Source organism: Hippopotamus amphibius, chromosome 6 (assembly GCF_030028045.1).
Source record: "Hippopotamus amphibius kiboko isolate mHipAmp2 chromosome 6, mHipAmp2.hap2, whole genome shotgun sequence".
Lineage (NCBI taxonomy): Eukaryota > Metazoa > Chordata > Mammalia > Artiodactyla > Hippopotamidae > Hippopotamus > Hippopotamus amphibius.
The window spans coordinates 156275424-156402923 of record NC_080191.1 but is presented as its reverse complement, the minus strand read 5'-3'; the positions used below and the strand labels follow the sequence as shown (position 1 = coordinate 156402923).

Genomic DNA, 127500 nt, shown 5'->3' with positions numbered 1-127500 from the left:
TGCCCTACCTCAGACATATTTATAAAAATAGCACTTTCTCAGTCCCTATCACAACAAATGAGGATTTAAGTTATGTGTTAAGTTACTTGAAGTTTGGCAACTTGTTTTGTGAGAATTCTTTCTGTATTTTTTTTTTAAGAAGCAGTGATTCCAAATGTCTCCTGTGAATATGTGCTTTTCTAATCTCTATCCAGTTCTGAAATCTTATGAAAACACTGAGGAAGAAAAAAAGAGAGTGCTCTCTGTCTAAATCCTTATGCTGGGAATGTGTGTAGCCTGATTCTACACAGACATTGGCCAAGATCCTAGAAATTGGAATAGATTCTATGGGTTAGGGTTAAGGCAGCATAGGATAAGGAGAACCAAAAAAGAATCCTGTATTAGGTAGAACTAAAGTTAAACACCCAGGAGACCAAGTTCAGAGGATGTAAACAGGATCAGAATTTGGGCAGTCAAGTGGAAAGTTTTGAGACATACAAAGATTGATCAGAATAATATTTAGAAAGCAAGAAGAAAGAGGTGGGGTGATTATTGAGAACAACCTCCACATATCACCAACTTGGCATCCCATGTATGATTCAGAGAAACCTTCATTCTAGGACTCACTTAGTCTCAGTATTAAGGCATGACACTCCTGAGGTCTCTACTCAATGCCATGTGTATTAAGAGTTTTCTCCACTCAAAATTGGTGAGACCATGAATTATTTGCAGCTTTATGGGAACTCCAGGAATTGTTTGGCCTACTCGTCCATGTATTGACTATTACTCAGCCAAAGACTTGAGGGGATGTCTCCGCAGATCTCTGGAGCTCTCTCTCAGTGCAGTGGAGTCTCCTTCCTCTCCAAATTCTAGCTGCCTCGGTTTTCTTAAACTTATCTATCACTTCAGTGCAATAATCACTAGGCTTGGCTTTGGTTTTCCCTCCCTGTACTGTAATCTGAAAACTGCCTCCAGGAGGAAAATTGGTATAATCACAAACCTCACCTCATTTGTTTACCTTCTGTTAGGGTTTACAGTCCTGGACTATCTGTTATCCAATATTTGAAAATAGTTTTTCCACAGATTTTGTTTGATTTTCTAGTTATTTATGATGGGAAGGCAATTCCTATAGTAGTTCTTTGTCAGGGGAGAAAGGGGAGGTCTTAGTACATTTTAATAACAAGCCAGCTTTCACATTTTGTGGTCTGCATTCATTTGTAAAGAAATCTGGGGACTTCCCTGGTGGTGCAGTGGTTAAGACTCTGTACTCCCAATGCAGGGGGCCCAGGTTCAATCCCTGGTCAGGGAACTAGATTCCACGTGCATGCCACAACTAAGAGTTCATATGCCATAACAAAGGAGCCCATGAGACACAACTAAGGAGCCCACGAGCTGCAACTGAGGAGCCCACATGCCACAACTAAGACCCAGTACAACCAAATAAACAAATAAATATTTAAAAAAAAAAAAAGCAATCTGGTTTTCACAGCCAAAGGTGATGATATAAAGATACTTGACCCCTTCTTCAGAGCCAAGTCAATATGTAGTACAAGCATCTAGAAGTTCTGAACCAGTTTGGTCCACTTAGTTTTTTCCTCCCACCTGCAAAAACAGCCCTCAACTCAGATAATCTCTCCCAGCTCTATTCCCTCCTGTCCAATATTCTAAACTCTCCTGACTCTATCTTAATGTCTCCAATTTCTGTCCTGTGCCACATTCCTATTCTCCACTTTTCAGATCAACTCTTTCAATCTGAGGTACCATTTGACCAATCTTCTAGCTTAAGTTCTTTCCTTACCCCCTGCATCAGGTGGCATCCATTACAAGTGACATAAAATCCAACTTAAAATAGCTTTCATAAAACAGTTTACTGCGTCTGTTTATTGACTAGAAGTCTGGTAGTAGGTTAGGATTCTCAGTTACTTTATTTAGTGGCTAAAAGATGTCCTCACTCTTCTCCCCCAGCTTTATTGAGGTATAATTGATAAATAAAAAATTGTATATATTTAAGGTGTACAATGATGGTTTGATATATGTATACATTGTGAAATGACTACCACAGTCAAGTTAATTAACACATCTATCACCTTGCATAGTTACTTTTTGGTTTTGTTATTGTTTTTTGGTGCTGTGAGAACACTTAAGACCTTTGCTCTTTCTTTGCTTTCTCTCGCATGATATCAGTTTTATCCTAAGGCCAACTTTACTCATAGTAGCAATACGGCTGCAGCACTTCAAGGCTTCTTATCTGAACAAAATAGTTTGCAAGTTGAGAAAGATAAAGAGAGATTCTTTTCTTTCTTAGATGTTGCCAGAAAATATCTTTTACAGGTTTTTTTTTTCCAAATCAGCCCATATGTCACCTCTGAACCAAAATCTTGGTCAAGTGATAGGATTATATTGCTGCATATGCAAACACTTCCCTAGAGACAGGAGTAAAGTCAACTTCCCGCAGACACATGGGCTGAGTCAAAGGATTAGATACTCAAATGAAAATCAGGTGACCACCACCCCCCCAAAAAAAAGAAAGAAAAATCAGGTGACCAAGGGAAGGGGGAATGAGGAAGCAACCACAATGTACTACACCCTGAACTTTGCTTTTCAGAGCTCCCTTGGGTCCACGTTCCGAAACTCATTGGCCACATTCAAGTCTCTCCCATATAACTTCAGAGTCTGTCCCCAGACAAGAGGGGGGTTTTAGAATAAATAATATCTTGGAAATAAATTTATTTAATGACCTTAGTTCTCTATAGGGAGCTACATATATCTGTAATGTACTATGTATCATCACTGAGCTGAAATAATTTCAAATACTTAATTCAATACTCAAGTAATTGATCCTCTCTGTGTCTCACTCTCCTCATTTGTAAAATGGGAATAATAATTTTACTTGTTTATGGAATTTCAGAAGAAAATAAGCTTAAATGTATTAATATACATAAAGCATTGAAACACACCGGAACGTAGGAAATATTCAATTAATGTTCATTACTTATTTGCTGTTTTTATATTATTATTTTTTAGTAATGGTAATACTGTTAGTATTGATATCTGAATATGTGACAACATACAGATCCATTCATGATGTGACTCAGTTATAGACAATCATTCTTCCTATGTTTATCTCACAGGGATATCATCCCTTTATCGTCTCAAAGCATATACATAGCACTATCCCAAAGCATATGTATCCATGCCAACTTTATTTCCCTAGAAATTTATAAATTAAAAAAATAAATTATGTTGACATGGACAATACCTCAAAGGGCCTTTTTGGTTAAACAAATTTGTGAAAATATTTAACAAAGGCTTGATCATACAAATAATCTATCAGTTACTGAAAATTAATTTCACTGTTATAAAATAAATAATAAAATATATAAGTGGCACATTCCAAACAAGCCATGATAATGGGGAATCCCAAACTCATTTCTAGTATTTGAGGTAAGGATTCCTGAGAAGGGGGGTTTCAAAAAACCTGAGATGATGGTAGCAGGCAGTTTGATAAGTAATAAGGCAATCAGATGAGCCAAATCTGGACAAAGACAGTAAGCCCAGGGGGAAGAAAATTAACTTTTTAAAAGGAAGGAAAAAGGCTGAAAGGGAGAGAAGGAAAAGGGGAAGGAAGACAATAGAAAACATCTAGGGGAAAAGATCTGGATTTATTTCCTGAATCTGCCACGTACTAGCTATGTACTCTTGAGGAAATAATTTAACCTTTCTGATTCAATTAATGCACCCTTAAAATAACAAAAATAATAGTACCTACATAATATTGTGTGTATCTGTTCTAACATTTTAACATCTCTGAAATGAGAAAAAGCATGTCTTATAATCTATGGAATCTTAGATTCAGTAAAATGTGGTAGTACTATGATAAGCATTGACTAAGATACTGCATGTAAAGCACTTAGCACAGTGTCAGGGCAATCTTATTTAAATTCTCTGTCTACACTTGTAATTTTTTAAATTAGAAAACCAAAGTTATTTCTCCTAGATTAAGCAACTTGCCCAGGGTACAAAACAAAATTCGGAAGAAAGAATATCAAAAATTCTACTAATCATTAATAAAATTAAATCCACAAATATTAGGAAAGCAAGCCCTAAAATTGACTGCAAAGAGAAATAAGAATATAATTCCACTTAAAATAAATAATATGACCTCAAAAAAGAAAAGAAAAGAAAAGAAAAGAGAAATGAATGCAAGGAACTGGGACTATATGTCTTCAGTCTAAAGAAAACAATGTATTAAAAAAGAAAAAAAAAGAATCTAGGTAATTTTAGAATCCAAGAACCTATGGCTCGCTGACCAAACCTAGATCACTGCCTGCTTTTTGCACATAAAGTTTTATTGGAACACATCAAAGGTTTTTTTGTTATATATTATCTATGGCTGATTTCCTGCTACAATGGCAGAGTTGAGTAGTAGCAGCAGAGATAATGTGGCCCACAATACCAAAAATAATTATCTGGCCCTTTACAGAAAAAGTTTGCTGACCCCTGCTTTAGAACACAATTGTGGTAGTTAATTTCATGTGTCAACTTGACTGACCACGACATTGTCAACCTGAGGTGCCCAGACATTATTTCTGGGTGTGTCTGTGACAGTGTTTCAGAATGAGATTAGCATTTGAATCAGTGTGCTCAGTAAATTAAACTACCCTCCTCAATGTGGGTGGGCATCATCCAATTCCTTGAGGGCCTTACTAGAACAAAAGGCAGAGGACGGAAGAATTAGTCCCTTTTCTCTTGTTTCACTGTTTAGCTAGGGCATCTCATCTCATCTTCCCTGGCCCTTGAACTGGGATTTATACCATTAGCTCCCCTGGTTCTTGATCCTTCAGACTCGGACTGAATTACGTCATTGGCTTTCCTGAGTCTCCAGTTTGCAGACAGCAGATCATGGAACTTCTCAACTTTCATAACTGTATGAGCTTTTTCCTCATTTTTATGTATATATATTAAATATCTCCTATTGGTCCTGTTTTTCTAAAGAACCCTGACTAATACATCAACACTTTGACTATACACCCTCAAGCTGAAGGTATAAAAGGAACTGCAAACAAATCTTGAACTCTATTTAGTAATTCATAGTGATATGAGGGTTCTAATTCTGTTGTGTGTATTGTAGTACTGAGAAAATACTAAAGTTATTGGGAGCCCTAGTTCTCATTGTTGGAAAAGAATAATATAAATATGGAATGAGATAAGCCTAAGAACCCTGAACCCAGCTCTGTCTGCAGAAAGATCCTAAAAGCAGTGAGTACCCAATAGCAATTAACACACCTAGTGCCTAGATATTGACTTCTAAATATTCCCCAATAAAATGAACCAGGACTCTCTGAAGAAATAGAGCATTTCACAGCAGAAGAAAAATGCAGTTAGATGAAATTGGAACATCTTATTGTACAACAAAGTTTAAACTGCTCAAAAATTGATGGGACCTGTTAAAATAACCAAGAAGCCAGCTTTAAAAGGTTCTCACTAGCCAAATCTTGGAAAAATTGAGAATCAAAAATAATATTTAGAGAAAGAGCTAATTCTAGGGCTGGAGAAGGAAAATAGAAGATCAGCCTGGAGCATTTTGTAATATTAGAAAGTAAGAAATTGCTGGGCTGGGGAGGAACATGTAAAAAAGACTGAGAAGCCAACCTGAAAGAACTACAAATGGCTGAAACTGGAACGATTTGAGTAAAAAAATTAACAATGTAGTACTGGATTATATAACCCAAAGTATAAAATAAATATGCATGAGTCAATACCGATATAGATTAATGATTTAACAAATAAATGGGAACAAATTGAAGGGGCAAATATTCCTTACAGAAGAAACAATATTTCAAACAATATATGTAGACATTCCCTCCTTCAAGAAGTGAAGCTTAATTTAAATCCACTTGAGTGTGGGCCTCTTTCCAAAGAAGAGAGTCTAGCTTCTAAAGAATAGAGAAAGGAAAGGGGAAAATAGAAATTTTCAGTAGAGAAATCTGGCAAATACTTAATTCCTTAAGCAAATGATCAAAGTTAACATCATCTGTGATGAGTCAGGTTAATATCATGCACCACCTAAATATAATGCAATGAAAAAAGCACCTTACCTCTGTGATATCCTTCCCCCAAATTCATAACCCCAGTCTAATAATGAGAAAATATCAGACAAACCTAAAGTGAAGGACTATCTACAAAATACCTGACCAGTAACTTTCAAAACTGTTAAGGTCATGAAAATAAAGAAAGACTGAGAAACCACTACAGATCACAGGAAATTAAGGAACTATATTGTCTAAATGAATTGTGGTATCCTGGACTGGATCCTAGAAAAACCTGTGAAAGGCAAATAAAGTCTCTAATTTAATTAACAGCAATGTTCCAAAGTTAGTGTCTTAGTTTTGACTATATCTTATCAATATAAGATGCTAACATTAGGGGAAACTGGGTGAGGAGTATATAGGAACTCTCTCTACACTATCTCTGCAATTTTTCTGTATACCTAAATTATTCCAAAAATAAAATTTTATTTTGACAAAGACTGATAATAACAAAGAATTATAGGGCTTCCCTGGTGGTGCAGTGGTTAATTAAGAATCCGCCTAACAATGCAGGTGACACAGGTTCGAGCTCTGGTCAGGGAAGACCCCACATGCTACAGAGCAACTAAGCCCGTGCACCACAACTACTGAAGCCCACACACCTAGAGCCCGTGCTCCACAACAAGAGAAGCCACCGCAATGAAAAGCCCACACACTGCAACGAAGAGTAGCCTCCGCTCACTGCAACTAGAGAAAAGTCTGCGTGCACCAACAAAGACCCAATGCAGCCAAAAATAAATTAGTTAGTTAAAAAGAACCCCAAACAATTATAATCCATTTAAAAAAACAAGAATGCAAGAGTACATATCGATAGTAAACATGAATGAATGAATGAGAAAGAAGAAAAAGCTCATTCTAACTGCAGAATATCAATTGACAAATGTAAAAGGAATGACAGAGTTAGAAAATGCCATTTTACAACCATCACAGAAATAATTCAAGCAATATTCAGCAAAAGATGTTATAGCTATTGGGTGATACTTTAAAGAGAAAAGGACACACACAGTGTCAGAGACTCTTCCCACATATTACTAATTTCCAAAGGAAAATGGTTAACATCACCAATAATGGGACAATTGACATCACATAGCCTCTAATATGATGCACTGAGGACACAACATCACTTACATAATTTTCCTATCAAGAATTCCTAGTCTGGATTTACTCATAAGGAAAGAGGCAAACCAACTGAGAGACATTCTGTAAAACAACTGGCAGATATTTTCCAAAAGTATCTGTGGCATGAAAGAAAAAAAAAAAAGATCAAGGAACTACTACAAGTTAAAGGAGACTACAGAAGCAAAACAACTAAGTGCAATGCATAACCATGGATTGACTCCTGGCTTGGAAAGAAAAATTATTATATTACCATTGGTTCACACTAATAAACCATTCAATCTACATCCATTTGTAACTGAATGAGTTCTGTCATTCATGATGCAGAAAACAGAACCAGACAATCACGCTCAAGAATTCTAGGAATTAGCACTAAAGAAATAATTAAAGATACTCCAAAGAGTTAACAGTGTGAAGATACTCATTGCAACTATTTATAACAGCCAAAATTTCAAAAATAACCTAATTGCCTGTATTTAGCGTTCTTTAGGTTGCAAGTGACCAAGAACTCAACTTATAAGAGTTTAAACAAAAAAGAAAATGTATTGGCTCTTGTAACTAAAAAAAAAGAAACCAAAAAAACAAAAAACAAAAAAAACCCCAGCAACAAAAAATAACCACAAGAGAGGCAGGCTTTAAGGCTATCTTCAGGTTCCAACAATGTCACCAGAATGAATCTTCTGAGTCTGCTTATTCTGAGGGTCAGCTTCATCTTCTAACTGGTCCACTTAATGGTCATCATTTGAATACCACCAAATCCAGAGCATGAAAATCTTCTTTTTCACAAAAGTTCTGACAAATGTATTCTTGCATCACCCTAGCTCTAACTTGGTTATATATCCACCTTGATCCTGATTATATGACTTTGCTAGAGCAATCTCACCCAAAACATATGGCTAAAAATTGGGTAGTAGGAGTTTACAAAAGAAATGTGGGATAAGGGACTTCCCTGGAGGTGCAGTGGTTAAGACTTCACCTTCCAATGTAGGGGGTGCAGGTTCCATCCCTGGTTGGGGAGCTAAGATCCCACATGCCTGGCAGACAAAAAACCAAAACATAAAAAAGAAGCAATATTGTAACAAATTCAATAAAGACTTTAAAAATGGTCCACATCAAGAAAAAGAAAGAAATGTGGGATACACTTACCACTAACAGGGAGAATTGATACTATGCAAAGGACAGCGGTTTACTATGATGTCTGGTGATAAGCCATTGCATAAATATATTATAATACATCTATATACGTTCATTAAAATTATGTTGAAGAAGAATATTTTTCCATGGAAAAATTGCCACAATGTATTGTTAAGACAGACAATAATCACTAACTAAAAGAAGAGAAAACATTTACAACAAAATACCAACAGTGGTTATCTGAGTAGTGGGAGTTCATAAATCCTCTGAACTCATAAGCAAAATTTTGTGTGTAAAAGCCTTTTAGTATGGTTAGGCTTCACAGGATGCATCTGGTTCTCAGAGTTATATAGTTCCCCAAAAAAAGATACAGATAAATGATTAGGGCACCCTTACAATTTTGAAGATGAGAAAACTGGAGTTCAGAGAGGTTAAATGCCCTCCTCAAGGTCACAACAGTCTGCTAAATGACAGAACAAGGCCAGAGACCCAGTCTTCAGATCCCTGAACAGAAGCTCTTTCCATTTTGCCATGATGCCTTAACTTAGCTTGCTGGGCAATATGGCCCAGGTTGCAACTTCTTGCAAATTAAAATTTTAGTAAAAGCTGTGAACTAGATAAACTATTCTATTTTTAAACGTATTGCAAAAGTTAGGAAGTTCATAATGCAAAAGAAAGAAACTAAAGCAAGTAAGCTTTCTCAAATTTGGATCCATGGATCTCTTAGAAATGTACCATGGACCTATTCCCAAGGGTCAACAAGTTCCTTACAGGAATATTTTTATTTCCATTTTCATTTTATAATAATCTAAAATTGATATTCTAAATCATCTTGATGATTCCTAGTAGAATTTAAGCTCTGTAAGGGCATAGCCTTTTTCATTTTTATTCATTGCTGTATCCCCAGTGCCTAGAACAGGGACTGGCACATAGAAGTATCTGGTATATGAATTACTAATGAACAAATAAATAACTAATTTCTGCCACATAACTTCAGTTCTCATGTCCGTGTTACATTCACACTGGCACTAAATTATACTGCTTTAATTATTAAAAGCTAAAAAGAAAAGTGAAAGGTAGGTTTAGTAAATAAACGATATGCTTGTACTTAGTTGAGGTCAAATAACATCCCAGTTCACTGTGCAAATAAAGGAAATTGGTTAAACAGTTGAGTCATGACATGGCACTATTAATTAGTTGTGCCAAATTCAAAGAAACCCATTGCTTAACAGACAGGATTAAATGTAACATTCAATAGATGATTTGGTTTCAGTAAAACAACATCTACCAGCTTATTAAGTTAAATTTTTAGGGTTTTTTATGTTTAATTTATTGATTTCCTTCAATTTTATAAAAGCTACAAGCATAAGACATGTATGCCTAATTTTACATAACTATTTACACAGTTCACAATAAATAATTTGTCAACATCAGAAGTCTAAAATATCTTTTCCTCTAAAAGTTGGCTTTGTATTATTCAAGTTTTTAAACCAATAAAGTAGTGTTACCATGAATCAAGAATTAGGAATTCATATCAGTATTGTAAGACTTACTGTATAACCCAGAATTTCAATATCACTGTGGTTCCATTTTTATTCATAAAAATGGGATTAACTCAAAAAATATTCAGCAATTTTATTAATCATAAAGTTAAGAATCTGAAATAACCTGGAAAAACATTGAATCCAACCCCTCATTTTACAAATAAGGAAGCGCAGAAGCATTAGGGTGACTTGCCCAAGGTCACCTAATAAGCCATGGTAGGAGTGGGCTAAGAACCTAGATCTAATCATTGCATCCACTGAAAAGTGCCAAGCATTGTAAAAATACCTCTTAATGATAATGATGCTTTAACTCAATGGCCTGTTGTTCTTAAATTGATTCCTGGGCACTGTTCTTGTTACATTCTTTAAGTACAAAGAAAAGCAGCATACTGTTCTGGATTTATACAATCAGATTTGAGGGCTGACATTATTGTAATTGCTTGGTCCTTGAGTCAACTGGCAATGAATCAACCATTAAAATCAAAAGCATGTAAGGAAGCAGGAAGATCTTGGCAATGCATAAATGTACTTAGGAATAAAAGTCAAATTTGAACCTATCGACCTTGGCAGTTTTCCTTTAAGAGAACACAGAAAAGCCAAAGTGGTCATGGAAATTAAAACTGTGTTCTAAATGAATGAGAGATGCTGCAAAAATGAGGAGCTGAGGAAAGAATAATAAGCAGTTTCAGCCTCTATACACCTATCAGGGTTTTTAAGATACATTTGGGATTCCGTGTAATAGATGAAGCACTGGAGTGAATGATAAGACCAAACTATAAGAATAATTCTCTTCTCCTTATCTTAGACCAATCAGTGTGATAGTGCACAATGTATATTTAAATGTAAATTTCAAAACTAATTATGATTTCCAAATAGCAGATGGTAATTCAGTTAGAAACACAATCAAAAGAAAGACTCATATAGTTTGCTTAAAATGTTTTAGCAAACAGTTTGAAAAACAAAGTTCATACTGGTCATGGGTTTCAAAAAGTACACAGGAAGCTGTGGACTTCCCAGGAATATTCTAATCAATTCAATTTAATTAAGGCCCCAGCTGAACCCGAATCTTCTGGTTTCTTGCTGAAGTTATTCTGAAGACTTACAGAATACCCATGTTAACCCATTCCCGTAGGAGTTCCTCTCCAGAAACAGTTCAGCCAGTAGACAATACCCTGGCTTTCTTTGCCAAGCATCTTAGGCTTGTCTTTATAGGAACCATATACTATATCATATACCCTAGATGTGCTGGAATGGTCTCAATCTCAATTTTTTTATCTCATCATCAGAATCATGAGTCCCAATATCTTGGCTAGGGAAACATAATCTCTATGACATGGCACAAAAGTGAACCAACAAGGCCCCCTGAGGGATGCCCAAATATTTGAAGCAGGCTTAGAATCTGGCATTAAAGATGAGTTCGTGGTTAACATCATGCAGAAGCCAGTTTCATAAAAAGAGGACCAATGGACAGTGAAGTAGCATGTTACTATGAATTTAGCAACCAGCAGCAGCTGAGTCATGAGTACAGTTCCATTCTGACAACACTGCACTTAGCTAGCTTTACCGTAACTATATATATCTGCTACCAATATCTGAAATGTTTGTGTTCAAAGAACATTCTCTAACTGAGGCACTATGTGCATCCAGCAACACCATCTAAAACAAACTATGATATTTATGGAACAAATTCATTTCTCTCTGTAAAATAACGCCTAAGCATTCTCGATTCCTCATTGCTAATAGCACCTATGATTAGGCAGAGAGAAAAAATATCTATAAACTTTAACTTTTGTTATCATTTCTTTGCTTTTAAAGGGAACTAACAATTAGTTGGAAATACTCCACTGATTGTTTCCATATGACAAGTTTTGTTTTCACTAGCAGAAAAGCAAAACCAAGAACTCTGGTATACAACTGTCACTCAGCCACCTAGGGATGGCCACGACACTCATAATTCGGGTATTTTCTTTGGGAAGCTGATTTTGAATTTTTCTTTCTTTTTTATTTTTAAATTTTACATCCCTGCCTAGGATGAATAAGCACAGCTCTCCTAGATCTCAGTTATGTCATGAGACTAAAATGATGCTGTTCTGGGCTGAATTATGTTCCCCCAAATTCATATGCTGTAGCCCTAACCCCCATAGTGACTGCATTTGGAGACAGGGCCTTTAAAGAGGTGATTAAGGATAACTGAGGTCATAAGGGTGGGGTCCTAATCCAATATGACTAGTGTCCTTATAAGAAGAGAAAGAGACACCAGAGGTCTGCTATGCACGAACAGAAGAAAGGCCATGTGAGGATACAGCAAGAAGGTGTCCATCTGCAACCCAAGGAGTGAGGCCTCAGGAGAAATCAAACATGCCAACATCCTGATTTTGAACTTACAGCCTTCAGAACTGTGAAAAATAAATTGCTGTTGTTCAAGCCACCTGTTCTGTGGTATTTTGTTATGGCAGATCTAGAAGATTTCTATAGATGCCCAATACTCAATACCAACAAAGTGGTGCCTGAAACCTCACGTTAAGTACTCCTCTTAAATTTTTTAAAAAGCAAAGAACTGAGGCCCAAGTACATGACATCTGGAACATTAAAAACTAGATAGAAGTACACAGTCTTACTGGCTTGACGTGTTAAAGAAAGGATCCAGGGTAATCACAACATCTAGAAAGAAAGGACATCCCAGAAAGAAGAGAGCCAGAGATGAGTGTCCCAAATTCTGTGTATAAACTCTGTCCAAAGCTCTGGCCAACTCTTGAACAATGTTTGCACAGAACAAATTCCAATCAGTCCAAATAAGGCTAGAAGAACTGAACTGAAATTTTAGCTATTGCTCTCTACAGAAAAGACTAAAGCTGAGTCTGAGTCAATCTGAGCTGAGCCAAACTGATAAAACAAAAGAAATAAATATATTAAAAAATAAATAACAGGAATGATATTACCAAAAATGGCAGAGTAGAAAACTCCAAAACGCCATCCCACCATTAAAGCAATGATTAAGCTAAAAAAAAAAATGTCAGAATCAACTTTTTCAGAACTCTGGAATCTAATCAAAAGCTTACAACACCCAAGAGAACACTTACGAGGAAAGAAACTACCTGCTAGCTCAGGTGGCAATCATGAAGATGGTGTCCCAGACTCTTGATAGTGCCAGAGGGAGCAAAGTGGACATTGTTTTCAAAGGATTGTGGTTGTGTGTTTTGATCTATTAGGTGGCTCCCGGAGAGATCAGCTCAGGGGTTTGTCTACTCCCTCCCCACCACTGTACACTTTGGAGCTTTCTCAGTGCTAAAGAGTGGTAGGAATATAAAATTGTGCATCTTCTTTGTAAAACAGTTTGGAAGTTGCTCAAAAAATTAAATATTTGGGTACTATTTATAGTACCCACAGGTAGAAACAAACCAAATGTCCACCAACTGATAAAGGGATAAACAAAGCATGGCACATCTATATAGTGGAACATTATTCAGACATAAAAAGGAATAAAGTACTCATACATGCTACAACATGGATTAACCTTAAAAACATAATGCTAGGGACGTCCCTGGTGGTCCAGTGGGTAAGACTCCGCACTCCCAGTGCAGGGGGCCCAGGTTCCTTCCCTGGTTGGGAAACTAGATCCCACACGCATGTCCCAGGTAAGCATCCCACACGCCGCAACTAAACATGCCGCAACAAAGATCCTGCGTGCCGCAGCTAAGACCTAGCACAGCCAAAGTAAATAAATAAGTAAATATTTAAAAAAAAATTCATCCTTTAAAAAAAAAACAAAAAAGAACATAACGCTAAGTGAAAGAAGCCAGACACAAAAGGCCACATATTGTACTATTTATATATTTATATGAAATATCCATGGAGAAAGAATGCAGATTAGTAATTTCCAGGGGATGAGGGCAGGGTGGAATGGGAAGTGAATAAGCAACTAGTGCTGGTTTTCTTTTGGGGTCATGAAAATGTTCTGGATCAAGACAGTGGTGATAGAGTAAAGAAACAGATTAAAGAGCCCGTAAATAGATCCACACTTATACAGTCAACTGATCTTAACAAAGGAGCAAAGGCAATTTAAGGGAGAAAGGATAGTCTTTTCATCAAATGGTGTTAGAATAATTATATATCCACATGCAAAAATAAATTAATCTAAGACACAGATCTTACACCTTTCAAAAAGTTAATTCAAAATGGATCATAGAAAAAAATTTAAAACAAATCTATATATAAAATATAATATAGGAGGAAAAAGATGGCGGCGAAGTAGAGAGACATGGAGTGCATCCCTCTCCACAGATGCATTGGGAATGCACGGAAGGACGCAGTCATTCCCATAGAGAACCAGCTGAACACCAGCAGACGGCCTCGGACACCAGAAAGGGCTGCGGGGAGCCCGACATAGCCGGTAGGGAGGCATCTACGAGGGCTCAAAGAGGGTGAAGCGGCGGAGCTGTGGCAGATGGGAGGGAGTGAGAAACATACGGAGGGTCCGCAGCGCAGCTCAGCGTTCCCGGACCCAGACATCGATCCGCGGCTGAACGGAGGGTCCAGGAGCGGGAGCGTGGGAACCGGAGAGCTGGTTCAGGGGGAGAAACATTGTTGCCGGTAGGGTGACGGACCGAGAGGACAGGAGGGAGGAGGCCCGCGGAGAGGAGTGCCCGTTCCTGAGAGCTGCCCGGCCATGATGGCGGCTGGAGGCTGCAGGCTCCCGGGCACGGGGGAGGAGCCGCGCGCATAGCCTCTCCCTCTCTTTCGGCACCTCTGCAACAGGCAGTGGAGAGACGCCCTGCAGGCCACCTAAGGAGCTCAGGGATAACAAGCACCCTCAGGCACTCGGGCGGGGCTAGATTAAAACTCCTTGCAACGCCAGCAGCAGGGAGGCTGCCGAGAGAAAAAAAAAAAAAACCAGCATCAAAAAGAAAAAACCCCGAGAGAGGCCCAACTCTAAGACTTTCGGTGTACGCCTGAGCCACCAGTGCCCTCTGCAACAGGCACCTCCAAGCCTGACTGAAACAACAGTGCGCCACTGCTCACTCACTCCCAGGAGAAGGAGCCACTATTGCACCCTCTCCCTCTCCACACACCGACGCTTACAGACGAACAATAAAGGAAACCCAAGGCAAGGAGAAGGACACTTACAGCTGAGACGCTAAGGAAACAGAAATAGTAGTATCAATACCTATTGAACTGGTCCATTCCGGGATCAGTTCTGGATTTTTTTTTTTTTTTTTTTTTTTTTGATTTACTAAATACGATCTTAGCCCTAAGGGATCTACAAGTTTTACAACATAATTTTTTAAGGATATTTTTTATTCTTTTTTTTTTTTTTTTTTTTTTTGCCTTTTTATATACTTCTATATCTAGCTAAGCTTTTGGTAGTACGGACAAAATATCTTTCATACTTTCCTTTCATCCCTTTCTTTTATACACTTCTATTCCTTTCTTTTTCTTTGCATATTTCCAACCACATTACGCTCTTCTGTTCCCCTTTCTTCCAGCCATTTTAAGTGTATTTTATCTTAACATACTTATAAGCAACACTATTGGTCTGCTCAGACTCCTTGCTCTATTCTCCAGATGATGCACTGCCTTGGTATTAATATTAGGTTTTTGTCTTTATCTTAGTTCTTAGTACAGTTGTCTAATTACATCCTGAGAATCTCCATTCTCTCTGGTGGTACTCCAGCTCATTTCTATATTTGATCCTAGCTTACAAAATCTCCCTGGATTGATGTTTGTATGTGTAGGGTGTTATTTGTTGTTTGTTTGCTTTTGCTTTTGTCTCTGATTTGTTCTGTTCCAATTGTCAATTTCTGCTGGGTTTCTCTTTGAATATCTGATAGCACACTGGGGTTCTGTCAGGTCTCTCTAGAGCCTTATGTACTAACGGATTCAGTAATTGTGTGTCTTATACATGTATGTGTTTCCTAGACTGAATATTCGTTTAATCCAATACTTGGACATTAGTCTGAGGCTTGGACAGTCTTCTATAAACACCTCTATCACCAGGACAAGCAACCCCAAAAGGTTGGACAACCATGAGGAAACAAAGAAACCCCATGCAGGCAAAGGAGCAGGAAAAAAACCCACAAGACCAAATAAATGAGGAGGAAATAGGAAAAATGCCTGAAAAAGAATTTAGAGTAATGATAGTAAAAATGATACAAAATCTTGATAACAAAATAGAGAAAGTACAAGAAACAGTTCATAAGAACTCAGAAAAACAAACAGCAATGGATAACAAAATAACTGAAATTAAAAATACTCTAGATGCTATAACCAGCAGAATGACTGAGGCAGAAGAACGAATAAGTGAGTTGGAAGATAGAATGGGAGAAATAAACGCCACAGAGCAGGAAAAAGAAAAAAAAAATGAAAAGACTAGAAGACAGCTTCAGAGACCTCAGTGATAACCTTAAACGTACCAACATTCGAATTATAGGCATCCCAGAAGAAGAAGAAAACAAGAAAGGGTCTGAGAAAATATTTGAAGAGGTTATAGTGGAAAACTTCCCCAACATGGGAAAGGAAATAATTAACCAAGTCCAAGAAGCACAGAGAGTCCCATACAGAATAAACCCAAGGAGAAATACACCAAGACACATATTAATCAAACTAACAACAATTAAACACAAAGAAAAAATATTAAAAGCAGCAAGAGAAAAGCAACAAACAACATATAAGGGAAAACCCATCAGGATAACAGCTGACCTTTCTACAGAAACTCTGCAGGCCAGAAGGGAATGGCAGGATATACTGAAAGTCCTGAAAGAGAGAAACCTACAGCCAAGAATACTCTACCCAGCAAGAATCTCATTCAGATTTGAGGGAGAAATCAAAAGCTTTCCAGATAAGCAAAAGTTAAGAGAATTCAGCACCACCAAACCAGCCTTACAACAAGTGCTAAAGGAACTTCTCTAAGTAGGAAACACAAGGAAAGGAAAACACCTACAAATACAAACTCAAAACAATTAAGAAAATGGTAATTGGAACACACATGTCAATAATCACCTTAAATGTAAATGGATTAAATGCTCCAACCAAAAGACACAGACTGGCTGAATGGATACAAAAACAAGACCCTTCTATATGCTGCCTACAAGAAACCCACTTCAGACCAAGGGATACATATAGACTGAAAGTGAAGGGTTGGAAAAAGATATTCCATGCAAATGGAAGTCAAAAGAAAGCTGGAGTAGCAATACTCATATCAGACAAATTAGACTTGAAAGTAAAGACTATTAAAAGAGACAAGGAAGGGCACTACATAATGATCAAGGGATCCATCCAAGAAGAACATATCACAATGGTAAATATCTATGCCCCCAACATAGGAGCACCTCAATACATAAGGCAAATGCTAACAGCTATAAAAGGGGACATCGACAGTAACACAATAATAGTGGGAGACTTGAACACCCCACTTACATCAATGGACAGATCATCCAAACAGAAAATAAATAAAGACACACAAGCTTTAAATGACACATTAGACCATCTCGACTTAATTGATATTTATAGGACATTCCATCCAAAAACGACAGACTACACTTTCCTCTCAAGTGCACACGGAACATTTTCCAGGATAGATCACATCTTGGGTCACAAATCAAACCTCAGCAAATTCAAGAAAATTGAAATCATATCAAGCATCTTCTCAGACCACAACGCCATGAGACTAGATATCAATTACAGGAAAAAAACTGCAAAAAAGACAAACACATGGAGGCTAAACAATTCACTCTTAAACAACCAAGGAATCACTACAGAAATCAAAGAGGAAATCCAAAAATATCTAGAAACAAATGACAACGAAAACACAACAACCCAAAACCTATGGGACGCAGCAAAAGCAGTTCTAAGAGGGAAGTTTATAGCAATACAGTCCTACCTTAAGAAACAAGAAAATGATCGAATAAACAACCTAACCTTGCACCTAAAACAACTAGAGAAAGAAGAACAAAGAAACCCCAAAGTGAGCAGAAGGAAAGAAATCATAAAGATCAGAGCAGAAATAAATGAAAAAGAAAGGAAAGAAACCATAAGAAAAATAAATAAAACTAAAAGCTGGTTCTTTGAGAAGATTAACAAAATTGATAAACCATTAGCCAGACTCATCAAGAAAAAAAGGGAGAAGATGCAAATCAACAGAATTAGAAATGAAAAAGGAGAAGTCACAACGGACACCTCAGAAATACAAAACATCATGAGAGACTACTACAAGCAACTATATGCCAATCAATTGGATAACCTGGAAGAAATGGATACATTCTTAGAAAAATACAATCTTCCAAGACTGAACCAGGAAGAAATAGAAACCATGAACAGACCAATCACAAGTACAGAAATTGAGGCAGTGATTAAAAATCTCCCAACACACAAAAGCCCAGGACCAGATGGATTCACAGGCGAATTCTATCAAACATTTCGAGAAGAGTTAACACCTATCCTTCTCAAACTCTTCCAAAATATTGCAGAAGGCAGAGCACTCCCAAACTCATTCTACGAGGCTACCATCACCCTGATACCAAAACCAGGCAAAGATGTCACAAAGAAAGAAAACTACAGACCAATATCACTGATGAATATAGATGCAAAAATCCTCAACAAAATACTAGCTAACAGACTGCAACAGCACATTAAAAAAATCATACACCACGATCAAGTGGGGTTTATCCCTGGGATGCAAGGATTCTTCAATATACGCAAATCAATCAACGTGATACATCATATCAACAAATTGAAGGATAAAAACCATATGATCATTTCAATAGATGCAGAAAAAGCTTTTGACAAAGTTCAACATCCATTTATGATAAAAGCTCTCCAGAAAATGGGCATAGAAGGAAATTACCTCAACATCATAAAAGCCATATATGACAAACCAAAAGCCAACATTGTTCTCAATGGAGAAAAACTGGAAGAATTCCCTCTAAGAACAGGAACAAGACAAGGGTGTCCACTCTCACCACTGTTATTCAACATAGTTTTGGAAGTGTTAGCCACAGCAATCAGAGAAGAAAAAGAAATTAAAGGAATCCAAATTGGAAAAGAAGAAGTAAAATTGTCACTCTTTGCAGATGACATGATATTATATATAGAAAACCCTAAAGACTCTACCAGAAAACTGCTAGCACTCATTGATGAGTTTAGTAAAGTAGCAGGATACAAAATTAACGCACAGAAATCTCTTGCATTCCTATACACTAACAATGGAAGAGCAGAAAGAGAAATTAAGGAAACTCTCCCATTCACCATTGCAACCAAAAGAATCAAATACCTAGGAATAAACCTGCCTAAGGAGGCAAAAGATCTGTATGCAGAAAACTTTAAGACATTGATGAAAGAAATCAAAGATGACACAAACAGATGGAGGGATATACCATGTTCCTGGATTGGAAGAATCAACATCGTGAAAATGACTGTCCTACCCAAAGCAATTTACAGATTCAATGCAATCCCGATCAAATTACCAATGGCATTTTTCACAGAACTAGAGCAAGAAATCTTACGATTTGTATGGAAACGCAAAAGACCCCGAATAGCCAAAGCAATCTTGAGAAGGAAAAATGGAGTTGGTGGAATCAGGCTTCCTGACTTCAAACTGTACTACAAGGCCATAGTGATCAAGACAGTATGGTACTGGCACAAAAATAGAAAGGAAGATCAATGGAATAGAATAGAGAACTCAGAAGTAAGCCCAAACACATATGGGCACCTTATCTTTGACAAAGGAGGCACGAGTATACAATGGAAAAAAGACAGCCTCTTCAATAAGTGGTGCTGGGAAAATTGGACAGCAACATGTAAAAGAATGAAATTAGAACACTTCCTAACACCATACACAAAAATAAACTCCAAATGGATTAAAGACCTACATGTAAGGCCAGACACCATCAAACTCCTAGAGGAAAACATAGGCAGAACACTCTTTGACATACATCAAAGCAACATCCTTTTTGACCCACCTCCTAGAATCATGGACATAAAATCAAGAATAAACAAATGGGACCTCATGAAACTTAAAAGCTTTTGCACAGCAAAAGAAACCATAAACAAGACTAAAAGGCAACCCTCAGAATGGGAAAAAATAATTGCCTATGAAACAACGGACAAAGGATTAACCTCCAAAATATACAAGCAGCTCATGCAGCTTCATACCAAAAAAGCAAATAACCCAATCCACAAATGGGCGGAAGACCTAAATAGACACTTCTCCAAAGAAGACATACAGATGGCCAACAAACACATGAAAAGATGCTCAACATCACTCATCATCAGAGAAATGCAAGTCAAAGCCACAATGAGGTATCACCTCACACCAATCAGAATGGCCATCATCACAAAGTCTGGAAACAACAAATGTTGGAGAGGGTGTGGAGAAAAGGGAACTCTCCTGCACTGTTGGTGGGACTGTAAGTTGGTACAGCCACTATGGAAAACAATTTGGAGGTTCCTTAAAAAACTACAAATAGAACTACCATATGATCCAGTAATTCCACTCCTGGGCATATACCCAAAGAAAACCATAATCCCAAAAGAAACTTGTACCATAATGTTTATTGCAGCACTCTTTACAATAGCCAGGACATGGAAGCAACCTAAATGCCCATCAACAAATGAATGGATACAGAAGATGTGGCATATATATACAATGGAATATTACTCAGCTATAAAAAGGGATGAGATGGAGCTATATGTAATGAGGTGGATAGAACTACAATCTGTCATACATAGTGAAGTAAGTCAGAAAGAGAAGGACAAATATTGTATGCTAACTCACATATACGGAATCTAAAAATGGTACTGGTGAACTCAGTGACAAGAACAAGGAAGCAGATACAGAGAATGGACTGGAGAACTCGAGGTATGGGAGGGGGCGGGGGGTGAAGGGGAAACTGAGAAGAAGCGAGAGAGTAGCACAGACATATATATACTACCAACTGTAAAATAGCCAGTGGGAAGTTGTTGTATAACAAAGGGAGCCCAACTCAAGGATGGAAGATGCCTTAGAGGACTGGGGCAGGGAGGGTGGGGGGGACTCGAGGGGGGGGCGTCAAGGAAGGGAGGGAATATGGGGATATGTGTATAAAAACAGTTGATTGAACCTGGTGTACCCCCAAAAATAAAAATAAAATAAATGAAGAAAAAAAAATATATATATATAATATAGGAAAATATATTATAGGTAAAGTTTAGGTGAGTTTTTAGATACAAAACCAAAAAGACAATTCATGAAAGAAAAAAGTGATGTCATTAAAATTTTAAACTTCTGTTCTGCAGAAGACACTGTTAACAGAGTGAAAAGACAAGCCCCAGACAGAGAAAATATTAGTAAAACACATATCTAAGACTTTTATCCAATATATACAAAAAACTCTTAAAACTCAACAATAAGAAAACAGACATCTGACTATAAATATTTGGGCAAACTATCTGAACAGACACTTTACCAAAGAAAAGATGGTTCACATAATCAGTCAACAGGGAAATGCAAATTAAAACAATGAGATAACCACTACACACCTATCAGAATGGCCAAAATCCAGAATACTGACAAGACCAAATACTGGGTAGAATGTGGAGCAACAGGAACTTACTAATTGCTGATGAAAATGTAAGAGAAACTTTGGAAGACAATTTGGAAGCCAGTTTGGCAGTTTCTTACAGAACTAAACATGCTCTTATCATACGATCCAACAATCATGCTTCTTGGTATTTAACCAGATGAATAAAAAACTTTCCACACAAAAACCTATACATATATGTTTATAGCAGCATTTTTAATAAATGCCAAAACTTGGAAGTGACCAAGTTGTCCCTCAGTGAGTGAATGGACTAATTATCAGCCAAACAATGGAATATTTCAGTCCTTAAAACAAATGGGCTATCAAGACATGAAAAGACATGGAGGAACATTAAATGCATAATACCAAGTGAAATAATTCAATATGAAAAGGCTGCACACTGTGCAATTCCAATATATGACATTCTGGAGAAGGAAAATTATGGAGACAGTAAAACAGCTGGTGGTTGCCAGGGGTCGGTGGGGTTGGCAGAGTGGGATAAATACGTAGAGCACAGAGAAGTTTTTAGAGCAGTAAAAAGTACTCTTGTATGAAACGATAATGATAGACACGTCACTAAACATCTGTCCAAACCCATAGAATGCATAACACCAAGAGTGAGCCGTCATATAAATTACGGACTTTGGGTGATTATGTTATTTGTAGGTTCAACAATTGTAAAAAATGTACCACTGGTAAGGGATGTCAATAATAGGGGAGGCTATGCATGTGTGGGGACACAGGGTATATGGACAATCTCTTGGCTATTGTAAATAATGCTATAATAAACATGGGCATTCAGATACCTATTCAAGATCTTGATTTCATTTCCTTTGGATGTATACCCAGAAGTGGGATCGCTGGGTCATATGATAGTTCAATTTCTAATTTTTGAGGAACTTTCATACTGTTTTTCATAATGTTTGTACCAATTTACATTCCCACCAATATGATACTGGGGTTCCCTTTTCTCCATATCCTCGCCAACATTTGTTATCTCTTTTCTTTTTGATAATAGACATCCTAACAGGTGTGAAGTGATATCTCATTGCAATTCTGATTTGCATTTCCCTAATGATTAGTGATGTTAAGCACTTTTTCATATACCTGTTGGCCATCTATATGTCCTCTTCAGAAAAATGTCTTTTCAGGTCCTTTACACATTTTTTAAAGTTTTAAAAATTAATTTATTTGGCCACGCTGCATGGCACTTGGGATCTTATTTCCCTGACCAGGGATCAAACCTGTGACCCCCGCATTGGAAGTGCAGAGTCTTAAACACTGGACTGCCAGGGAAGTCCCTCTTTGCACATTTTAAAATGGATTATTTGTTCTTTGTTTTTGTTTTTGCTACTGAGTTGTATGAGTTCTTTATATATTTCAGACATTAATCTCTTATCAGATACACAAATTAAAAATACCTTCTCCCATAGGTTGCCTTTTCATTTCTTGACTGTTTCCTTTGCTGTACAGAAACTTTTTAGTTCGAGCTAGTCCCACTTGATGATTTTTGCTTTTATTGCCTATGCTTTTGGTGTCAAATCCAAAAAAAAAGAAGACCAATGTCAATAAGTTATTTCCCCATGTCTTCTTCTAGGAGTTGTGTGGTTTCAGGTTTTATATTGGAGTTTTTAATCCATTTCAGGTTAATTTTTGTGAGTGGTGTAAGATGGGGTCCAATTTCATTCCAATTTTCTGCACACCATCTATTGAAGAGACTCTCCTTTCCTCATTGTGTGTTCTTGGTACCTTTGTCAAAGATTAGTTGGCAGTTTATGTGCAGCTTTATTTCTGGGCTCTCTATTTTTATCCAGTGATATATGTGTCTGTTTTTAATGTCAGTGCCATACTGTTTTGATTACTAGCCTTGTAATGCAGCTTGAAATCAGCTTGCTCTTCTTTCTCAAGATTGCCTTAGCTATCTGGGGTCTTTTGTGGTTCCATGTGAATTTTAGGATGGTTTTTTCTATTTCTGTGAAAAATACTGGAATTTTTATAAAGATGATGCTGAATCTGTAGATTGCTTTGGACAGTATGGACATTTTAACAATATTAATTCTTCTGATCCATGAACACAAGGTATCTTTTATTTGTGTCTTCTTCAGTTTCTTTTATCAATGTCTTACAATTTTCAATGTGCAGATCTTTCACCACTTTGGTTAAATTTTCTTAAAGTGTCCTTGTCTGGCTTTGGTATGCTAACCTCATAATGAGTTTTGGAGTGTTCCCATCTCTTCAATTTTCTATAAGAGTTTCAGAAGAATTGGCATTAATTCTTCTTTAAATGTTTGTAGAATTCATCAGTGAAGCTATCTGGTCCTGGGCATTTCTTTGCTAAGAGATTTTCGATTACTGATTCAATCTCCTTCCTAGTTATACTTCTGTTCAGATATTTTATTTCTTCATAATTCAGTCTTGGTACACTGTGTTTCCAGGAATTATCTATTTTCTTCTAGGTTATCCAATTTGTTGGCATATAATTGTTCATAGTAATCTCCTATGATTTTTTGAATTTCTGTCCTATCAATTGTAATATCCCCTAATTTCTGATTTTATTTGTCTTCTCTCTTTTTTTCATAGTCTAGCTAAAGTTTTCTCAATTTTGTTTAGTTTTATTTCATTTTTTAAAATTCTTAATTTCATTGATTTTTCTACTGATTTTCTAATCTCTATTTCATTTATCTCTGCTCTCTTTATTATTTCCTTCCTTCTACTAACTTTGGGCTTAGTTTGTTCTTCTTTTGTAGTTCCTTGAGGTGTAAAGCAAGGTTTTTTACTTGAGGTCTTTCATTTTTCCTAATGTAAGTGTTTATCACCAAGAATTTCCCTCTTAGAACTGCTTTTGCTACATCCCATACGTTTTGATATATTTCCATTTTCATTTGTCTCCACATATTTTTTAATTTCCTCTTTGATTTCTTATTTGAATTGATAATTGTTCAGGAGGGTGTTGTTTAATTTTCACATATTTGTGAATTTTCTAGCTTTCCTCCTATTATTGATTCCTAGTTTCATATTCTTATGGTTGGAAAAGATACTTGATATGATTTCAATCTTAAATTTCTTGACATTTGCCTTGTGACCAAAATATACCTATCCTAGAGAATGTTATGTGTGCATTTGAGAAAAATGTATATTCTCACATTTTTCTACTGTTGGATGGAATGTTCTGTATATGTCTATTACATCTGTTTAGTCTAAAGTGTAGCTCAAGTCCAGTGTTTCTCTATTGATTTTCTATCTAGATGATCTATCCATTGTTTTTTGTTTGTTTTATAATTTTATTTATTTATTTATTTATTTATTTATTTTTAGGTTGCATTGGGTCTTTGTTGCTGCACAAGGGCTTTCTCTAGTTGTAGCGAGCAGTGGCTACTCTTTGTTGCGGTGCACAGGCTTCTCATTGTTGTAGCTTCTCTTGTTGCAGGGCATAGGTTTTAGGTGTGCAGGCTTCAGTAGCTGAGGCATACGGGCTCAGTAGTTGTGATGCATGGGCTTAGTTGCTTCCCAGAATGTGGGTTCTTCCCAGACCAGGGATTGAACCCATGTCCCCTGCATTGGCAGGTGGATTCTTAACCACTGTGCCACAGGGAAGTCCTATCCATTGTTGAAAGTGGGTTACTGAAGTCCCTTAGTATTATTTCATTCTTACCTATTTTGCCTTCAGATCTGGTAATATCTGCTCTATATATTTATGAGCTCTGATGCTGGGGTATAAATATATTTACAATTGTTTTATCCTTTTGATGAATTGACTCTTTTATCATTACATGATGACCTTCTTTGTCTCTTGTTACAGATTTTACTTAATGTCTATTTTGAATATGATGCACATAGCTACCCTTGGTCTCTTTTGGGTTCCATTTTCATGGACTATCTTCTTCCATCCCTTCACTTTCAGACTATGTATATGTCTTTAGAGCTGAAGTGAGGCTCTTGTAGGCAGCATATATACACATCTTTATTTTTGTCCATTCAGCCACTCTATGTCTTTTCAATGAAGAATTTAATCCATTTACATTTAAAGTAATTATTGATAGGTATGGACTTACTATTAGCATCTTTTTAATTGTTTTCTGGCTGTTTTGTAGTTCCTTTGTTCCTTTCTTCCTCTCTTGCTGTCTTCTGTGATTTGATGATTTTCCATATTGATATTCTTTGATTCCTTTCTCTTCATGTTTTGTGTATCTACTATATGTTTTTGCTTTGTGGTTACCATGAGGCAGACCAAAAAAACTTCTAGTTATAACAGCCTATTTTAAGCTGATAACAACTAAACTTCAGTCACATACAGACACTCTGCCCTTTTACTCCCCCCACCTTTATGATTTTGACATCACACTTTACATCTTTTTAAATTATGTTTCCATTAGAAAACTATTTTACCTATAGTTATTTTTCATTTTTTTGACCTTTGTACTAGAGTTAAGTGATTTACACACCATCAATATAATATTAAAGTATTGTGAATTTGACAATATACTTACCTCTACCAATGTGTTTTATACTTTCATATATTTTCATGTTACTAATTAGTGTCTTTTCATTTCAAATACCATAGAACTTCCTTTGGCATTTATTCTAAGTCAGAGCAGTCTGCTGATTCAGGAAGGGTGAGGTGGGGCCCAGGAAGCTGTACGTTTTCTCCCTAGGTGCTGATGATCAACCAGTTATAGGAAAGACAGTGGTGTACAATGGTGAAACTCTCAGAGTCTTCTGAGCAATGTAGAACTGTATTTCTTCTACATCTTAGACTTGGACAGTTTGCATGTCTCTGATTATGATCTGTAATAAAGCTACAGCCATTTTTAAGAGATCCAAAGTAATGCCAAATTATTCACTAAAGAAGAACCCATAAGTCACCAGCCTGTGCATACTATCAGAATTACTTTATTACTCAAGTTATTATGAGCCCCACTGGCCTAATACCTGTAAGTTAAAAGTGTTTCTCCTCATCCCATCATCCCCAGAATAATTTCTGGGAGTTACCTAGTAAGTTGCCACAAGCATGCTCCAGAATGATTTCCTCTGTATCTTCCGCTCTGTCTTTTCATCTCATCACTTTAGTACACAGCCTCTTCCAGGACTGTTCGTTTGGAGACAGCTGCTCTGCTGAGGATAATTTCACTAGAAAGTCTGTTGATGTCCCCACCCCAGCCTTGGAGAGGAAAAGATGCTTTCCCTAAATTCCACAGTAGAGTAACACTTTTAAAAGACTTTATGGAAGACCTAAAGATAGGAAGTTCAACACAGAATGTGGCTTATACTAGAATAGCTCTTAGAGGACAGAAGGTACCATCTGACTTTGAATCCACACTCAGCTCCTCCAAGAACCACTTGTGAAGCGAAAGACATTCAGTTCACATCAGTGGACTCTCCATGTAATCCTGTACTTCTGACTCTGTGTTCAATACCCCTTTAGTCCTAATAAAAAAAGAAAAGGAAAATAGGAAAAAATTGTCCTTTCTCCAGTTCAAGTGGAAAAAGTCTATTTCCTTGAGGAAAATCCCATTTACCCACCATATCATTTCCATAAGTCACTTACTTTTTTAGCTAGTACCCAGGTCTCCTAACTTCCATCCCAATACTCTTTCCACTGCTGTGTTGAATGTATATCATTCAAACACAAGCCCAGAGAACTGTGATTTTTTTTCCTCAATACACACAAACACACAGATTGGCCTAGGTGACCAATTAGGAAGTTACCTTAATAATCCAGCCAAAAGTTGATAAGAGTCTAAACTAAGGCAGTAACAGCAAAGATGAAGAAAAAGGAAGAGAATTCAAACCTACAGTCAGCAAAATGTAGTGACCAATTAAATGTGAGAACTGAGGGAAAACATAACAAGACAGAGAAGACCAGGAGCTAAGTAGCACTGAGACTCTGTTTAGATTAGAAAGACTGGGTATCAAAAGATTATCTCTATAATATCAAAATAGTTAGGAGGTAAAGTACCATGTGTTCAAATGAGAATACAAAGTTCAAAACTCATGGTAGGCAGATAGGAGGGGGCACAGTTCTCATTAAACCACCTAGTCATAGATGTGTCCTTCTGGCAGAGCTGACAGTAGAAGGTCTTAGAAAAAAATAATACTAACCTAGATAAACCAGAAGACTATAGAATTAAGCAGGGGTGGAGCCCAGGGTAGCTCCTAAAGAACAGTGTCTTCCAGTGACAGATACATATCTAACTGACATAAGGAAATGAACCCAAGTCCAAGTAAGGGCTACATGAAACAATGCCCAATGCTAGACAATGGAGCATAAGGGAACTTAGCAAGGAGTTCAAGGTCCCAGCAGAGCTGTCCTGATCAAACTCTGGGCAAGGACCAGGTGATGTTTTAATTCTATGGGCCTATAGCTAGTAGGGATGTTCTGAGGTGAGCAGAGATGGGGGAAAAGAAAGAAACAAGGAGACAAATTTCAATGTCTCAGAAATTCTTAACCCTGTTTGTACCATAGACTCTTTTGCCTGTCTGTTGAATCATATGGACTCCTTCTTGGAATAAAGTTTTTAAATACATCAAATAAAATACATAGGATTATAAAGGAAATAAATTACATTGAAATAAAGCTATTGAAATTTGGTTTTTAATTTGCGGTATGTAATAATAAGGATGTTTCTTTATTAACACATTAAATAAGAAGAGTTATTTCAAAACACTCTAATTTGAAGTACAGTAAGTGTAAATGATATTTTAAGATTTATTATAAATTGAATGTGCTATAAAAATATCTGATTTCTATTGATGACAAAGTTACAGTTACTACTAATATTATGATGTTTTGTTGCCTACATTGATAATTGAAGGAAATGATAAATTTCAATTAGAAATTAGTGAAAATTAAAATGTAAGTTTTTTTCCATTCAAGTTCACAGGCCCAGGACTTCCCTAGTGGTGCAGTGGTTAAGAATCCACCTGCCAATGCAGGGGACATGGGTTCGATCCCTGGTCCGGGAAGATCCCACATGCCACAAACCAACTAAGCCCATGCACCACAACTACTGAGCCCGCGTGCTACAACTACTGACGCCCACACGCCTAGAGCCCATGCTCCGCAGCGAGAGAAGCCACCGCAATGAGAAGCCAGTGCACCGCAATGAAGATTAGCCCCTGCTGGCTGCAACTAAAGAAAGCCCAAGCACAGCAACAAAGACCTAACGCAGACAAAAATAATTTTTTTTAAGATAGTAATTGACTATTTAGAGCAAAACAACAACGTGTTGTAGGCTTTATAACATATGTATAAGTAAAATGTATGGCAATAAAACAAAAGCTATGAGGAGAAAGATAAAAGTACTTTGTTTAAAAAAAAAGTTCATAGACCATTGGCATTCTGGGAACTTCTGATTAAGAATACTTGTATAGTTAAAAACAGATCACAGTCAGACTGATGGAACATAGATCTAAGACAGGAGCTGGGGAATGGAGAAGGTAAGGAAAATGTGCTGAAACACCAGCAAGTATAGGCCCAACCCTACCTTTTGTGGGGTCCTGGGGAAAAGTACAAATGGAGGCTCCTAGCTGTGCACAATGTACCCACCCACCTCCACCTTCTCTTCCATTACTGCCCGTTTTCCTGCTCAGTGAGAGACCTCAGTTTGAGTGTTCCCAGTGTGTGATCTAGAAGGGGAACACAGTCTCCAAGGGTGTACATCTGCTGGGTCCCACAAACTCGTCACCCATAGGTAGAGGCACAGCCAAAGAAGGGCCAGATTAGAGCCCTCTAAAACATTGGACTTAAGGCAGAATCCTGGATGCCAGGATGGAAGGGTATTCCTGAGCAGGTGTGCCTTATCTTTAAAGAAAGCAGGTGTGCAATACATGGACACCATTAAAACAGTTAAAGGGCCAAGGAGCTGCAAATTTCTGAAGTTTTGTCTTTGCTCTTATTCTCATATTCTCTAACAACCTAAATGGAACTGTTTTCCCATTTCCTTGTTTTTCATTATATTCTTCACTTTCCACCCAAAATACTGACTTGCCACTTTTCTTTCAGTGTCCAACTTTCTAGTTCAACTCTGCATATCTCTATACCCTCCCCTTCAGTGACTACACCTAGCTCAGAAAATCATAAAATAGCATTTGAAACATTTAAAAGTCTTCTCTAATACATGGCCACTTCTTGCCTACTTTATCTCCACGTAAAGAGTGTATATTTTCATCATTCACACATTTAGACAGGACTGGAATTTCTGTCCCCTTCCTTTGTCCCACTCTCATCTTCACCAGAAGAGTGGAACAGGGTTCACTTTCCCCTTTCTCTTTCATCCTGTCCCATGCTCATACCAGGTGGAAAAGAGATAATTTACCATAAAAATACATTAACTGTGCACTGTGTGAGAATGTAAAGATCCAGGGCAGATGAGGAGCCTGGTAGGAGGATGGGTAGAATGAGAGGAGAACAGAATGGAAGCAGACTTTCTAGGACTCCAGCAAGTGAACCCCTACTGTCTGCAAGGGGACCTGAGGAGAGAAAGAAAATTTGCAGAAATCATTCAACTCAAAATTTATTCCTGATTCACCTGATGAATGCTTTCTGGTATGGAGACTAAGCCCATATGCTTAACTATTGCAGTTACTTTACTATAAACCACATTCCAGTTTATGAAGGATGAATGATTCCATTCTTAATTCCACTTGTCTTTTCATTTCCTAACCCATCACCTGCAAACTAATCCTACTCTGCTACCTGACAGATTCCTTTCAGTTTCACTTTTCTTTATATTCCACCTACAAAATCCTTCAATTTTGAATGACCCAAGCTATCTCAATTGAGGGATATGTCCAAAAGTAAAGGAATACAAGCATAAAGTGTTTTTAAAACAATAGAACATTTTGTGGTTTATATAGAATCACTATTTTTTTTTTTTTTTTTGGCACACGGGCTTAGTTGCTCCGCGGCATGTGGGATCTTCCTGGAGCTGGTACCTAACCCGTGACCTCTGCATTGGCAGGCGGATTCTTAACCACTGCGCCACCTAGGAAACCCCAGAATCACTATTTTTAATAGCATCTTTGTTTCTAAGGGGTTTGCCTCATCTCCACACTGATGATTGCCAAATTTGCATTTTCCATACTAAATTCTAGCGATACCATAATTCCAGTTGCCTATTGAGCTCTCACTGGATGTCTCATTGTCACAGCACCAAATTACTGAAATGTCACTTGATTCCTACAGAGTTTTCAGTGTCAAACCTCCTTGTACCCTTTCTGTATCTCACTTATCGCTGGGAATTAAAACATCTTTGCCAGTACCCTCATTTCAACAAACCCATCATTAAACTCCTTTGGTTTCTGCCTGAAGTTCCTCTCTCCACAGGGCTCAGTCAAAAATCCAAAGTACCAAGCTCTCCTCCCCATCTCCATCATATCCAGCCACAACTCTCACACAATTAATTCCCATGACAATTCTTCCCAAGGTCTACATAAAAATCTGTTAAGGCTTGCAGTCAGTAAGATCACCACTAAACTAGCTTTTCTTGTTCCCATTTTCTCTCTCTCCCTCTCCCTCCCCCCACCTTCTCTCCTCCCTCCTTATCAACTAAATTCAAAATACCACGTAAGCTTTTCCAGTTCATTTATACCATTTGAAAGCTCCCAAGGAAACTTATATCTACAAGGCCAGAGATCTGTCTCCACCACAGAACTAATATTCCTCTTCACTAAAAGTAAGTGGAATGGCTCTTGTTTGTGCTTTTAGGCAAGATATGCAAGATTTTCTGTCCATTCCCAGAAGACAAGCAATAATTTTGCAACAAAGGAAAAGAACATGTAATTTCCGCACATTCTTTGTTAAATGTCTTTATTTGTTTGTAATCAGATCTTGCTAGTTTTGTTTGGTTTTGTTTTAGATTTATTTTTATCATGGTAACATTGGTGTATGACATTATATAAGTTTCATGTGTACAACATTATATTTCTATGCTGTATACCCTACAGTGTGCTCAGTACTAAAAATTTAGTTTCCATCCATCACCATGCACTTGATCCCACTCACCCATTTTGCCCTCCCCATCCACCCCACTTCTGGTCTGGTAACCACTACACTGTTCTCTGTATCTATATGTTTGCTTTTGTTCAGTTTGTTCATGTATTTTGTTTGTTTTTATATTCCACATGAGTGAAATCATACAGTATTTGCCTTTGTCTGACTTATTTCACCTAGCATAATACCTTCAAAGTCCATCCATGTTGTCACAAATGGCAAAATTTTCATCTTTTTTGTCACTGAGTAGTATCCCATTGTACATATATATATACCACAACCTCTTTATGCATTCATCTGCTGATGGGCATTTAGATTGTTTCCATGTCTTGGCTATTGTAAGTAGTGCTGTTACGAACAAAGGGGTGCATGTATCTTTTCAAGTGAGTGTTTTTGTACTCTTTGGATAAATACTCAGAAATGGGATAGCTGGACTGTATGGTACTTCTATGCTTAATTTTTTGAGGAAGCTCCATACTGTTTTCCATAGTGGCTGCACCAACTTACATTCTCACCAACAGTGTAGGAGGGTTCCCTTTTCTCCACATCCTCACCAACACTTGTTATTTCTTGTCTTTTTGATATTACTATTCTGACAAGCGTGAGGTGATATCTCACTGTACTTTTGATTTGCATTTCCCTAATAATTAGTGATGCTGAACATCTTTTCATGTACCTACTGGCCATCTGTATGTCTTCTTTGGAAGAATGTCTATTCAGCTTCTCTGCTCATTTTTTAAATCACACTGTTTGGTTTCTTGTGGTTGAGTTGTATGAGTTCTTTATATATTTTGGATATTAACACCTTATCAGATATATTATTTGCAAATATCTTCTTCCATTCAGTAGGCTGTCTTTTAATATGGTTTCAATTGTTTCCTTTACTGTGCAGAAGCTTTTTAATTTGATGTAGTCACATTTGTTTATTTTTGCTTTGGTTTCCCTTGCCTGAGAAGACATATCTATAGAATATTGCTAAGACCAATGTCAAAGAGCATGTTGCCTATGTTTTATTCTAGGAATTTTGTGGTTTCAGGTTTTACATTTATGTCTTTAAGCCATTTGAGTTGATTTTGGGGTTTGGTATGATATAGTAATTTCTTTTTTTTTTTTTTTTTTTTTTTGCATGTGGCTCTCTAGTTTTCCTAATATCATTTATCGAAGAGACTATCCTTTCTCCACTGTATATTCTTTACTCTCTGTCATTTATTAATTGTCCATATATGGGTGGGTTAATTTCTGAGCTCTCAATTCTATTTCATTGATCAATGTATCTGTTTTTCTGCCAATACCATGCTGTTTTTATTACTATGGCCCTGTAAAAATGTTTGAAATCAGGAAGCACTATACCTCCAGCTTTGCTTTTTTTCCTTGTTAGTTTTTTTCTTTTTTAACTGCTATAAAGAAGAGGGAGACTTTGGATTTCAGTCATCATTGATTAAGGAATTCAGCTCATCCTGCCAACAAAGGAAATCTGGAAAGGATGGATAACATATATAAAACATTGACCTGAATTGGTTGGAGAGCTAACAAGTTTAAAGAATAACTTGTCTGAGATACTGGAGAAGTCAGAAATCCAGAGAGGTTAGCCGAACATTGGCCTCTTCTGCCCTAATAGCATTTGTCAATTTTGGCGAAGTGACTGAGATACTAAAGAACATTTTTTTGACAGGCTTATGTAGCAAAAATAACAAAATTGAGTCCAGACCTCCCAGTGATAAGGGCTCTAGTACACCCTCCATCTTTGCATTGGCACTCCCAAAGAGCTGTACCTTATGAGTTGGGAGACCAAGGATGAAATCTCAGCTTCAAGTTATCTGAATGGTCCAGAAAATACTAGTCTCTAAGTTGGATTAATGTGATCCCAAAGGTTAGTGCTTGCAGACACCTGAAGGAAGAGAAAAAATCCACTCTGGAAGAAGGTAACATCTTTCGAGTTCCCAAATAATTTCCACAAATAGTTTTTCAAATAAAATGTCCACAGAAAATGAAGTAGAAGACATAAGAGAAGGTAAGACAATATAAACCAGAATAAGTATAAACAACAGGAGAAACATAGCCATAAAAGCTGCAATATTAAATTGATCAGATATGAACTTAAAATAGCTATGCTTTTTTTTTTTTTCATTGAAAAGATTGAAAATTTTGTCAGCTAGAGACTATACACTATATATATATATATGACTGGAAAATTTATAAAGAGCCAAACAGAAATTCTAGAATTGAAAAAGATAAGAGCCAAAATTAAGAACTCAATCAATGTGTTTAATAACATATTAAACTCAGCTAATAAGACAATCTGTAAACTGAAAGAAAGGAAAGAAAAAACTTTAAGAATAAATTACAAAAATAGAAAAGGATGGGCAAAACAGAATTCAAAATGTGGTGGTTTTAAAATATATCCAAAATTTATTTAACACTTGTCCTCTCAAAAGGTAGAACCTAATTCCTCTTCCCTTGTGGGAGCTGGACTTACTAACTCACTTCAAGCAAATAGAATATGGCAGAAGTAACAGTGTATAACTAACAAGACTAGGTCACAGAAGGCACTGCAGTCTCTTCCTTGCATTCTCTCTGGTTTCACTTAATCTGGGGAAAGCCAGATGCCATATCAAGAGACACTCAAGCAGCCTTTTTGAGCAATCCATATGGTGAGGAAATAAGGCCTCCTTTCAACAGTCATGTGAGTGAAGCATCTTGAAAGAGTTTGCTTCGGCCCCTCTGAAACTTTAGATGACTACAGCTCTGGCCAACATCTTGTCTGTAACCTCATGAGAGAGCTTAAGGCAGAATGATGGTTGCCTGAATTCCTGATCTAGAGAAACCGTGAGATAACTGATGTTTGTTTCATGCCATAAATTTTGGGGTAATTTGTTAATCGCAGTCTACTAATTCACAGAGTAAAATAAAGCAGATACAGTAAGACATTTTCACATGCATCTAATTGAGGTTTCAGAAAGAGAGAAAGAGAAAATGGGGTAAAAACAATACTGAGAATTTGTTAAAATGAAAAAAATCCACAGGTTTATGAAGAAAAACAGTCTCCAAGAAGTGTAAATTTTAAAAAACCCACATGTAGGTACATTATATTAAAATTGCTGAAAAATAACGATAAAGATAAAAACCTTAAAAGCACCCAAAGAAAAATGATAAAGGTGAAAAATTAGACTGAGATCTTACTTCTCACCAGAATACAATGGGAACCAGAGACAATGAAATGATCTATCTAACGTGATGAAAGAAATTAGCCATTAATCTACAATTGCACATATAGTGAATGTATCCTTTAATAAACAAATTAAAATAAAGATATTGCCAAGCAAACAGAAACTTCTGGTCACTAACAGACCTGCAATTAAAGAAATACTAAAAGTATTTCTTCAGGTGGAGGGAAAAATGATCACAGACAGAGGAATGGAAATGAAGAAAAGAAAAAAAAAGAATAAATAGCAATAGAAACGTAAATATCTGAGTAAATCAATGAATATAGACTGTATAAAATAAAAACAAAGTTTCTGGTATTTAAAATAGATGTGTAATTGAAATGCATAACCACAAAACCACGAAAGGCAGAAAAGGAAAAAGTCTCTTAGGAAATAGCAAAAGTATTAATTTATATTAGATTTTAATAAGTCGAGAATTCATGCTGTACTATCAGAGTAGACACCAGAAGAACTGTAAAAGAGTGTGCAACCAACAAGAAATAGAGGAGCAGAAATGGAATTTTACAAGCAAAACAAAATACTCAACTAATCTAAAAGAAGACAAGAAAGGAGGTCGAGAATATAGACTAGGAGGGTCAAGTAGAAAACAAATTATATACTATTAATTATATTGAATGTAAATAGACTAAATAGACAAATTAAAAGACCAAAATTATCAGACTGGAATTTTTAAAATCTTCCATTATGTGCTGCTTACCTTGTACATTAAAGAAATAGGGATGAGCAAAATAGGTGAGGGAGACGAAGAGGTATAAACTTCCAGGGCCAAATTAATGAGTTACGAGTATGAAATGTACAGTATGCAGAATTTAGCCAATAATAATGTAATATCTTTGTATGGTGACAGATGGCAAGTAGACCTATTGTGATGACCATTTTTTATGTCTAGAAATATCAGATTACTATGTCGTGCACCAGGAACTAACATAGTGTTGCATATCAATTATACTTCAAAAACAAACAAACAAATTCATAGAAAAAGAGATCAGATTTGAGATTCCAGAGGTGGAGCTGGGGAGATGGGGAAATGGATGAACATAGTCAAAAGGTAAAAACTTCCAGTTATAAGATAAATAAGTACTAGGGATATGTTATACAACATGATAAATATAATTAACACTGTTGTATGTTATATATGGAAACTGTTAAGAGAGTAAATCCTAAGAGTTCTCATCACAATGAAAACAAATTTTTACCTTTCTTTTATTTTTTATCTATATGAGATGATGGATGTTCACTAGTAATCATTTCATCATGTACATAAATCAAATCATTGCACTGTACACCTTAAACTTATACAGTGCTATATGTCAATTATATCTCAATAAAACTGGAAGAAAAGGAAGATGAAATAGGGTTGCAAGTGAAATTATATGAAAAGATACAGTATGCAAAGGGTAACCAAAAGAAAATCGGTATAGACATGCTAAAATTAGAATACAAAACTTTAAAGCAAGAAATATTACTAGACAAAAAAATATATTTCATAAGGAAAAAAGGTCAATCCAACAGGAAGATATAATAATTCTGAATTTCTATGTATGCTAATATAGCCTCCAAACACATCAAGCAAAAATCAAAGAAACTAAAAGCTAAAATGGAGAAATCCACAATTACAGTAGAATATTTTAATCTACCTCTTTCAGAATGTGAACAAATAGACAAATAATAATATAAGATATAGAAGATTTGAACATTATTAGCAAACAAATTAATGATATATATTGAATAAAGGCAGAATACATATCTCTTTCAAATATACATGAAATATTTATTAAAAGTGACCATATCCTGGTCCATAAAGCAATTCTCAGGAAATTTCAAATAAATCAACAATACAGAATATTTTCTGACCTACTGCAATTAAGTAAGAAGTCAATTTTTAAAAGTAACTTAAAGACCCCATAAATTTGAAAAGGAATAAACCCACTTCTTTACAACCAATGGATCAAAGAAGACAAAATCTCAATAGAAATAAGGAAAATTTGTAATTGAATGATAATAAAAATACTACATATCGAAATTTGTGGGATATAGCTAAAGCACTGCTTAGAGGTAAATTTATAGTCTTAAATGCATGCATTAGAAAAGAGGAAGGCTGAAAATTAATAGTTTAAGCAAACATCACAAGAAGTTAGAATATAAAGAGCAAAATAAACTCAAAATAAATAAAAGAAAGGAAATAGCAAAAATATGAGCACAAATTAATAAAATCAAACCCAAAAATATAATAGTGAAGGTAAAGCCAAATGTGGGTTCTCTACTAAAATATTTAAATTGATAAATGTCTAACAAGACTGATCAAGAAATAAGAAAGATGGCATAGCTATCCCAAGAAAATATCATTACGGATAATTCAGACACTACAAAGATATTAAGAGGATATTTTAAATAACTTTATGCCATTAAATATGGAAATTTAGATTAAAGGGGAAAATTCCTAAAAAATATATAACTTACCAAGGAGAAACAGAAAATATCAACATTTCTATACCTATAAAAGGGATTAAGTCTGTAATTAAAATCTTCCCAAAAAAGAAAACCTCAATTCAGATGTATTTACTGGTGACTTCTACTAAATATTTTAGGAAGAAATTATATCAATTTTTCACATTCTTCCAGGGAATTTTAAAATATAATAAATAAAGAACACTGCATATGTTAGTTTCCTCTGGCTGCTGTAACAAATTATCACAAACTGTCCTGAAACAACAGAAATTTATTCTTTCACAGTTCTGGAGGCCAGAATTTTACCACCAGTTTCATGGGGTCAAGGTGTCAGCAGGGCCACACTCCCTTTGGAGCTTCTAGGAGAGAATTCGTTCCTTGCCTATTCCAGCTTCTGGAGGCTGCTGACATTCCTTGGCTTGTGCAGTCTCTGTTTCCATCTTAAATTGCCTTCTCTTCCTCTGTGTGTAATCTCCCTTTGCCTCTCTCTTATAAGGACACATGATGGCACCTAGGGCCCACCTGGATAATCTCCCCACAAGATCTTTAATGTTACCATACCTGCAAAGACTCTTTTTCCAAATAAGGTAACATTAATAGATTCCAGGGATTAGGTCATGAATGCCATGTGGGTGGAGGGGGGGCATTTTTCTAGCCTACCACCCACCCCAATTCATTTTATGAGGCCAGCTGACCTTTGACATCAATACCTGAAATGATGTTACAAGAAAGGCAAATTATAGGCCAATATCTTGAATAAACATAGGTACACACTTTAAATAAAATATTAGCAAATCAGATCCAGCAATACATAAAAAGAATAAATATATCATGATCCAGTTGAGAAAGGCAAAATGGTCTTAACATTAAAAAATCAATGTAATTCTCTGCGTGAACGCTGACCAAAAAAAAGAGGAAAAAATAGGGAGAAACACACCTCTTTACATCTTCAACAAGAAGGAGGAGTTGTTAGATGTCACCTTAATCTACAATTTTTTCCCTGAACAAACTGAATGAAAGAAGCCATGATGCCTTCACCACTTCCACCAGCACCTCTCTCAAATAGGAGACCACTGGGTCTGTGGATGCTTTCAGGTATGCCTCTACCGGCTACCTATAATTACCAAGAGAGCCATAACAACTTCCCTGGAAGCCCAGAACTGATCTGATGATTGAAGAATCCCTTCTTTAGGTAGGGGGCAGGAGAAAGGCAGATTATATCTAGGTAATGTCTAGCCCTGAGTTTTATCACAAAGAGGGGGAATGTGAAAATTTTCTCACTGATCTCTGACTTTGATGACAAAATTTCCAGCTCATTGAAGTCAAAGTCAATGTATGATCTAGTCCAGAGATGGGTAGCAGACCCACTTTCAGCAGTCCCTAAAATATTACAGTGCAGTAGTTCTCAACCCAGGGCATACCCCAGACATCAGGGACTTTGACAAACTACATAAGCCTTAGCCCCACCCTTGGAGATTTACAGGTATAGGGAGCCAATATTGTGATGGAAAGGTATCACATTCTTCAGGTGTACTGTTTGTGTATTATAGTGGGGAAAACAGATTAGAACAATTAGGATAATGATGTAATAAACATAAAAATATAAATGGGTGAAACATAAATATAATACACTCCTTTTCCTTTCCCCTGATATTTTTGGACTTTATCATACAAACCAAATTAATGTACATGTATTCGTTTTCTACTGTTGTGTAATAAATTACCACAAATGTATTGGCTTACAATAACATTTATTATCTTACTAGGTGAGAAGTCTAGGCATGTTGTATCTAAATTTTCTGCTCAGGGTCTCAGGAGACTGAAATCAAAGTGTCAACCAGGGCTACAATCTCATCTGAGGGTTGGGGGTGTCCTCCAAGTTCACTGAAGTTATCGGCAGAATTCAGTTTTTGCAGTCACAGAACCAAAGCTTATTTATCAGCTTACTGCTGTCAGCTCCTAGAGGTTGATGTCAGCTCCTAGAGGCTACCTTCAGGTCCTAGCCACAAGGCCTCTTAAAACACAATAGCTTACTTCCTCAAAGCAAGCAGGAGAATCTCACTCCAGTCTGCTACGATGATGTCCTACATAAAGTGAACTTATGGAAGTTAATTATCACATCACCTGTGCCACTTTCAGATAATCAATCAAGGGGCACACGTTCCCACCATATTCACAGGTCCAGCTCACACTCGAGGGGACAGAATCATACGGGGAGTGTACACCAGTGGCTGGGAATCTTGGTGGCTATCTAAGCATCTGATATACCACAGTGTGTGCTGCAGAAAGGGAGAGAATATAAAAGAATGGGAAAACCTTGAATGGGCAGAGAGTAACTGGAGAAGAGAATCAAACTGACTGAGGAGTGGTGGCAGGAGAAACAACAGCTGGGCAAATAGCATTGGGGGAGAATTGGGAGAGTTAAGAGTTTTGTTTGGCAATGGACTTTATGTGAGGCAGACAGAAAGATACAATAAGGAAAGAGGACTTTAAGGAAATTCTTCTGAGTACTGAGAACGTACTCCCTTTTTTGATATTTTCTTTAGAGACTGCCATAAAATGTCTTAATTTCTTTTAGCTAATTGTATGCGTAGTTGTTTTTCCTTCTTATTTTTATTTTATGCTTCAGTCATTCATTTCAATGCAAATCTGTGCTCAGAAAGAAATTCAACATGATCCAACAATATTTTGATTACATTGTAAAGATGAGCCTTGGGATTTAAACAGACCTTAAATCAAATCTCCACACCTTCAGTTACTAAGTCACTTATTGTTTTAAACCACCACCAATTATTAAGCACAATATGCCTATTCTAAATGATATTGCTTAATTTAATTTGTGATCAAGATGCCTCTAGCTGACTGATTTATCTCCTGTTACCTGGTTAAATGACAGTTGTGATCACCAGTTTATCCAGATTGACAACAAAATAAATAAATGCAGTTAATTGCTTCATTAAATTCCTTAAGTAGTTGTACAGATTAAAAAGGATATCTATATCTAAGGAATACAATAAATGTCAGGTTCTACTACTATAGTTTTATTACTTCCTCCACCCTGCCAAACCAACTGGCAAATAATATTATTATTAAGTAAATGATCTGAAAAATTAGGAAAGTGAAATTGAGACACATCAGGAGGAGAGCTAATATTAAGCTCCTGTTTCTCAGCCTAGAATGTAAAGCATTACGGCAGCTGAAGTTTCTGTCTATCCATTGATGTTTTCTCAGAGATTTGCACATAATGTGTTGTATGAATATAATATTTAATAAATGAAAACAATATTCTATGTCTAATTACCAGTTCCAGTTATGGTGCTCATGGACTTATTAAGGGGTCCAGGATCAGGGCAGAGGTGGAAATTACCTATCAGAAAATTAAGGGATTGGAAGAGTTGGAAAATAAATTATGTCCTTGCTGGAAGATATTATAAGTAATTTATGCATTCTTTTAAAAATATCCTTTGAGTACTTTCTGTGTTCAGATACCGTAATAGATGTTGTAGGGGTTAAGTAAAGTAAACAAGATATGATTTCTACTCTCAAGAATCTTCAGTTCAATAGAGAAAATACTTGTACACCAATAATTTGTATACAAGGCTAGATGTGATAAGTGGCATGTAAAACACAAACAAAATTTTAAAGGACTTCAGGGAAAGAAGAGGTCACTTCAGACCACGGATTGGCTAACTACGGTCGATGAGCCAAATCCATCCTGTGGACCGTCTCTAAACGGACTGTGAGCTAGGGAGAGTTTATACATTTTGATAAAACAAAGAAGAATGCAGAGGCTGCTTGTGGCAAAGCCTAAAATTATACTGTCATTTTACGTAAAAAGTTTGTGGACACATATTCCAGACAAATGAACAAAGAAAACTTCATAGAAGGCACACGTGATCTGGGCCTTCAACTGATGGACAGAGCTGGGGAGGGGGAAAGCCACCTGGAATGCAGGGAATTAATTTTACTCAAGCCCAGGGACAGTGGACTTCAGGACACATCTGGAGAATAATGGTGACAAATCCCATTTGGGAGGACCATGAGTTTTATGAAGGGAGAAGTAGAGGAGTCTGGAAGGGTTGTCTGTGGTGGGTAGGCTAAGGAAGTTGACTAAGCAGTAACTGAGGACATCACAGTTGTCAGAAAGTTTTTGCAATGGCCTCTCTTCAAGGATTCTAATGATGAGAATGAAGATCATTTTTCACAGTAGAGCACTATAGTCATGTTATGCTTACGACAATGAGGCAGAGATGAATCCCATGCTTCACTCCGGCCACCAAAAATACTCGTGACAGCAATGCATATTCTCTTAACCTCAGCCTAGGTCAGACTGAAACTCCCAACCAGCTGCTTAAAGACATATTGCTTTATTATTTCCCACCTCCTCCACCAGCTAGCTCCCTGAAAATGGGATTTAAAATGGGATTTCAGACAGACCCTCTAGTATAGCTTTGTTTCACATGACACTATGTTATTAATGCATGACACTATATTATTAATAATATTCACCAACAAGTCTCAGACCCACTATTTCACCCTCATTTAGTGGCAATCTCTAGCAATCAAATAATTGCACTTGTCTATCTGGCCCAGGCACAAGACACACGTAGACTGTTCTGTTGGTCAGTTTCATTTGTTGGCAGCTCAGCAGGGAGGGCTCAATTTATTCTATGCATACAAGTGGAACTAAGGCTAGGGAAGGGGGAAAAAGACTGAGAAAGGCAATGGAAAAAGACATGCAATGATGGAATGAAATAGAGGGTTGGTTGGGAAATCTCCATTTGGGAAAAGACATCTAGTCCACCCCAATTTCCAACTTTCCCCTGAAATCCTGAATGCCTCAATTTTCCTCCCTCACAGGCTGAGAAGATAGCAGAGTCTTTATCCAAAAATAAATGCCTTCTGGGTGCTGTCACTCCGATCAAACCAATTGATCATTCCAATTCTGACTGGCCCTCCACTCACATGCTCTGGACTTTACAAGGACAAGAGTTCTTGTAATTAGAAAGGAAAGGAGGAAGTCAGATTAAAACAGAGTGATGAAAAAATAAAAATAAAAGTTGAAGAAAAAGGAAAGAAAATCACAGGAGTAATGGTTATAAATTATTTTGTAACAGCCACAAGTATGAGTGGGATCACCTGAGTTGGATGCAGATAAGGCCAACAGGAGGAAAGGGTGGCTGGACCTCAGCCTTCCCTTCTGACTTTCAGCATCCCCTCCACTTCTCCACTGCCCTAGGCCCTCATATTCATACCCAGGCCTGTCCTCCATCCCACTTGCTCTAAATATCTCTTTCTCTCTTTCATTGTGCACCAGAATTAGAGCATTCCTTTTACTAGCTATAATAGAAAAAGTATCTCTTAAAACACTTCTTGAAGGAGTCTGTTGATCATAGCTCAGTATGATAATTTACTAAGAATATTCGCTTCCAGTGAATTCCCATTGGTAGACTGTCATGGTAGGATCACTGGAGGTAAGGAGGAAAAGAAGATAAAAAGGGGTGGAATGAAGGCAAAGTGAAGGGAACTAAATATTTACTGAGTGCTATTTACTTTTACATACAACACTGTGTGAGCAGCTGCTTGCAAGAGATTCCATGGGCTCAATGGCTGCCAGTCAGGAACTTAGACTCCATTGACCCAGATGTGAGCGAATTCCTAAAGGGTGGTAAGGAAATACAGAGAAAGGCAATTCTATGACCCTCTTATGACCCGAACATTATATACATCTGGAAAGTGGACAATAAAGGTGAGAAATTACTGGACTCTCTCAGGGCTTTAGAAAAGTCAGTCAACTGGACTTCCCTGGTGGTGCAATGGTTAAGAATCCACCTGCCACATATTCTCAAAACGCTGGAAGTGTTCCTCCCCTTCTCTCCACATCCTACCATTAGCACTTCCCTGGGATGGAGCTGTGACTTGGGAGCCAGCCACACAGCATGGATTTATACTCACTGTAGAATAAATGGACGACGTGCTGGAAACCAAGGAGAGCAAGGACCCATGAACTATGTATTAAAAAAGAAAGAAAAAGAAGAGAAAGAAAAGGTGAATTGCACAGCTGGCTACTATGGAGCCCAAAAGGGGAAGGGAAGGAGAAACGCAGCATTAGAGGGACACTACCAGGCTTGGAGCAACTAAACATCACCTCGACCCAACCTTCCCTGGTTTGGTGACAGTGCTGATACTGGCTTTCTTCCCCATGTGGAAAAAATGGACACGTATCACTACCGCAGTGAGATTCAGAGCTTTGAGGACAATTTTGGTTTCTTGATTTCCTATCACTTTGGCCGGCAGCCCTTCCGTAGGAGGGTGTCTGCCATGAGGACCATCGTATGGACTCGGCTACTTAAGGGGCATCCCGCCACACGCTCTGCGGTGGAAGCCGCCACCTTCTCGGCCCACACAATTACAAGGGGCAGGGAGAGAAGCAGCTGATGAACAAACAGAATAAAATGGAAGGACTTCGAAGGCGGACTGCCCTTTCAAATAGCAGCATGAAATCTGCCCCCAAAAGACTTCCAGCAGCTCCACGCACTGAGAAAAAACAAAGTGAAGAAGATAACAGCAAGCAGAGCCGGGCTTAATCCACCCCAAACTGGCTTCCCCCTGGAAAGACAGCAGTGATCAGAAAGAGAGAAATCTCCCAGCAAAGGCCACAAGCCTCTAAGAAGCCAGAGACACTGCCCTCTTCACAACCACGTCATTCCCTGCAGATTGAGATGCTCCACTGGCTGAAGTTTCAGTCTATGTTCAGGTAATAACAGAAGCAAGGATCAGCGTCCGCATCACCACCTGCCACCCTTATCACTGGAGGCTGGGTGCCTCTGCACACATTATCAGCTCATGTAATCCTCTAAACTTTTGCTATTATCTACATTTGACAGACAAGGAAAACACAGGGGCAAAGAGAAAAAGGAACTTGCCGCATGTCACAAGCAGCAGGACCCAGCAGATGGCAGAGGGGTGCTCCACCCCCCACCCCCACCAAACCCTATCCCTACATCCAGACCATCATCCAGAGAACTCTGGGATTACTCAGGGCTGCACAGGACAGGAATCCTCACCACAGAATTCAGAATTTTATTTCCTTCCGTAGCAAAAAAGTAAACTCACATGGAATTATCGTTTTTCCCCCTTGCATACTTTACTTAAATTTCAAAGGCAGTGAAAATGAGAGGAATCTTGACATATGCCTATTTTGTACCTTGGCACCTGGAATGGAACCTTCCACAGACTGAGAGGAAATATTGAATAACAAGCACAGGCATGGATAGATGAAAGGGATGTGGGGGAGAGACATGTGTATGTTAAAATCTTCTGCCACCTACACATTGTCCTAAAAACAAAATGCTGCAAAACATAAGATGAAATGCTCTGAAACTACAAAGAAAATAGATTAGTAACAGTCAACTTTTGGTTCCTGACATGAATGGAGGAGAGAGGCAGAGGGATACATAATACAGAGGAAGGAAGGAAAGAAAGGGAAAGATGAAAAGGAAATGGAAAGGAAAGAAAATAAACAAAATGTCTGAGCAACTATTAAGAATTAGGGAATTCCCTGGCAGTCCAGTGGTTAGGACTCAGTGCTTTTCAGCTGCTGAGGGCCAGGGTTCAATTCCTCGTCTGGGAACTAAGATCCCACGAGCCACGTGGCACAGCCAAAAAAAAAAAAAAAAAAAAATTCGACTATGAGAAAGCATGTTCAGATAAACTAAGTCCACATCACTCCCACACTCATCCTTCAAGATAAGCCTAATTACTGCGATTTTATGGACGGGGAGGCAGAGGCTTGGAGAGGCTGAGCTTATCCAAGGATGTCACAGAGCTAGGAGCTCAACCCTGACTTCAAAGGCCATATTTTCCCTGTCACCACAACCAGACTCACCAGCTCTCCTGGAGAAAGTCAGTCGAGAGGCTGTCAGACCCCAGACAGGGAGATTCTCTGCCCAGCACCCTGAGAAGCAGTGAGCAGAGGCCGATGCTAGATACCTGGGCACGTGTGTCCCATCAAAGACCCTCCCAGTGTGCTCTTCAACATCCTTGAGGAAACAGTCACTCACAAAGGGGACTTCCATCCCCCAAGGATCACTCCTCTGTTACCCACCGCCTCCTCTCTCATGCAGCTAAATGAGGCTCTTCCTTAGGCTTCCAGACAATAGCTCCCCTGTTTCATAGATGTATTTCCTTTTGGCTGGTCCCCAGAGGCTTTTCAAATATGAAAACCTAGGCACGCAACCTGTCCTCAATCTGCTTTGCCAGTGGACATACTGGGCCACTTCTCCCTGCCTTTCTATTTTTCGCCTGGGATGCTGTGTGCTGCCCGTTTCTCCAGGGAAACCAGTATATGATGGGAACCTGAACTAGCCCTGGGGAGGATGGCAGCGCACACCTTCCCGCTGCCTGATGCTGCTCAGAGAGGAGTCATGGCCCTTAGCCTTCCTCAGAGTGATACAGTGGAGGAAGGGAGAAGGCTGCGATTTATGTGGATTCAGATACTCAGAGATGCTCCCTGGACAGGAACAAAAGGATACCAAAGAAACCATCTCAATAGGAATCTTCATAATTATGGGTGCAAGTCTGGTTTATTTTATGCCAAGATCTACTTGCTTAATTTTCATTTAAATATTTTAAACTCAGGTAGTTTTATCACAAAAAACAACCCAATGAATAGTAAACTCTTTATATCCCTTGACGTTAACTTTCTGATCTTGATCAAAAGACACGTTTGTGTAAGTATTCTTGAAGCTTTCCTGATGTGACATTTGCTAGATGAAAGCAAAGAGCTGGTCAAAGAGGAGGGGAGCCTTGGCATTAACCAAATTCAAATGTATTGTTTGTAAATCCCAGATGTTTACTCTGTATCAATGTGGAAAATAGATTCTAACTCCAGTTTTGTGGGAAGGGAACAAGGAGATTGTTCCAACAGTGTTATGTTGGCTCAGTGAGCATCCCAAGAGCAAGCTTCTTCCTACCTTGCAAGTAAACAAGAGAGAAACCTACTGATTTACAGATCTCTCTCCTCTCTGTCTGTCTCTGTCTGCCTGTCTCTCTCCTTCTCTCTTTTCCAGCTCAGTATCTAAGAACAGTCGAGAAGCTTGGTTGTTGTTACCCTGAAATTAAAATGAGTCAGGAAAAAAAAAAAAAGAATCCACCCGCCAATGCAGGGGACATGGGTTCAATCTCTGGTCTGGGAAGATCCCATGTGCCGCGGAGCAACTAAGCCTGTGTGCCACAACTACTGAGCTTGCACTCTAGAGCCCGTGAGCCACAACTACTGAGCCCTTGTGCTGCAACCACTGAAGCTTGCGCACCTAGAGCCTGTGCTCCACAACAAGAGAAGCCACTGCAATGAGAAGCCCGCGCACGAAGAAGAGTAGCCCCCACTTGCCACAACTAGAGAAAGTCCTGCATGCAGCAGTGAAGACCCAACACAGACCGCCCCACCCCACAAAAAAAAAGTCAGTCAACCATTTTGAGGCTCAGTTTCCTCACTTATAAAACAAAGCTGTTGAGGGGGAAACGGTCTCTACATTTCCTTCTCATCCTTAAATTATACAATTTTTCCCTCTGTAAGTTCATTCTTACAGCAGATAAACATGCTTTTATTTCTTCCATCTTAAAAACAACAAAAGCCAAAAAAAAACCTGTCTTTATACTGCTTCTCTCTCTGGGTACTGCCTTATTTCTCTAATTCCCTTTTCAGCAAAATTCCTTGAAAGAGATCTTAGAATCCATATCTCCACTCTTTCTCTTTCCATCCTCTCTTGAATCCACTCCAATCAGACTTTTGTCCCCATCGTGTTACAGAAACTTTCTCATAAATATCACCAATGATCTCTAGTAGTCAATTCTCAGTTGTTCTTTTATTTGACTATTAGCAGCATTTTATACAGTTCCTCCATTGAACACTGTCTTCATTTGGCTTCCAGGACACCACACTCACCTGGTTTCTGGTCACCGTTTTCCAGTCTAATTTTCTGGCTTTTCCTCATCTCCCCAAATTCTAATATGTAAGACACCAAAACACAGCCCTTATTCCTCCTATTCTTTCTCCACACATACAATGGATGATTTCATCTGTTCCATGGCCCTGAAGACCATCTATGAGCTGATGACTCTCGGACCTCTCCTGACACCACCAGACTTGTATATCCAAATGCCTACTTGAAGCTCCTTAGATATCTAGTTGATATTTCAAACTTAATACAGCAAAAGCTCCCATCCCAAGCTTGCTTTTCCTGAAGTCTCTCCAGTTCCATTAAGTGGCAACTCCAGCCTTCCATCTACTCAAGCCTATTGCTTGGGAGTCACTCTTGAATCCTTTCTCTCTCTCATACTACATCTCATCCATCAGCAAATTCTATCAGCTCTTCCTTTGACATATAAACAGGAGTTAATCTCCTACTTGACCGCAGTAGCCTCTTATAACAGTCACCATCCATGTTGGAAACAGATGGCGTCCTTCCAATGGAGTAATTGAAGAAATTTTAGTTAGGGACTGTTTATGAAGATGTGGACAAGATCAAGGGAAATAAGCAAATGATGGTCAAATGCCCAGTGTCTAGCACAGCTTTGGGGGCCAATGGAGTATTTACTATCCTTAGACATACATGAAAAAACAAAGGAGTGGGAGTAATTACCTAAAGACACACATAACAGGAACTGCATTCTTCGGTGGACAAATTCAGCCAGCCTTTGGCAACCAGTAGAAAGGAAGATGGAAAAATGAAGACCATGAACTCACTCTCTTCCTGCCTTCTGATCTTCTGATCACAGACATAACTGAACCCCAAGCCAGAAGAAAAGGGAGCCCATTGATATCAACCATTAAGGTCAGCCTCCTATGCTCCTCTGGGACACAGAGAAGAATGGAAAACAGTAGAGAAGGGATCTGGAGGGGAAAACAAATGCACTTGGCAAAATATCGTCTTCTGCAAAGGAGAAATAAATATTACTGTCATGGCATGAAGTGAAATGATCAACATAAAGCATTTAGCAAAATGTCTGGCACACAGTATTTTGGGGGAAAAAAATCAACTTTTATATGCCTGGCATCATATTTCCAAAGGTGAATTTTTATGTAGTGATGTTTTCCAGACTTCAGATCATGACCAATTAGTGGGCTGTGAACTTAATGGGTTTCCCAGCAATTTTTTTTTTAAGAAATAGAAAAGACCAGCATGCATTTCATGAAGCAAATACAAATATTGTCTCAAAAACAATAATTTCTGTTAAATTCAATTTAAATTCACGTTAAATGTGAAATGGGGAGATTATCCTGGATTATAGGGGTGGCCCTAAATGCAATTATACTTATCCTTTAAGAGGCATGTAGTGGAGATTCTACACACAGAGGAGAAACATGAAGACAAAGTAGAAAGGGATTTCAAAATATCGACCTTCCTTGAAAATTTAAGTTATGCAGTCACAAGTCAAGGTATGCTAGCAGACACCATAAGTTAGAAGAAGCAAGGAGTGATTACTTATCCACTCATCAGTCAATAGACATTTTAAAAAATTGCTTTTAAGGATTTTTTCCATGCCCTTAGTGGGTAGGGAAGGGATTACCAAGCTTGCATCCATGAGTGAAGTATCATGAGAACTGGAAAGGCCTGTGCACACCAATTTGCACTCTGACTTCCCTCATAATAATAATAGCTACACACTGAGTGATAATTATGTATAGAACACACAATGTACATCTCTATCCTTACAAAAATTTGGCAAGGTAGCCATCATTATCCTTGTTTCACAAATGAGAGAACTCAGAGTCAGGAATAACTTGTTCAAAGTCACACAACTAGTAAGTGCAAGAGACAGGTTGTACATCTAGTTTGACTTGCCTCCAAAAACAGAGCTATCTTCACTTCAAGCGTCTCTTTGTGTTGTCCACCCCTGGTTTCCTGAAGCTAGGCTTGTGTTCCTCAAGCAAGCTGCATCCATAGTTTGTATATACCAAAACTATACCTAACAGGAAGTTTTGAACATATCAGTCTAGTTTTTTTCTGGCCATTTTGGTCCCAAGGTCTTACCTCCCACATGATTATTGCTTTTGCAGTTGCTGGGTTAAGGACTTAGCTAAAAGAGAGGCAAAAGAGGAAGATGTACACAACATTAGTCTTATTGTTGGATTGTTTGTTGACAATAAATTTCATTATGAAAATCTCACGGCTATCTGGGAGATTCAAATGCAGAATCTTTTTATAGATGAGGAAAACAAAGCCAACAAATTCACATATTTGTCTAACAACCAACAAGCTCATCAAAGCAGAATTTCATTGCAGTGTAAACAGACTTCTAATACTTTTTAAGTTCGAAGTGGGAATTAACTCCAAATTTATTTTGATCATCCAAACATCACACTGTAAAATTTCTGTTATTGTCTCTATTATTTTTCTCTTCTCCTTTTATGTAGGGATATATGAAACTGATACCCTGTAAGGGCAAAACCAAACCCTACTTTTTGCTTTGAGAAGGAAAGAAATTTTAAATAGCATTATTCAGTTGTGGTGATTCTGAGATCCCATGATCATAATATTAAGTGTCCTTGAAGTAGTAATTCCATTCCACAAAACTAAACCCCAAACATTCACACAAGTTCCTATCAAGTCACGTATTTAAACAAAACTATTTTAAATAAAGGAATGCTACAGAGCAACCCCCAAACAATGTGGTTTGCTCCTTTGATTTTCTGGAACATCTTTTTGCTATACTGCGTCGCCACACACTTATTTGGCTTCACGGTGGAAATGCTGCGGCATGTTTAAGGATATTCATTACTCTTGGCAGTTGTAAACAAAATAAATGCCAAAATGGAGGTGTTTAGATGTAGGGCAAAAAAACCGTTCAGAGTGAAGCTACACAGTATCTGCTCATGCACTTTTATACCAATACCCTTCCCGATAGCAATTTCCAAATACTCCAGATCCAAACGGAAAGGACAAAACACGGAGAAGCCCCACCTTTGAGCCCAGCAAGGAGGTGATCCGCCCACCCACCAACCAATCCGAAGTCGTATTCTCCACTTGCCCACTGCCTGAACGACCTTTTTCCTTCCCGTCGGCGGTCCCCTTTTACGACAGTTTTCCGGCCTAGTTTACGGCCTCCACTGCCGTATTTCCTGGAGCGCCCTTGCCAGGGCGATTTGTAACAGCTGGTGGCAACCTCGTTGCTTTGTGGTAGAGGCATCGAGTTGGTGGGCTGGGATGAACCGCGCTCCCGGTGGAGGCAAGGGAGCCGAGCGGGAACCATGGTGAGTTCGGCCTTTGGGCCTCTTGGGCGATCTCAGGCCCAGGCCTGATCTCAGCTCAGGGACTCGGAGGAGAGGAGCCGCGGATGTCTCCGTAATGCGACTCTGAGCTGAGGGTGTAGCGCTTCGCAGAGTCACCCTCTCTAGACACAAAGCTGTTGCTGCACCCCTCTCGGGGTTTTGTGCCTGACGTCCCTGGGCTCGGAGATGAGCGGAAATGCATTTGATTATACCTGCAGTTCCCTTCATACATCCTCGCAGTCCTTTATCCACATTGCTGTGTTCCCCCTTTTGTCTTGCTGACACACCTCTTCTCCATTCCTGAGCATATTTGGCCGAAGGCGCTATGAAAAGCTAGCTTCCTAGTTAAGCCCACGTTTAACGTTGAATCAGAATTTATAGAAACCCTCTGTAATCAGTTCTGCCTTCTCTAGCAGAAACTTTATTTCCATTGCTCTTGATTGAATTTTAATGTAATTTCACTTGCCTGGAGGTGAAAGAGAAGTTTGCAAGGAAAGGGGAATTATCCTTTTCACTGTTGTAAAAGTAAATAAGCAAATCGACTTGCCCTTTTTTTTTTCCGTAGTGAAAATCCCATACCTTTACAATGCATTTGGATATAAAATTTGCAGGATCATTGGGCAGAATGTTTTCATCTGAAAAGTTGTTTCTCCCGTTGAAATGAAACATAATGAGTTGCAATGGGAGGATGGACATGATAGGGAAGAATGAGAGATGAATACTTACTCTGCTTCCCTTTACCAGGCCAGTACAGTGGTAGCAGTTGGATTGACCATTGCTGCTGCAGGATTTGCAGGTTTGTTTATGGTTTGGGGATGGAACTGAAGTAGGGGAGGTTGCAGATTTTTTTATTATTTTATTGTTTTTGTTTTTAGGCCGTTATGCTTTGCAAGCCATGAAGCATATGGAGCCTCAAGTAAAACAAGTTTTTCGAAGTCTACCGAAATCTGTAAGACTTATTTCATCATTTTTGCTAATTCTTTGCTGTCTGTGTATGAAACCTAGAGCCAGACATCCATGATGTTCTAAGTGATTGCTTTGGACCCCTTCTCTTGCTTCCCACAAGAAAAGTTTAGAAGTTCTGAGCTTTGTAATGATGCCACCCTAAAATCAAATATTATATGTGACACATTTGGGGAAGAAGTGTTAACAGTTCTAATATCGTGAAAGTTAATGTCACTTTATTGTTTAGATATGATTACCTTCAGCATCATTTGCTCTGCATCACAGACACAGGGGGATCTAGGAGTCTGAAGTGATCCATTCTTACTGTGTGCCCCTGGCACTGCCTAACAGATTACTTGGGTAACACTACAGTTAATTGGGCTCTAGAGTATGACTGAATGTGATGATCATACCTTCTGTGGTCAAAATTCAGAATGAATATGATTTTGACAACCTTTAGAGTATTGCTTTTTATTGTTGTGATTGAAAGTGACAGAGTAAGGTAATGGTAGGCTTTACCAATATAATTTTTGACATATCAAGATCAGTGGACCTAATAGTCTGATTTTCTCAATACATGTCTTAAAGTCTTGTTTTAGTTGTTGCCTTGAACCTCTAAATATCCTTGAACCACTTGTCTCAAAAGATCTCTAAATCCTCTGAAGCACTTGTTCTAAAGCATATAATCATATTCTGAGATCAAATTTTTATCTATAACATGGCTAGCTTGGATAATCTTCCCTTCACTCCCAGAACTGGCTTTGAGGCACTGTTATTTTGACTTGTATCTTCAAGACAGTTTACGTTGTTTGTGGGGAAAAATGATGTTTAATGATCATTAAAATATTTGTTGCTATTTATAAAGCTGAAATGCCATAGTTATTGCACTTAAAGTTTTCTGAAATGTCTTAGTTTTTCGGCTGGTTGTATGAACATTTATAGACATTTTTTAGTAACTTTCAGTTTATTTTGATATTCGTTTCTTACAAATGCATTTCTGCTTTCAGGCCTTCAGTGGTGGCTACTACAGAGGTGGGTTTGAACCCAAAATGACAAAACGGGAAGCAGCATTAATACTAGGTGTAAGGTAAAATAATTTTTTACATATTTTTCTCTTCCAAATTTAGAGCTGTAAGCAAAAGTAAGAAAGACCTCTCTTCTGTTAGGAGAGAGTCATTCTATTATGTGTTTTTAAATTTTTATTTTTTTGGCTGCACTGTGCAGCATGCAGGATCTTAGTTCACTGACTAGGGATTGAACCCCTGCCCCCTGCAGTGGAAGTGTGGAGTTTTAACAACTGGACCGTCAGGGATTTTTTTTTTTTTTTTTTTTAATTTTATTTATTTATTATTTTTGGGGGGGTGCACCAAGTTCAATCATCTGTTTTTATACACATATCCCCGTATTCCCTCCCTCCCTTGACTCCCCCCCCAACCTTGACTCCCCCCCCACCCTCCCCGTCCCAGTCCTCTAAGGCATCTTCCATCCTCGAGTTGAACTCCCTTTGTTATGCAACAACTTCCCACTGGCTATCTATTTTACAGTTGGTAGTATATATATGTCTGTGCTACTCTCTCGCTTCTTCTCAGTTTCCCTTTCACCCCCCCACCCCCTCCCAAACCTCAAGTTCTCCAGTCCATTCTCTGCACCTGCGTCCTTGTTCTTGTCACTGAGTTCATCAGTACCATTTTTAGATTCTGTATATGTGAGTTAGCATACAATATTTGTCTTTCTCTTTCTGACTTACTTCACTCTGTATGACAGACTGTAGGTCCATCCACCTCATTACATATACCTCCATCTCATCCCTTTTTATAGCTGAGTAATATTCCATTGTATATATATGCCACATCTTCTTTATCCATTCATTTGTTGATGGGCATTTAGGTTGCTTCCATGTCCTGGCTATTGTAAATAGTGCTGCAATAAACATTATGGTACAAGTTTCTTTTGGGACTATGGTTTTCTTTGGGTATATGCCCAGGAGTGGGGTTACTGGATCATATGGTAGTTCTATTTGTAGTTTTTTAAGGAACCTCCAAATTGTTTTCCCTAGTGGCTGTACCAACTTACATTCCCACCAACAGTGCAGGAGAGTTCCCTTTTCTCCACACCCTCTCCAACATTTGTTGTTTCCAGATTTTGTGATGATGGCCATTCTGATCTGTGTGAGGTGATACCTCATTGTGGCTTTGACTTGCATTTCTCTGATGATTAGTGATGTGGAGCATCTTTTCATGTGTTTGTTGGCCATCTGTATGTCTTCTTTGGAGAAGTGTCTATTTAGGTCTTCCGCCCATTTGTGGATTGGGTTATTTGCTTTTTTGGTATTAAGCTGCATGAGCTGCTTGTATATTTTGGAGGTTGTCCATTGTTTCACAGGCAACTATTTTTTCCCATTCTGAGGGTTGCCTTTTAGTCTTGTTTATGGTTTCTTTCGCTGTGCAAAAGCTTTTCAGTTTCATGAGGTCCCATTTGTTTATTCTTGATTTTATGTCCATGATTCTAGGAGGTGGGTCAAAAAGGATCTTGCTTTGATGTATGTCATAGAGTGTTTTGCCTATGTTTTCCTCTAGGAGTTTTATAGTGTCTGGCCTTACATGTAGGTCTTTAATCCATTTGGAGTTTATTTTTGTGTATGGTGTTAGGAAGTGTTCTAATTTCATTCTTTTACATGTTGCTGTCCAATGACCGCCAGGGATTTTTAAGATCTAAACATTCCCTACAAAAGTCCAATGAGAAAGCCCACTGACGCATAAGTACTTTTTTAACTCATTGAAAGTAGATTTTTCAACAGATAATCACAGTACTTACTAACACATTTTTTTGTGGTGAAATTCTGCCTTAATTGCCAAATATTTAAACATGCTTTTCTTTTCAGTAAAAGGAATGTTGTAATGAATAGTTTCAGGTTCAACTAAACTTTTGAGAATGCCGTATTTTTCTAAGGAGCTCTGTTTAGTTCTGTGATTCAGAATGTTAATCTTGCTAGTGTATTAAAGAGGTTCCTAAATAGCTTTTCATACTGTTGTGTTGACTTATTCCCGTTTCATAATTTTTTTTTTCAGTTTCACAATTTTTAATTGATCTTGATCATTTTTTAGTGTGACCCGGAACTAGTCTGAAGTAAACAATGCCTTTTCCTTTTTAAATTAGCCCTACTGCCAATAAAGGAAAAATAAGAGACGCTCATCGACGAATTATGCTTTTAAATCACCCAGACAAGGGTAAGTGTCATTAAACTACTGTTAACACATTTTGTTGGAGTGACTAATTGTTATTAACGGGATAATTTTATATCTAATTCTTAGCTATTATAAGGGAAATGCCTAGATCTGTTTGGGAGCACTGTGTCCCAGGCTGGATCCATTTGTTGTTTTCATATCTTAAAAGAATAAATTCTTAGTGAAAAATTTATTTATAGACTAATAAGCAGATCTAGTAAATATTATAATTTGGAAGTAGTGATAAGCATTAACCATGTTTTGAGATCTGCAGTTGTGATGTGACTTCCAATAGTGAGTCAAATACTAATATTACTGGTTGGGGGTGGGGGGCTGTCTACATTCTTAATTAAGGAAAATGTTGAATTTCAGTTAATAAAACTAATAAAAGTTTTTTTTTTTTTCCTATCCATTTAGACCTTTTAACTAGTGGTTACCTAGTTAGAAACCTATAGGATGTTTTTATTAGTTTCTGATACACTTCTAAGCAGCCTAGGCTGTGTTGAAAGATCAAATGGAATACCAAAATACAGATCACAAAATCCATGTTCCAGTGTTTAAATCCTTTTACTTTCATGGGAGAGGCCTCTCATTAAGGTTTTGAGCTTAAACAGGGTTGTAACTGTTTGGTATCTGCATAACCTCTTTTACAAAACTTAGCTTATATTGACTGGAGGGCTTTTGATTCTGTAGGTCTAGGGTGGAGACCAGAAATTTGCATCTTAACTAAGCGCATGGATTGCTGATGCTTAATGGTCTGAGGGCCACACTTTTTAAGAATCACTCAAGTCACTGCTCCAGTTTAGTAGGAAAGCAGCTGTAGGTGACATTGTAAAGGTACTGTTGATAACAGGAAAAGGATATAAAGCAAAGTGGGGTCTTCCCAACAAAGCTCAGAAGCCTCTGAAAATTTCATCATTTTAACACAGTACAATGAATTGGTGTTCATTTATGACTTGTAATCATCATGAAAAAGTAATTTGCACTATTTCAAAGTCGTGTAAGTATGAGAATTTTTTTAAATCTTATATCTATTATTTTATTTTTATCAGTTTAAGCTTTTTCAAAAGGTGCCATTTTTCGTGGAAATCCCTCATGTGAATACCTCATTTCCCATTGATCAAATATATTAACCATGTTTTTGGTTATCCAGTTCCAGTGTCAGTTATTTAAAAAATCAAAATTTCATTTCTGTTCACCTCTTAGATAAGCACAGGAATCCTTGAAACAAGAGAATAGCTTTTCACCAAGCAGAAATTGGAGAGCCATATTATAACTATTTTTTTTTTTTTTTCTTCCTCTAGGAGGATCTCCTTATATAGCAGCCAAAATCAATGAAGCTAAAGATTTACTAGAAGGTCAAGCTAAAAAATGAAGTAAATGTATGATGAATTTTAAGTTCTTAATTCATTGATGTATATGAGTACCAGCTTTTTATAATAAAATGCCTCAAAGCTACAAATTTTAAAAATGATTTAGCACAAGCCAAATCAAAACGTTGGTATAAATGTTTAAATTTGAGGATTTTAAGTCAGATTATAGAATATTTGTAGGTTAATACTCAATAATTATGGATAAATACGTACCATTTGAAGTGTTGTTCATTATTCATTTGTCAAATAATTTGGTACCTATTTCTTTTTATTTTTTTATTTTTTTTTGGGGGGGGGTACACCAAGTTCAATCATCTGTTTTTATACACATATCCCCATATTCCCTCCCTTCCTTGACTCCCCCCCGCCCCGGTACCTATTTCAAGACAAGGTGAACAAGATAGTCTCTGCCCTGAAGGAATCCCCAATTTGATGGGAGACTGATGAACTGTTAACTAAAATACAGTGTGACAAATATGATGTAATTAGCACAGGTTGTTACAGCAGGGACTCATCTCATTGGGATGGAAGGCTGTTCAAGGTACAGAGGACTCCCCCAGCCACTTAGAACCCTGAACTTAAAAGTGAATTTAGCTACAACTTTAACCTTAAGAAATTGATCTAGGTATGTATTTATCACTTTGTCAGTGATAAACCTGAATTTTCAGATTTCATACATTAAAAACTGTAACGGTATGATAAAGATGTAAGACAATTCTTGTTTTTAACCAAGAAAGTATGTACATTTTATTTAGCTAGCTCCTTAAAGAGAATGACGATTTATAAACTACTTTAATTGGTCTTTTTACATAACCAAGTTTCACATTTGTTAAGACAATTAGTGGAACTGAAAACTGAAATGCTCTGTTATCAAAATACAGCTAAGGACTTGAGAATTCATATGCTGACATATTTAAATGACATCTGAGGGTAAATGGCTATTGGTCTAACATAAAATATGTAAGGATCATAACCAGAGGACCTACCTAAAACATGAGGTTAAGATAGCTAGTTTGTGGTCACCCAGAATACTTTTCAGCTCTAAGATGATAAATTATACTACCATCTAATCTTTCTTAAATCATCCTAAAGTTCTTATTAATGGAGAACACAAAGATTTTCAAGGTCAAAATAATGGAGGTGGTCATAGTTAGTGCTGGAATGTTTAGGGAGATTTCAAAATGAGGGTACATCTTCTTTTATCTTCCATCCCATTTCCTCATTTAAAATATGATCAAGTCCATTTGTTATGATTTAGAGTATGATGAAGCACTTGGCTATTTCCAGGGACAAGGGGGTATGAAGGTACAGTTGATTCTTGTTGTTCGAAGTTGTGTTCTGTAAAGTCACTGAGAATACTAAATTAGTGAATACTGAACCACTGTTCTTAGGGGTTTTCTGTGAGCCTCTGGTCACATTTTTGTCAAGCAGTGAATATATAACCTTGTTTTATGTGTGTTTTTGTTTAAAGACACCTTATTTAATATATATTGTTGATTCATTAACATTGAGCTCACAGCCAGTAACACTACAACTCATGCCAATCCATCACAGCCTTCTTGCATTTAGGAACCCTAGGCAGCAGCACTTCACTAAGATTGGGGGCCATCTTTAACAGGGAAATTACCAATAAAAAGGACAAAAAAGCAAAAAACTTGGAATGAACTGGATGCTTATTTACAATAGGAAAACAAGGCAGAGCATTATTTTGTAGGTACTGGGTGACTCAGTTTCACACTTTGCATGTCCACAACCAACCAGGAAATCACCTAGATTGTTGATTTTGGAGGTATGAACTTGAAAATAAGGAATCTGCTAATAATGAGGATCAACTGTATTTTGGCTTACTAGCCTTTTATTTCAGTCCTTCGGACTAATCAAAGAAATGTTTATGAACAAGAGCTTTAATTAAGGAGAAAAGATAGTATCAACTAAAAGGCAAATTTTTCAGACAAATAGAAAATATCCCCAAAGGCAATCGAGCATTAACTTTAAAAAGGAAAACTTCATGTGGTAGGTATACTTTTGAGTGTTTAATGCAAAAACAGCATACCTGTTTTAAGACAAATATTAAGACAATGGAAATCACTTTAAAATACTAAGGAGCACAGCAGAGCACATTTTTCTTTCATAGTCATCAGTTTCATTTTCTCTAGGCTTACCTTTTTCATGTAGAAGAATCCATATTTCACTGAAAGCTATTAGGCAAACCTACCATTTTTCTTCGGTAAAAAAGCCAACTATATGAGGGCGCTAGATCATGTTAACTGATGCAAGTATGATGATCTATATGAGAGCCTTCATCTTTTAATGGTGTTTTCTTACAAAATACTAACATTCATTGACTATTTACCATGTGCTAGCATTGTGCTAATAAGCATTTCCCCCGCCCTCAATAGTAGTTACTATTAAAGTACATTTTACAAGTAATGAAACTGAAGTTCATTCTGTGAGGTTAAGATACTTGCCCAAAGCAACGTGCTGAGTGAGAAAGCTGATCCTTCTCAAACCCAAAGTTCAGCGCGGTTAGCCTCTACACTGTAATACCTTTCACAAATCTGTTAACCTAGGAATGTTTTCCTTGGTGGTACTGAGATGAGTCTGGTACTTGTCATTACACTTCTAACCTTGGGGCCTGCCTTTTGATCGGTTGGTCCTTTCAGAGACTTTTTTTTTTTTTTAAAGGGAGGAAGATAGCAGGAAAGAAGGAGGTGCAGGTTTCAAGTCAAACTCTGCTGTAACAGCCAGGCAACTTCAAGCAAAATCTATGTACTTAGGGCTGGCTCTGCTTCATCTGTTAAGAAGGAAAAAAAAAAAATAGCCAATTTAAATTATGACGTTTTCTCCATATTTTATGGATAGGAAATAGAAAAATTAGAGCAATTGCTTTATGAAGTGGCACCGCTACTGAAACTATAAGCCCTGAGTATCTTCTCCAATTTACTACGTTTGTTTATAATTTGGTTCTCTATATATTAGTCCTTAACAGATGCCTATTCACAGCCTGAATGTTTAGAATGGCATACCAGAGGTTTAGTTTACCTACTTAGCCCCTTCCCTTTTGCCTTCACTGGGCCTCTAGGTTGACATTATTAAGATGAGTCCTATGCTACCTAATAAACTTTATAACCTGCTTTGCTGGTGATAAAAGTAGGCTATACTGGGTAGTCCTGAAGTTAAATCTTTTCCCATCCTTAGAGTTTTAAGCAAATTCTCTTGCCTTCAAGTATTTTACAAATGATGGGAATACCTTTGGAAGCATTTAAACAAGTGATGCAGACCCAAACCATTCAAGAAATAATTGAGAACATGTATGAAAATAGATGGAACACAAGCCCGCATCTATACATTCTGATTCTAGAAGCTTGGTTATATAGTTTTCTCTGCTATCCTTCATTTCCTCTGCTCTAAATTACAACAAACAGAAGCAAGAAGGATAAGAAGCAGCTAGAGGTAAAAAATGGTAAGTGGAAGAAACTGAATAACTAGCATCTCAACATGGTAAAAACCTAAACAATGTTGGACTATGCCACACTAAAAAGCTATATAGTATTTAGCACACTGAAACCTTATGTCCTACATTAAAGAAAACCTTTAAAAAAAAAAAAAAGAAAACCTTGTATCAGAAGTAACTTAATCCAGGCAAATGCTTCATTTAAGAGTTAATCAAGCTTAAGTTTAAACACTTTAGGCTAAAGTACTGAGTTTTATTGTTTCAGTGAGAGTTTATAAGGCATCTTTCTGTGATAACGACCTATAAAAGCTGTTTTGCACTTCAGAAGTGAGAATGGGGTCATATTTTATTCAGCATAAATGATCCCCAAAAAACATTAATTCCAATGAAAATTTAGAAATTGGCTCCAAAATTTCAAAGCAGAATGTGACAGGAAAAAAAAAAATCTATAAATCTGAGCTAAAGTAAATAAAAAGCACTTATTTATAATGCTAGAATAGGTTTTTGGTTAAAGAATCCTGGACTGAGAGTAACCTTGAGTATTGGGAAACTTAAATGACCTAAGCTCTGCTTTTTGTTGCTGGCACTGTTGTTCAGTGCTGTCTATCTGCTTAGAGCCAACTGTTGCCTTAGCAACAGGATATAGCAAGAGCTTCTATCCAGTGTTAACCTATTATTCCTGACCCAATGACAAGGTCACAGACCACTGTTAAGGTATAATCTGGAACAAGTTAACACTTGTTGTGACCTTAGTGCTGTTTAGTTAATGGGATTTCAAGTGAAGTGTTTATGTGACATTTTTCTTGACAACCTGAAAACAGCAGGGTGAAAAATGAAGCTCAAAGAGGTTGAGGTATGAGCTCCAGGCAATAATTAAGAATAAATTAGTTCATCTAGAAAACTATGGGAAAATTTTTGTAATGAAAATAGTCTCTAACCTAGAAAATGAGTAGCTACATTTGACAATCCATCAAGTAAAAAGGGTACAAACATTCAGAAAATATCACTGTAATTTCACCCTAATGTGAGAAAATGCTAACTTAATAGTGGGGCTTTGAGATTGAGAATGTTAGTGAAAAACAATTCTGCCTTTTTAAAATCTTTAGATTGCATGCAACATAGCTGGAAATCCTGGGACAAATATGTATATAAATACCATTTTAATTCAGCATACTCCTTCAGAGTACAAGGACTATGGTTGACTGTCACACAGGGTCCCCACATATGATTAGACTCATATTATACTGGAAAGGCCTTTATGGGATCACTTAGTGCAGCCCTCTCTAGTTGGATGAAATGGAATATAGAAAAAGTTAGTAGAACTATGATAGCAACCCTCAGTTCTGTGCTTCAATGCCCGAAATAGTAATGTAGAAGATACAGATGAATCTGAATCTAAAGTGATCCACTGATAAACTTTAAAAAAACAAACTTAAAAGTATGCCACCTCCCTCATCCAGTAATTAAGGATTTTCTGGATGCTTAGACCCTTGCTTGGATTTCTAGAGGAAATGATTATACCTTAAAACATATTATTAGGTTGAACCATAAGAAACTGTCACTTTGGTGGGTCAAAACTGGTTAGCTCCCAGCAATTTCCTATGGTTCAACGTAACTGACATTTTCAACCAGCAGTTCAGTGCAGCTTCAAATTACTACCACTTGCCAAAAGTTTTACTATAGCAGATTGCAATTATTGCTTAATTACAACTGTTCCCTGAAATAAAACCCAAATAAAACCCAAATGCTATCATAGGTTAATCATGGGTTTTCAATGACTATTATCCATTCAAGCATCCTAATGAACTAAAAATGTAAACTAAGGGGTCAGCAAATTCACTATATCAGATATCCTTCTAAAGGTACAGGGGATCCAAACTGTAAATAGCAAAGAGGGAAGACTGAATGAGACTTTACAGTGAACACCCTGTTGCCTTTTGGAATTTTGCTAAACCCATAGATCTAGTTCAAATCCAAGTTCCTTGAAGCCTTCTAGAAAATCTAAGTATAAAAGTAATTTTCCTTTACTCATTTCCAACCACCACCAATCATCTGACACAGGACTTTACTGCATTAGATAACAGGTTTTCTATCCACCTTTAGTAGACTAAGCTCATTGTAGGTACTGCCTATGAGAATAGTTAACTAGTTGGTTTCAAACTGAAAAAATATCTGTTTGCAGAGGACACAAATGGTAGGTACTATTTCCCAATCAGCAATATTCAGTTAACATAACAACTTTGCAGAGACCCTTCTCAGGTTAAACACGAGACTCACAACAAACAGTTGCTACAAAAATATTTCCAAAGGTGATGCATCCCAGCCACAAAAGAAAGGCTGACAGGAATGGAGATGCAGAACAAACAGTACAACCACTAGCTTAGTTTTCCTTTTCTTTGGTTATTTTGCTTGCCTGTATATACTTGGGCTTGCTTTTTAAAGAATATTTACTTAGGCAACCTCCCTCAGCCTTGTCCTAAGCAATGTCTCAGTTAAGTTTTCATGAGTTGACTGGTTTGATATGCTCTCTCTTACCTCCACATTAAAATACAGTAACTACCTAAAAAAATAAGACTTTTATGTATCCCTACTGTAATTTTACCAATGGTGACTGGCCTGTCAACAGAGATCCATACCATTTTGCGAAAGTTTTAGGCCCATGGAAGGCTTAAAAGTGATGCCTGGACTTCCTAGGTTGCACAGTGGTTAAGAATCTGCCTGCCAATGCAGGGGACATGTGTTCGAGCCCTGCTCTGGGAAGATCCCACATGCCACAGAGCAACTGAGCCTATGTGTCACAACTATTGAGCCCATGTTCCACAACTATTGAAGCCCACTCGCCTAGAGCCCGTGCTCCACAATGAGAAGCCACTACAATGAAAAGCCCACGCACCACAATGAAGAGTAGCCCCTGCTCGCAGCAACTAGAGAAAGCCCATGTGCAGCAACAAAGACCCAATGCAGCCGATAAATAAATAAAATTAAAAAAAAAAAAAAAAAAAAAAAAAGTGATGCCAAACCTAAGAATCCTAGTCTTCCCAAGGCTCAAGAAAACATTTTTACCCCCATGTAATCACAGTTCTTAATTCATGATTTAGTTCAGGTATCATATACGACTTCATATATGTATGCTGAAACAATATTTAAGCTGCACAAAACCTTTAGGGTTTTTTTTTTGGGGGGGGGGGGGGGGGGCGGCCAGGAGGTGGAAGGAGCTGGCAAGTTCTCCCATAGCAACATTCCATGTAACTAATAGCCAAAAAAGATCCATCCCTCTCAAAATAAGATTGGAAGGCTACCTCTATGAAGAATGGAATTACCTTTGGGGAGTGGGCTTTTCACTTCTCAATCTGAGCATGTGCTATTAAAACAAACAAAAAAACGCCCTATCGTGATCCTGCAGTACATATTTCTAAAGGACATTGGGATCAGTCATTTGTAAATAATGAAATCTTAATACTTATTTCCTACAATATGGTTATTAGTTCTAAAAAACTCCTTGGGCTAAACCCACTTTTTAAGATGGTTTTGTGTTTCTTCCTTTCTCATTGAAACAGTCTTTACAGAAGGATTTTAGTGAATCTAATCTACCTGGAAGAAAAATCCTATTTTCTTTATGCCATATTTACCAATTTGGGGATTAATGAAAATTCTTCTCATACCTTACAGTTAATTTGTAACTCCACTATTGAAGAATAAAAAGGCCAACAAGTTTACCGGTTTCTGACTTTTGATAAAAATAAGACATCTGTGGATAATTTTTTTATTAGGATATGAAATTACTTGATATTATTCAATGTTCAAGGACTGCACTATTCACACTACACCGTTAAAATTTTTAGTTATCAGGATTTTAGGAAAAAGCATCATCACATCTTAACCTCAACAGTAATAAATTTCAGGGCTAGGGTTTTATATACACTGACCCAGCAAATATTTTTAAACTATACCCTGAATTGTCCTTCAGTTATAAATTAAAATCACTTAGCTTTTTTATGTACATAACAAATTAACACAAATTATGCACATAAAAAAATACTTTTCAGATGCCAAGCAAAAGGGCTTTCTTCTTGCTCAGTAATCTTCATATAATATTGTAAAGCAACTCCCATAAATCCACAAATACTTGATATCACCTTGCAACACACTTCCTGTTAGTTTGTATCTTCCTAAAATTAAGCCATCTGGCTAAACTATTTACCAAATATCCAATCATTAGTATAAGAACCTTTAAAATTACTTCCTTGAGAACCAAAAACCAAATTAGTGACATTCCTTATTTAAAAACTGCTCATTATACTTCTTTATAAAAATAACTTTAATAAAGAATCAAAGGCAAAAGTAAAATTATGGATTTTACCCCACTGCCTTCCAAAAGTTGCCTATGATGAGAATTTTGTTGCAAAGACTTTCCTAGTATCAAATCTCTGATCAATTCCCTAAACAATTCTACTCAGACTAAATTTTTAGGTACTAAGATTTCAGAGGATTCATTACAAAATGATAAAATGACCAACTAATATTTGAATACTATTTATGAGCAAGTATAAATGCATCTTAAAAAGCAATCAGAATACTACTCTAAGGCCTTTAAGTAGGTCCAACTACTTTTCAACAGTTGGTATAAACAGTAGAAAGTTAAAAATCAGCAAATGGAAGATCAAAGTTTATTTACTACCTGCATACAAAAACATATTGCACATCAAACAACCAAAATCAAAAAAAAAAAAAAAAAAAAAAAAAAAAAAGGAAAAGAAAGAAAAGGGGGGGGAGGAAAAAGTTACTCTACTGAAGACTAACGTAGTTTATACAGAATAAACCTTCTGGAAATTGATCTTTTCAGTAGTTCAGGTTATGTCTGAATGGACATGACTAATTCAGCTTAGTGTTTTAACTAAAGCTATGTTTGATTTTTTAAATACTGTACACTTTAATAAATAAACCAAACAAAGCCTCAATGTAGAACAGTCACTGCCAATATCACCCAGTGTCCCTGCAGATGAGAGTTTAACAAATGTATTCCAGTGGTCTGCAGATTTTCCTCTACATACAGCATTTTTAAAACACATTAAAACAGACCAGTTTCCAGACTAAACTAATGAAGAAATTACAATTCAGTGCAAAATATCTTAGACTGCATTTCATTCTAGTTTTCCTCAGGTGAAGAAGTGGTTGCATATTATTAAAAATGTAACAAAAGCAGCTAATGCTTTCATAAAGAATATTACGTTAGGGATCCCACCCCACCCACCTCCCCCCATCTCTGCCATATTTTGAAAACAAAATAACATTTCCTATAGCCAGCAACTTTTTTTAATGTTACATATACTATTCTCAAGGCACATCTGATGATATATTTTATAACACAGTAGGTGTCAAAGTATGTTTAACATATGATTTCTTCAGGATCCCTCCCCTTTCTGAATTCCAAATGGAGGAACTGAAAGTGCGATGTAAAGACTGGCGATCCATATTCTATCTTTGGCAAGCTTGTACAAGCACTATTGTAAAATGTAATGTAAAAGAACTGTAAACTAGGAACTTCTTCAGTTTATGAAACACCATTCAGGACTGCTGCTTCTTGAGTATTTTCTTCTTTTAAGGTATTAATCTTTTCTTCTCCTGGAGTACGCTGCAGCTTAGAAATTTCATCGCCAGAAGCACTAGTTGGGCCATTTATTGCCTTTTCTGAAGGACCATGCTCTTCAATCACATCTTTTGCCTGCCAAAGGGAGACAACTTTTTCAACTTCTTTATAAATGAAATCTATAGCTGAGGAGGAAAATAGCTACATAAACATTAATTAGCTAATAAATAATTTTAGTTTCACATACCACAATGGATCAAAGAATGAAAACATTCTTAAATTCAAAACAAATACCAACATACTCCACCTCTCTGGGTCTTTCAACTCTTTATCTCTAGTACCTAGCAGTGCATAAACCACAGGAAGACTGCACCTATTTACTGAAAACTTGCACCTAATTTCATTTTAACCACTGGAAAGCTCACCATATAAAAGATATAAACAGTTAATACCCAAGTAAGGCAAATAACCACCTACTTACTCACCTTTTTTTGGAAACTCACATTCACATATCAAATCCCTTAAAATATTTAAAAGAATTGAAACTTAAAGGTCTTTATACGCCACCGAGAAGAGGTATATTCAGCCTACTGCTCCCCAAATTAAGGCAACAGTCTCTATACCCAATATCTTTGGGCAGACTGAATTTTACGAATGCTATTTAGAGTTCTAACTGAAAAGTATTTCAGGCTCAAGCATGCATATCTTCAGTTACCTCGGGCCAAAAACAAAATCAATAGTCTTTAACTAAAATATTACTGGTTTAGTTGGGTAAACAAGTGATCATACAAGTTAAGAAGTGAAAATAAAACTAAACCATACCAAAAACAAAAACAAAAAAAACCAAAACCTACAGGTTAAATTCTCCTTACCATTTCTTTCTTGTTTTTAGCCAAAGTTTCCCTTGGGAGGTTTCTTTGTCTGCTCTGAGACTCAGCTCTAGAAATATAATCTGCAACTGTGACTGTTGAAGATGAGAAAAAAATTACAGGTGTTGAAAAAGTATTTCTAAAGTTTATTTATGGATAAAGAGTAATTTTACTTTTAAAATAAACTAATGGTGGGTTACCCAATTTCGAAATTTTCTTAAGCTGGGTACCACCTCCAACCAAAGATGAAGCTTGAAAAATGTGCCTGTGATTTAGTGCTGACTATAGAAGATTTCAAGCTGGAGATTGAGGAAGCCTAGATTAAAGTCCTCTTTCACAAGAGTCCAGCCATTTGCTTCTGTTTAGGTCTACAGTTGTGGGGTAAGTTTGACATAGATATCCACAACCAAGAATAGGAAATGCAACATTCTAAACCCAGACAGTGTTTGCACTTATCAGTGGGGGAAAAATACAGGACAAACTGGGTGCAAATTATGATGTAGCATGCTTCAATTTGAAATTTTCATCAAAGATATAAAAGATTTACTCAGGTATTAGTTGTTCTGTTTTGTTTTTTAAAGCACAGTAAGATATCCAAGTATACTTCATGGTTCCTTTTAACATTTCACACTAGAAACCATTCTGAGTAATCTAAAAAAACTGCAAGCAAACTATAAAGATGACAGACCACCAACCTAAAAATGTAGCCAATGATCATGGTAGGAAAAGGCCCATCATTAATTCAGTAACCACTCCCTTTCCCCATTTTACCAATCTTTCAAGGGACTGACTGAAAAGGTGTTTGTGTTTGAATGGTGGTAGGGGATATGGAGAAAAGACTAACCCAAATTAACACCTACTGCCAACCCATTGTAACAAACTACCTCTGGTCTGCTGGTACTCTGGACTGCCTCACTTTATACCTCAGAACTTTCTCTTCAAGGACTTGCAACTTAGAATTCACTGATTTGAAGAAATATAATAATCACCCTCTTCCTTTCAGAAAATTTATCTTCTCTCAGAAACTGGTGAAGAAAAATCCCTGATTATGGGAAATACGGTGTATTTTAAATTTATGGGAGCAAGTAAATGACGAAAGAATTAAAACTCAGGTAAATTTAAAATTTAAAGTCACTACATATGGGGAGAATTACTCTACCAGGTTCCAATTATATGAAAATAAATCATTTTAAAAGCTGGACTGTCTTTACAACTCATTTTTCTTAATCATGAATTAACATGCTAACACCTTTCTTTATAAGACCCAAGAACTTTCTAGAACTATTAAAATGAATTTTTATAATCTCAAGGAAACAAATTCAGAACTAATATACATCTTTAGAAACACCACTAAATAAACATGTTTCATGTCTAAAACTGTCTCTTTTCCTCCATATTATAAGAAACTCAATGTGCTCATTTTGGAGCTTTATAAATTGTCACTTAAATTCACTGTAAGTGAATTTATAAATACATTTAATAATAGTTTCCAAAATTGGGGAGAGGGATACTATCAAATCCACTTCATTATTATATCTACATACACCAAAGCAAAAGCATCCTAGGAAGTATTCTAGTTTGGAGAATTCAAATGAATTTAATGAATTCATTCTGTTTCCATGGTTCAGCCCTCGGTGACACATGGAAGAACTCAGCTACCTGGAAACCCTGATGCAGACACACATACTGCTAAATCTGAACACATGAGAATTCTTAGAATCCTTCATCCACTATGTACAGACACAGAATAGTATACTTTGATATAGTTTATCAATTAATAGGCACTCAGCTGGAAAGGTAAAAACTGACCAGTGCCCCTCCTCCACCGAAGGGAGGTAAAACTAAAAATTACCTTAGTTAATTCAAAGAAAAACCTGTGTATAGCCAATCTTTATAATACAAGTCACTTAGAAGTTCAAAACAGACTAATGAGTATTTACAGTATCTTGAAAAATACTGAGGCAATTTGGGCAGCATAATTTGGATTCTAGAATTTAACGAGTCCAAAGTTAATCAACTGGACACCAGTATACTGTCACACTTTTCTAAGTGCAGTAACCAATACTCACTAATTTATACTAAGGGCAATAACAGATTTTAAGCAAATAAGAACAAATTAAATAACTGTTTATCTCAGAGAATACTGACATTAACTTTAGATAGAACCTGCCTTCCTAGAACTGCTGCCAGGGGCAAAGGAGAAATGATGTGCTTGTTCCACCTATCCTACCTTGTGTGGGGTGTGTGTGGGGCGGGGCCTGCGGGATGCACATTGAGAAAAGCAATGGGTTCTAAAGAGGCGATCAGTACTTCCAAAGAACACAGTAAAACAGTAATAAATGCAGGAGAGAACACAAATCATTGCTAAATTATTTAAAACTCCAAATTACTCAAGTTTCGATCATTACCATGCAGAAATCTCTTCCTCTTCCTTATCAAAGGCTTTTACGTTAATCCCTTCATGTCCTTTGACTTACTAATGAACCACCATCCACCTGGTTAATAAATTATGTTGTAATTTATCCTATCTCGACCCCATATTAATAGCTTATATTTCCTTACTTATAAAATATGGCCAGAAAACCGTATTCATGGCTATACCACTTCAAAAAACAAAATAAATACCATCTCTTCATCTAAAAGATACTTCTATCACTAAAGAAAGAGAAAAGAAAAGAGAAAACATTTCCTGGAAACCTTGTATTTTGACAATATTTAACTCCTTTTAAATTTAAAACTATCTTTAAAACATGAACTTTTTCCTTTTTTCCCCAAGAATGGGAACTAATATACCCTTAACCAGTTTTCTCAAATTTCTCTACAACCACTAAACTTAAAATACTAAATAAAGATGCTGGAATTTACATTCTTTATTTGGGGAAAACACAAGAATTTGCTTTGGAAAGAATGCAAAATTGATTAGTTTAAAAGGGGTTTGTTTATTTCTGGTGCACACAATTTCTTCATTGTGAATATACATGTGATTCTCTGTACAAAGGAAATGGAATTATGTTCAAGATAGTATAGACAGAGCAAACAAGTTTCTTTGAAGTTACTAAAAATTATATCTACTTAAATTAACATTCTGAAACTAAGTAAGTACTATTAATTTGAATAGTTAGTAGGTGTAAGGGAAAAGGCATCACACTACAATAAACAAACAAAAACATAACATGCATTCCTCTTATTAGGAAAAAGATACTTTCAAGTATTTTTCTCATTTATACTTTTTCTTAAAATTGTGGGTATTAGAACCCCCACAAAAAATGAGGTGCTGAATCCAGATATAGTAAGCAGGCACCATGCAAAAGCTGCCCAGTTTTGCCAATCAACCTCAATCACAATCTACAACATAGTCTCTGGGATGGCAGGCCCCAACTCAAGTGTGCAGAATCTGCCAAGTGGACAAAATAATGGTGTTCTCAACAGTATTTCCATGTAAAAAATTGAGACACAACATTAGTTCAATTAGACAGGTTACTAAACATTTACGGTGTGAAGGAAGAATGCATTTTCTTAAGAGTACTAGTCTTATTAGTTGAGTAAACAATTTATGCAATGCACATCTTGAATGTATATGCACACATGTGTACATGTAAGTATAATATATTTAGAAAGCAGACACATGACATTTTTTCATGCTTGTGACCTGGTGTTGTCAACAGGTCCACTCAAGTTACCTGGCTGTCTATCTTCTGCCTGACCCCTGAAACGACGCCTGCGGCTACGATTGCGTCGCTGGGGTTTTTTTTCACTATCATCTGTAATTGCAAAGTTCACCATGAACTATTCTGACAAAAATAAAGCAAAAAATACAAAAACAAAAACAACTTCTTTCTTTCAAAGATGTAAGGGGAAAGAACCTTTTAATTAAACAGGAAAGATAAAACAATACACATTACTCACAGGAAAAATACTTTTGTAGTTTTAAACATTCCTACTAGATTATAAATGGAATTATCATCCAGAAATTAAGAGGGTTTAACTCGATTAAACAAACTCTAAAACAATTTAAATTATCATTCAGGAATAAAGTTTTCCTCTCTAGTACAGTTTAGTTTTTACCAAAGTTAATGACATTTTAGCCCTTTGGAAATCAATGCTTACTCAGTATACACACTTTCACTAAGCGTCATATATAACAACATTTAAAGAGGCAAGCTGAAAGCCCAATTTTGGTTTAAAACAGTAAGAGTATTAAGTGCCTTGCAGTTTGAATATTTGTTTTGTTTTAATGGCATCAAAGGGCACTTTAATAAACCCTCCCAGTTTCAAATAATTTGGCTATACAAATCTGAGAACTAGACATTTAAGACAGACACAAAGCCATCTACCTTGTTTGAAGTAAACACTATGAAAAATTCAATTTGTGAATTGCATGTGTTTGGGACTTTTTTTTTAAAAGCATCATACATTAACAATATTATACAATAATATATATCTTTTCCCTAAGTGCTTACATACCTAGCCCATTTTCATTAACTGAAGCTGTATCAGACTCAGTCATCCCATCCATCAGAACAGCATCTTCATCAGTCCTTCGTCTACGAGACCGCCTACGACGGTTAGTACTGTGATGAGATTCGCTGGCATCAGTGTCTGCAGTCTGATCTGATTCTGTATTATCAAGTAAGCTGTATGGATTGCTGTCTGGATCTTTGAGCACTATATGCATGTCAGAGGCAAGAAATATTTGTTTGAGAGAGCTGCAGTTATCAGGAATGTTTGACCTATATTGAACTATAGCAATTAATGATAAACTTCAATTTTCCCCCAATAAAAATATACCCTCTGCCTTCAGATAAACGTTTTCTGTATCACTATTTTACCTGAAAAATAACAAATATGAAAAAACTTTAAATGGCAATGAAAAACTAAAACAGAAGATGAGTGGACATCTTGGCTTTCTATCATTTCTCTTTGACTTCTTTTGAAAACGTATTAGGAACTAGTATATTATTACATGCTACTTTTTACATTCACATTCCTAGCTAATCCTATCCAGAGGCTAGAGAAATAAAAATAAAAACAAATATTCATCTAATATGAATTAATGCCAAGAAACAGCTTTTTGTCTCCATAACAGAGTTCAAGGTGGCTGCTGCTTCTTTGTGCCAATGTTAATGAACTATTTCCAAATAATACTCAACACACGCACACCATGACATAACAGAAATCTATTACTATGAACTGAAGCAAACAAAACAAGTCTACACAAAAAAAAGCACACTAAAAAGTTTGAAATTCTAACTGATTACACGAAAATGTGGAAATGAATGTTGACTGGTACTCCCACCTCCAGAAAGAAAGAGTGAAGTCAGGGTAAGGTGGGGTGAGGGTGGGAAAGGGAAGGTTTTAACATACAATTAATAAGGAAAAAAAAATACCCATCTTACCTATGTGCATTTACTGCTTCCACCAATCAAATTATAGAAGAAATTCACCTAATCACGATTTTTCCTTTCTAAGTTTCCTTTGGTAACAGCTAGCAAGCTAGCATCTTTGCAAAAGACACTAAGTTTATCCATTAATCATAAACACTAGGTAAAGTACATTTACTGTGTAATTCATCATACTATAATTTTATAAACCTTGGTAATAGTGAGCAATGTACTAAAATATAAAAACTATTTCCCTGGAAGTCTATAAACTGAACTTAGGACTTGAAGAATATCATTAGAACTAGAAGAGTACCTTTTTAAAGTCCCTTAAAAAATGTGATTTGATCCAGTTTTTTTTTTTAATTTATTAAGAGTAGTTTTATTAAAATTGCCATACAATAATGTTATGGTTATATCCCTGATATAATCTAGTCCATGTATCCTGACAATTCTCCCCCCAGTCTATTATGCTAAGCAAGAACATCCTGGCAACTCCTACAACTCCATTTAATTTATAGCATTTAAATTTCAAAAGACACAAGTTAAAAGCTTCTTAAACACCATCTCAGTCTTCTAGACACTCCTCAAACAATAAAGATTTTTTAAAGAAGTTCATTTCACAATCTTTCCCTGTTCCCAAAGTGGTACATAGTACAGCAAAAAAATGCTTTTCAGTTAATTTTCAATATTAAGTATACAAAGGTATTTAGATCTCTCTGGGTCTGTCTAGCAAACAGAAATACATAACCCAAAAAAATTCTAGAGGGAAAAAAAATATTCTAATTACCTAAACCCTCAAAGCCTGAATGGAGAAAACACCTAACCAATGCAACCCAGCCCCAACTAAAGTTACTCTGATCTGACTATTTTAGCTAAACTTTCACCAAGAAACACTCTATAAATGCTTTTCCTTATATTGCTGTGTATGTGTGCGTGTATTCTAGCATTTTCCTCGGACAGTTAAAAGAGAAACTTCCAAAAATGGGTGGCCCTGTGAAACAAATTAACGTGTACAAAATGATACTGTTTACAAAGAAAGGATTCTGACATAGTATATAAAAGACTACCAGAACTGATGGAAGATTTGCCACCACGTGGTCCACCACGACCTCGACCCCCTGAAACACTTCTGCCTCTTCCTCCTGGGCGTCTCCTGCTGTCACGCTGATGCCGGCTCTCTCGGTCATCTTCTCCTGCCAATGACCAATCACTCAACTCGTCTTTACGCTCAGATTCAGTTTCAGATGGGTTAGACAGCTCAGAGTTTGTACCTTGGCAGAAAAAAAAAATAAGCCAACTATATTTCTACTAAAAAAAAAGTGAAATCTTTCAAAATTATTTCCTGCAAATCACTGTTTAAATAACCATACTGATTGGCTGCCCCAAAGAAACATAAATAAAAATTTCAATGATCTTAAAATCTATTAACTAAGAAATAATTAAATGTTAATACTGTATACTAGCAATATTGTATTTACCAGATAGATTAAAAATTGAACTGTTTGAATGTGCACAAACATAGCCAATAGAATTTTACAGAAAACATACAAAACATTATACATATATAATATGAAAATGCACTTAATATACGGAAATATTTTTAAAATTTTGCCCATTTTTAGGTTTTTAACAAACTGTTAATATTGGGTTGGCCAAAAAGTTCATTTGGTTTTAAGTAAAAATAAAAGACACGTTTTTCATTTTCACCAAGAATTTTATTGAACAATGTATTCACTAACCAAATGAACTTTTTGGCCAACCCAATATAATAAGAAATAACCACTATCCAATATTTAAAAGCAAATTTAATCATATTTAGAAAAATGAATAATTTAATTGTATATTGTATTCTACCATTATTTCACTGATTCTAGGGGGCACTTTTTTTTTTGTTTTCAAATTTAACATCTCTGAAATCAGACTATTTCTTATAATTGATGGTTTCATAAACTGGGAGTGTATTTTTAGTGGCTGTACATAAAATTATGTTATGTTTTTCGCACAATAATGTTTTAAGCTATAAGAATACAGTGTTTGAAATCACTGAACAAATTTTAGGTTACTCTGAGAAAAGACGTTAACCTGACAATCAAGCTGAAGCCATTATCAGTGAGACAAAACTTCAGCATGACTTTGAAAGTTTACAGACTATTGCTAACATCCCAATGACCAAATTTAATAATAGTGACCTTTTAAAAATGTCAACACTGCAGGGACTTCCCTGGTGGCACAAAGGTTAAGAATCCACCTGCCAGTGCAGGGGACATCGGTTCGATCCCTGGTCCAGGAAGATCCCACATGCCGTGGAGCAACTAAGCCCACGTGCCACAACTACTGGGCCTGTGCTCTAGAGCCCACGAGTCGCAACTACTGAGCCCTCGAGACACAACTACTGAAGCCCACACGCCTAGAGCCAGTGCTCCCAAACAAGAGAAGCCACTGCAATGAGAAGCCTGTGCACCACAACAAAGAGTAGCCCCCACTCACCACAACTAGAGGAAGCCCACGTGCAGCAGCAAAGACCCAACTCAGCCAATCAATCAATAAATTTTTAAAAAAAATAAAAATGTAAATAAACACTGCAAAGATTCTATAAAAGCCTACAATATCATTATTATATAATTAATGTGTCAGAGTTATATGACCCAATCACTACCATACTCATTCCCACTTCTGTTAGTTCTGAAATGGCCCCTTTTCTCATCCTTTCCTTTTGTATCACAGAGATATCCTACACTTTTCAAAAGTTCATTTTACACCATTTTGCTTTTACAGAAGACCTACACTAGTACCTGTTTTCGTAACCAAAAGAAATCCAAAGAGGATTTTTGCTTTCAGAAAAAAAGGCACAGAGACAATACCCTTCAACATTTGCTTTGCAGCAAGCCATTATAGAGGCAGCAAGCACCCCAGTGGGACCAGCAACCCCCAGCTCCTTCCTCCAGAACTAAACTCAGCATCTCGGCACCAAGCCAACATAGCTTTAAACTGTGTCAGTGAGTATCTGTGCTTTGCCTCAAATTATTCTGCGCATCTATTAGCAAGATGTGTCCTAAGGTAATTGCTTCACCACTTCAGTTTACAAAAGGTTTCACAGGAAAACTCTACTTTCTGATAGTGTGGGAAACCTATACATACAAACCTATCTCCTTAAGGGCCCAGTTCAATGTCTGTAGCTTCAGACCAATTTAACTGAAAACAGACCTCTCCCCTTATTTCCTTAAAATTAATGTATATCTATCAAAAAGTATTGTCATGTGCTGTTTTCTATTGTCTCCAATGTGGATTTTCTTCCCACTCGGTCTACAAAATAATAAAGGGGAGGGCTCTGTCTTATACCTTTAAATTCCCCCACAAGCATAGCAACGTGCTTATCAATTTTCTCTCAGTAAGTGAATCTGCTGCATGATTTTGAAGTTCCTATGCTAAACTTGCAAATAAGAAAGATAAACTAAAATAAATAAATAAAAGCAAAACACAAGAGCTTTTCAGATGCACAAAGTGATAGGTACTAAAGTACAGGGAATAAAACGTAAAGTTTAACAACAAGCCTACCAACTTCCTTTCTCCTTTAAAGATAACTCTTCTATCCATCCTTTTCTCCCCATATGCCATTAAATATAGATGCAGCTAGTCAATTATGTAAGAATGGATTAAGTAATGTTAGATGTGCATTTTAAAAAAAATATAGCAAGCTTCTAGTACTGACATTTAACTTTAAGAAATGAGTCTCAAAGCAGAGAATGAATCAAAATACTTATTTTTCCAAATGACAAAAAAAAACTTTAAGAACTGATGTCATGGTTTGCTGGATTAAGAGTAATGATTTCATGAGTAGTTAAAAAAATAAAAAAAATAAAAACTTGGAATGTATCAGAACTTTGGAATTTATTTACAAAGCTATATACCCTGTCTGAAAACATTACCAAAATATGAAGTTAGATGAGCATCTCATTTTTAAAGGTTTTAACAAAAGTTCCTATCGAATTCTCTTTAGAAATACAGTGTAGGATTTAACTCAGTATCATAAGCAAAAAAGTTTTCTTCAGTTTAATCTAAATCTAGTATTCAAGATACTTAAAGAGGGTGCCTAAATCATAAACAGATTTCAGTAGATAAAGGCAGCTGTTAAAGTCAGAAACAAAAAAAGCTAATGAACTTGCCAGTGCTCCACTTTCTTCCTATTAAACATTCCTGAGATGGCAAAAGGAACTGTGCAGATGTAATTAACGTTAAGGATATTGAGGTGGGAGGATTATCCCAGATTACCCAGGTAAGGCCAAGTTAATCACATGCATCTTTAAAAAGCAGAGAACTATTCTCAACTACAGAGAACCAGAGAGATGGCAGCATAAGGATTCTGTAATTACTGGCTTTGTAAGATGGAGGAAGAGGACCATAAGCCAAGGAATGGAGGTTGTCTCTAAAAGCTGGAAGTATCAAAGGAACAGATTTTTCCCTAGAGCCTCCAAAAGGGAATGCCAATACTTAGATTTTAGCTTAGTGACACTCATGTCAGACTTCTGGCCTACAGAACTATAAGATAATATTATTGTTAAAGCTTCTGCAATTATAATCTGTTTCATAATCAATAGAAAACTAATACTCCGCTGAAATCACTGCAATCGTTCCAATCTCAATTTTGTAAAAAGTTCATGAATCCAAAAATGATTTGGGGGCAGGGGGGCAGTGCCGCTTTAAAAATGATACATGAAACCGATCCAATTTATAATGGCTCCAACAAATAAAAAGACCTGTTTTTAAGAGAATTTTAAATCAGACTTTCCCCTAAAACTTCTAAAATCACCTTATGAAGATGGTTCACATCCTTTTAAATGAACATGTATGCTGAACTTAATGTTAACAGCTAAAGTCTCACGTTTTATCAACTCCAACATGCCATCCATTGTAAGTCATAATATTTTGTGTGCCATTTAAAGAAAATGCTGCCAATTAAAATTGTAAGACACCATCCATTATAAGACACATGTAACTTCAGAGATGTTAAATTGAAAAAAAGTTTCTTATAAAGCTTATGTGTGTGTGTGTACACACACACACATACATACATACATCACCTAAAAAACATTCTGCTATTAAGTGGATAAGAACATCTACAACCGAATTCAAATAATTTTTATTTCTCTGGAGCCCACGTAAATTCAACAGCTATTTCAAGAAATATAATGTTACTAGTTTGTAAAGATTCAAAGGTAAGAGTGCCATCTACTGAACAATTTGCATAGCTTTCTTCAATCCAGTGATATTCCTCTCACCATTCTCATTTAAATTTATTATCTACTGTCAACAAAAGCATTTTGCCAAAGAGTGACCGCTCATCAGTAAGTGGACTTCCCAGAGGTTTATAAAATTCTTCAATGAATTCATCAACCAAAAAAACCAAATTTGATTATTTGTACTAGTAATTTGTACCTTTAAAAATCATTCAATATGTACTTAATTTCTATTTAATTATTGCTTGTCTTTTGTATTAAATGTGTTTTCAGGATTTTAATAGTTTTAATAGCAATTCTCAGCCCTTCACATACTAAACACATTAACTGGAATTTTTCTTTTCAGGTTTCAATACAGAGTTAACTTTAAAACAATGAAAAAAGGGGAAGGGAAAATTAACCATCCAACTTCACAACAAATGAAAGAGAGTACAAATCTAATGTGACTCTGGCATCATTAGATGATCCTTCAGTCAAACATGAAACGTGGATGTGGAGTCTGCAGACCGCCAGCTTTTATGTATTTCAATTTTCCCTAAATGCCTTCTATTCTGGAAAAGGCTTATGAAATATTTTCCCAAAGTAGTTAGGATGAGCATAGGGGAGTAGAGAGAAGGGAAGAGAAAATGGGAGAAAAAGAAAAATCAGGAAACTGCTAAGATCCAAGTCCAAATGTAGAAAAATGGTACAACGCCAAAGCTGAAGAAGAAGTGAGAAATTTAGGATTAGAGAATTGCTGACCATCACCATCCACTGGCCCCTTCCTACATGGGTTAAGCCCCATCCTCACAGTGAAATACATTTTAGAAAAATGTTCATTAACTTTTAAAGCCCTCATATTATTGAAATTGCTGTACTTCACAAAATAATTCCAGATGTGATATTAATATTCAAAACTGCCAAATGAACCAATCAATATAGTGTATTTTAAAAACTAGTACAGATTTGCTATATGTAATTGTGGCACAGTGATTAGCCTATTTTTTAATTTTTAGTTTTCCTAGAGGGTAGGCAAAAGATAAATCCAAGCAGTATCACCACCATCACTAGGTTTTTACTGGAAAATGTATATAATTTTACAAGGAAAATATCTGAGGAAACAAGTTGCATATATATTTACTCTATATATTTAGAACAAACATGACCATGAGCTATAAACTTAACAAAAACACGTTTCGTTTCATTACATAGCTACTCGAACACTACAAACCTTTTACTGTCATTAATATAAAGCAGGCTGTCACTACTATTAAAACATATACCTAAGAACTATCTCCTGCCCTCAAAGCCAAGATAAAATGATGAACTAGTAAGTAAGAATAAGCAAAATGTATCAGAGCAACGAAACTACTACCAAAAGAAAAAAAATTTTTTTTTACCATAACCGGAGGTGTAATTAGGGCCCCGACGACCTCTGCCTCTTCCACTATAAGACCTAGAACCTTGTACAGAAGAGACGGTACTTTCATCAGTGGCATATCCTTTCTCTTTTTCAGGCCCTCTGGTGGAAGAAGGTCTGAAACCCATACCGATCTGTCGCAGCTGTTCATCAATCTGTAGGCGTTCCATTCTTAGCTGTTCTACTTCCTATAATCAAAAAACAGAAGAGGATAAATCTTACACGTATTTTTTTGTCTTCTTAAAGCCTAGAGCTTGAGCTATACTCCAGTCCTACCCATGAAAGAAGCTGTGATCTTGGGCAGTTATTTGGCAAAGTATAACTATATTCCTAGTGAACACAATTTACAAGGTTATTTGCTAATTCAATTCACCCAGCATTTACTGAATGCCTTAGCAGCATGTGCCAACCATGCTAAGTGCTACAGGTTATATACAATGTAAAAAAAGACAAGGACTCTTCTCCTTCAAGGGAATGCTTACAAACAAGCATTAGAATAACCTAGGGGGATGTTTAACAGACAAGTACTGAAATAACCTATTTATATGGCTAATAATTACACAAAATTACCAAATCTAGCCTTCAAGGAGTAAAAGCTCTGCTAAATGAGGTACCATCTATGACAAGTACTATTAATAACCTACTTTCCTATCAAAATAGTGACACTTGAGTTGTGACCTAGATGAACTTGTATACTTGGTCATTCAGAGACAGGTCATTACAGGATGTGAAGGTAAGGTGTCTAGAGAAAGCTCTTGGCTAGAAGGCAGTAGAGTACTGGAAAGATGAATTTTAAAAGAAAGGAACGACATTATATGGGTGCTTTCAAAATATTAACATAGCAGCAATGGTATGAGTGACTAAAAGGAAAACATAACGAGAGACAGAGCAGTTGAGGTACTATAAACAAAGAAAAACACAGCAGGAATAAGAAAGAGTAGAAAATGACAATTCCAACTTATAATTTATAGGGCATTTCGTTTCTAAAACCATTTTATTTATTAACCCAGACAGACTATATTAAAAGTAATGGTTAAGAATTATCAAATGATATCTATGGGGGTAGTACATGTGATTCAGAAAATACCAGTTGCCAAGAAACCCCACCTTCATTCCTGGTTCTGTGTTCTATTTGCATCAAACACAAGGATGACCATGTCTTAAACAGTAAGGAAAGAAACGTAAAAGTTCAGAGGGAAAGAGAAAAAAATGTACATGAGGTCAATCATTTTACTATGGCAAAGGGCCATTTATTTTAATATTTTCATGCAGAAAAAAAGAGCAAATATGAAGTTGAATTAACAAAAATATTTAAAACTTTAAAATTCACTACAAATGTAAAATTAATGTGTGGAGTAACACGATATGAATATGATCACTATACAAACCTTTAGATAAGCAATATGATACTCTAAAAGAACTTGCACATTTCCAATGCTTTCTTTAGTGCCAACAAATACAAACGGAACCATCCCCTGTAAGAAAACACAACATCTTCAGTATTTAATATTTGTTGTCTAATTTCTAATTCAATCTAATCTTCGAAGTATATAAACCAACTTTCAAAGAAATTTTCCACCAAACTGGCATGAATTTTCAGACTAGATATATCACTTTAGTAGTGCTTGCCTGAAAAAACATAATAAAACACATTAGCCAGTTTATCTCTACAATATGTGCTCAGATAGCAGAACTTTCAACATCTGTGTATTGGAAGGAGTATTTCATGACCATTAACATAAGTATTATTCACAGACTCTCAATATTTACACAACGAAAATAAAGAAATAAACTTCCAGCTTACTAGTGGCTAAGTGAAATGAACAGAGCCTATGTACACTCACCCAATCAGTTTCAGTGTCTTTCCTCATTTTCTTGATTTACAGAATAGTTCCTAACAGTTGTCTAAACAAGCTGGCTTAAGAACTTAAGAGTCTAAATATGGAATTAAGTGTGGCTTAACTTTTTATTCTATATAAGAAACTACTATGTGACTTATCTTCAAAATAATTTTTTAAAGTTAATTGGTGAATTTTAGTATGGGAGATTAAGAAGAAGAAATGCACTAGGGCAGGTGCTAAGGCTACAGTACAGAGCGCTGCTATCATGGAGCTTAAAGCTGCAGTAACTGTAAGAAGTAATTACAACTAGGAAAGCATGAAGCAAGGGGCTCTAACTTAAGCTTACTGGGAAGTGAAAAAGTCTTGACCTTGTCCTCAAAAATTCACATGCAGAAAACAGAGGATACAAAGTGAACAAAAGACAGGGGAGGGGGGAAAAGAAGTCTAAAAAGTTTTAATCACATACTATATTTCTGGGACTGTATTATTTACATTCATTATTTAATGTTCATTAACAATTCACCTTAAGAAATATCCCAGTTCAATAGCAGCTGAGAAAACAATTGGCTCAAAATCATAAAATTAGCAACTGAGCCAGCCCATTTCATATCCAGTTACCTAATTCCAAATAACATCCACTTGTTAACTGCCAGAATCTATGCTAAGGAATCAGGATAAATAAAACAAAGTTTCTGGTCTAAAGGCAATCACAATCTCAGAAAAGATACTAAACATTCCTGTAATAATCTCATTGTATAGCATTAGCGATATGAATAAAAAACATAGGAATATTAGGTAGAATGTGAATTATGTCATCCCAGATGTGGAAATTTAGGGGAATTCATTAAGACTATTACTGTCATTTAAAGTGGATATTAAAAATGAACAGAATTTTACAAAGTAGACAAAGGGAAAGTCTTTCCAAACAGTTGATCTGCAAGGATTTAGAGAAATAGAACGCCTTGACCCCAACCGGAGATAGTAACCAATGGTACCTCCAAAGAAAAGGAGCAGTAAAAAGGCATCCTTAACTGTATGTATTTTACACACTATTTTAATGGCTATTATAAACCATATATTAAAAAAAAAAATCTAGAGCAAAGAGTAAATGATTATTACTGAATATATGAGTTTACATCTAAGAGTTATTTCAGTTAAATTTCTAGATTTCAAAATATTTTTACACTGATTCTTTACAGTTAATAGGTGACACTGAGACAAACAACTAGCACTCAGAAAAAAATATAAAACTGATCCCACTCCTGATAACATTACACCCCACCCCTCCAAAAAAAATCCAGTTGGAGTGAAAAATTAACACATGCGAAAAACAAACAAAACACCTGAGGGAAAAAACCAGAAATGCACTTCTGAACGATCTATGAGTAGAAAAGACCTGCCAAACACAACACAAAATTGCAGAAGTCAGAAGGCAAAAGTCTTACAAAATCAAGTCAAAATAAATAAGAAATATTTGCCACATACATAAAAAGACTAACTTATTCAAAATGTAAAAGCTTACACTTCAGTAATAAGAAAAAAAGACAAAAAATACGCAAAGGACAATCTGTTTATAGAAAATGTCTTTCAAGCAAATGGAAAGATAACACGTACATCTTCTGGAATGGCACTAAAGTTTGATAAAACTCAGTATTGGCAAATATGTGGAAAACTCACACATTTTCTATACTGGTGGAGGAATGCGTGGGAAAATTAACACGATCTAAAAATTTAAATACCATATACCCTTTGATCTAACAAATGCACTTCCAGGAATTTAGTCTTCAGTTGCAAAGGATCTTTCCTACAGCATTATTTTTAACAGCAGAAGACATGAAAAGGCAACCTGACAACAGTCTAAAATCTATTAGACATGATGGAAAGAGAACATGGACAAGACAAATTTATTCTTTTACACCATACCCTTCTGTGCTATTCTAATCTTTACATATACTGTATTTCTTTCACAATTAAGGGACTTCCCTGACAGTCCAGTGGTTAAAACTCTGCACTCCCAACACAGGGGGCTTGGGTTCAATCCCTGGTCTTGGAACTAAGATCCCACAGGCCACACACAGCAACCCTTCCCCCCCCCCCCCAAAAAGATGACTCTTTCACAATTAAAAACTAAAATCTAATCTTAAAAAAACTTACTTAACTGACTTTAAACATTTATTGGGTGTCTATACAGTTCATTATGCTAGGGAAGAAGGGAGAATATGAGAATTCAGATTTGATTTCTTGACTTCAAGGAACTCAGAACCTAGCTTGGAGACATAAAATAAACCAGTAAACAAAATATAAGACAAAGATAATCATTAAATACACAATTATATAGACAATAAAAGCTACAGCACACAGGTGGAAAGATCATATCAGGCTAGAGGTGTTACCAAAGACTTCAGAGTAAACAAACTATAAACTGAGTCTCCAGGGGATTTAGACAGCTTTTTTTTTTTTCTTTTTTTGGCAATGACACACAGCTTGCGGGATCTTAGTTCCCCAACCAGGGATCAAACCCAGGCCCACAGCAGTGAAAGTGTGGCATCCTAACCACCGGACCACCAAGGGAATTCCCCTAGACAGCTTAAATTGTGAAATGGTGACCCCATATAAACCAATATCAACCTTCAGATTTGTCTTCACATGCAATGTTTTGAAAATCGAAAAATTTTGTATATTATTTAGGTTTCCAGCATTTCTTTAAAATATTGGAAGAAACAGCAACACATAATACATGCATTCCTACAAAGCAACCAGATTAAACCTGAGTAGCATCTGTTTCTTGTATAGAAAGGCACAATGTGCCCTACCTTTCCTATCTTATACATCCCAACCTGCTTGATAATTTATATAATCTGCTTGGTATCTTTTAGCATTTAAACTCCTGGCACAGAAATGGAGGTAACAATGACCAAAACTATAAACAAAGGAAATACAGAAGCTTCTTAATTTGTGAAGAAGGACCTAGAAGAATTAGCTTTGCAAGAAGATGGTAAATACTGGAAAGCAACTGGGAGTAAGTCAAGATAAGGGAAGACTAGATATTAGTATCAAGCTAAGGAATTTAGAACTGAGTCATTTAATGACCCTGCCCCAGTAAACACCTTGATCTTCAGATCAATTTTAGGCAGTGGTTGTATGCCAAATGGATCACCATTATTTTATATATTAAGTATAAATGGGGACAGTGCCAATTCTAATAGTATGACACCCTCAATTTTAATCCTCATCTTAAAGTCATGAAAAGTGGGATCACCACGCCCTCCATGTGAGGCACAGTGTTTGCTTAAGTTAAAATTACATGAAGTTTACAGCAATTTTTAAAGCAGTGTAAGAGGAAATTAATCCACAAGTACTCACTTCTGTAACAGTAAGTCATTTGTTTTTCCTCATTTGTTTCTAAGTGTGTATTTACCTCCACATTCTAATTAAAAGGAATAAAGAAAATGGTATCTTTCATAGGCATCTTTACAACACCAATAACTGGTGTGAAATTTATGTAAAAGCCAGTATCTACAGCTTTCTCTGTACGTCCTCTTTTTTAAACAAAACTTACTCTGTCCAATACGCAAACTCTCCAGTTATCTATTGTACAAAACTGAGGAAGCTGTGAATGTACTGTTTTCTGAGAGAGAATCTGGGGGAAAATCCTTGCCCTATGTTCAGACCTACAGAGTTGACCACTGGAGCCACAAAGGTGAGAGATGCTTAAAGTGGTGGCTGAGACATTAAAAATAAATAAATAAACAGCACTGTGGACATCAACATGTAAGAAAACGACTGAAAGAGAAATTTCAGAAAGTTGGCATCAGAATTACTAGCAACATAAACCTTGAAGATTTTGATTAAGAAATGGTTATAGCTTACAAATTCTAAGAAAAAAAAAAGTCAAGCAAGTGTTATTTATCAAGAATTCCTTCACAGTCAACTGTTTTGTTTAGAGTACCAAATTCTTTACACTCTAAGTACAAAAAAAAGAACTGTTAAGATTATCAAACTGTTAAGACTATCAAACTTTTTTTTAAATCACAAATTGGCTTTTTTACTGAAGTACTGAGAAACCAACCAAGAGCCCAAGGCCCACAACTGAAAGATGACTTGTTTTCTAAGTGTATAAAACAACATTATAAGGAACAGATTTTTTAAAAAAGAAAAATCTGCTGCACAGTGTGAGTAGTTCACTGGCTATAACTTTCCTAAAACAATTTTCAAAATATTAAATAGCATTGTAAGTCAACTAAAAAAAGAATGGGAGAGGTTACACAGGCAAATTATGTTTTAAATACTTACATCTTCTCTAGGTAGTTTATTTTCATTGTCTCCTTCAATTCTGACCCGAACCACACCAGATTTGTCTACTATTTCTTGAATAACTTTGCCATTTTTCCCAATTACTTTTCCTTTAATAAGAGAAAACATATATAATGGTAAGTTAAAAACCAACACTGCTATCATTTCAACACCAGGCAAATAATTTATGACTTGCTATCAAATTAAGAAAGCAAGCAAAATTCCATCTTTTTACTCTCAATTAACTTGCCCCAAAGACTGCTGAGGAACTTTATCCTTGGTATGAAATCTCCTTCTCTTCAGTATGCCTAAGGCTACTACTATTAACTGAGACTGACAGTGCCACTCACATGTGAGACATTTTCAAAGTCAAATATTTTTTAATATGCTCTATATCATTTTTATATTTTTAACCTATCAAGTCCAACCCATTTATTTCAAAAACTTGGATATATAAATGAAGGCAAAAAGAACACTGTTATTTTGGCATTAATCACCATCAATTCGTTGACATTTATGACTATTACATATATTATTATTCAAACAACTAACAAAGCCATCAATCTGGCTTTTATTTTCAAGTTCCTATTTGTTCAAGACACCTGTGACTTGAAGATTCTTTTAAAATGAATATTCTCTTCACTGAAATAAAATATTTACATTTAACAAATATTACATTTTACACTTGTAATTTTTTAAAGTACTGCAGAACTATACAACTACATACAACATGTATATGGTTTGCCATCTTCCTAGATATGAAATACTGTAAAATAACATAAAATTTAAATTATTTACCTTCTCCACATTTCACTTGTAAGTCTCTCAAATAGCAGTTATTGAGTATCCAATAATTAGAGGAGAAACTAAAAGGAGGACATAAAGATGCTCTTCCCCTTAGGAACTCACCTGTTATAAAGCTAACATACACCAATAAAATAACAAAGCAATACTGGTCAGTGTTACCTGGTAACAGAAGTAAATGTTCAGGTAACTCTCACTATATGGAATAGATGTATCCTAAGTTGACAGCAACATCTTATTTGTTACTAAGTCCAAATCCCCCATTAATTAAAATTTTTTTACTATATCAGCAACCATTTCCACAATAAATTAATTTTGGTTGAAAGAGGTTAAAATGTAAGTTTCTCCTATTGCATGCTTGAGAGAACAATTTCCAATAAAGATTAAATTGGGGGGAAGGGGATAAATAAGGGAACAATGCCAACAGTAAGCCGGTCGGATACAGCAAACACTGTTATAGGATTTTCAAACCTCCTTGCTCAATAACTCTAAATTTAAAAGCAGCAGCAACTGAACAGGCAAAAAGAAAAAACAAAAGAGTAGGACAGGTAATTCACATGATGTATGTCTTCTCTGAGCAGCCCTAGCAGCAGCATGTAAAAGCAACCTTCATGTTAACACAGTGAAGCTCAAGCAGCAACTCCATCCTTGACCCTGCTAAAAATAAGCAAATATCTTTTCGAAAAAAACAAAAATCAGACTGATATATCATACCCCCTCCCCCAAATCTCTGCCCCTTGCTTCTTGTGAACTATACCAGTGGAGAGTGAATATTCATCACCCTTCTGAGGTCTGTGGCAAGGACCTACCTGCAAGTTTTATTTACTCCCACCAGAGACCGTCAATATTTTAACTGATCATTTCCAGTTTAAATTCCAAAGCATACTGACAAACTGAAGCAGACCTGTAGTATAATTTGAGCACTGAGCATAAATGCTTCCAGGTGAAAAGTTTCAATTAATTTTCAAATCAATGTTCACATAATACTTTTGATGGGGTGGGGGGGGGGGTCAACAAGTCTAGAACTCTTGGAACCTGAATATGTGCGGAATCCTCTCTGAAACTTACCCACCAAGTAGTCCTCATTCCCTTCTACTTCTCAGTCCTCTTTTTCTCTCTTTCACTTGGACTAAGTATACTATTTTTCAAAAGACTGCTTCATCCAGAAAACACTTTGGAGGAAGATGTAGTACTACTATTATACAGAGCAACCAACTGAAGTCTTTACATTACTTGTGAGTATTTCAGCAACGTTTAATAGCTGCTGCTAGTATTTGTTTTCTAAATAAACAAATAACCCAAATCACCGAAGCCAACCAAGCCAGGGTGGAAGAAAAAGAGACATGACAGGTACTCACATCGCTGCACAGATAAACGAATAAAAAGAAGAATCTGAGAGCTACAAATACATCCAATATCCGTATTTCTGAAATATCAGTAATTTTTACTTAAAATTAACAATACCACAAATTCTACAAGACCAAGGCTGTCTTCTATAGAACTGATAGGTTGGAAAGAACCCTGACTCCCTTAGACACACTCACCTCCAAATCATTTTTACAAGTGAAGAAATCTTAAGTTAAATTATGTTTCGTAAAAGCAGCAACCAAAATGTTAGTATTGACAGCTGTCAATAATAGAGTACTACATAAACAACAAAGGGGATCATTTTCAAAAGCAACTTTCCTGTCAAAGGTGATTTCATTAGACAACTAAACATTTGGTAACATTCTGTATCTTAACGTTTATTAAAATTATGTACAATTCCTGAGACTCGTATTTACTTTTAACCTCTCAACTCATCATCTCCCACAATTCAGTGTACAGTAAACAGTGGTTTCTAAGAATAGATTAAGTGGAGCTTACTTAACTGGTAATATATCACACCCATCCAAATGGGCAGAAGTGGAAAGATTTTTAAATAGCTGAATACCAAGAAACTGTCCAAATTCTTGTGCTATACACTATTATCCAAAGTGCACTACTTGTTACTGGCCAAGACAAACATCTTTTTTAATAGTGTAAGTGTGTTTTGTTTTGTTACTTTTCACCTACTAATGTTTTACAGAATTTGATAAGTAAAACAGGTATAGAATCTTTTCCCAAAGGTAGAACAGGTGTAATTATATCTAAATGGAGCCCAAAGGGCTCTATTTCATTAAGGTCAAAAATCTAATGAGACTCAATAGATGATCCAAAAAAAATCATAAAAAACCATTCCCCTAGTAAATTTCATAAATTACTTCATGTTGATGCTTATATTTACATTAAACTTATAGGATAATCACTAGGTATTTAACATGTGACCAAGGCTTCTCCCGTATGTCTCAAACAGCATTTTAAAGGACAGACAGCACAGATGTAGAGGATATTAATAACAAAACTATTAAACAACTAATCCCAAGCTATAATATTCATTTAACTGCAGCTTCGAATTGAAAAATTGTCACTTAATTTATATAACCCATGGGCACAGCAGTTTTCATTAAGAGTGTCAAAAACTTAATAGCGAAACCTCCCCTCATATCATCACCATCCTTCTCTACTGTCCATGTCTTCTTACCTTATTCTATGCCTTTGCAACAACTATTACTTACTCAAGGCCTACTGTGTAGAAGTGTATTACCCTATTGTTAGTCCACTCTTACTTTTTCTTCTGCACTAAACAAAAGAAAAAAATTACCACAAATACCTTCTCAAAAAACTATGACAATTTTGATGGATATATGAATGATAAAAAGACATCAAACAAATGAAAATATTAAGAGGCCAAGGGATGAAAAAAAATAATGACAAACTGTTATAAAAAAAAAAATACTCCACATAACTTTAAGTAAAATAAGATATCAGAAAAGGCTAATTTTCAATTAGGTCATATATAATTAAATAACATTTAACTTATCTAACATTTAGTAGAAGTACTTACCAACAAGATTCCTAGGAACCTGAATAAAATCCTCCACAAATTCCAAGAAACCTCTAGCCTTTTTTACAGCATCAGCACTCTGGCAGGGAGGAAGGGGGAACAAACATGAAATTCAACCTTGAAGAAACCCACAATCCACAACAAAAACACAAGAAATAAGAAAAAAGCAATTATTTATGCTCTAGTACAAGATTCTGCTCAGACCAACAGTGACATTTCAAGTCAAGTAATTCATGAATTACTTTCCAAAAAGAAGTCAGAGCAATCATTAAACAGCTAGGAAAAAAGTCTTTTACAACCAAAATGTTAGACATCTCTAAGGTCACTTTTAAGCTCCTAAGAAAATTAACAAGAGAGTTTAAGTTACTTGCGTTAGTCAAATTTTAACCCAATCCTAAATACATCTGGCCTACACTCCTATGTTGGATTCTCCAGGTTAATGTTAAAAAAGATTGTTTATGTTGTCTGCACTATCTGCACTGTTTTTTCATTCTCAACATAAGAAATGATTTAAAAGACTGCTTTTGCAAAGATGCACTTTTAAAAAAAAATTACCTACTAATAAGATCATTAAAATTCCTAACCTCTAATGGTTAGATTTTTAAAAGACTAGAAGATGGGTGGGCGAAAGGTCTCCTCTAAAAGTAATTTATAGTTCTCAGTAACAGTTAACTTACACCTTAACGTTTGTCCTTTAATAACCAAAGGTCAAGTATACTGTGTGCTCACTATACACAACAAAAATCTTAAAACCATATTTAATCCTCATAAACTAGTCAGCCCTATTATGATTCTAATTTTACAATGTGGAAAATTATGCTGGCAAGCTGAGTAACTTTCTCCAAGCCCTTTCAAAGTGGTAGAGGCAAAATTTCAACTCAGGCAGTATGGCTCCAAAGCCTTTCATCTTAATTACTCTGTTATACTGCCCACTTCTAGCGGTTTCTAAAGTAAAAATCAGGCCTCTAGTCAGATTTACTATAGGACTCAAATGAAAAGTCAAGACTTGAAATTATCACCCCCCAAAAACTCATCTATTTATTCTAATGTGAAGAATGGTCTTGATGAAGAAAAGTCTGACTTATTTTTCAGATTATTTTCCTGTTCACATAGATAACACAATTAAGCAGTGACAAAATATTCAAATTCCAAGTTCTACAAAAGCTATTCTATTATATGCTATTTACAACTGCCAGTGCTTGACACAGTAAGCACTCAAAAAATATCTGACTAAATTATTTGTAATGCACATAAGAGTAAAATTCAGAAGCAGCTGATTAAAGAACTTCTGAAAAGAGTACACATTTAAACACTCAGTAAATGTTTCAATGCCCCATATAATACAATCTTTAATCCACCTACATACATGTAATGATTGCTAGGCTGACTGATTTTAAAGCGTTTCACCCTTCTGAAACTGAAATTCCAGTCAATAGTTAACATGTTATAGTAAAGTTACCCAAGGTGGGGGACAAACAGCTTACCTCTCCGTAGATTCTAAATGTTCCAGTATCTTCATCTAGCTCAATAGCTGTAACTCCAGGAACCTTTCTAGCTTGCTGTATGTTACTACCATGTGTTCCTATTGCCAGGCCCATCAAATCTTCTCTCACAACAAATTCCTCATGAAAAGCTGCTGCAAGTTGTTTTGTGCACTAGTAAAAGAGGCAAATTAGAATTTATTATAAAAGATCTAAAAAATCTTTTGTACAACCATGTTCACAGTATTATTCACAACAGTCAAGAGGAGGAAGCAACCCCAATGTCCACTGAATGATGAATGGATAAACAAAATGTGATATATGAGTACAACAGAATTATTCAGCCTTAAAAAGGAAATTCTGATACATGGACAAACATTACATTATGCTTAGTGAATTAAGCCAGTCACAAAAAGACATGATATATGATTTCACTTAGGAAAGGTATCTAGAGTAGTGAAATTTATACAAAGTAGAATGGTGGTGACCTGGGGCTGGGAGAAAGAGGAAATGGGAAGTTGTTTAATGGATGTAAGAGTTTCATCAGTTGATGGAAAGATGAAAAGGTTCTGAAGACTGAATGATCAACAATGTGAATATATGTCTCAACACTATGAACCACACACTTAAAAATCATTAGGATGGTAAATCTTATGCTTTTTTCACTGCAATTTTTTTTAAAAAAGAAAAAGAACTAAGGAAAAAAAGGAAGAAAGGAAATTCATTTGGGGTCATATAACGGAAAAGGGGGAAAAGTTTGATCAGTCTATCTAAATCATGGTCACCAAAAAGTATAATTCTAAAACAATTTTCCAGAATTACTGATACAAGAAGCTCTCCACTTCAGATGATTCGCATTTCAAAACTCATTCACATATCTGTTGTTTGGAACTTTTAAATTAATGAGGACACTCGTGTACTTGTCCTAAAGATAGACACACCCCAACTTCTCTAAGACAGTGTGTGTGCACACATGTGTGTAGGAGGAATAAATCTCCTAATAGTGTGGCAGTGAAGAAGAAGAAAAAACAGGAGTACCTTACCACAGGATAGAGAGACGCAATGATAGGCTCTTTTTTTTAAACTACAAGCCATGTGTCCTCATCTCTTCTTACCCAAGAGTTGTCATAGTGAACCAGTTACTAAGGAAGTGCACTGTGACTGATAACATGACAAGACAGTTAAAACAGATTAAAGAAGAACTAGCAATAAAGTTATATTGGAAATTCCTAGTGAGTTTTTAAGCTCTTTGGCACCTGTCATCCAAGTCCTAACAAATAATTCAACAGGCGTTTAGCAGATGAAAGCCTATGCTTCATGAAAGTAATAGAAAAAAGTAACTCTTCTAAGGACACAATGACTCCACTTATTAAAACAGGTCCCAAGTTGCCTTACCTAATAATCAAGTAGTTTCAGCCATGGAACTTGAATAATATACTCATGAAACTAACTGGGACACATAAAAACCTTTTACTAGTAAACCCACTTACTTCTAAATGCTTAGTGGCCTCTTCATTTCTGGACATAAGCATCAACTTCGTACGAATACTTCGCAAATGCATGTCACTCAAAATATTTACTCTCTTCACAGTTGCTTCACTGGCAGACTATAAACAAACAAGTTAATCATTCAAAAACTCAAATCGTTTTTCAAGATAATACAAACACAATCTTCCACATGAAGCCTTCCTTGATTTTCGTCTACTACTCTTCTCATCTAACATGTACTCCCTCCCATGAGTAATCTTACTTTGCTTGCTTAATTTCCATATTACTTAGATCCATTCTTCAAATTATGATTGGGGGGGGGAATAGAATCCAGGATCCCATACATTAAGAATTTTATGATACAAAGAATATTAAGATTTTCCCTCCTTAGTCCAGGATTTACAAATAAACTATTTTATAACTGCAAAAAAACTTTTCTCCCACACTGTATTTTAACAGTCACTATAAAAAAGTTACCTTTTATCTTTTGAAATATTTAACTACGAAATCTGTACAATATGCATTATCTACCTTAAAATATGGAGTTATCTTACCAGTATCATTAGCTGTGTGGTTTCTGGATGGTAAAAAATTCTGCACGCTCCTACTGCTTTCTTAAAATCTTTATGTGCATTTTCATTAGCACACCTAGGGAGAAAGTAATTCATGGGTAAGACCTAAATAATAGGTTAAATTTAGAGGGCAATTATAATGCAAACTCATTTCATTTTGACATCAGCCATTAAAACTTTTGTTTGTTAAAAAGATTTTCCATCAAAGTTTTTGATTGGGTGTTTGGGGGAAAAAATTTTTTGTAGCACTGAAAAATCCTCTTAATTCACAAAGCAATTCAACAGTAAACAAAATTACTCACGCCTCTCTCAAATCCTCAGGAACATCCACTGTGCATTTAAAGAAGGTATTTTTTTTGACAGTTTTATTTTGATTGACAGGCCGAAGTCGTTCAAATGTGACTATTTCATTGTAAGTGGCATCACAAGCAGCATATTCAATGACATAAAACTAAAAGACATCAAAACACTTTAAAAATCCCATCTGAACAAAAATAATGAGCTTTAAAGGAAGTTCTAATTACCTTGCTCAGCTTAACCAGTAGACCCTCCCCCTTGTGGCACAATTACTAAGCACAGCTTAGTTACATCAATCTGATTTGCCTAAACTAGATTATACGTGCTTACAAGCATGAACTTTGGTGGTCTTCACATGCTTGCGGTATAGCTCTGGAGAGCAGCTTTGGTGTTTGCAAATCCAGAACACAAACAGAAATTAATGGTCTCATGAATTTTTTGAAATGCATGATTAACTATTTCTGAAGTAGGCTTTTAACAACAAAACTAAGAGTTGGAATAACATTTCCACAAACCAAGAGTCAACGTATTTCCTTGGAAATTAGTCACAAGGCAAGTTTTAATATCACTTACTTCTCCTTTCATCATTCGAACTTTAGCCAACCACCATCCACATGGTTCTTGGTCATTTGCTCTTGAATATACCTGACAAAAAAAAAATGCCCTTTATTCATTCATCCAAAAAGAGTTCAACACTGTAAACAATGACTTATTAGAAGTGCTGAATTCCATTAAATTCAAGAATCAAAAATGTTATTGTGAACAAAATGAAACTGTTGTACTAAAGATAATTTAACAAGAGTTACATACACTTAAATTTTACTACTGAAAATAAAACTGAACCCTTTTTGGGCAATTTGGCTCCTTGGAAATTGAACTCCAAATTCATAAAAGTTTACTATTATGTTAAAGAAATGTTAGTTACAAGATAGTTTTACACAGTGTAAAACAGGTCTTTTTGTTTGTCAACACTTCATCTTCAAGCATGGCATTCTGATGATTCAAATATCACAAGTAAGGATAAGCTAGAACTTTAATAAGATGTATTTTAAATCTGATAAATCTGATGTATTTTAATAAGATGTGTTTTAATCTGATTTATAAAATGTTGAAATTAAGAATTGTTTTTAGAAAGTGATAAGCCCTATTTAAAATTCCTTCAAGATATGACATTTAAATTCCCTGCTGAGAAACTTAAACATACTAGAAATCTAGCTAACAACAACAAAAATTATACACATTTTAGTCCACAGAGTATGTATCTTACAAAACCTCCTATTCAAAAAAAATCTGTATCTTATATATTCCATAATTATCAAGTATTTTAAAATATAATACATCAAAAAAGTTTCCATTAAGGATTAGAGTTATTTCTTATGACACAGCAGCTTGATATATTTTCAATACGTGGGAGAGGGGGTGGGGGGAGACTGGGAAGAGATGACTAAGAAACACCCACAAAAATCTTGATTAAACTAAGGTTGTCCCTACACAAGCAGGCAGAGAAATCTACCAATCAATACATGTTAACAGCCTTCTGTGAAATAAACAACTACTGATAGGCAAAAAGTTAGGGAAAGCCTGAAGCTTCTATCAAGATGATCGGAGAGCAATCTTGGAAGTGGTGGAATACTGGAACTAAAAATAAATAAGGCAAAACTTCATGATCGGGACTTCCTAGGTGGCACAGTGGGTAAGAATCCGCCTGCCAATGCAGGGGACACAGGTTCAATCCCTGCCCCAGGAAGATACCACATGCCGCGGAGCAACTAAGCCCGTGTGCCACAACTATTGAGCCTGTGCTCTAGAGCCCGTGTGCCACAACTACTGAGCCCATGTGCCGCAAATACTGAAGCCCATGTGCCTAGAGCCCGTGCTCTGCAACAAGGGAGGCCACTGAAGTGAGAAGCCTGTGCACCACAACGAAGAGTACCCATGCACCACAACGAAGAGTAGTCCCCACTCACCACAACTAGAGAAAGCCCATGTGCAGCAATGAAGACCCAACATAGCCAATAAAATAAATTAATAAAAAACTTCATGATCAACTTTACTGCATACCATTAGAGAAAAAGTGTAAGGGTAAAAAAAAAACCTATATATCAATGACACTCCAGTGAACTCAATTTTAGCTTCTGCATTTTTTATATGAGTAAATCTATTTCATGACTATCTTATAGATCTTCCCAAAAAAAGAAATTTTACCCTTTTTTTAGAATAGAATAAAACGCATTCTATCTTGCAATTATCATAAGTATCCAATGAACCCTTACATAAATCTAAGGCAGAATCCAGGAACCTTATTTTTCCTGCATCCTAAAAGACTTTGCTATCTTCTTTGACTAGAAAGAAACAGATAAAGAAGAAATGCACAAATACAATAGATTAGTCAATCCAATTGGTTAAATATGAAAGTTGTGTGATTATAGCACAAAGATGACAATGCCCTATTCAATAAAATTAGAAGCCACTAAAAGTTCCAAAATGCACTTGATCCTTGAACAACACAGTAGGGGCATCAAGCCTCCATGCAGTTGAAAATCGACTGTAACATAGCCAGCCCTCTGTATATGTGGTTCCACATCTGCAAACTCAACCAACCACTGATCGTGCAGTACTGTAGTATTTTCTATGGAAAATAATCTGAGTGGGAATTCCCTGGAAGTCCAGTGGTTAGGACACTACGCTTTCCCTGCTGAGGGCCCAGGTTCAATCTCTGGTCAGGGAACTAAGATTCCCACAAGCCACATAGTGGGGGGGGGGGGGGGTACCGAGTATACACAGGTCCATGCAGTTCAAACCCATGTTGTTCAAGGGTCAACTGTATTCTTAAATCACTGCATTCTGATAATTAAAGTGTAAGATGAAACAGAAGAAATGATAAACTAGAACTTATCAGAGATGGACTTTTATAATTTATATTTATATTATATTTGATATCAGTATTTACAAGATGGGTATGCTCTGGGTTTACACATGATAGCTGATGAGCAATAAGTAATATTCAGAAAACTTTGGTGGTTTTAGGTACATGTATTGTCAAAACCAGGAAAACATGGAATAAAAACTTGGATTTCTATGTTTAAAATATCTAATAATGTTGACCTCCACCATACTTTTATTCCTACTGCTGTAAATTCACGTGTAAAATGACTTCAAAATATAAAAAAAACAATAAAAATGGTCCATTGGACCCAAATGGTAAATGATGACTATTTTCCCTAGTATACTGAGAATAAAAAAACAAAAAGAAAACCCTGAGAACAAGAAAGGAAGTGCCCTTTCCAAGTACTATCTTAGAAAGGCAGCTCAGCTAGAGACTGGTGCATCTCTTGTTGATCTACAGTGGATGGGTGCCTCACGCTTGAATGCTGAAAAATGGGTCTTCAAACTACCTGTTCTAATTCTATTTGCTCCAAAGGCTAACCATCTAGGAATCTGGCTTTCTATGTAAGTTTATCTACAAAAAAAAAAAAACAGAATAAAACACAGTGGACGGTCTTGCAACTTTACTTCTCATTGAACATTAAAAATGCTGGATGCCATTTTATACTTACAGCCATCTCTGTAAACTTCATTAGTAACTGTATCCCTGAAAGACAAAGCCACTCTCATAAAGCCAAATTAATCTAAGTTCCTGGCTCAAATCAAAGTGCTATAAATTCACCTCCACTTTTGTGTTGTGGGTCAAATCACATCCTTTACAAAATGAACAGTGTACTCAATACAATAAGTCATTTTAATAACCCAGCATTAAAACTGTACCCTACTGTACTATGTCCAAGATGCTGATTACTGAATTTATTTATGACTATGTCACTAGAGTAAGAGCAACTCAGAGAAATTCCCTTACTTCAGATTTTAATTCACTTAAATCTCCAAACTATTCCAAGGAAGCAATTCACACTCTAAGGCAATGGCCCTCATTTCTCTAACATTCTAAGTTTCTTCAAATCCAGGAAAGATCTTTAAAAAAACAGAAGACTAAGGAATGCCCATGAGACCTAAAAACACAACAGTACCCAGATTGAAGAAGGCTACAGTTTCATAGAAGAATCAAATTCCAATAGCCTATTTCAGTATTCTTTCTAACAAATGAATCTAAGTCAAACCTTACTGGCCTCCAAATGTTAGCACACAACCAAATTATGACTTACATGGAATTCCAGTCTAGATCCTAATGTTATCAACTTTCCATTCAAGTTAATAATTTTCAATGATGCCTTTCTTTCTTTTATAAATTTATTTATTTTTATTTATTTATTGGCTGTGTTGGGTCTTCACTGCTGCATGCGGGCTTTCTCTAGCTGCAGAGAGCGAAGGTTACCCTTCCTTGCGGTTCACCGGCTTCACTACTTGCAGCACACAGGTTCAATAACTGTGGCTCGAGGGCTCTAGAGCACAGGCTCAGTAGTTGTGGCGCATGGGCTTACCTGTTCCATGGCACATAGGATCTTCCCAGACCAGGGATTGATCTTGTGTCCCCCTGTGTTGGCAGGTGGATTCTTAACCACTGTGCCACCAGGGAAGCCCTCAATGATGCCTTTCAAAGTTATAATAACCAAACAGAAATAATGTGAACACAAGAAGAAGAGATTTTTTTACCAGTTTCTACCAAATGCTAAATAATGTTAAGCTTTAGACTGAATACTTAATTATAATGACATATTTTATAACTACATGAAATAAATTTATTGAGTACTGTTCATATCTATTTCATCTCATTACAATCTATGAAGAAACAGAAAATGTACATTAGGAAAGCAAGCTTAACATCTAGAAAACAAGGTGATTTATTTACTTACACAATAGTATTATCTCATTAGTATTTGTGGCTGATACTTTAACAAATGGGTTTCATAAGTCTTGGAAACTGGCCATTCCCCAAAAGAAAAAGATATAAGTAATAAAGAATATGTTCTCCTATTCTTTAATGTATGAGTATTTCCAAGCACTAAGACTAACAATGCTGACTTGGTATTATGAGAAAGACTAACAACAGACTGCTAAAATTTTCAGACTGCTTGCAAGAATCAAACTGAAACACTTCTAAAGGTAAGATGTAAATTGTACATGTTTATTACACCTTTTTTAATAAGTAAAATATTAAATTAAAAAAACTGTAGAGTAAGGGGATTTCCCTGGCAGTCCAGTGGTTTAAGACTCCGTGCTTCCACTGCAGGGGGCAGGGGTTCAATCCCTAGTCATGGAACTAAGATCTTGCATGCCGCGTGGCATGGCCAACTTTAAAAAAATAAAATAAAATTGTAAAGTAAGGAAGTGTCTTACATCAAATTATTCTTATTCCCTTTATCAAATTCCTCTCAAGGGACCTATCCCAAGATTACAACTACATTATAAAGATGTACAACCATAATGTCTATCTGCCATATTAGATGCAAGAAAAGGTGTATGTCACAAGAACAAAAATTTGCCAATCCATATTTCAACTAGAAAACTTCACAATTCAAAACTATATAAAAAAAGGTTTTAAACATCAAATATGTTAAACCCAAAAGGAAAAACCTAAAAAGCCTTATAAAGTTATATATTACCTTGAGATGTCAGGCTTCCTATATAACATGTTTGTGTGTGTTATTAACTCGCTGAATAAAGTAGATATAATAAAAAAACACCTCACATGTGAAATCTTTGGGGAAAAACTCTCTACTGCCCTTCCAATATCCCAAAACATTATACGATATATCCAGCTTAAGAGAATCTAAAGAACTCTTCATTTTCCCATCATCCCCCAACTTTACAAGCTGAGCATTATTTTCTTGGCAATCTTTTTTTTTTTTTTTTTTTTGGGGGGGGCTGCACCACACTGCTTGTAGGATCTTAGTTCTTTGACCAGGGATGAAAGAACCCAGGCCCTCAGCAGTGAAAGCACAGAGTCTTAACCACTGGATCACCAGGGAATTATCAATTTTCTGAGCAATCTTGTAATTAGCAAAATCAGCTGTTAAGCAAATATCAGAAAAATTCAATTTATTAAATATTACAAAGATTTTAAACTATATGCCACCACTTTCTCAGAAATCAAACACAAAGCCACTAATTAGGTTTAAAAATAAATTGGGACTGGGCTTCCTAGGTGACGCAGTGGTTAAGAATCTGCCTGCCAATGCAGGGGACATGAGTTTGAGCCCTGCTCCAGAAGATCCCACATGCCGCGGAGCAACAAAGCCCGTGTGCCACAACTATTAAGCCTGCGCTTTAGAGCCCGTGAGCCACAACTATTGAGCCCATGTGCTGCAACTACTGAAGCCCACACGCCTAGAGCCCATGCTCCACAACAAGAGAAACCACGGCAATGAGGAGCCTGTGCACCACAACAAAGACCAGCCCCCACTCACTGCAACTAAAAGAAAGCCCACACAAAGCAAAAAAGACCCAACACAGACAATAAAATAAATTTTAAATAAATTGGGACTTCCCTAGTGGTGCAGTGGTTAAGAATCTGCCTGCCAATGCAAGGGACACAGATTCAATCCCTCCTCCGGGAAGATCTCACATGCCGCAGAGCAACTAAGCCAGTGTGCCGCAACTACCGAAGCCCGCGTGCCTAGAGCCCATGCTCCGCAACAAGAGAAGCCACCACAATGAGAAGTCCATGCACTGCAACAAAGAGCAGTCCCCGCTTGCCACAACTAGACAAAGCCCATGTGCAGCAACAAAGACCCAATGCAGCCATAAATAAATAAAATCTTTTTAAAAAATAAATTAAAAAAACCTTTGAATCTTAAGACTTTTCAAAACCAACTTTCCATTATAAGTCATACAGCATCTTCTTGAGGCCATTACCAGACACTAATTTATGTTTTGTAATTTCATTTAAGTTTCATAAGCTGGCTTGAAAAGCAAACATGAAGTAGCCAAATGTGTTTGTAAAGTAACAAAATTTTAGAGTAAGCCATGTGAAACTGCAAATATTTAATGATACCGGACCTACAAGAATGGAAAGTCTGTATGGCTGAATTCTTTAATTATTATTTTTTAACAGAAATATAGTTGATTTATAATATTGTGTTAAGTTTCGGGTATACGGCAAAGCAATTCAGTTTTGTATATACATGCATACATATATACATGTATATATATTCTTTTTCAGGTTCTTTTCCATTATAGGTTTTTACAAAATATTGAATAATAGTTCTCCACGCCATACAGTAAATCCTTGTTATTTATTTTATATATAGTAGTGTGTATCTGTCAACCCCAAATTCCTAATTTATACCCCCCCACTTCCCCTTTGGAAACCCAAGTTTGTTCTGTATATATGAGAGTCTGTTTCGTAAATAAGTTCATTTATGTCATATTTTAGATTCCACATATAAGTGATATCGTATGAGGACTTCCCTGACAGTCCGGTGGTTAAGACTCTGAGCTTCCAATTCAGAGGGCATGGATTTGATCCCTGGTCAGGGAACTAAGATTCCACATGCTGTGTGGTGCAGCCAAAAAATTAAAAAATAACAAAAAAAAAATTTTTAAGTGATATCATAAAATATTTGCCTTTGGCTTACTTCACACAGTATAATAATCTCTAGGTCCATTCATGCTGCTGCAAAGAACATTATTTCATTCTTTTTTTATGGCTGAGTAATAGCCCACTGTGTGTGTGTGTGCGTGTACATACACACCATTATCTTCTTTACCCACTCATCTGTCAATGGACATTTAGGTTGCTTCTGCATCATGGCTATTGTAAATAGTGCTGCTGTGAACGTTGGGGTGCCTATATCTTTTTAGATTAGAGTTATCTCCAGATACATGCCCAGGAGTGTGATTGCTGGATCATATGGTAATCCTATTTTTAGTTTTTAAAGGAGCCTCCATACTGTTTTCCATAATGGCTGCACCAATTTACATTCCCACCAGCAATATAGGAGGGTTCCCTTTTCTCCATACCCTCTCTAACATTTACTATTTATATATTTTTTTGATGATGGCCACTCTGACCAGTGTGAGGTGATATCTCGTAGTTTTGATTTGCATTTCTCTCATAATTAGCCATGTTGAGCATCTGCATGTTGGCCATCTAAGTATCTTTTGCAGAAACGTCTGAGCTTTAGATAAATGCTTGAATAGCTTAATGAAAAGCTCCCTTCTGGATCATTTCTGTTCTAAATTAATTACTAATGGCCAAATCAAAATCACCTTTCCCTTCTTCAAAGAGGAAGGGTTCCTAGAGCTACAAAAGAACAAGAGTTGGGAATCTGGCACAAAACTGACAACACCCTGTAAATACAGCATGACATATAAGAGAGAATAACATTCAGGACAAAAACTTAAACTGGTTATCAACTTCCTAACCTTCACGCTACATGAACCTTGGAAAAGTATTCATACAGTTCAGAAGAGGCCCTCAAGAGACTGTTATGTCAAACCGATATAATGTGTTTAAAAAGCCAGTTAGTTATATATTATATGGGTGTCAGCTGTTATCACTGCTATTATAGTATTTCAGACCAGCAGAAAGAGAACAGTAGCCAATAACTTAATAAAAAAAAAATCAATATACTATTCGATAAATTACCCTAGAAAAAATCAAATTATATTAAAGACCAAAATACTCTTTAAAAGGGGGGGGGGGGCCCACATCTGTAGAAGTACTAAATTGGGTTATCCTGGAGGCCACACTGGGAAAACTGGCAGATCTGAATAAATAAAAATATAAATTCTTAATGGCAAAAGCCACTAAAGCACAGTTTTTTAAAGACTGCCTGGGAGAAAATACAATATACAACAGATAGAAACTTACCCATAAGATTTCCAACATCAAAACTACATGGACAAAAAATAAAATAAGACAATAAACAGAACAAGCGGCTAACAGCTAATAAACTATTTAAAAGACACTCAACACATCATTAGTAACCAAGGTTCAGAAGATACAGAAGACAACAGCTTCCTTCTATCATGTTCAGAAAATCTTACAGATTAGATTAATAATAATCGAGCCAGTCAATCTATAAGGAAACAAACCTCTTCATGTTTAGCAAAATTATGAAGTGGTCATTCAAAAAGTATTTCTGGAGGACAAAATGATACATTTTCAATATACATGCCTTTGATTCAGCAACTGAACCACCAAGATTTGTACTAACAGAAGATGATGATTTACAAAAGGACATTAACTCTGGTTTTTTTCGGGGGGGGGGGGTAAAAGCAAAAAACTGTCAATAATTTTAATGCCTTCTAATTATGATACACCTGTACTAAGGAATATCATAGGGTGGTGAGAAAAAAATGAGGCTAAATCTGTAGGTGCAGACTTGAAAATGTCTATGCTATCTTAACTGAATACAAAAATGACAAAATGTATTACCAATTTCTGTAACTTAAAAAAGCACACATATTCTTTATAAATGCAAAGAAAGAAGAAATGAAGAGACACTCAACTTTGGTAAATGAGATTTAAGTTGGGGTGGGCAGATAAGCACACCTACATACCTACATTAAGAGAGAAGGTTCACTTTTTACTTTATGTAATTCTGTATCATTTCATATTTCATATTAAGCTTTGTTACTTTGAATTTAAAGGGGGGGGAGCTTACATAAAGTTATTTGGGCTCAAAATATAAAGTACTAACAACCATAATTCCTAAATATTTCATGTCACAAGGATAAATTCCTAATGGTGGCAAAAAAAAATAAAAATAAATCCATGGGTGGCAAGATTAATTTTAAACTTCTTCCCTATATGAATTTTCAAAAGCACAAAAAAATGACAAACTAACATCTTTATTCCAGACCACGGTTCTCATAATTTTAAGGAACATATTTCGCCACAAAGTGAAACAAAACACTCCGTAATCATCAATTTTCAAATCATTCAATAAAGTTTTGTATACAACTGTGGAGGCAAGCCATAAAAGATGGTCCATTAACTGGACCGGATCGTCCCAGACTGAGACTGAAGAATGCACACTGTGACAACACCCTCAGCACTCCACCAAGTTTTTCCTTTAATCTGACCCTTTACATTACCCATAACTGTCTGAACAAAATTTTTAAAATATGAAAAACATTACTCACAGAATTGACCGCCACACATGTAAGCACCCTAACACAATTAAGTTATAACATGCTTTGATTTAGCAAAAGCAAAAGAATGCTTGCTCTCATTACTCAGAGCAAGTAATTAAAATCTAGGCAAAATTTGCGAATGTGAGTTCAGGCTGTTAGAGGTTAAAGTCCTACAATTTGACTTCCTAGCATAACATCTACAATTAACTCAAAAGAAAATTTACCATTAAAAAAATTATTTGTATAAAAACAGATGATTGAACTTGGTGTATCCCCCAAATAATAAATAAATTTAAAAAAAAATTATGAAAAGTAAAAGTGACAAGTAACTGAGTTCACCTGCCAAGTACTCAGAACAGTGTGTGGCACAAAATATGTACTGTTAAACATTTATAAAAACATTTATTTAGATAGCTGTCTCACTGTTAAAGACTGACCTGGGTTCCCAGTTCTCCTACCCAGCCTACATAAACTACATACAAATGAGATTTGAAAATCTCTTTTAACACTATTAAGACAACTCCTTGTGAGAAATACAGTTAGCATATTTGAACTCCCTGGAAGTATCAATTTCTTGAAAATCGAAAATCAAATTTTCTATTTCCAACAAACTCATTATACTTCTATTTGACAATTATTTCCAAGTTTCTTTTTACCTAACAGCAGAAATATTAATCAAAAATAAACATAAAAGACAGACATTCAAGATCTACTAAGTGTGAAAAAGTAAGATACAAAGAAGCTGTACAATTTTTATTTTTTAAAAGAGAGAGAAGGAAAAGCCTGGGAATTAAACCATGAAATGTGGTTTTTATCTCTGGGCAGTGATTTTTGTTTTTTCCCTTTTAAATTTTTCTAAATATTTCTAGAATATTCAAAAAGGCAGCATGCTGGGCTTCCTAGGTGGCGCAGTGGTTAAGAATCCACCTGCCAATGCAGGGGACACGGGTTCGAGCCCTGCTCCAGGAAGATACCACATGCTGCGGAGCAACTAAGCCGGTGTGCCACAACTATTGAGCCTGTGCTTTGGAGCCCAAGCCCGTGAGCCACAACTACTGAGCCCATGTGCTGCAACTACTGAAGCCCATGCACCTAGAGCCCATGCTCCACAACAAGAGAAGCCACAGCAATGAGGAGCCCACGGCAATGAGGAGCCCACGCACCACAACGAAGAGTAGCCCCCACTCACTGCAACTAAAGAAAGCCCGCACACAGCAAAAAAGACCCAATACAACCAATAAAATAAATAAATAAATAAATTTATTTTTAAAAAAGGCAGTATGATTATCATATTTCACAGTTACATGTGAACTATATTATGATCACTATAATAAAGGATAACTACTAATATTTTAAGATACTGAGGAAAAAGCACAAAACAATTAGCAAAAAGAAGGAAAATAATGACCATCATAAAGTTCTCTCTGCCAGATTCTGTGCAAAACAATTCGAATGCACTATCATCTTTAATTCTCAAATTATTTTCACTTCAGTGATTTAAAAAAAAAAAAAAAACCAAAAAAACAAAACCAAAAACAAAACTTGACCAGGGCTACAAAGCTAAAAATGGCAGCACTGAGACATTAATCCCAGTTCTGGCTCCAAAACTCAAGCATCTACACTACACAGCCATTACCAATAGAAAGAACAGAGAAAAGGAATTAGATTTATTCTCTACAAGCAAAAGAGAGTTTTCCACAAGAATATTTATTTGAAACAAAAATATATGCACACAAGAAAATAAATTTATGAATACATACCTCTACTTCATCTCCTTCACTAATTTCTTTTTTTATATCAGGTGGTGGTGGTAATCTAACTTCATTAAATGGAACCTGGCGTTCTGGTTGCCAACTGAAGGATTAGAAAAGGAATTAACAACTTTAAAATATATTATTCTAACAGCCTAATACAGAAGCTACATAGTCTATGCTTAGTGCTGTATATTTTTCAAATCAATCATTTAGCTTTCCCCGAAGAAAAACAACCTCTGATTTAAATCTTTTTTCTAACTAGTTTGTTGAGGTAGAGCAGATCTTGCATGGCTCTTGATGAAGTTTATAAATAATTAACATCACTGATAATAATTATATATTACTTCCAAATTGGTCATGCCTAGGCAACAGTTACATACATTATTCTGCAAATGAAATAGGTTAAGTTCATCTAAGACTTAGATTTGAAATAATGTCAGTTCTACACTGCTACAGTCACATTAATTTACTGCAAACACTTTTATAGCTAAATAACCAGTCAAATGAACACAATTTCAAAGATTATAAAATACAATCTACATAATTCCTTTTTAGTGTACATGTTCACAAAAATATAGAAAACTACTCAATTATTCTAAATAGCTAAATTACAAAGATTTAATTTTCTTAGGTAGAATTTCCTTTCTACAATGAACACATACACTGTAATTAAAACCTAGAAGTCAGAGAAGGTGATGTGAAGATAGAAGCAGTCACTGAAGAAGATGTGACAACACTATGCTGCTGGCTTTGAAGATGGGGTAAAAAGCCACAAGCCATGGAAAGCACATGGCCTCTAGAAGCTGGCCAAGTCAAGGAAACAAATTCTCTCCTGCAGCCCTGCTGACATCGTGTTAGACCAATGAGACTGATCTTGAACGTAAAACTTCTAGAACTTTAAGGTAATAAATTTGTGTTGTTTCAAGTCAAAAAGACAAAAAAACAGAAACAAAAAAAACCTAGAAAAAGTTTACTTATAATCTTTGTAGCAAATACGAATGTACTAAAACTACTACTTTAGCTGTGGCTTAATTTCTTGTGTGTTGTATTTTATAACTAAGTTGATGAAGTTAAAATGCTTTCCTACTTTAAGTGCTAACAGGTCATTTATATGCCTGGGAGGTACACCAGCACGTAAAATAGTACTATGGCTTCTATGTGCCAATGCTAGGCAAAAAAAGACACAAGTAAAAGATATTTAACTGCTTTCTTTTCATCTTTACTGTCTAAATCACAGCTGCTCAAAGACAGAAATCATCTCAACACTTGTTTCCACATGAAACAGCTGTTGGGCAGATATCTTTTCAGGCAGTTCCAGAAGCAGCTTAAAAGTGAAAGTTGACCAGTTCTTTTCTGACCTTCAATTATACAGCGCTCCTTTATAACCCTTCCTAATCAAGTCCAGCACACCATCTTTAACATTTTTAGCACAACTTTACCTAATCTTTACAATATCTATAAAACTATTTATTATTCCTTATGAATAATCAAGCAATTAAAGGCAGCCTAATACTTATTCTATTAGTAGGCATTTGGAAGGCCTTCTATAATATCATTTCAAAATTCTGGGTTTTTAAGAAGTAAGCATATTATATTTGTGCCATCTATTTTTGCACAAAACTACTTAGTGATTCATGTCCACATGCGATTTGGCAAAGAAAGGGGTCATGGAAAAAGCAGAGTGAATTGTGAGCAGAAAACCAGGTGAAGTCATCAAAAACTAAAATTATCTGAACTTAAAAAGATAATCAAATCAAAGACTCCCACCCAAAGCACACTCATTTTCCACTGAAAATAGGAACAGCCAAAAGCAAACAGTTTGGCACGACCTATCTTCAAAATTAAGATCTCTATCAATAAAAAAATAACTTACTTGTTTTCAAAAACCACTGTGAGGGAGTCTTCATGAACATCTTTGATGAATCCCTGTAAAAAAATTAAAAGGAGATAAATATTCAATTAAATGTTACATTAACTCTAAACCACTATATTAGAGATACAAAGACAATGTGGAGTACTGATAATAACCCAGAGCTTGGAATAGGCTAATCTGGGTTTGATTTTCATCACCATCATTCATGAACTGTTTGACCTTGGAAGTTAATTAACCTCTCTTTCATGATTACAACTGAAATTAAATGACACTGTATTACTGTCCATAAGAACTGCAATGTTCTCAACCTTAGCCAAATGCTTACACTAGGTATTTAGTAAATACTCTTCTAAGTATTTTGTATCTATCACACTAGACTCCATAATGTACACTGTAAACTAACTAAACACACACACTTGCAGCACTTGGTTAAAACACAGCAAAAATGAATACATCTATTTACCTCATCTACCTCCCAAAATATTTAGACACTTACTATGTGCCAGATATTATTTTAAGCAAACTGGCAAAGACTAAGAAACAAACTTACACTGGAAAAACTCAAAAGCAAACAGATCAGCACTACCACCCCAAAAAATTTTTGGAATTGAAGATAGAAAGTCTTAGAGAAGGTAACAGAAGAGACTAAAACAAACTCATTTTATTTTCTTTAATAACGTAGGATCACCAGTCACAGAATATATATGTTATATAGCTAGTCTCTCAGCACCCTCCTCTCACATTTGCTATTAAATTGTATGATTCTGTAATTTGGCCTTGATCTCTCTCCAGGTAGAAATGCCTGTGAATGACGTGCGCTATGGGAAATTTTAATGCACATATCTTCATATGAGGCCTAAAACTCTCCTTTCAAGAGTGCTAGGAACTTCCCTGGTGCAGCACAGTGGCTAAGAATCCACAGAATCCGCCAATGCAGCGGACACAGGTTCAAGCCCTGGTCTGGGAAGATCCCACATGCCGCACAGCAACTAAGCCTGTGCGCCACAACTACTGAGCCTGCGTTCTAGAGCCTGTGAACCACAACTGTTGAGCCCATGTGCCACAACTACTAAAGCCCTGGCGCCTAGAACCAGTGCTCCACAAGAGAAGCCACCACATCACACAGAGTAGCCCCTGCTCGCCACAACTAGAGAAAGCCCACATGCAGCAACAAAGACCCAACTCAGCAAATAAATTTTATTTTTTTAAAAAAAGAATGCTATAGTAGCTCCTGCCTTGCAATTCTGAAGACATCTTTTGTTCTTTCTCCTCCCAAAGCTAAAAGTTAAGAGCTGCCATCCAGTTCAAGCTGTGATTATCTGATCAGGCTACAACAATGACTTCCTGGCCAGTTTCTCTATTTCTACTAGGTTCATCCACACATCTACTTTCAGCAATCATTTTGGTCAGCACTTTCATAGTTATGTTACCAGCAAATCCATCTCTATTATAACCTTGCCATTTGTAAGAAATATTTTCATAAACTGAGAACAACCAAGTTCATGAATATTAGAGTAAATAAAACATCTTTCCATCAGTCATTAGTCACATTTAAACTTTCACTAACATTTTCTAGTCCATCACAATTTTCAGAGTTTGAATTTTCATTAATCTTTATCATTTCTGTGTAATTTGTATAGTGGCTAAGTTCAAATCAGAGCTCCAAATCACTGGAAAATTCTACTCTTCGTTATAATAAAAACTTTTTTTTCCTATCTAAAAAAAAAAAAATCAGTGCTTATACTGCTCCCCACTCCCACTTTACTTTTACCAGAAACATCAGCATTGTTTGGGTACACACACTGTCCACACACTTTAAGAAAAAAATACAGCTCTGGAACCCTCGTCTTGCTAATACCTTTCAGGCATAAGGTTAAATAAACTAAAAACTTTACACCCAAATAAAGTGTATTTGAACTATAGTGAGCAATCAGAAAACATATTCTAATCCCCAAATCCTAGAGTCTAGGGATAAGGGGCTTCTAATGGTCAGATTTCTGTAAAATTGATGCATTTGAAACAGGACACAGTCAACACTTTTCAATTTACCAGAATAACAGTAGGTCCCTATATACTTAAGAGATCAAAAATGGTAGGGTTAGGTCTTTGCCAAAATGTTTGAGGGTCAGGAGACAACAAATAACAACGGGCAACATTTTCCTGCACATGGCATTGGGGGGTGGAGGGGAGAGGCACGGGATTTTATGACTAAGTCTCTATAACTTCTGTCTTCCCTGTTAGTCCAATCCTTGGGGATTTGGTCTCTTTTTCTATTCATACTCATCTGGCCCAGAACCCACTATTTCTCAGAATACTGATATTTCTTTTTCTTCTCCCAATATATATACAAACATGGAAAATTTCAAGCCATCATAAAATGGTCCCTTAATTTGTTTCTTCACACAGCCTGGTAGATATTTACACTTGAAACTCTTAACTATAACTTAAAATAATCATCGATAAGTAAAAAGGCACTGTAACATATTTAAAGTGTAATCAAAATATCTTATAATGCTATCCCTAACAAAATAACAAATAGAGCATCATCCATTAAAAACCCAGGAATGCCAAAAATAATGTGTAAATTAGGAGTAACGGAAGGATAGAGGGAATAGCAGGAATCTGAGCACTGGAAGCACTAACTGAAGAATTGTTTTTTCAAAATCAATCTAGCCTAAAATAAAAATTTTAAAAGACAACTCAAAGATTCAGTAAGATGGCAAGTTAACCAAAATCAATTAGCTTTTCTAGCTAAAAATAAGCAGCTGGCAAATAAAACAGACAAAAAAATTTTTCTATTAACAAAGTCCTAGAAACGCCCTCAACAACAAAAAAATGTACACAACTTACGTGCAGACATCCGTGAAACTTGACTAATGACTATAAATAGAATACTTAGGAAAATGTAAACCACATCACATTTTTACATCTTGATATTATAAAATTTTCAATATGCCCCTAAATGGGATCCCACTAAAACACTAAGGAGTGTGTAATTCTGTTGAGGGAATAAGGGATTAACCTTAATAAAATTACACCGAAGTCTATCTTAAAAACAAACAAGAAGGCATTCAAAAAGGCAACTTTTATATAGGGATAGGGAATAATGAGAAAAGACTATTCAAACCAAATACTAAAATTTATTTTAAAACTACAATAATCAAGACCAAAAAAAATAAGGTGTTTGGCAATTTTGACATGGGAGCTTAAATGGCCTGTGGAAAGAACACAGTGAGGTTCCAGATAACTGCCTAACTTAAACACACATTTTTGAAGTTACAGGACAAAAGGTTTTTCAACTTGATGAGTGTAGTCATAGGGGGAAAAAATCCTGTTGATTAAGCAGTAATAAACATGACATGAATCAATTTCAGAAATTGAAAGACTGAGATTATATAGTCAAAAATCAGAACAGATAAATTATGGACCCGGTCTGTGGGAAAGCCACTCTGAAGATAAATACAATTTCTTTTACAGACCTTCCAGATCCCTCATTTTAGAGAAAGGAAAGCTGAAACTACACACGTCTATATAGCCCCAAAGTTTTACTCCCTAGGTGGTTATAAATGCTGAATTTAAAACCTCATCTTCTGTCTGGAACTCTTCTTATTAAATCATTATCAATTAAATGATAAAATGCTTTTGCTAATTCAGTTTTAAACTCTAAAAGGTTAAGTCTGGTAGCAATATTATTTTGAAGAAATAAAGCACCTTTCCTATTTAAGGCAAAGTCCCAGAACAAAACACCAAAATCTAATTCACAACTGGAAAGGCAGCTACCCTGGTTTAAAATACTGATCAATTTATCAGAGGCTCTGCTTGAATGATGGCTTAGAAATATACAGAGATCCATGAATCCTTTTGTGAACATTCCCACTAAACTCATTAGGAACATGTCATCTTAGTCCAAAAAATTCCTTTGTCTGCAAAGTATCATTTCAAATTCACCTGCTACTCTAGATTTTTCAAAAATCCACTACAATGACCTGCTATTATTGCAATTCATTACTACACTAAACTTGCATGTCTTATAAAGGGGGAAATATAAACTTAAAAAACCTTAATACCCAGCAAACTACTGCCAAAAGTCAGACAGCTTGAATCCTCAAAATGAGATTTAAAGTGGAAGCCCATATCCAAAAACCCAAAACTTACACCCTAAAGCTGTAACTCTTAAACTTTAAAATAGATTGAGCAAAAAAGGCCATCAAGGAACAGAACAATCTTCCTAAAGGGAGGCTATGTTTTTAATGACTCTTATCTCAAGTGGTAAAAGCAAGAATTCATCAGGAATCAAACCTCTAGTTCACATTTATTCTCCCAAGGAAGTAAAACGTTCTCACAGTCACATTACTGCCTCCTTCAAACCTGATCAAGTATTCTTATATAATTTAAGACCTACTCCAGTTTTTTTTTAAGTCTTTCTCAGGATCACTGGCATGAGATTTAAAGATTTTATGTTTACATTTACTTGGCACAACAGTCAAATAACTACATTTTAGATGTCTTTTCCAATGTATTAAAACATTACAGTTGATGGCTCAATTACTCAAGCAAGTTTGTGATAAAATGCTGTATTTCTAAAAAAATAAACTGAGTGACACAGAGAAAAGACCTGTGGTTGTGGGGGGGTGGGGGGCAGAGATGGCTTGAGAGTTTCACATTAGCAGATACAAACTATTATATACGGGATGGATAAATGACAAAGTCCTACTGTATAGCACAGGGAACTATATTCAGTATCTTGTGATAAACCATAATGGAAAAGAATATGAAAAATATATGTATACATAACTGAGTCACTCTGCTGTACAACAGAAATACAACACTGTAAATCAACTACAGTTCAATAAAATAAAAATAGAAACTGATAAAAAAAAAAAGTTCTCAATATATTAAAAGGCACTGGGATCAGTTTGTTAGATCCTGTAGGGCCTTTCCTCTGACAGGGTAAACTCTCCATTTTCCCAAACTCCAGAATTAAAATTTACTGCTGTGGAAAAATGTAATTACAAAAAAGTAATGTAACCCATGAGAAAGTTAAAGTCAGTAGCATAATTTATGCAAAATTCAGCTCAGGTTTTTGTTTTTCAAGGACTGACAAAATGTTATTCTTTGATCAATTATCAGCTTATTTAGTGATTCATCCTCTGGCCCTAGTCTACCTTCTCAGCTCATCAGTTCTAACAATCTTGCATCCCTGAAATCAGGATGCTTCCTACAATTGATGGTATCTTAGAATAGCCAGTAGCCGAATGGCTGCCAGAATATAAATGTCAGAGTTAAGCATGCTCAGACTAGGTTTGTTTGCAATTTTCTGTGGCACTTGATTGCAACTCCTTGATAGGTTCATTCAGCAAACCAATGAAGTACCATTTTAGGAAAGATTTAGGTTTCTTACCAGAAGGTTGTTCTGTTGACACCTTCTGATAAAATCAAGAAAGCACCAGCATCAAAACTTCCAGAGTGGGTGAAAATTCTTGGAAGAAAATCCTGGAGATAATAGAGGAGGGCTCTTTTAAAGTATGGTTGCAACATCAATGCTCTCCATGGCACTGAGAAAGATATTGTGAGAAGAAACACAATCATCTGAATGTAAAGATGTTTTAGCCAATTTATTTTGCTTGTATTTTCCATTTTAGTATGCAAGTGTTTAAAGATAACTTTTCAGTAAGCAGAGAACAAGAATTCTAAAAGACAAAACTACCACTCATAGATGAACTGGCAACATTTCTTCTTTTTTAGTGCCTTTTACAACTGATGCCATTTTAAATACAATAAAATTGTATGGCTCTTCCACTGATTTTCCAAATCTACACATAGAAAAAAAAACCTGTTCACTGTGCTCTAAAACCCAACTTCCAATTATACACACATCTCCATCCATGGCTTACTTTTATACCTAAAATCAATCAATATGTCAACAGTCAGAATCACCTGCTGTCCTGCTTTTGCACTCTACACATGTATGACCCATGTTACAGGATTAAAAAAAAGAGAAAAATGAATACAGCAAACTATTTCTTAATCAGGGTTCAAAGAGAATACAGCCCAATCACTAAGGCATTCATTGTGTGTAATGAGCTAACCTCTCTCCCAAGCATCTAGAATAGTACTAGCTATGTACAATCCTTGGAAGAACTGAGAAAATGGTGTTTCTTTGTTCTACAAATTAAGATGAGAAACTCTATTAGGTTGAGAAAACTGACTTTGGGACTCCCAGACCTAGTGGTCATCTTTAAGCAATTTTACACATAAGAGTCTCAGTCTGCAAACTGAAAGAGCTGAAGCTCCTTAAACTAAGGTATTCCCTGGCACTCAAAGGTGTGCCAAAAGTACTTAGTTACTCCCCGCCCCCCCAATACCACAGTTCATCTTCCTAAACTTTATGTCAAGTAATTCAAAGAATTTACAATAAACAAACACTTCGTGTTTCTGGACTGTGTATACAGTTAACAGATACAGAAGGAACTCCTTATCAGGGAAAGGGGAAAAAAAAACCTTACTGAACAATACAGCATACTGGTTTTACTGTTAAGATTGGTCTCAGATCCACTACTCACTATGGGGTATGGAAAACAAGAGAGGGCCAAGAAAGGAAAGTAGACTCTTAACTGGCTTTATTTACCCAAAAGCAAGTCATAATATCATCCTTTAGGGACTCTATATGGTCTTCCCAGAGCATCCTAGAGAATGCTTGGAACAATTCTCAGAAGATTCTATCAACCCTAAACCGGACCCAGCTCTCCTAGATGCTGGACATCTTCCTCCCAACCCAATTCTAGAAGTGAGTAAGATCTGGCTAACCAGAACAGTACCTGATTTTCCCATGTGTAAAACAAAACAAAAAAACCAAACTTTAAAGCAGAGGATTATTATTTAATACATGGTGCTAACACAACTGCCTATGAATATTCAAAATAAATCTTGATGCAGTAAATATGAAATAAGTGAATAAAATATTATAAAAAAAAAAACCCTAAGAAATTAAATGTATAATCTGGACACAGGCTGTCTTAACCAGGCTGGAAAGCCTGAAGCCTTCACAGTGAAAAAATAGTTCAGTACATAAAAAATAGAACTTCTCTATGGCCAGGGAGAGAGTTAACAGATTATAGATGGGGAAGGGGGATTCTTATACTGAGTCATAAGAAATCTCAAAAAGCGAAAAAAGATCCCAGAAGGAAAATGGGGAAAAACAAGCAATTTATGGAAAAGCAAATCCAAATGGCCAACAAACATTAAAACTTCGCAAGTGGGGATTTGCAAATCAAAGTTGCAATGAGCTAACTCTTTACATCCAAAAGATTGGCAAAAATCAAAGATTATAAGGCTAATTTCTGTCAAGAATGTTAAAAAAAAAAAAAAAGAGCTGACATTCATCAATTGAGAAAACACAAAGTGTTAAGCCTTTTGGAATGTAACCTGTTAACATTTATTAGAGTTAACAGATTAAAAGTTCCCTTCCACCAAGCTATCTCATTCTTTGAAATCTATTCAATGGAAACATACCTGGAGTGGCAAAAAACTGAAAACAAAGTGTCTATTAACTGTTGAATGGCTGGATTTTATGGTAATTCTTAAGATGAAATATGTAAACATTAAAAAATAAATTACACTCCAAGAGAAAATGGCCAAGATATAAATTACCGTATTTTTATAGAGCAGTACTGAAAAAACATCTACATTTGTATCTGAATGTGTATCTATGTACATTCTATGAGTACAAGAAAAATCTGGCAGGATGTAAAACTTGGCTAAAACAGGCTACCTAAATGAACTGTGGATGAGAGATCAAGCCGTGAAGGCAAACCAAGGGGGGGAGGGGAATCTACAATAAAGCAAGTCTGTATATGCTTATACATATATATAAAATTATATATTTGCATATGCATGTATCAATATTTTTAAAGAGTTGAGATATATCTTTAATACTCTGTCAATCAGCACTTTTTCCATACAGGACATATATACACACATTATCACTCCCCACATCTTTTTAATTTTTCCATCTCTAATGACTCAAATCTACATTCTAAGTAATAAACTTGTTTGATGTTTACATACAACACCTAAAAGATTCTGAGTTGTCATTTGATTCCAGTAAGGAGCACATTCAAGACTGTTAACTGCAACCAAAAATTTTCTTAACTTTGAACAATACACTTTTTTTTTAAAAGGACCTACATCTACATCTAGAAATTATTTCAAATCAATGGACACATGTTCTACAAATAAAATCCACAAATTTACTAATTACATTATGCATTACAGAAATTACTGCATCATTATGGAATAAGTTCTTTTAACGAAAAAAGTTACTCAAAGCAAGCCATCATCCATTAGTACTGAACATTTAACTTCTGAATAAAAAATGAGAATGAAATCTAAGGAGTTCATAAGAATATATAAATAGCTACTAATGCTTACATACTAGTAATGTTCTTGGCTTATTAACTTCACAAGTTTATAATATCCAACAATTCCCAAAATGGAAAGAATTTAAAGGTTTCAAATGGCCACACAAGACTATAACGACTTCCCTGTTGCCAAGAACTGAAGTTCCCTATAGTTCTATACATTCATAAAAGTTCTGGGACAATATTTGAACTTAACCAGGATCAAGCAAAACCCCTAAAAAGAAAAAAATTGAAGTTCAGTTATGAATCAAAATCAGAAATAACAAAATTAGTTTTGTATATATGCATTTATACAAAGATTAACGTCAAAGAGTGTCCAGAAACCAAAAATGACTGATTCATTTGCTCATTCAACAAATACATACTGAAGGTCTGTTAATGTACTAACTACACATATCAAGTCACTGGATAACTTAAGACTTGAAAAGAACCTGCAGAACTATTAAAGCAAAAACAAAAAATAAGTTTTACTATTATTATTGGGGTTTTTTTTTTTTTTTTTTTTTGGCTACACTGCATAGCATTTGGATCTTAGTTCCCTGACCAGGGATCAAACCACCCCTGCCCCTTGCATTGGGAGCTCGGAGTCTTAACCACTGGACCACCTAAGAAGTCTTAGGAAGTTTTACTATTATTAATTAGCCAGAATAATGAAGGCACAGAGAGAGAAACCCAAAACATGAGAATGATGATTCTGAAGAATTACTAACAGGGATATGCTGTGTTGCTTGGCCAACAGTAACTATAAATTTCATAGTTACTGGGGGAGACCTCAACTCATGCTCCCAAAAAGCTTAAGCAGAAAGTGCTGAGGCTAGAGTATGGAAGGCAAGTTATAACTGACATTTAACGTAGATTTAATTTTGGTTCAATTCTGACATGGTTTTCAGCCTCTTTAATGTAAGGCAAAATAAACTGAAAAGATTGTTGTACCTGTAAATACATATTACACATACAGGTTAACAAAAGTAATGCTTTGCATTGCTTAATTTTGTTTTGCTCAAGCTATTCTTTATTTGGTCCTAGAAAATTTTACACAAGCATCACAAGAGCATTTACTACTATTAGCTAAACATCTGCCAAAGAATTTTCTCAAGTCTTCTGATAACTGCCATGCCAAGATTTACCAAGAGGTGCTACATTTTAAGAAAATTTGCTATATGATGAAGCCTCCATAAAAGCACCCATAGTAGGGGGTTCGGGGTGCTTCTGGGTTGGTGAACACACCCTTGTATAAAAAGAGTGGCTCACCCCAACTCCATGGGGACCAAAAATCCTGCACTAGAGACCCTTCTAAACCTAGCCCTTTGTATCACTTCTCTTTTGTGTATCATCTGTATCCTTTATCATATCCTTCATATTATAATAAACTGGTAAACTTAAGCGTTATTTGAACAGGAAGTTTCGTCTACATATATATACATATATACTTAAAAACATATCAAACATTTCCCAAAATACCTTACATAATCAATAATATAAAATTAACAAGGATGGTATAAATCATAACTATCCAGCACAAATTATAATTTGAGCCATATACCCAGTTTTAAAATTTCTAGGTATGTTAAAACAAGTAAAAAGAAACAGGTGGGACTTCCTAGGTGGCACAGTGGTAAAGAATCCGCCTGCCAATGCAGGGCACATGGGTTCGAGCCCTGCCCTGGGAAGATTCCACATGCCACGGAGCAACTAAGCCCGTGCACCACAACTACTGAGCCTGTGCTCTAGAGCCCATAAGCAACAACTACTGAGCCCATGTGCCGCAACTATTGAAACCCACGCACCTAGGGCCCGCACTCCACAAGAGAAGCCACTACAGTGAGGAGCCTGTACACCACAATGAAGAGTAGCCCCCGCTTGCAACAACTAGAGAAAGCCCGTGTACAGCAATGAAGACCCAACACAGCCAATAAATAAATTAAATTAAAAAAAAAAAAAACAGGTGAAGTTAATTTTAATAGCTTTAACCCTATATATCCAAAATACTATTTCAACATGTAATCAATATTTTAACTACGGAGTCTTAGATTCCTTTTTTCATACTAAGTCTTTGAAAGCTAGTATGAATTTTACAATTAAAGCACATCTCAATTCAGGTTAGTGCATTTCAGCCCCAAGGCTAGTGATTATCATATTGGAAAGGGCAGAGTTTTGTAACATGAAGACACAGCTCAAATCATTTCTCCAGGAATCCTCCCAATTCAGTCCTCTTAACTCCCACTGTACTCATCAGAATAATTTATAAGTAATAATTTGGTAAGCCGTATATTTGTACTTAGGAAAAATATCACATGATGGTTAAAGAGATCAGGCTCTCTGGGAGTCCGAAACATAAGCCTGAATCTTGAATAGGCCCATTAATTTTATGAATAGATTTGCTTAGCCTCAGTTTCCTCAACTGGGGTAACTAACATCTCTTTCACTGTGATTGAGAAGCCTAAATAAAATAAATTCATGTAAAGGACCTGCACAGTCTGACAGTCTGAGTGCTCAATAAATAATAGCTCTTACTGTTGCTAGAGCTAGAAAGGACCTTGGTGAACTAACAACCTAGTAGATTCCACCACTTGATATATTGTCAAAAAGAAATCCAAGTGCCTCACACTGCAAATGAAAAACCTAAGGCCTCAACAAACTAGCTAGTACAAGAATTAGGGGTCAATCGTAGAATGCATACTGCTCTTCAACTATGAAAAAGCAATTTTGCTACATTCTTAACAGCGTGGTAGAGAATTTAGTTCTTCAATTATTATCCAGTCAAGTGTCTGCCTTGTCTTCCTAGCTAAAACATAAGGTTACTGCCCTGAGGTTTCCTTTGGAGAACCTCTAATGCTATGCTGAACTAGGCAACTGAAAGTGATAAGTCCTGGAGTTAAATCTCATTTCAGTTACAGTGTAACCTGGACTAGCTATTTAATTATTGTCAGTTTCCTAATATGTAAAATGAGGATAAAACACATACCTCAATGCAGTCCCTGAGAGAACAAAATTAGGAAACACAAAATTATAAGCCACAAAGAACACACAGTAAATAACATAGACAATAGTAATAGTAAACTGATAATAGTAAACTATTATTTTACTTACAGAATACACAGATACCTCTGATGATATAAAAAATATACAGGTACACAGAAAAATATGGGGACTTCCTAGGTGGCGCAGTGGTTAAGAATCTGCCTGCCAATGAGGGGACACAGGTTCGAGCCCTGTTCCAGGAGCATCCCACATGCCACGGAGCAACTAAGCCCGTGTGCCACAACTACTGACCCTGCGCTCCTAGAGCCCACAAGCCATAACTACTGAGCCCATGTGCCACAACTACTGAAGCCCACAAGCCCCGCACCCATGCTCCACAACGAGAAGCCACTGCAACGAGCCCACGACCACAATGAAGAGCAGCCCCTGCTCACCGCAACTAGAAAAGCCCATGTGCAGCAATGCAGACCCAATGCAGCCAATAAATAAATAAGTAAATAAATAAATGAAAAAAAATATGGAAAAAAGCATATTTTCTATAAGTAAAGCCAAGGCCTTAACAACATATTCTCAAGGGAGATCAACTCAATGATGGGTGATGCCTTAGAGGGCCGGGACGGGGAGGGTGGGGGGCAGTCGCGGGAGGGAGGGGATATGGGGATATGTATATAAATACAGCTGATTCACTTTGGTGTACCTCATAAGCTGGTACAAAAGTGTAAAACAATTATATTCCAATAAAGAGCTTAAAAAAAGAGAGAAAAAAGGATTCTCTAGATAAACAAGACTACGATTTCTTTTGCATTTGTTTCAGATTTTTCATTAATTACATACTGTTCTTGTAATATAAAAACAAAACAACAGAAAAGTATTTAAATTTAATTTTAAAAAATTAAGTCACCTTTTCACTTAGTTAAATCCTAGTTCTTTTACATATTAAAAAAACCTGCATTTTAAAACATGTAAAACTAAAAATAGCTTCAAAATATTTGGAACTGCATGTTTTTAACTTTACAGTGTTTCCAAAATAAGGCAGCAACCATCTTTTCCTCAGTTACTAACCTCCACGAAGAAATCAACAATATTCTATACTAACTTGGAAAAGTCAGTACATTTTCAAAACACAACTCCTTTACTACAACTGTATAAGTCATGATCATTAGCGATAATAAACCTACTGCATAATTTACTCTCAAATTTCATTTTAATACTAAATTAAGCTAAAGCAAAAAGGAAATTTTGGAACTATCATAGTATATTAAAATGTTTTGTAGTTGATCAATTACAAAGTCAAAAAGAGAAATCACAGAGCTTTAAAAATAATTCTATCTTCTACAGAAGGCCTGAAAATTCATTCAGCCATCTTAGAGATCACACATTTCCTTGGAACCCCATGTAAACTTTCCTCTCCAAGAGCCAGAAATTGAGTGACTTACTTTCAACTGCTATTTAAAATTATGTTCTGCCCATGGCTGTGCAAGCTGCAATGCTATTACAAACCTTAAGATCATATTCATCAGTTAAAAAGCATTTTAATGACTCCAAATGGGCACAAAGCTTTTTTGGGGGTAACGAAAATGTTCTAAAATAAGATTGTGGTAATGGTTACACAACTCTAAATACACTATCGGAGAATGTAAATTCTACCTGAAAGATTTCAAAAGGAAAGGAAAAGAAAAAAGGCATCTTAAATGGCCAGTAGTACAAACTCTATGAAGCTGCACTCCAGATTAAAAAAGGCTATAAAAGCAAATTTTTATATAAAATGACATCCTCTATCAAGTGCTTAATTACCAAATATTTCCCAGCTTCAAACAAGAGTATATCAAGTTTTTATCTCTTTAACAACCATAGGTACACTGTTGTTAAGTAAAAAGAGCAGGATGCAAAAAAGTATTTAGTGTGCAATTATTTGTGTAAATATTGTGGGGGGGAAGGAAACTATTCTATTTTTAGGCTGAATCTTCAGCTTTTCATTGGTTCCAATTATTTTGTGAAATAAAGTTTCAGTTCCAGTAAAAATCTTTAATCAATTTCTACAAAGCACTGCCTCAAGCATGACACTGGCTACTAATCCCATGACTGAAATTCTTCAATGGCAATTCACATATCACAACGGGGGGGGGGGGGCGTGTGCAGGGCAGAGAAAAGGGAAGAAAATGAGGAGGAAAATCAGAATCACCTGTATACTGAAAACCACCACTGAGGGGACTTCCCTGGTTGCGCAGTGGTTAGGAATCTGCAATCCCAATGCAGAGGACCTGGGTTTGATCCCTGGTCAGGTAACTAGATCCCACATGCATGCTACAACTAAGACCCAGTACAACTAAATAAGTAAATAAACACTGAAAAAAAAAGAAAGAAAGAAAAGAAAACCACCACTGAAAGGAAAAAACACACCAAAATGTTAACTGATGTTACTATCTCAAGGCAACTTCTGTTTTTTTCTGATAATTCCTAAAATGCCTCACTGACCATGTATTATTTCTTGAATTAGAAAAAATTACTTAAAATTACTTCCACACTAAACAAAATAAGCCAAACTGAAAACTCTACAGAGTATTCTGTATGATTCTACGTCTAGGACATTCTGGAAAAGGCAAAACTATGGGGACAGAAATCACTCTAGGTTAGGAGATGGTGGGATTACTCTATGCCTTAAATCCTGTTGGTAGTGGTTACACAACTGTTAGCATTTACCAAAGCTTACATAGCTGTATGTCAAAGATGCGCTTTACTATAAGCAAATTAATCTCAAAAAAATTCATGTAGTTAAAATTAATAAAACTGCTTGTGCAGTGAGCCAATTTTTTTCCTAGTGGACAGTTTCATGGGATAAAAAATATTGCTGAACTACTTCAAAGGCCTGACTATAGGCCCAGGGATATTTGATCAAGGGTGCATTGCTAGATAATGTTAAGCTGAAGTATGAGTATGTAGAGGCCTAGAATTCCCGTGTGTTTAACTTCAAATGCAGGGCTCCTCCCACTTCATCATCCTCACTCTTCCAGAGTTCTGAAGACCATAGTTTTCACAAAGTGCATGCATAAGTGGTTGATGGCAGGACATAAAATTCCAAACTTTCAAGTGCTATCTCAGTAGATACAATGTGGCTACTGTCCTTCCCAACCTCTGCCATAGAACCACCTTACTTTATTTTGTTAGGCCAAAATGGGTAATGGAATCAAAGTCTAAGAATCAGTCAGATTTTGTAGAGGACGGATAGATGTCAACAATAAATACTTCAGAGTTCCAAAATGGGGACATTTGGGTCATGAATTGACAAAAGCAAAATAAAACACAAAAACTATGGGAAATCAAACCAAGATGGTAAACAATCTCTACTAAAACTTTAATATTAACGATCTTATTATTGAACCTTATAAACTTAAAAAAAAAAATCGTAAATGTGTAGCAGGTGAGCAACATAAATAAAATGTACTTGTATAAAAAGAAATGGTGTTATCTACCATCAACATGCTAAAACAATTTTTTAAGGCAAAATAATCTTTTCTGTATTTCAGTATGCCAGGAAAAAATGCACACCTCCATTACACAGAACTGAAGAGCCAAATAGTGAGAATAATGCAAAAATGATGAACTTTATCTATCCTTGACAGGAAAAGTTTGATAAACCCATTCTTTGTGCATTGTGCCACAACTGTATCTGCGCTTGTTCAGAGAAAGCAACAATTAGGTTTAACAACAGAAGGGGACTGCCAGGACAGTCCAGTGGTTAAGCTTTGGCCTTCCAATTCAGGGGGGTGTGGGTTCCATCCCTGGTCAGGGAATAAGATTCCACGTGCCTCTCAGCCAAAAAACCAAAACATAAAACAGAAGCAATAGTCGTAACAAATTCAATAAAGGCTTTAAAAATGGTCCACATCAAAAAAGTCTTTTAAAAAACTTTAAAAATTAAAAAAAGGACAGAAATTAATGAAGCATCTACTCAAATTTCACTTAGGTCTTTTGTCTGACACCAAATTGTTAAACCTAGACTGATAACGTAACTAGTCACGCATTAAAAGACTCCTTTTCACCAAGCAGTCACTGTTTTTACTTTATGTTAACCACCTAAGGAGATTTAAACTTGTAAAAAGCTTAGGGAGATCCTTTAGACGCCAACTGTGATTCCCCAGTACGTTATCACCACGTGATAGCTAAACCAATTCCACATAGCTAATCAGTAAACTAGGAAAGCAAAAACAACGCTGAAAATAGGAATTACGACCACCTAATAAAATAAAATTCCCTGGGGGATAAAAGGCACGCTGAAACGAAACCCAGCGAGAATACATTCTCCGTACTCACAATACTACTCCTGTATCAGGAGAAGGCCCTTCATAAAAATAGCCAGGACACTCAAACATTTGAGATGCTGGCTTAGCGAGATTGACTGACAGGCAACAGCTGGGGAGATTTTGTATTGATCTTGTAACACCGTGGCATACTTTGGGAGAAAGGGAGAAGGGACCGTTATAATGGCAAAACTAAACTGTAAGGATTTCATTTTCAGTTGTCACCCCTACATTTGAAGCCTCTACTAAATTCCTCTACTCTCGAATTCCTCTTCCATTTTCCAGACCCGATCCCATAGTAATGCACCTCCTTCCTCCCGATGGAAACAAAAAACCTTGGGGGGAGGGGGGGCGGATCAACACCTCCTTCCCAAAACACTGGGTAACTGATAAAGAAACTAGTCACCTCCCCACCTGTGTCTCCTTAATCCATTTCACATTTTAAATCTTAAAGCCCAGAACTCTCGCCTTTTCTTCCATAATAGAAGGGCTAAGGCGCCGCCCAATTTCCCAGACCGCAAAAAAATATTTCTACCCGCCACATTTCTAGGTTTTCTCGTTTTCTCTTCGATCCTAACCCTCAATCCGGCACCCGCTCCCCCTTCAGACACTGAAGTTTATTAGCCCAAAACCCTAGTACAAAGGTGAATTCCTAAGATTCCGCGAGGCGCCCCCCCAAGGGGGTGGGGAGGGGTCGGGAGCTGCGGGCCGAGGCGCTCCCGCTCAGCCCAGTCCGAGGGGCGGGGGAATGGCTGTGACCACACAATCCCACTACCTCCTTTCACGACTCCCCCACCTCCCGGCGCACGGGCCTGCTCCCAGGGAGCTCCCTGCCGCTACTCAGCTTCTCCTCACCGGCTCGCCAAGGGCCACACTAGCATCCAAGAAGGTGGTTCATAAGTAGCAATACGCAAGGGATGTACGACGTGTTGTTTCAAAACATAACGGAGCCCGGGCCCCCGAGACCGTTAAACCGCGAGTGTCGGGGGGAGAAGCGATGGACCCAGCGGCCTCGGGCTCTGGCCTTGCCGCCCTTTTGGACCCCAAACCTCACTCTCCGGGACCACCAACCCTCCCCAAGCCTGTCCCAGCCCCCAGAAGGCCCGACAAAGTGGCAAAAGGGTCGGTACCTTGTAGAAAGCCCCGTTGGAGCCGCGAACCTCCACCGTCAGCTCCGCCATGTTGGAACCGCAAAGGCCGCTGGGAAGAGATTCTAGAAACTTTCCAACCAGAGGGGAGGAGGGGGGAGGGGCGTGAAGGAGGCAGGGGGAGGGGCAGGGAAAACAGGGCGGGGACTGGGATCACCCCCGCCCCACACCCCTGGGGTGTCTCACCGCGTCGTGCCGATTCTCCCAGTGGGATCCCTCCGCTCCTTACATCACTCGCCCCCGGCTCCGCCCGCCGCAGCAACGCCGGGTTTGCCTCCCGACATAATCGCCCGACCTTTGCTGACCCGCGCCTACGTCCCCGCCCCCCAGTGCCTGCAGCTTGCCCGCCCCAGCCAGTCGGGGCCTCCAGCTGTCCGGGAGTGAACTGCCCGGGCACCGCCTCCCCTACACATCTGCGTTCCGCCGGGCTCGGGCATCCTCCCCTGAAACTTCCTTGAGGTGCTGGTAGCCCTGGAGTAGCTTCCTCTCCTAGAGAAGAGCAACTCTGGGGGCTTCAGTTGCCCACCGGCACAAACTTTGAGGGAAAGAGGGAGCCTAAAAATGGAGATACTATGTGCTCTAAATTGTCTCGCCTTGCTCTTTTTAAAAAAATCGGTGGCCTTCTCCTGGCTCGAATTCCACAGTTCCACACCTCCTCGCACAGTTCGGTCTAGCCCTCTCCCCACCAGTTACCACTTTAGCTGTTTTAAAAAGTCAAACTGTATTTCTAGTTCGACTTAGATGTGTTCACAACCTGCAGCAGAATTTAGGGGGTAATATCATTGTTAGAAGTAATTAGGGTAACAGAGTGGGAGAGCACGTTTTCCCCTGCTGCAATGCATGCGAGCTTCCACAAACAGGATCAAAGCAGAACCAATTTGTATGGCTTTTCTACCAGAACCGACATCAATACGGTAAGGGTTATGATGGAGATACTTTGACTACCTATTTTAACAATACTAAAACTTTTTCCCAAAGCAAGGCCTTTAGAACTAATACTGGAAGTATTCATTTCTGTGTGTTGTATTTTCGTTTTAACAGAAAAACTAGAAAAGGATGCTTTGCTTGCACCCTAACCATCTCAAGGAAATGCCCACTAACCTAGTCGTAGCCTTTCTGGGGAAAGGGGGTCCTTTAAAAATGTACATAATGTTCCCCCAGCACTTCTACATCTCCAAAGGTTGGGAAAGGAAATGGAGGCTTCGCAAGTGCTGTATATTGCTATGTACAGAATGTTCTTTTTAAAATGTTCAGCATTATGAGGAAAATGCAAACACACTAACCCATCAATGCGTAATAGCCACCATTTATTAAGGGCTTCATGTGTCCAACACTTTATATACCATGTTATTATGATCTTTCAGAGCTGTAATGCCCTAGTTTGCTTTTTTTTACAACTTTATTGAGATATAGTTCACGTACCATGCAATTCACCCATTTAAGGTGTGCATTTCAGTGGTTTTTAGTATATTCACAGAATTATGCAGCCATCCCCACAATCAATTTTAGAACATTTTCACCACTTCCCCAAAAAACCCTTGTACCTGTTGGCAGTCACTCCCCATTTCAGCCCAACCCCCAAAGCCCTAGGCAACCACTAATCTACTTTTTGTCTCTATGGATTTGCATAGTCTATACATTTAGTTGTGGTATGTGGACTCCTACCTGTGGCATGCATACCTGATCTAGTTCCCTGACCATGGATCAAACCGTGGGCTCCTGCACCCGAAGCTCAGGGTCCTACCCATTGGACCACCAGGGAAGTCCCCATTTTACACAAATGGAATAACATGTGGTCTTTTATGACTGGCTTCTTTCAGTTAGCAGAGTGTTTTCAAGAGTCAGCCATGTCATAGCATATATCACTACTCATTCCTTTTTATTTTCCAATATACCATTGTATGATATACCACATCATTTTACTTTTTCATTCATTTGTTGATGGACAGTTGGTTTGTTTCCACTTTTTTAGCTGTTAAGAATAATGCTGATATGAAGATTCCAGCACAAGTTATTGTATAGACAGATCTTTTAATTGCTCTTGGATATATACTTAGAATTGGATTGCTGACTCATATGGCAACTCCACATTTAATCTTTTGAGGAATTGCCAGACTCTTTTCCAAAGCAGCCACACCATTTGCCTCCCCAGCAGCAATGTATGAGGGTCCTGCTTTGCTTTAACGGTCTTTCTTTCTTCCTTCCTTCCTTCTTTCCTTCCTCCCTCCCTCCCTTCTTTCCTTCCTTCCTCCTTCCTTCCTTGGCCTTCACATTTGTTTCTCAATGCCAAGTAACTTTGGGTAGGGCTGTGAACGTTCCATTTGGACAAAACCCAGATTATCTGAACTTTAAAGAGTAAAGATTGGTTTTCTTCAGGCCTTGCATGCTCAAAACATTTTGAGTTTTTAGACACCAACCCCCCCCAAATCCCTTCCCACTAACACCTTACTACTCCTGCTAGGTAGACCTTATGATTTCCATTAAGCAACTGATTTGTAGCAACTGTTACCCACCAGGGTTCTTCGCCTCCTTAATTAATAGAAATTGATAAGAGGCCAGATGAGAAATTCAGGCAAGGCTATCTCGGGACCCCTACTGCAGCAAGGGGTAGTGAGAACAAACGACAGGTTCCCTTGCTTGCATTCCTTAAATGGGGTGAGGGTAGGGGTTGTGTCCAGGGGTTGGTCCAGAGGGGTGGCTTAGGGGGTTTGCCCACCCTTAGGGGGTGTCAGTGTGCTGGGGGCATTCCCAGTACCATGCTTTTGCTCTAGGCTCTTCAAAAGTGGCAGCTGGGTTTTTGGTCTCTTTGTATCTTTTGCCCAGAATTTGCCCTAATGGGCATGGATGCAGTTATTTTTAGTCCCATATATTTTTAGTCCCATATATTTTTAGTCCCTTATAGTGTCTTAGTATTTTGTGGCTTGAGGAAAGGTGTGTGCAGGTTGCAAGCATTGCAGCACTGCAGCAAAGGGTCCCAGGTCCCAGCCTGTCTCACAGCCAGTCATTTATCTAAGACCACCTGAGTTTTCAGTTAGCAGAACTAGGATTTAAGTCCCCCACCTTTCCATTTCTGAGGCTCATATCATGACCCTGGTCACTGTCCCCATGTTATATTCATAATGGAATATTACACAAACTTTAAAATTTTCTTATAGATCCATATTCATCATCTTGAAAAGACGTTCATTATCAAAAGGAAAAGAATGCCAATTATATCTCAATAAAACTGGGAAATAAGTAAAATTTTTAAAATTTTTAAAGAAACAGTCACAAAACAGCAAGCATAATCACCTTTAAAATAATGTGTGTGCAGGACTCCCCTGGCGGTCCAGTGGTTAGGCCTCTGTGCTGCCACTGCAGGGGCATGGGTTCAATACATATATAATATATATATATGGCTTGGAATTTGATATTAACAGTTGTATATTTCTAGAAGGTGGACTTATGGTTGATGTAAATTTTATAATTTTTATATTCTTTTTGCACTGTGAATTTTTTGGAATGAGCATGTCACTTGATTCTCAGCGGAAAAAAAAGTATTTTCATTTTCATTTTTTAAACACTATACCATGAATATTCCACAGCCATTAGAAATGAAGTTTTAGAGGAATGTTATTGATATGAGTAAATGTCTATAACTATAAAAGGAAGACTGTCAAATACTGTATATGGAATCAATTTTGTACAGAAAATATATACATATATTGCATGAAAATATATTAAAGATGTTTACCAAAATAACAGTGGTTATCTTCAGGCAGTTACGTTATGAATGATTATTTTTCTTCATGTTTTCTATGTTTTACAAATTTTCTACATTGAAAAGTATTTCTAATTTTTAAAATGATAAATAGGAAAATGTTCCTTAAAAATATAATACACACATAATGAAACTTCGTATACACAGCTCGTAAAACACTAAGAGCTTAAGATTTTGATCAATTTTGTGGCACTGTATTTAGTTTGAGTTGTCTTCATGAAATGTGATATGGAAACATGCTACCATCATTTTACATCTTCTCAAAGTAGTTCACTTGAAAATAATTTTAACTTGACTAAATAGAGACTATAGGAGTTTTTCTTCCTCAAGAAACAGAGACTTAGAAAGTCTAAAATAACTTTTAATATTTTAACCAACAGTTTCCAAAACACATTGTGCCGTGCTTTATAAATAGCTAATGAAAGACTCAGGAGTCATAATTTAAAATATTTTAACTTTTGTTCTACAGGCATCTTTGATTTTTTTCAATCACAATACATTATCAGACGTTGAGTATAAGAACTAATATAAAATAAATTACATAAAACCAAATTGTTGAGTTCAGTTGTCTTGATATTGTATAGAGTCCCTGTGAGATAGGCAACCCAGGATGAAGAAAGAAACCATACTGGTTTTATTTTGCAAGTAAGAAATTGAGCCTCATTCCACCCTAGGCCCTAAGCTAATATAAAGTTGAACTTAAAGCAGAAATGAGTAGATTACATACCCACTTGAAGAATAATTTATAAGTTCAGAGCATGCGCTCTGAATATGGATTGCCCATTTGAAGTCCAAATGAAATCTGTTATTTTCTAGTTTGGAGTCTGTGTGAGCAAGAAAGAAACTTTTTTTGATGTTATGCCACAAAAATTTTAGAGTTGTTTAATATAGCAGTTAGCATTAATTAATCTGACAAATGCATATCCCTACTTTACTACTTACATCAAAATAAATTCCAGTTGGAACAAAGTTTTAAGTGCAAAAATAATCATGAAAATAGTACAAGTAAGTATGGATAAATTTTAAACTATTGTTTAATTGTTTCTGCCATTAAAAAATGCCCAGAAGCCAGTGGGGAAAGATTGTAAATTTGAGTACATAAACACTTAAAACTTCTCAAAGAAAAAAAAATTATCATAAGGTCAAAAGTTATCCAAGAGTAAAAACAACTAAGTTCTTTACTAAAGTTTGTTTATTTTCTTTTTTGGCTGCACCGTTTGCGGGATCTTAGTTCCCTGACCAGGGACTGAACCCAGGCCCTTGGTGGAGAAAGCGCAGAGTCCTAACCACTGGACTACCAGCGAATTCCCAAGATCTCATAAGTCATAAGGAAACACAAATAATTCCACGGAAAAATGAACAAAGATCATGAAGAGTTGACATAAAACTAAATATAAGTAAAAACATAGTAAAAATGCTCTCAACAAAAAAAATACATAATAAAACATCATTTGGGGGACTTCCCTGGTGGTCCAGAGGTTCAGAATCCACCTTCCAATGCAGGAGATGTCAGTGATCGCTGGTGGGGGAACTAAGATCCCACAACTAGAGAGAAGCCCACACACTGCAATGAAGAGCCCATGCGCTGCAACAAAAGATCCTGCGTGCTGCAACTAAGACCTGACGCAGCCAATAAATAAATAAATATTAAAAAATAATGATAATAATTTGGGAATTCCCTGGATGTCCAGCGGTTAGGACTCTGAGCTATC

General features: G+C 36.5%; 2 protein-coding genes and 1 non-coding gene across 3 annotated transcripts; 2 read left to right on the top strand and 1 right to left on the bottom strand.

Annotated features, from left to right (window-relative positions):
• The first annotated feature begins 1215 nt into the window (after positions 1-1215).
• TRNAG-CCC (transfer RNA glycine (anticodon CCC)) lies at positions 1216-1288 on the top strand. Its single transcript has one exon. It is a non-coding gene; the product is annotated as a tRNA-Gly (tRNA).
• A 48897-nt stretch (positions 1289-50185) lies between these two features.
• DNAJC19 (DnaJ heat shock protein family (Hsp40) member C19) lies at positions 50186-56113 on the top strand. Its single transcript, XM_057738058.1, has 6 exons — positions 50186-50332; positions 51095-51146; positions 51226-51299; positions 52303-52382; positions 54452-54522; positions 55824-56113. The coding sequence occupies exons 1-6, from the start codon at positions 50330-50332 to the stop codon at positions 55892-55894; spliced, it is 351 nt and encodes a 116-aa protein (XP_057594041.1). The 5' UTR covers positions 50186-50329; the 3' UTR covers positions 55895-56113.
• Positions 56114-63999: 7886 nt separating this feature from the next.
• FXR1 (FMR1 autosomal homolog 1) lies at positions 64000-122075 on the bottom strand. Its single transcript, XM_057738059.1, has 18 exons — positions 122011-122075; positions 105181-105233; positions 103314-103407; positions 92092-92163; positions 91524-91672; positions 91204-91297; positions 90652-90768; positions 89165-89335; positions 87681-87759; positions 83951-84060; positions 79205-79291; positions 77947-78004; positions 77797-77859; positions 72251-72454; positions 70267-70467; positions 69483-69563; positions 65806-65897; positions 64000-65068 (listed from the first exon to the last, which is right to left on the bottom strand). Exons 1-18 carry the CDS (start codon positions 122059-122061, stop codon positions 64898-64900), a joined length of 1947 nt encoding a protein of 648 aa, XP_057594042.1. The 5' UTR covers positions 122062-122075; the 3' UTR covers positions 64000-64897.
• Between the last annotated feature and the right edge of the window lie 5425 nt (positions 122076-127500).

What these genes read in the sequence shown, in the direction of transcription:
- FXR1 (XM_057738059.1), bottom strand. Translation starts at nt 122,061, where the DNA reads ATGGCGGAGCTGACGGTGGAGGTTCGCGGCTCCAACGGGGCTTTCTAC. An exon ending in CCTGAGGATTTGAGAGAGGC is followed by an intron (nt 91,298 to 91,523) that starts GTGAGTAATTTT and finishes CTTTCTCCCTAG; the next exon opens with GTGTGCTAATGAAAATGCAC. An exon ending in AGGCCACTAAGCATTTAGAA is followed by an intron (nt 89,336 to 90,651) that starts GTAAGTGGGTTT and finishes CTCTTTTACTAG; the next exon opens with TGCACAAAACAACTTGCAGC.
- DNAJC19 (XM_057738058.1), top strand. An exon ending in TGCTGCTGCAGGATTTGCAG is followed by an intron (nt 51,147 to 51,225) that starts GTTTGTTTATGG and finishes TTTTGTTTTTAG; the next exon opens with GCCGTTATGCTTTGCAAGCC. An exon ending in TTCGAAGTCTACCGAAATCT is followed by an intron (nt 51,300 to 52,302) that starts GTAAGACTTATT and finishes TTCTGCTTTCAG; the next exon opens with GCCTTCAGTGGTGGCTACTA.